Below are 144,179 nucleotides of genomic sequence, written 5' to 3' on the forward strand. Positions count from 1 at the left end.
TATAGGAATTTCTCTTCTGGAATTGTATTCCATTTTCAAGCCATACAGTTGCCTGACAGCATTAAATTATATTGTGAAATACCAGTTTTACTTGATTGGAAGGGGGGTGGAATTCATCATACCCAGATGGCTTCCCAGTGTGGTACCTTGATTCCCTGTAACCCTTTTGAATTTGAATATGATAATCATAGTTGTCCATTATTTGACTATCTCTCTGATTATTTCCTTTTAGAAAATACCAGGACTCAAATAGCAGAAAAGGTTTTTGTTTTTTTTTTTCTTGTTTGTATTTGGGAGCTTCTTACTAAAACCTGCCCGTTTGTCAGGTGTTTGTTGGAAAATGATAATTTTTCCAAACTAGAGACCACCTTTCAGTTTCATGGTCTGCACAAGCAACCGTGATCAGCTCCTTCAGTGCACCCCAGATCTGCAGGGAGCCCAGAGCTGCCTTGTGGAGGATCCCAAACACAGCCACACAAGATTTAACCTCCAGCAGAAAAACCCTGGTAACCATTTTGTCCCCCGAGTCTGTGTCCCCAGACCACTGAGAGGAAGGGTGAGCTCCACAGGGCAAGATTCACTGCTTAAACAGGTTTATGCTTCGGGCAAGGCATCACTCACACAAACAGAACATGTAAGGGAATAAAAATGCAAGTAAAACGCGGCTGTACTGTACAAAGCTCATCTCTGTGCGTAGCATTTGGAGGAAGCAAAGTGTTCAGCCTTGGAAACGGAAGGAGAAAAGCCAGGGTTGCTTTTGTTCTCGCCGAGCGGCAGCCGAAGATCCTTTCCCCTAGAGGGCAGTGCAACTTAAAGAATTGAAATCTCTCCTGGCAGCGCTCAAGTGGAAATCGGCAATGAGATGTGTTTTTATCTCAACAATGTTCACAGAAAAATACTCTACGAGGGTGTATTTTCTGGAATGAATCTGTACACGCAGTACGATTCTACATTTCACTTAATTTATGTCATTTTTAAGGGAAATCTACAAAACTCACCCCTTTTTTCCCCTCTTGATCCTCTAAATGAAAAGTAATATTGAAATAATGTCTGTGACAACAGATTGTAATACCCAGGTTTTGATCTCTATTGTGAGAGAGAAGTGGAACACGAAAGAATAAAATTCTTATTTCTGATAGACTATGCAAGGACTTGTAATAGAGCTATCAGAAAGTTAATGGAATTCAGAGACTATATTATTCAAGGACTGACCTAGATATAAATCTAATAGATTCAAATAGATAGGAGTATAGAATAAATATTCCTCTTATCTCCCTCTTACAACTCTGTGGATTTTGTAATTTTTTTCTTCTAATACCTGTTTATGTAGATCAAAATCAAACAATGCAATGGATTTAAATGGTAAAGCATTATCAGGTATGCTTCTAAAATGATGTTTTATCATCCTGAAAAATACATCACTGAGTAGAAATTGATTAACAACTTTTTTTTTTTTTTTAATATGTATGGATTTAATCCTTCTTTAGAAAAGAGTGGATAATCTGAAATTGTTTTATACAGCTACTGCCATGAAGCAAAGAACAAAATATCATCAGATTGTGCAAATTACTGTCACTCCATTTATAGCAGCAGAAGATTAGATGCAGCTTGGGTCAAGATTGTTATTAACGTTCCTGTTAAGGCCTATCACAATCGTTGCAAGTGAGAGAGGAAAACTAATTTCTACTCTGTTACTGTTATTGTGTGCCTGGAATAAATGCACTCTGAGGGTGAATTAACAAGACAGTCTCACATCACTATATAATGCTACATTCTTAATTGGAAAAGACAGAAATATTTGTAATAAAATCAGCCCCCTTCAATTTGTATAGAATAGTATGGTTCAGTGTTTCTAAATAATTGGCATTTTGGAGACTGCTGCTAGCATTGTAACAGGGTGTGATGGATGCCTTTAAAACCCAATACTGACAACTTTCAGTCTAATTCCACCTTCCCTACTGGTCCAGCCATGAGAAGCTTTGTGTTTGCATTGCTTATCCTGGGCATAAGTCTAAAGAAACAAATTGAATTCATCAAGGAATGATTTATTACCCTTATTTTTCATCAGCCAGCAAGAATTTAGAATCCATCTGTATTCTTCAGAATCACCCTGCCTTGTGCATTGAGAGGTTCATCCCAGAGTACCTGAGGATGCCTGGCTGGCAGGGCATTAGGCAGGTTCCAGTCAGTCTCCAGAGAGAATCCTCGCGTTGGCTGTGCTGCAGGCAGCCTTCAGCACGAGTTTGGAGGGAGGCTGGCCACAAGTGGTGTCCCCCCCAGCTCAGGGCTGGGGCCTGTAAGAAACAACTGCTCACTTTGAAAATTTAAAAAGGCTTATTAAACCTTAACAAAAATACAACAAAGGACTACATAAGGAAAAAGCTACAGCACTGGGATCTGCCCCTTGCACATACCACACAGCCAGTTCATCTTCAAGATGGCTGCTCAGTCTTCTATACCCCTGGGGGTTGTATCATCCAGCCCTGGCCCTTCCCAAGGTCTGTCAGTCAGCTCTTCTTTGCCATTTATCTGTGGAGACTGCTTTCTTGTAACTGTATTGGAGATTAGGTGTTGCCATACCACACCCTCTAAGCAACAAGCTTTTCCATTCCCAAATGCCCCAGGTAAGGGACACATGTGCAGACCTTCTTTTTATGTGACCTAGACAACAATACAGGGAGGGGAGAGGGAACTGTGGGGAGAACAGAGGACATCTAAACTACAATAACATAACTATACATCACTAAAGCTTTTCTTAATATTCACACAATAGTTATCTTTTAATTGTGAGAGCCAATCATCTCATTATCCACCTATAACAGGCCAGTCCTGTTTAGTATCTTCATCAATGATAGGGACGAGGGGATTCATCAACGAGGGGATTCTTCATCAACGAGGGACGAGTAGTCCCTCACTTAGTTTCAGGTGACACAGCTGGGGGGGAATCTTGATCTAGTGGAGGGCAGGATGGCTCTGCAGAGGGATCCGGACAGGCTGGATCGATGGGCCACATCCAATGGGATGAGGTTCAATAAGACAAAGTGTTGGGTTCCACACCTGGGTCACAACCCCACACAGTGCTACAGCCTGGGGGAAGAGTGGCTGGAGAACTGCTTGGTGGAAAAGGACCTGGGGATGCTGGTTGACAGTCAGCTGGGCATGAGCCAGTGTGTTCCCAGGTGGCCAAGATCAGAAGCAAATTGATTACTGAAATAAGTTTCTTTTTTTAATAACCCTTAAAATACATCCATTCGTCCATCCAACCAGCCAGTCATCCAGCAGAACCACTGGGGAACATTTATGTATTTAAAGAGAAGATAATATAATTTTTTAATTTTATACATCTGCAGGGATATTATTTGAGCTACATTGATTCACACTAGCTGTTAGTGATCTGTTTTATCAATGGCCTTCCTTTTATTCTTAAAGGCAGTGAAGACTTATTACACTCAATTATGAGTTTTGGCTAAGAATAAAGTTTGCCAGTCAGGAGCGGCAATACAGAGGTTCTGATCTTCTTAAAAGGTAATCATGAGGAACTAAAGATGTAGGATTTTAGTATTTGCTCCATAAAAGCATTTTGCTGGAACAAGAAAGCAGGAACTTAGGGATCATTCTGCTGTAATCATTCTGATATTTTGGGCATTGTGGCCAATTTTGAAGACATTAATAACACTGGTGGGATCAGATGCAGTTTACCATCTATTCTGAACAAATTAAAATGTGAACATGTTGAACCGCTAGCTGTTATTTAACTGGCTGTTGTCCCAGAAAATGGAGCAACAAATGTAGTGCCACAAAGGCTCTGGAGGCACCTGCACAGCTTACCCCTCTGAGAACACGTGCTGCAGAAACCTAATAGCATTATTTCAAAACGTTAGTGAATGTATGAATAAAGGTGATTTGGCTTCTGCAGTTACCTAGATTTCTAAAAAAGCCTTACACAAGGTCCTCACTAAGGGCTTTCAAAGCAACTAATCAGTCACAAAATGACAAAAGAGGCTCCCTTTTCGATTAATAGCTACTAGCAAAATCCATCAAGGGCTATTAAGCATAATTGTCCAGCTCCAATCTCTATTCAGAAAATCCTTTAAATGGTAATTGCTGGAACTGGAATGGCAAGGCTGTCACCACCTGCTTGTCCTTCAGCTACACTCTTTCCTGAAGCATTTGCTATTGGTCTTGTTCAGGGACATAATGCTGGGCAAGAGGATACTTACCCTGACCTAGTGCTGAAGTCTTAGCTGAGTGTCTTACTGTGCACTGAGTTGTAGCAACTATGTAGGGTTTTTTTTAATGATAAAAGGACTCCTCCTTTTGTAACTTAATACTTTTAGTCAAAAATTGAGCAATAATTTTCACATAGAACCATAGGAAGGTTGGGGTTGGAAGGGACCTTAAAGATCATCTAGTTCCAAGCCCCCTACCATGGGCAGTGACAGTTTCCACTAGACAGATTGCTCAAAGCCCCATTTAACCTGGCCTTGAACACTTCCAGGAAATGGGCATCCACAGCTTCTCTGTGCAGCCTGTTTAGGCTCTTCTGAGTAAAGAATTTCTTCCTAACATCTAACCTAAAACTGCTGCCTTTCCATTTAAAACCATTGACTTTGTCCTGTCACTATCTGCCCATATAAAACGTCCCTCTCCCTTCTTTTTATAAGCTTCCTTTAAGTGAAAGGACCTCATTAGGTCTCCTTGATGCCTTCTCTTCTCTGGGCTGAACAAGCCCAGCTCTCTCAGCCTGTCTTTGTAGGAGAGATGCTCTAGCCCTCTGAGCATATAGGGGTGGAGGGGGTGGGCAGTGCTGAAATCTGTCATTGCTCTTGTTTTTAGAAGATTTTGGAGAAAGGAACGTGGTACGTGCAGTTTGCTAAGTTGTACCAAGATCTCTGCAGAATCCTGAGAGACCAATGAGGGGCACAAGTTGGCCATAATCCTTCAACCAACGAGCTGCACTTGTGTGGGGAAGGCGAAGCTGGAATTTGGACATGTATGGCTCGCACAGTCACAAGCACCGGAGGACTGAATATAAAAAGTTTGGATGACAGCATGAGCTCTGCATCCGTGTAAACTCACTTAAGAGAGCAACACTCTTCAAGTCAACATTTGTAAATCCAAGTGTTCTCCCTCACTGCTTCTTCTCTCCCAGCGCGACCATACATGTGTTGGAGGCAGGTTCAGGTGTAAGAGCAAGCAGTGCTGGCCCTAAAACAAAGCTGTTAGGTGTAAAGATTTATGTCTGTGTACCAAATGGGCAAATTGCTCTCTCAATCTGTTAAGCTGTCGCTATGATCTCTTGGCAAGCAACAACAGTTTGCTGCTATTTTTTGGAGTGGAACAAATTGCCTGTGTGCAAATATAGCCTAATAGTAAAACACACCATGGATATACTGATCAAGGAGCATTCAAGGAAGTAAATCAGAGTTTATTTTCAGAATACTTTGACTTCATATGGAACCAGTTTTTAAACAGGGAGAAGAAGAATCAATGTTTTCAGCAATATAAATTAATATGTTAAAAATTCCTCTGCAGTCCTGTTAACTTCAGCTGAACTGTCTGGTTCTCTGGATCTCCTGCTAGCAGATCACTCTGGCCAATCATGCCTAATTTGGAGTCCTTACTTCAAAGAAAAAAAAAAACAACAATCTTGAGAGAATGTTTAGATCCAAAATTCTCTTTCAACACTTGCTTATTTGTGAAGATGGACAACTTAGTTATTTTGCAGAAACCAAAGTTAAACTGATTTAATACCATGAAAGTAAAAAACCACACACTGGTCAACAAAAACATACTTCTGCCATTTTTCTGCTCTGGCTTGACAGGTTGGTTTCTGGAACAGTTTTTAAATCTGCTAAATCTGAATTTCATAATTCATGGTGTTCTGCACTGGAGTAGTGGTATTGGAGCAGCCACTTAGTAGCAATGATAGAAAAGCTAGAGGAAGCATTCAGAAGCATTGTTATTTCTGAGACTGCTTTGGAATATGCTCAGCACTGATTTCTTCTCTGTGCCTGTGAGATTATACAAGCACAGCAAGGTTTTGTTGCACACATCTTCTTCAGTACACAGCATGTTGAGGTTTGTTATGAGAAACACAGGACTCTCCGTAATTTTCTTTTTTTAATAGACACTTTCTGCCAGCTCATCTTTGCACTCTCATTTGTCTTGCACAAGCAGCCATACTGTTTTCACATCTATCCTGACATGAACCTTCCAAATGCTGAACTAGATTAACTCCTAATTTTGACTCTAGGACTTTAGCCAAGACAGAAACTTCCTATCTCCTTGCAGCAAACCTATTTCAGGTGGGCATGCAAGGTCTAGTAAAAAAGGCAGTGAGATTTTCTGCCAGCTCTGAGCAGTGAACCAGAGCTTGAGGATAAAAATGTTCTTGCCTACTCACTTGAAATTGAGGTTAGAAGAGCCAGCTCCAAGCTACCCAACAACAGAGGCAGACTTAAATTTCAGTGCTCCAAGAAAAGGAATAAAATAGAATTTGTCTTCTTTCTGAAGTGGTAAAATCTGTGACAGCATTGTGTCAAGTGAGGCAGATGATATAACAGGCCTGAAGGAGGTCAGGTACAGTTTTAGGACAGTGAGGATGGTGAAAGAGAAAGGCCCAAGTGTAGTGGTCAAGATGGTGCTGGATTAAAGGTCACTATCCAGTGTTCATCATCTGGGGTAAATTACAGGCCCAGGGATGCCCTCATCTATCTCTTGCAATATACCAAATAGAAGGCAACTCTAAAGCTTTCCCAATGCTTTCTTAAATGATGTGCCTGAGATAAACATCTGGTTCCCCAAGCTCCTCGACCCTACGTGGTGGGTAACCCACCAGTGTTTTTCTTTTTGATTTAAAGATGGAGACTTGGGGCAGAGGGCTTTGGGCTATTGGTGATGGGACCCCAAGTTTCAGGACTGGAGACATGTTTCAGGAGGCAGACAATCTCTTTCCTGCCTGTATATCCTAACATAGATGGTAGAGAATGAAAGTGAAGAGCGCCTACAAGGGCACGATCAGTGAATTGGAGTGAATCATGGAACACTTTGAGCTGGAAGAGACCGTAAATATCCTCTAGCCCCGACCTCCCTGCCATGGACAGGGATACCTTTCAGTAGACCAGATTGCTCAGAGCTCCATCTAGCCTAGCTTTGAACACTTCCAGGGATGGGGATGGGATGAATCTGGATTTGCACATCTGAGCAGGCACAGCCTGGTGTCCAAATGTGTGTGATGTAATTTGGGCCTATAAATATGCAGCATATATCTCTGCATATAAAACACAGACATTAGTGCAAAAAGAATGCATTAAACCTATAATGACTATTTTCCATTATACCATGCTTATAAACTGAATTTACAGTGTTATGTTTTTATCCTTGTCAGCTTTGCTAGTGACAGATGCTGTCCTGATCCCCAGGTAACATTCCTAGCATTCCATGTAGTAGCAGGTATTTTCATATGCAATAGTATAAATGCTGGAACTCATGTTTATACAAGTCTTTATGCACATTTCCTAAAGCAAACACAACAGATAGAAAGTGCAGAAGAGCTGGGAAGGCTGGCACCATTTTGTGGATCACTCTGTCATTCTCATGTCAAGACTAGATGTGCCATTAGTAGAAAAAGTGGAGCTCTTAAAGATGACTGCAGGAAAGGGAAAAGACCAATCCCAGAAAGTTTCATGCTCCAGGGGTGAAAAAAAGGGAGCAAACTATAGATCCATTGTACTCCTACGCTGGCACATCTGTGACCATCTCATGGGGATTTTGTGGAAGGGAGTCTTAAAGCAGCAACGCCTCCTCAATTTGCCCTGTGTGATCTAGGGGAGAAAGAAAACCTAGATGAAGTAAGAATAGAATGAATTTGAAGGAGAACTGTCTACAACAAAAATGTGCATTGGAACAATCAAGTCTATGGTAGTTTCACCTTCAAACTGTTTATGTTTGGTAACTTACATTTTAGTTTTCGCTCCTGATATCTGTCATATAACCTGGTTATCCAGATAATGCTTAAGAGCAAAATAATTAAGAGGTTCATGTGCATTTAAGCATCCTTAGAAAATCCTTAAAATGGAGAAAACCCCTATGGAAGTTATATCTTGCCATTTAGATTTTTCAGAATAAGATGTCATACTTTGTTTTGGATGTGGAGCTGTACTTAATTAGGTGTTAATTAAAACTCAAGTTTGGAAATTTTTTTTTAAACTGCATTTCAGTGTTTCAATGAAAAGCATTTTTTCCTTTTGTTATTTTCACATTCCAATTCCAGGCATTATTCTCTCATGATCAAGTTGTATTGTTCTAAATTAACTAAACTAAAAAAAAAAACCCAAAACACCCCACACACACACAAACTGAAAAGAAAATGTCAGTTTTTCTGGTTGGGAAATATCTTTTTGCTGCATATTTCACATCTATAGTGTAGCAGAGGAAATTCTTGGTTCTCTTGCGTGAAACCAAACCAGAAAAAATATATAAGTCTATATTTAGCACTTCCCATGTAGCAAGAACCACATTGTCTGTCCTCTATGTGAAGACTTAATTATAGTAGCAGCTCTATTAAATTTAAAATCACATTCAAGTGAGTAAACATTGCATAAACTCTAGACAATATAGCAAATGAACTTTTCAGTGCCAGCCCCTCAAATAATATGGTTACTTAATGTAGAAGACCAGCCATCTCTGCACATTGTAAACTGTCCCATGGTATGTCTACAAATCTGAAAAGGAAATAATATTTTCTAGTGGACAATTAGAGGAAACGTGTCTTTCAGGGATTATGAAAGTGGAAAAAACCCTCAGGCTGTGTGTCCCCTGCATAGTGATGATTTGAAAATTTAGCATTCTACAGTCACCAAGCCCTTTACAGTTGCTAAATTATTGTGGTAGGAAGGAACTTCATTGTAAGTGTGAGTTACGGAAAGACTGCACGCACGATTTCTGTAGTCATCAAACTTTTGTGTGAATCACTGCAGCTGTTCTCACCATCCTGGAGAGCCTGCGAATGGAGGTGCTGCTCTGGCAGCCCAATAATGTATGAATAAATTGGAGATAGGCCTGTTCAGTGGCTCTGCATAAGGACAATGAATATGATTTCTTCTTGCAACTGTTTGGTAGTTTTGGTTGGAAAGGTTCCCATTTTAATTGCCAGCAAGGGAGACATATCTCTGTTCTGCTTTCTAAAACTTCTTATCTCTCCCCAACCCTTTACTGGTGGTTTTTCTGTTGGATAGATTCTAGCTCAAACTAGAACTACCTCAAACTGCCTACCTCAGAACTGATCAAATCTCAGGTATTTTCATCCTTAATCTCTTTCCCTACAGTCTCATTACCTGGTATGATATTTTGGACCTCCAAATCCATCATTCTCTTAAAGATCTTAAATATTTTCTGATTTATTAATACTCCCATCTTACCAGAGCCTGGATAATCTTATACAAGGTTATTTAAGAGGGTCAGCCTGTATCTTCAAATCCATTGTCTATGCCCTAGACATGTTCACCTCCTGAGACTAATAAACACAAAGTTAAGAACTTTGATCTTCAAGGCTGCTTAAATTTGAGATTAATTTTGTGACTAGGTGATGATTTTTTTTGGGGAAAATGTACTTTTGAAACACAGACCATTTAATGAGGGAGCAAGAATTAGACTACAGGTGATCAGTCACACTGCTTGACAACTGAATTATAAAGATTAATTCTCCAGTAATGTTGGTGAGGCACTTCTGAGAAACTTCCTGAAAGAAATTAGTTCACTGAATCACTGAAGGTTCCTGAATGGTGAATACGTAGAAACAGTCTGTTTTGTAAAGCTAACTTGATGCACTCCAAGGAGCTGATTCATTCTGAGAGGTTCTTTCATGAAACATCTTCTCTTGTCCTTTTTCTTTTTCTTTTTTCTTTTTTTTTTTTTTTTCTAAGACAAAAAGTCCTTTCACCCCTCTTGGCAATTTATTTTTTTGCTTTTCAGTATCTCAGTATCCACGTGTTCTCTCCCTGGAGACTTCTCTCAACCAGCCATGAAATCAGTACCTCCCAGGAAGACAAAAAGCAAGCTTATTACTGCTTACATCATTCTTAACATAATGATCCTTACATCTGAAGTGGAAACTCAGATTCAAGTCCACTCTATTGTCTGATTTATTTTAGTCCAAATTACTTGCATTTAGTGTCTTCTCTAACTGGAACTTTTTAGTCCAGATTACTCAGATACTAAATTTAAATGACAGCTAACGCCAAATTAATAGCTAGTGATGTGCTTAGAAGCCTGTAATATCAGTTCTCCAATCACCTTGTGATGGCATGCACTTAATTCTCCCCAATGCTATTTCTTTTGTCTTTTGTCTGTCTATTGATTCGTGTTTCATTTGTCACTGATGCACCTCGGTGCTTGGTTGCTCTTCCAGCTGTTGCAACCACTGAGAGTCCTGTTCCTGTCCCTTTGAAAGCTCCAGCTCCTTTACACACTGCTCACTACTTAACAGAAGTCTGAGCATCAGCCTGGCTTTGTCCAGACGACCAAGGTAAGCTGAGTACCTTAACACACCACATGTTTAGCTGGGACTGCCATCTGAAAGGAGCAGTTCTCCTAGGTCAATTCCCAGAGCTAAAAGAGAATTTATTATTTGTTTTACTTAAAAAAAATAAATCTGAGACAATAATATTGTAAAACACTTACAGAAGTATCAAGTAATTATAAATAGCATGAGGAGACCTCAGAGATGTCAGTGCAGCGTGTATATCTATGACATAAACAAATGAACAAGAGGAATGCTGTGAACCTTGCAGACTGTGAAAACTGAAAATTATTCTTCATATGCAACTGTTTTTCTTTCTCTTATTTTTTTTCTCAGTTTACTGCCTTTTTAGCACTTTCTCCCAGTAACTACAGTTTATTCTGGGCATTTGACAAAACTGCTCCTGGTAGGAAAATTTCCCAACATTTCTACCTGCAACTGGTTCATATTCCCATCCCATATGATCCTTTTGTCTATCTGCTATGGTGTGCAAATGACAGATAGCTCAGAAAAAGTGAAAAAGTTCAGCCCAGGAATTCATACAGTTTCTGACATTACTGCAGCAGCCAGTGTTAGCAGCTCTGAGAGACTGAACTGACCTTAGTTGTAAAGAAACACCTTCCAGACAGCCACACAAGTAAATGTTCTCTAACCCCAGAGATCAGGCACTGTGTGAATCTTCCAACTGAACTAACTTGCTATGAAATTTCTGTCATCACCAGAAGTTCAGGGGTCACTGAATAGACAAGACAAAATCATGAACACTAGAGATGGTTAAGAAACTATTTCACAAAACAAGAACAATTTTGATTGTTTTCCTCACTGCTATAAAGCCAACAGACAGCAATTTCCTAGTGCCTGCATTGTGCCATTTCTGTGCCTCATGCTGCTAAACTCAGCTATTAGGGCACAGGTAATGGCCTGACAACCTTTCTGCACTGCTTCAGTTGCACTAGGACCTTGGATCTGTGTGACAAAAGGAGTCAGTGTCTTCTCTCTAAATGATGATGCATAAACTGGATGCCACCCCAGCAGAACCATGTCTGAGCACACGCCAGCTGGTGACACACAGCTCTGCCAAGTCAGGCCAGGTCTTGACCCATGCAATTAAGCACATGTTGATGGTTGCAGTGGAGCAGAGCTTAAGTGGAGACCATGCTTTCCTGATAAGCCTCTGGCAATATTCACTAATGCCTGTGGCCCACCCTATGCTCCATTTGCTGCTCCTGGATCCAGCATGAGCCCATGGGAAGTGCTGCACCTTTTCATGGAGCTAAAAGTGACCATCTGTGAAGTAGGCAGAAGAAATCCTTAACTCGGTGTTGTTACCAGCACATTCAGATAATGAAAGCACAGTCTCAGCTGCCTGTCTGTCTGTTGTAACATCGCAATAATATGTGTCAGGCCTGGAGGATGTTTCACAAAGCTCTGGAAAGGCTCATGAACATATCCACTTTGGGTCTTCTGAGCCTCTGTGTGATGCTGCTTCTCTCCAGAAGTCCAGTCACATTTGACACCCTACCTTGCCTTTTTTGTCTTTTGGGAAATGTACTTACAGCTCTGTTGCTTTGGTTCATTACTTCAAACAAAATCTTTGTCTAATTATTGACCTGAAAGGGAAATGTTCCATCCCCAGCTGGGTGAAACAGAAATATAGACTGGGGAATGACTGCAAGCACATTGCATTTCTCCTTCATTTTTTGGATATCATCTATTTTTCCTTATTTCATGCTTTCACCTGAGTTAGCTGACGCTGTGTAAATTAGGCTGTTGATTTCAGAGGCATTCCTTTACTTAGTGTGATGCTTTGTGAAATTGTCAGTTAAGCATTAATCATCATTTAGCCTGTCATTTTGTCTGTGTCTGACATATTTTAAACTGTACCTCAGGATATACACATCTGGCTGTGACAGTCATTTGTTAATTGAATGTGACTTTTAATGAACTTTTCACCCAGCAGGCTATTCCAGGGATTTATGAACAACTGTATTTGTATTTGTTACAAGTGCTTCTGTAATTTTTAGAAGCTAACATTGAACAACAGTGTCGTGACTTCATGGCAGCTGCTGCAGCACACAGAGCTGCATGTCTTGCCCATTAATCCCCACAGGCATCAGGTTCACCAAAGTTATATCTGACTTTGTAAATGCAGATTCCAAATGGCAGGTGTTTTATAGCCCCTCTCAAATGCATCTCCTGAACATGGCCATGCTTCACACCAGCTATCTCAGCGAGGTGCCTGCTCAGTGGCAGTGTCACCAGCCCAGCCAGACTGGGCTTCCTTCTTCTCCATCCTTTGAAGAGCAGAATGCTGTCAATGGCATGGTGCATGTGCTGTTGGGGAGGCTGCCTGTGTGCCTGTGTTCCCCAGGGCAGTGACTTGGCAGCTGCTCCCCTTCCCTTGGAAACCAGAAACAGCCTTCAAAGGGTAGCATAAACTTTTCATACAAAAGAAGTAAGGGTGACCAAAATCGTAGGACTCCAGTCCACTGTGTGTATATCTGGGATGCAAAACACCAACTTTATAGTGGGAAAGATCCTTTCCTTATTCTTTTGGTTCTGTTTATAATAGGGATTTGTTTGTAACAACTAGTTCAAGAGATACTTCTTTATCTCAATTTCTGATTGCCATTGTATATATTTCTTTGGAAGAACTGGAGATCAAACACAGAACAGGATGAGGGAAGCTTTGGAAATTAGCTATGTATACAGAGACTTGGCAAAAACATTAACAGATGCAAAAGAAAACTAAAAAAAAGAAAGAAAATAATCCAAATGAAGGCAACACACAATATGAATATGAAAAGAGAACAGTTTGGAAATGGAAATACACTTGGAATTAATGTAGACTCTTTCTAGGCCTGGCGTGATTCATGCAGCGCCAACAGGCTGTACAATTTGCATCAGTATCTATGTTTCAATGCAATTTTGTAACCAGACTATTTAAATCCTCTAAGGCTTTTATGAATTCATGTGCAAGCCTGGACATGAAGAGGGGCAGGAGGCAGGAACTGGATATCTGCAAAGCACATTGCACATGCAACCTGTCAGGGCCAACTCTGGGCTGAAAAAGCAGCATCTCTGGTCAAACCCTGGCTTTGTCATTCTGATGCAAACACACATTTCAGCAGCAGATCCTCTGGGCAATGTAATCTTCTCCCTTGTCTTCAGAGTGCTTTAACTGGAAGTGCATTTAGAGCTGTCAGTTCTGTTCGAGGTCGCAGCAAGGCATGATGCTTAATGCTGTATCACAGCCGACAGTTTCCATGTATTTGGATGCATGCATGTAATCAATCTCAGAAGCTCGATTTTTGCTTCACAGTTCCTTTCAACTTCTGTGGAGTTCACTCTTGCTTTGTGCTAATTCAGAGGCCAGTTGCTGGAAGCCAGCATGCTGGAGGCCGTGTCCTGCTTTGGATCAATGTGAGGGTATGATGGTAACAAGAACAAGATCTGTCATTTAGAGTAAGTGTGCTGTGCAAATTAGGGAGGGAGCATGCACTGCTCATGCTGCTGGTATTTTAATGGAAATATTAGTAAATAAGTAAATTTTAAAAAGTAGTATTCCTAGTATGCACCTTTCCCAACTAACGTTCTCTCTGAGATTTCTGAATGTCTCCAGAGTCTGAGCTTTCCTCAAGAAAAGACAGGTATTAAAGCTGCAAGGAGCTGAGATACAGATGATGCACTTGCTTTTTTGTTTCTGTAGCCTATTATAAGCCTTGTTGTTTTGGGTCATTTATTAGAGGCCTCTTATATATATAAAGAACTGGGAATCTCAATTTTTGCACCTGATAAATATTTCTTTTAATATTTCCTTTAATTGCACCTGATAAATATTTCTTCCATAATTTGCACTTTTTTAACCATTTATGATTTTTGTTTTCTGATTATGTGGGCAAAGTGTCATTTAAGAATGCGTGGCATAGAACAAGTACTTCTTTTTATTTGTTTCAAACACAATGCCTAAGGATTTCATTCAGTGATTATTTTCTTGTTTTGTGAGACAGAAGTTGAATCTGGATGACTTTCTTTAATATCCTGTGATGGGCCTTTAAGTAGTTATTAATCCTTTTAATCTCAAGTTGAGACTCCTTATAAAGGTCTTCACAGTTCTTTCCTGAAAGACCTAGACAGAACTATTAATGAAATATAAGAGTTTTTATAAATTGGATCATTTAGATACAGAGGAGCTTGATGAAGCCTCCAGGAGACAGGAGGAGGCACAGCTTCCTCATAAGAATTGTACAATAGAATCATACAATAGGATCACAGAATCATTTAGGTTGGAAAACACCTTTGAGATCATCAAGTCAGCCATTAACCCAGCCCTGCCAAGTGCACCACTAAACTATGTCCCTAAGCACCACATCTACACATCTTTTAAACACCTCCAAGGGATGGGGACACAACCACTTCCCTGGGTAGCTTCTTCCAATGCTGAACAACCCTTTTGGTGAAGAAAGTTTTCCTGATGTCTAATCTAAATCTTACTGGTGCAGCTTGAGACCTTTTCCTGTCATCCCACTGCTTGTTACCTGGGAGAACAGATCTAACTCCACCTGGCTACACCCTCCTTTCAGGCAGTTGTAGAGAATGATAAGGTCCCCCTGAGCCTCCTTTCCTCTAGGCTGAATAACTCCAGCTCCTTCAGCTACTCCTCACAGGACTTGTGCTCCAGAATTTTACCAGCTCCATTGCCTTTCTCTGGACACACTCCAGCATCTCAATTCTTGCAGTGAGGGGCCCAGAACTGAACACAGAATTTGAGGTGTGGCCTCACCAGTGCTGAGTACAGGGAGACAATCAATGCCCTAGTGCTGCTGGCCACACTATTGCTGATACAGGCCAGGATGGTATTAGTTCAGAGTCATTCACATGCCAAGTGATACTATTTTTTAGGTTATTTTTAAGTGGATTGTCTCAAATACAAATACCCTCTGGAGCCCTTCTCAAGATTTTGCACCTTTCCATTTGGCTGAGTTCAAAAGGTATTTGAATGGCAAATTTACCTCAAACTTAGTGGGACAGTTGTTCAATACCTGACCTCTCAAGATACTTAGAGGTGAATAGGACTCAGGCAAGCTGATTTTATTATCCATTTTCTTTATATGAGCTTTTTTTTTCCTCCTTAAAGCCATTCAATATGGGAAAACTCTGCAGATCTGATTTTTGTGAAGAAAGTGGATGGATATGAATGTCTCCAAGCTCTTTGGTAGAGAAACTGCAAAGAAAGAGCATTAGCATTAGCATCTCTTTCATGGCCTTTTTTGTGGTTCTCCTACTCCTTGGTAATCCCTCAGCTCTGCAAAACTTCCTAGTTCTTGTCTAAGTTTTTATGAGTAACTTTTATACTTGCCTTTAGCAAGTTGTTCTACAAACTCTTCATTTATATTTTTAAGCCTAATTTGTTTAGGTTTAGGATCTGTGTAAGCTTCCCGGTTTGCATATGACTTCTGCTTCTGGAAAAATGTCTTTTACATTCAGATAAAATCTTCTATTTAAAATCTCTTCTATTTGTCGTCTTTCTAAGAATCTTTCTCCCTTTTTTTTTTTCTTTTTTTTTTTCCCCAAGGATTATTGATTTCTTTTGCACCTCTTAAGTTGATGCTTTTAAGGAGTCCAAAATGTCAGCTTTCTAAAATCAGTTCTCTAGCAGAAGGGAGAGAGTTCAGAAGCCTTTACTATGGCAAGATTCTGTCTCCAGCTTAAAGGGCACCTTCAGCCTCTGATACGTTGCTACATCCAGTACCACAGCTGCTCAGATCCTATGAAAACCCAACTGAGCAAAGCTCTATCCCGGGGAAGGGCCATTGGCAGGAAGTTTTCTGCATGGCCCACCCAGTGAGGTGGCCGACAGAGAAGGATGGTGCCCCTGCAGCTCCCCACTGCTCCCCAGGTGTAATCCCCTTCCCCTCCTTGTGGTACCGCCAGTGCCAGTTTTGCAAAGAGCAAAACAATCATAGAAGTCTGAATTTTGTTTTTGTTTCATTTTTACTTTACTTATGTCCTGTTTATCTTTAAAATCTTAGATGCTAAGTGGAACATGGAACATGGTCACAGGACTAGCAAGGATCTGGGCCATGGACTTCGTTCTCTGTCTCCTTGGCACCACAGTAAACCATAATCTCCTTCATAAATTTCACAACTGGAATTCAGCACAGTCATCTACAACATTTTCCTCATTGGTTTGTTTCCTGTGACAGCAATTGATTTCATTAGAAGTGTCTTTGGGAATCTGAAACTCCCAACAATAAGTACAATATAATATAAAGAAAGATAGATTTGGCATGATTATGATTAAAGTACACTATGATTTTTTCCTAATCCTGCAGATATTTGAAAATACAGAAATTGCACAATATGGGCTACAATATGAAAATATTCTCAGCAAGACTTACAAATACAAAATCTCTTTTTCAAGTGACATTGATTTTGCTACAAGAAAGGAGAAATTAAAATAAAGAAATAGCTGTTTATAATAAAGAAATGAAAGAGATACCCAGTTGTGGCGCTAAGTAGGGAAGCTCCACATTTCTGTCAAGGCATGCCCACAGCAGAAAATAAGTTGATCCCAGCTGCTTCAAAGCAGCTTTCCACTGCTGAACACCACTAAGGTATCTGATTCACTCCTTTGCAGAAAGGATTTTTCTTTCAGTGCCACACTGGGAAGACACACATCCCCGAAGAACTTGTTGTCATGGAATAATCATCTCACTTTTAGGCATCAGTGGCTCCTCCAGGCGCTCATGTTGGATCTGATTCAGGGCAGGTGTCTGCAGGGCTCCACTCCAAACCCCACGCACGGAGTCCCACCTGCACACAGCATCTGCCAGCCGCACCAGGAAAGGTGAGGAGCATCTCCTGCTACCTCCCAACTCCCACCACTGCCTCAGCCTGAAGGAATACACGGCTTGGGTTCTCCCTCAGAAGAGATACAGGTGGGCTAGAAGGATGTCAAGGCCTCCATGTTACCATTCTAAGTGTAGGACAGGACCTTGGCACCAATATCTCTGTATTCTCCTGAGCTCATGTGTTCTCACACAAACAAAGCCCTGAAGGTGACCAGCACACTGGATTTCAGTTTCTGCTGAATGTAAATCTATAGCACAAACACTAACTTTGTGAGAGAATAACTGCAGAATCATTCTTCTGAATAAACCTTCCTTATAACCTGGAAAAGGAAAGACACCTACCAGTTATTTTTGTCATTAAGCTAAAAATAGTAGTCATAAGAGGTTTTTTTGAGAAATCAAGCCATCTGCCCAAATAATGAAATAAATTGCAAAGAAACTAATCATTAAAGGAGATACAGCAAATTATATTCTAAGAAAAATATTTCAGAGGGAGTATTGGCAGGACTCCAAACTACAGCTCTTGTACTTTAAGAGGACATTTGGAAAGATCTGATAAAAATGCAACATAATCAACCAATTCTAAGCCATCACCTGAGTTATTTGGTGCTTAGAGTTCCCATTGTAAATAGGATTACTTTAACAACATGGCTTAAATAATGTTAAAAATAGATCCTAAGTATTCTAGGTCACGCCAGAAATATGTAAGAAATAAAACCAAGGGATTTTAGGTTCATGAAAGCCAACCTCATTTTCAAAATGGAATGAAATTCTAATCCTCTGTTTCTCTTTATTTGTTATCATACATAAATATGATAAAAAGCTTGACATGGTTTGTAGTCTAAACACTGAAAAGCACAGGTAAGATACCCACCTTTGTCTGCATTTGTCCAGTTCTCAGAATATAAATAGAAAGTTTCTGAGTATAAATGAAAAATCTCTGTGCAGATTCTCTTGTCATTTGGCTCTGACTGGATATAGGGAAACAGCTGGATGAAGTCTCATATGTATATTGATAGATGGTAGTGTGATTTTCAAAACTGTTTAAAGTGATTTCAAAATAGATAATCTAGAGTCCTTTTGGTACAATAAAAAAAAAAACAAACCAACAAATCTATGCTATGCTCAAAATCTAGATCTTTTAAAAAGCTTTCAAAGCCACTTTGGTACAATATGGTAGAATATGCCTGAAGATGTTAATTTTGTGTTTCCACTGAACACAATCTTTAAGGCAGAGAACTTGCAGCACTCTTCACAGGGCACCATTTGAAGCGGAAAACGGCAAAGACTGCTGGTTCCAGGCCAAGGCTGGGTTTTTCCAAACTCCTGCATGAAGGCATGTCCCAGAGGCCAGCAGCCTTGACAGAGGCGTGCAGCTGCACCATGGCCTCTCCCTGTGCGACACAACGAGGCTCGGAGCCAAAAAGGGTCACATATGGCTACATCCAGGTGCCAACTTTTTGTCACACGCTCGCTGCTTGCGTCGGGCAGGAGTGGGAGGATGTCCTGTGTCATTTTGCTGGTGCAGTTTGAGGGACTGCAGCCAAAACGAGGAGAAAGAAAAGGGAGTAAAGTCAGCAAAGCTCCAGGTAAGAGCTGTTCTCCCCATTGTTTTCAGGGCACCGGGACCTGCTCTTTCCCCCACGTCAGTTTGCAGCGGGACAGCTCTGAGCGCTGTGAGGGCCGCGGGGGACAGGGACCCTCGGAGGGTGCGTCCCTCCGCGCTGGCTGCCGCGGTGTCCCAGCCCGGTCCCCTCTCCCGGCGGCAGCGGCAGCCCGAGTCAGCCCTGCTCGGTGTTTTGGGCAATGGTGCCCCACGCCGGCCTCCTCCGGGCCCGGCAGCCCCCGGGGCCCGGCCCCCCGCTGCTCCCGCCGGGACGGGCTGCGGGGGGCGGGCACGGCTTCCCGCCGCCTCCCGGCGCGGCGCCCGGCACCACATCCCGCGGCAGCCCGCCGCCCCCGGGCACGGCCGCGGCTCCGGCGCAGCGCCATCCCAGGGCACGGACCCGCGGCGCCGGGTGAGGGCGGCGGCGGCGGCGGCGGCGGCGGGGGAAGCCGGGGCCGGGCGGGGGGCGAGAGGCGCGGGCGGGGTCCCGTGGCCGTGGCTGCCGGGGCCGGGTCGCCGCCCGGGCCGGCTGCAGGACGGGAACATCCCGCAGGAGCGGTGGGGTCGCGGCAGGGGCCGCCCGCAAACCGGAGCGTTCCCGGCGACGCGGAGTGCCCAGGTACCGAGCGCGTCCCTCCCGGCCCTGGGCAGCCCTTGGGGCATCGAAGGGAACGGGGAGAAGTTTGGAGCAGAGGGCGGGCGAGGAGCGGTGAAGCTGCTGGGGAGGGTGGTCCTGGGGACGGGATGTCCCGTGTCCGACCACAGCGTCCCAGGCGTTCTTCGGGACAGGTCACGGGCGATCTGGCCGTGCCTCCCTGCCCGGGATGCTTCCGGACTGACCCGGTTTGATGTTAATAATACCTTAGCGCCAGGTATTATTAACCTTTCGGGGAAGCCGCTAATCGGTGTCACACATGGGCTGCCTCGAATCGGGAAGGAAACTGAAGTGACTTTTTCTCCGGGAGAAAAGCAATCAGAAGTGCGCCAGGTGCGATTTTAAGCACGTCTCTTTCCTCAAATTATGTTTATATGGTCAAATTAATCAGTGGTGACAACACAAAGGCTAGAGAGTATTTTACTGCTTAGATATATTACAACACACATGTGAAATATAACGTTGTGCTTGAAGTCCATAATTTAATCTACACGGACATGATAATGAACAACTGACATGTAGTTTGTGGATGCAAAATATATTCCTGGAAGATCAGTTAAAATACATCACTGACTTTCAGCTTTATGTGTTTGCAAGGAATGTTCTTGTGTTTAGATCACATGCAAGGCAGGATTTTTTTTCTTTCTGATTGCCACAGAATGTTGACCATAAGAGAATTGTTTCTTAATCCAGTTATAAATGATGCTTCTTAGTTGTAGAAGTTATTTTTGGACTCTGCAGAGCAGGCAAGTGTTTTTAGCAAAGAGAGAAATAAAAAAGTATTAAAAATTCCTGAAGCAATGGATAAAATTACCTTTGGGGACATTGTGGTTAGGATTAGTAATGTGGAAATACACAGGGCATATTGTCTTACACAGTATAACTTCATCACCTTCTGTATTTAGGAAAAAAAAAATCTTGATAAAAATTTTATCAAAACAGAGACCTTAAAAACAGCTGAAGGGAAGACAATGACACTTTGTTTATCTTTTCTGGCTGAAGAAGTCATGGGGATGAGAATGGTCTGAGTTACTGAGCTTTTTTTTTTTTTGTTTTAACTTATAATATTCTCTTTTAAGTTTTGAACTTGAATGTGCATGCCAGGATGGTTTTGAAATATAACATTGTGGTTGATACAAATACTTACAAATTTAAGTGAGATAATTTGAAACTTAACTATAAATACTCACATAACTTCCAAAAGCACACACTTTAGAGTGTACTAATAGAGTGAAGGTTTAGTTTTGTACCTTGATTTTGTAATAATCTTGTTGGAACAGAGACCAGTCTCTTTTCTTTTTTTCTTTTTCTTTTCTTTTAAATTAGATGTGTCATGACAGTTACAAATTAAGGCAAAAGAGCATAACACATCACTATGCTGTAAAAATATGCATGAACTTGAAATTCATGACAAATTTAAAAAATATTGATGCAAGTCATGAAATGCAGAGAAACTCAGTCAGGTCGTATTGGTAATCTGTCTGAAAGTGCAAAACTGTTCCCTTATGTCCATTCACTGACTATCCTGCTAACAAATAATATTTTCTGTTAGTATACTGATGAGGGTTTTTAATGGGCCTTTCAGAATGTAACTGTTTCCTTCAGTTTCTAAAACCTGGGGTGGACAATTTGTGAGGAATCATTTGTATAGTTATCTCCACCAGCTCAAGATCATGTGTTCCCTGCACTCCTGTTGGCCTTTCTGCTGCACTTTGTTGATTTCTCCTCCTGGTGAAGATGCCTCAGGACCACACTCATTCTCTGGGCATAGCTTCCTCTTTGGCTTTGGGGGGAAAGTGAGGGAAATTGACGTGTTCTCTTCACTTGATGTCCAGAGAGCCTCTTGCATTGCAGCTTCTCCCTAGGGAGCACCTCGTTCTTCTCACAAATAATTTTGTGAGCAGTGGAGCAGTGCAGGATTTTGGATTGATTTTTTGCACTCTGTGGCATCCAGACTGGCCACTCAGTGGCCCATGAGATCACCCCCACCACTGAAAGGGGAGAATTACAAAAATAAATCCAAGTGATCTTGTCTGGTAGAAGTATTTAGACAGTCAAACATCTGTGTTAGAATGGATTAAGATTCTGGCGTTTGCATTTTTACAAGGGGATCATCCAGATTTTCATTGCAGCCTAAGAGTGTGGCTTAGCAGAAATCCTAGAAAGTCAGAAATGGTGATCTGTTTGTGAAAAGCTCCCAAATCTGGCTTTCCTCACGTGAAATAATGTCTTCTGTACTTGACTTTAAAAAATTCTGGTTTTAGAAGTTTTTCTCATTTTAGATTTATGTTTGTTATTTCTTCCCTTCTGCCCTGACTATATTAATTTCAGCCTGGTTTCCTAAGGAGATGAAGCTGAAACAATAATAATGCTGTCTGACTGATAGCTCCCCTCATTGCCTTCGTGTATTTTGTTTACCCTTGGGGATTAATTTCTGCCAATATGAGCAGAAGAGCAGAGATTTCAAAGTGATGAAATTTTCCAAACCTCAAGGCTTCTGGTGGCCATGGAGATGAGGTTGATGCCCCCATTGAAGGAAGCGCTGTAGAAAGCATTCAGCTTAATAGACATCAGAAAATTTGTGTGGGTCCTTCATAGGATGCTGAGCTTTGTAACTTCTGCTGCTCAAGGCTTGGTGATTATATTTTTCAATTTCTTTGCTTCATGGGAGTGCACAGTTGTGGAAGTTTTGATCAGGCCTTTTTTTCTCAAAATAAGCTCAATAGGTCTGAGATGTTTCTGATAATGAGCTATGAATACAAACACTGTCATTCCTTGACTTCGTAAGCTGATGTTTTGCTTTCCTTGTTCATAATTTAATACTTCTTGATACAGGGTTGATAGCCAGTGGTGCAGTAATTTTCTTTGTTTTCTTGACTCAGTGCAAACACTCGATTACTGTGGTCACAATAAAACCTAGCTTCTTCCACAATCAGTTTCTCTCAATTGCTTACAAGTTTTTGATTAGACTTTAATTTGCTTGCTACTGCCACTGCTGTTTCTTCTGGTTAAGGCTGCATCTGAACGTTCTCTCCTGCTTTTTCTGCACAGCGGGATGCTGTAACACTCTCCCTGTTTCATGAGAAGGATAATGGAGGAGAAATATGAAAAGGTGTTGTGAGTTTATCTAGCAAGACCTTCATGAATACATGTGCTTTTATTGACTTTTAAGTGGTGGTTTTTGTTCTGATTATTTGTTTTGTTACACAACCGAGGAGCTGTGTTTACGGGTAATTGCCCCTTTTCTCCTTTCTTGTCTTGCCAACATTAATAGCATGACAATACTTGTGTATCTTTTCTCTTTCATTATCTCCCTGTAAAATTACTGTGGGTAGGTTTTTTTGAGGTGCTTGGGCTTGGTTGATTTTTTTTTATTTTTTTTTTCTTTAGAAAGATTTAATAGTGTATTAAGTTGATTTGCTAGCTTTTTTCCTATTTTAGAAATTGTATCAACTGGCCTTGCTCTCTGAATGTGCATATATAAGTGAAATTAATTTAATAAAGTGCTCACTGGATAATGTTGATTTCTTTGAAAGTATTTTTCTGTATTGACGTTGCACAAAGCTCTCTATATCTTTTACATTCATTTGTATACATTAAAACCTTCATTCCCCACTAAAGACAGAACACCACCATGTTTGTTTAGCAATTCCATTTGACTTTATTCTCGTTAGATATTAGCAAGAGGAAGGACAAGGTGCACAGTGATGTCTTTTTTTCTGGGAACAAGCACAAACGCTTATGTGGGGTCTTGCCGTGCCTCATCCCCTTGCACTTGGCCAAAGGTCCTTCCCTGCTGCAAGGACCTGACGTGGCAGCCCCACGCAGCTCTCCCTGTGCTCCAGTAGCTGCCACCCCACAGCCTGGGCTGGGTGCCTCCCAGCTGGTGTCAGAGACAACTCCCACAGCAGTTTCTCACCAGTGGTTGCATCGCTCCCAGAAACGTGGGATGTAGCATCGTACGTAGGTGCTACCCAGTCTGCTTCACTTCGAATGCATCCAAGGGATGGATCTGAAAACCCTGCCAGTGGAAGTGTTTAACTTGTGCTGTGGGGAAGGTTTGGGTGGGATGTGCGAACTTGCGCCCTTACCTTGGCAGGGCAGAGAAGGGCAGTGACATCCTGCTCGGAGGGAGTGTGGCCTGTGCCCAGAGACCAGGGGGAGGGCTGGGGTGGGCTGGCAGCAGGAGTCCTTTGCATGGTTTAGCTGTGGCTAAAGCAGCGTGTCTGACTGCAGCCAAAAAAAAAAAACAGTCAAGGAAAAGGCCTGATCAGTCAGCAAAGGGAGGTGATGATTTTACCAGGGTCAGGTTTGCACTGGACATGGGGAGACAGACCTTGAGCAGCCTTGGGATGAGGAGCTCTGGCCAGGTGCAGCCAGGCTGAAGCACTTTGGCAGGAGGATTTCAGCTGGCTTCCCAGAGCACAAAAAGCACTGAATATATCCAGCAGAGGTTTTGCGCATGTCTTTGCTTTGGTATGTGGCACACATCTTTCCATGCTGAAACCAGAGGTAGGGGCACTTTCTATGCTGGTCTGTGCTGGAAGGATGCAGCTCTGAATGAAATATATTCCATTTTCTGTGTCCCTAGGAAGATCCCAGAAGAACAGTTGCAGATCAGGGAGCACTTGCTTTTTTCTTTTTGCTGCTTCTTCTTTTAATCTACAGATTAAGCAATATTTACTACACATATAATAATAGCAAAGCTGTCTCTGTTGTCTTTCCCCATCCTGTCCACATATTCCATCCAACAGAGGAAGGTGAACTGGGTTTACAGTACACAGTGATGTTTATGCTTGCCATTCTGAACACCTGCTGAGGCAGAACAGAGGGAATAATTTATACTGCTTTCCAGCCCCCATGGACAAACGGGTAGCCTTTTATTTTAGCCTTTTTCAATTACCTTTGCAACCAATCCACAACATTCTGTTGGAAATCCAGAAGTTTGTCCATAGGCTCCTGAGCAACCTGGAACTGTGATTAGTAATGCAGTTTTGGAGTTGAAATGCCCTTGGAAGATCTGCAGTGTTCAACACCACACAACTTGGTGTTCTATCTGTATAAAGTACTTCCCTTTGCTCAGGCTCAACATCCCTTTTAAATTTTGTTTTGCCTACTTTGGAATCTTGTGTCATTTGTATCCTTTAGCCGAGCACCTGACCCATCGATATTTTATGTCTTCTTCATTACAAGGTGCCTTGGTCTTGCTCAGACAGATGCAGAAGCATTGGCAGCTCTTAAATATTTCATACTAACTGATGAAAGTGCTCTGTGGTACTTCACTGAGTAATGACAAAGAGATTGTCATTGAGATGATTTTGTACCCTTCCTCTTCCTCATCAAAAATAGCTTTAGTTCCTGGGCAATACATGGTATGCTTTGTTCATAAGCAATTTCTATGTACAGAGGTGGATTTTATAGTCCTTAATTGAGTCCTTAGTTAACACCATTAAATAGTGATGGTAAGATTTGTCCTGGAAGTATACCTTGTTATGTCTCTTCCATCTCTTGTGGATGAAGTTTGGTTGGGTAAGAGGACTAAAGGAAACAGAAGATGGGAAGATGATGCCTAGAAATTCTGTCTCTGAGTGGACAAGCAGTTCTGAAAACAGTGTTTGAACTAGAATTTCCCCATAGTACCAAGTAGAAGGTTTGCTTGAAGTATACATATTTCTCAAGGCTTAGCCAGTTGTGAATAGCATTGTTTGCTTTGGCAGATGACACAAAAAGTGTTAAGCAATCATATGGCGCTTCATCTTGATTTTAGTCCACAGTACAGTGGGAGTGCTGAAGTTTTTCTGCTGTTTGTATGAGCAGAAAGCTTGAGGATTGGCTTTAATACTGCTCTGGAAAAACAAAGGAAAGTCACCCTGGAACTGAGGAGCAGGGCAGAGGTCTGCAATTGTTGCCATTTCTTCCAGAGGGTGGATGGGATGCTGCCACAGAGACAACTTGTGATGGGAAGATCCCGATTTAGCTGCAACCCTGCCTGTAACAGAGCCAGGCTTGGACACAGCATTGTGGTTCCCTGGACACAGGGAGCCAGATGATGTTGTAGAGTGTGTCAGTGTACTTCACCTCTCCTGTTTCCTTGCAAAACTGCAAGGAAATGGAAGGATGCACTCTCCTCCAGGGAAGGAGCCATTTTCTAGAGTATCAAAAGCATGATGGTCATGGCTGGAGCAGCTGCCCCATGAGGAACGGCTGAGGGATGGGCTGGCTCAGTCTGGAAGAAGATGGCTCTGGACGTGCTGACAGCAGCCCCTTGTACCAGGGGGAGGGAGGAGGAAGCCAGAGAGATTCAGATGGTGCACAAGGAAAAGAATCCAAGGAGGCAGAGGTGTGGACTGCCCACAGTGGCTGCTCTGGGGAGTTCCAGCCCCAAGGGAGCACGGTCTCATCTGGACCAGAGACTCCTGAGCCCTGTTCAGAGCTGTCCCGTGACCCTGTCATTCCAAGCTCAAAGCTGAACCTCTGAAAAGTTGCTGCGACCTTTGTTAACCATCTATGCATGAAAAACATAACAGGGAAGAGGAACCTTATTTAACAGACTGAAAGAAGGCTGGTTGACAGTACCTTTAATAAGAAATAACAGATGCTAACAACAGCATAGTGTTTTGCAGTCCCTGCCTTAAAATATCTTGCTAATACAGTCCGCCTTAGATATGGTTAAATTCAGTGTTGTAAAACAATTTCTAAGTGTATGATGTGATCTATTTCAGGCTTCAAGTCTAATTAAGTCTGCTGCAGCCTTTGTTCACTTTAGAAAAGCTTCTCCAAGGCACAATACAGTATAATAAAAATGCAGGGACTTCTGTAAACATGTTTTGCTAAAGCTTTAATGTGATAGTTATGTTCTGTGTTCAGAAATGAAACACTGAGCCAATTGCTTTCTTGGGAGCAGGCATCGTATGCAGTGGTGTGACTTTAAAATAAAGGTCCCTAAGTGGGGATGGGGTCTTGCTTGTTTTCCTTCTTGGAAAGGTCAGGTGTTAGAAATTCTGTTGTTACCAGCCTTCTGATATTTTCTCTAAATTTCTTCCCAGAAGAGCTGGATTGCAGTGAAGCCTCTCGGTAACAAAGGCTCCAGAGAAGACAGCCACAGACTAATCTATTATTAAGACTGTGAGTTGCTTCTGTTTAACAAGAAAATACTAAAGAACCATGCCAAAAAGTAAACTATAAGCAATTGCTTCTACAATAGATGGAGTTTCATTTAAGCAAACATCAAGCAAAAAGCTCCTCTCCATGTTGTCAAAGCCGTTTCATAAGCAGTGATTGAACATGTGTTCCCTGAGTAACATAAAAGAGTTGGCATTAAGAAGCCAGTGGTGCTTTCAACCACTTCCCCTCTTTTCCCCATCATTACTCAGAAACTGTCACTAAAAGTGCTTGCTGTTTACCTCAGAGAGCTAAAAAAAGGTTAAAAAGATGAGTGTGTGAGAGTTGGAGGAATATTTGTTTTCTTTCCCCTTGAAGTTGCATTTGTTTGCTGGAAAAGCTGGAATTGTGGAAGGAATTAAATTGAATAAAAATAATTCTCAGCCAATTTCTAATGGAAACAACCTATCATTGATGTGATTGGAAGGTCTCCACTTGAACATAGAAGGTGTTTATCATAAGGCGTGATGCTTTTAGAAGGCATCACTGAAAAGGCAATGCTGCTTTTTCTGTTCTGAATTGGTAGTTTTATTATTTACAGTTTGAAGAGAGAGAGTACATGCTGTCCATGCAGTTCCTTTTATTAATGAGTAACTCACTTTTATGTGCCTTCTCTCCTTCTGGATTCTCATTAGTTACAGGTAGCTGGAAGTAACACTCCAAAGTAAAACAGAATAAATTGGATGTGTTTCTTGAACAGATTTCCCAATAGACTCAGTGTGTTCTATTCTAGCAAGTTTTTAAGCAAAAAAAAATAAAATTATTATGATACTAATATTGTTATACTGATTCATTTTGCTTTACTGAGTATTAAAATAATTCCAAATGGAGACCTACTTACTGTAATCTCATTTGAGGAGATGCAATTTCTTGGGTTGAGTCAACTATAATAATTCACACATCTTAGCATGGAAATTGAATGTTGTTACAGAAACTTAGTTATCTTGGAGGGATGTAATGAGACATTCAGCTATATAGTCATTGTGTTAAGTGACTGGTTAACAATCTAGCCATTGTAGAGAGGTAAATTTTGTCATATGAAGGGAGAAGGAAGAAAGCTGGAGGCCTCTTTAGTAGCAGTTGGTGGTCTACAGAACATAGAAGAAAGCTGAGCAAATTTATCCAGCTGATCAATTTTGCACATCCACATGAAATGATATCCACCTCATGATTCTGGCAACCAAAAAAGTCAATTAAAACTTCACACCTTAATGATTTTAAAAGTTGCTTGTTCTTTAGATTTTGGTAAAACCTAGAACCTGAAATTCTGTTGCTTAAAATTAAATAAATATTCTGGAAGAACTGAAAGATGAGATTTAGAGATTCACCTTTTTTTTTTTTTTTAATGAAGCTTTTTATGGCTTAATGGCTTGATTATTCCTTACTAGAAATATTAACTATGCATTCTTTTATTTTTTCTATATCTTGGCCTCATTTCTGTACTTTTTCAGAATTTAGGAAAAAGCATGTAAGATTAGAGGTGAATCAAAGCAAATTTAAAAAATCAATTTTGATTTGAATGGCTCACTACCTCCCCACTCTCACCACATGCTCACTCTCACTTCTCCTCCCAATGCTGTTGCATTTGATTAAAGCCATCAAAAAGCTGGGATTTCCAGCCCAGGCCTTTCTGTATGGCTGCCTTTCAGTGTAGGACTGAGTGCATTTGTTACTGCGCTGTTCCTGAGAACTGGAGAGCAGAGATAACAGCTGGCAGTGCTGTCTCTGGGGCAAAGGATTCTCCCGTAATCCCAGTTTCCTTGCTCAGACTTCCCAGTGTCGGTGTTCCATGGGGAGGAGAGGCGAGGCTGAGAAGCAGCCCGAGCTGCCCTCTGACAGGAGTCACATTTGATGTGCGGATGGCAGCAGATCCCTTGGCTGGGGCTGTGGCAGGGGAGGCAGTCCAGCCTTCAGGCTTAGAAAAGCAGGAGCCCCTCAAAAGTGGAACGTAATTACCATCTGAAGTTAAGCTGTTCCCAGAATGGGGATATTTGTTCAGATGCCTTACCAGGAGCTGGCAGGGGGATCTGGCTTCACTCCTCCTGTGCCAGTCTGAGCTGCTCCAGCAAGACAGCAGGTCCAGTCTGTAGCCGTGATATTTTCTGAAAAATCATTTCCTTAGGATTTTTCCTCCTGACAAGCTGAGAGGCCTCAGGAACAAAATGTAAACAGTGATTATCTGCTGCTGTGGAATGCAACAGGTGCATCTGTGATTGGTCTCCTGTGGTTGTTTCTAATTAATGGCCAATCACAGTCAGCTGGCTCGGACTCTCTGTCCGAGACACAAGCTTTTGTTATCATTCTTTCTTTTTCTATTCTTAGCTAGCCTTCTGATGAAATCCTTTCTTCTATTCTTTTAGTATAGTTTCAATATGATATGTATCTAAAATAATAAATCAAGCCTTCTGAAACATGGAGTCAGATCCTCATATTTTCCTTTATACCTGCAAACACCATCACACCAGTCTGTTTATACAACTGAACAAAAAGAGGTGCAGGGTGAGGCCTCCTGCTGGCTTTGGGGCAAAGGCCTCGACAGCAGAACACATAGAGACATGCTCTTTTGTTGGAGCATGTCTTTTTAAGGCTCCATCTCCTAAGAGAGAATGTAGCATTCAGAAGCATGAGGATAGATGGCTCATCACTAAATGGGATGTGATGAGGGGGAAGATGCTCAGCCTCAGGCAGCATGGGAGCTAAAAACAGCTCAGTGGTGTTGCAAGATGTGTTTGCACAGTGCCAGCACAGCCACTGATGAACTTGGGAGAGGCTGGAGATGTTCTGGAAATGTTCAGAGGAGTGAAATAGTTTGAGGGGGTAATAGCCCTCAAACTGAGGAAGAAATATTATGGCTGTTCATGTCTGGTATCAGTACGGGAGTTTCAAAAATTGTTAAGAAAATAAGCGTATGGACTGTATAAAAGGCACATAAGCTTATTTTGGGTGAGGAAAATACACAATGTTGTTCTCCTTTTTACATCTCTTCAGAAAGTATCTTGGCGTGTTTTCTGTAGATCTGTGTCTCTGAATTTAGAGGGGGAGGATGAGGAGGAAGGGAAGCTGAGGTGAGGAGGAAAGAAAGCTGAGAAGAGAGTGCTGCTGGGATATGACAGAGTTTAGCACCAGTTTGTTCGCAAGTGGAAGATGCAGAGGACCTGCAGTGGTGTGTTATATTGTTAATTAAGTTTCAGGGTCGCTCTGGAGTTGTAGATCCTAGGAGAAATGCCACTCTGAACAAATATGACATTGAGAATTTGTTGGTGAACTGTAACATCTGAAATGATACTTCTCTAGAGAAAAATAGAGCTTAACTGTGCTAAACATTCAACAAACACTTATTGCAACTCCAATTGGAATGTTAAAACTGTGAACAAAATGGCAGGAAACACTAACTAATAATTCTGCGGCATCTGCTTTCTGGAGAAAACTGTGCCCTCATTTTCTAAATTAGAGGAACAAAAATAACAGTTAATTATTTTATTTTATTTTATTTTCCTCAGGTCATGCTGTACTTGGTAATAAGTCACTAGTAAACAGCTCCTGAACTGTGTGTGCTTCTTCTCTTGGGTGTTGAGTTTACAGGATGTTTACTTGGAAGCAGCCACCAGTGGGAGAGAGGGGCAGAGCTGAGGTGGCAGAGCAGGGAGAGCTCAGGGAACAAGGTCTGTGGCACGGGCAGGGGCCTTGAGGACCCCTGTCTGTACACTTAGACAGTGGGCATCAATGCTGCTGAGCAGAGGAGTGAGATTAAAGGTCAGGATGATTTTGTTTCTAACCAAAACAGGCAGGATGTCTGTTGAGGAGAATGGTGCCTGACTAAACGAATGTACTTCGGCAACAGCAGCTGCACCCAGGTGTTGTCTCATCTTTTGAGGGCTGTGGCACGGTATTCCAATGCAGGGTACTTTTCTTCTTCAAGCTAGAGGACATTTTGAATGCCATTTTGAATCTTGGGTAACTCCGTCCTCCATTTAAAAATTAATGGATGCTATAAAAGTACCAAGGCTAGAATATTTCCTTTGGTCATTAATTTCCCATAGGAAAGCTGCTCCATATTCAACAATTTAATGCTGGGGTTGGTACTGATGCTTGGTTTTAATAGGGTTTATTAAAGCATCTTCATTATTCTGAAGAATAAAATTGTTTCAGTGATTTTGCATGATTTTGCACTGCATAAACAGCACTGTTGTGGTGTGGTAAAGATTGTCTTATTTTTGTCTCCACAATTCAGGAAGAACTGGGATGTTAAGTGTACTGCTGAAACTTTATACCCAGGAAAGATACTGGTAATCAAACACGAGTATTGTAGGAAAGGTCATCTTAGTTATCAGATGCATATGCCCTTTTCCCATCCACCAGCTTGCTGTTTTAATGGCTCTGGGGTGGCACAGATTTGTGACTAATCCTTGCTTTGAATCAGCAGTGCCTACTGAGATAATGCAGGAATTGTTCAGAGCTTTAGAGGGATGGATGGTTCAAAATTAAAAAAAAAACAACCAAGAAACAAAAAAGCCAAACAGATCAAAAGAGCTTTTCTATTACACTACCAAATTAATTACTTCTAATTCAGAAATTCGTTTAAGCTGTTCTTATTTTTCATAACTTGATCTTGAAGAAGCATTTTTACTATGTAACCCTGATTTTTTTCCGTTTTGGTTTTTTTTCCCCCTGGTACTGAGTGGTGAGGGCAGCTATCCAGTTAATCCAGAATGAGCTTTAACAAAGCCTAGATGTGTGGGCTCACAGTACCTCCAGGCAGCATAGCAAGGGCCACCTTATCCAAGGATATAAACACCGCTGGCTTTGGCCTCACACCTCCACCTCAGCTTGGTGGATTTGTGGCTATCTGTGGCCAGAATTTCTGCTCATCTTCAGCCTTTACTTCAGCCTGATGATGAGCCACATCTTGCTGTCAGAGTTGTTTTGTGCCACAGTCTAGGCTGTGGCACCTGAGAGATCCCCTGCACCATGTGGTTTGGTGACACGGATGGTTGTGGGGCATCCTGCATTGGAAGTGTTCATCTGTGGCTGAAGGCCATCCTTCCTTTGGGGATCTTTGAGGTATGAACAGCTTTTCTTATGAATCTCCAACTTGTCCCTGCTAAAATGGGAAAACATTGCTTTCTAAGTTGTGAGATGAAGCCCTCAAAGCACAGAATAGACAACTGTGTCACCAGGGAGGCTTCTTGAAAGACTGAGCTGTTCGTGTCCTCCAGTGAGGCAGATGAGTGATGTGCCCTGGATTTAGCTGTGCCTACCATGTGATAATAGAAATTCATTGTGAAATGTTTATGGTCCCAGAAACATGTACTGGCATGCTGCACAAAGCAAGGGTTCTGACACTGCACACACTGGGCAATGTTTTTTCACTCAATTTGTTCTTCCCTACAGCCTCTGACTCCAGATCCCTTCAACTATTTTTGGTCGCTTTGTTATCAATCTGCAACCACCTCTACTAAATACAGCTTTCCTGGATATGTAGGTTCAGCACATTTTCTTGTTGCATGAAATCTCAGAAAGGCTATTAGTAAATCCTGACTTTGATTTTTCTTTTTATAGTCGTTTACAATTTCAGATAAAATTGCCACTTGCACTAGTAAAGGACTTAAGTGTGTACCTGCAGCTCGCTCTCTTTTGACTAAGTTATTTTATCTGTGTCAGTTTGTGATATCTGATGCCTGTTTTTCAGCCTTCAGTTCTGTAGCTGAAAGATCAAAATTTCAGGAGAGTAGTTTATTTGTAGAAGTTGCTTCCTTTTTCTTCACGTAGATACAATTTTCCTATAAATATCGAGTATTTTGACAATCAGCTCCCAGGTGTGATCAAAGCACATATCTCTAAAGAGACAAGTATTAGCTCATGAAACTCAGTGACCATGACACTGAGAGGATGCTGTAGGACTGGTTAACTGATAGATCCTAAGAGCCTGTGGTAGGAAGAGGGTTAGGCACAAACCCCTGACTGATGTTAATTGGGGCAGAGTAGTTTTTGTGCTACTAACAGACATGATAGTTCTACTAAATACCTGGTGTCTCCTCTCCTTCTTGCTGCCCTGAGGAGTCTTTGGAGAAGCAAAACATTACTGAGGACAAACAGAAAAAACTCACAGCGCTGTATGATAATTTAACTGTAGAGCCTGGACATCCTTCAGTGGGAATGGACATGCTTGAATTGCTATGCATGAATATTTTTATTATATTGAATAAAACTCTGAAAGGAGCTTGGCTGAATACAGGGAATCTTAAGGCCCTATGCCATGTGTTTCTTCCCTTCTGTGAGATGAATCCTGCCCTATTTCTGTTTCAAGGGGGTTTTATGCATTTGTTTGGAAACAGTGCACCCTTGAAGAGCTGTTTAACAGCTATTGGAAGAACAGTTTCCTGCCTCACAGGGTATTTTTAGCCAGCTTAGACCCACAACTCATCAAGACCTGAGGAATGGACCACTCAGGACTTGAAGGATAGACTTTTGTGTTGGTACCTCTCTACCTTGTGGAAGTTGAAGGTAAATTAGGGTGAATTTGGCTTCCGATATGCATCAGAACATCTGTTACAAATCGTGCTTGGCTACAGTAGCCTCTCAGAGGGATCTCTGCAGCACAGTGGTACACTGGCTCTGCTTTTTTTTAGATGTCCTCCATACCAAGGGCAAATAAAAAAAATCTATAGGTCTGCCTGCTTGTTGCTGTAAAGCTGTGTGGTTAATTGATGTGTGGCCTGACCACGTGCCTATATAGAGCATTGACGTGTGATCTGTGTTCAGAATAAGCATTCATCCTTTTCCTCAGCATAGGTGAAGGGAAGAATTCACTCCTGGAATGAGCAGAGAGAATGTTTTTGCTGTGCATACCTGAAAGAGATGGACTAGGAAAAATACCCAGTGAATTAATATCAGAATTATGTTCACTCACAGGCTGCTAAAAGCCGCACAGGCGGTCTCCCACCATTTCAGTGGTGTACATACGCAGCAGGGAGAAGAGCAACAACACCACCACACTGCCTGGGGTTTGGTGTCACAGCACACTGAGTCTGCAGGTGACCTTCAGTTCTCATCCGTGTGATACCCCACGTGCCAAGGCTTTCTTCCATTGTTTTATTTCAGGTTTGATCTCTGTGACACCAGAAGTGGGGTATCACATGGTCAGTCACAGCCTGTGAGGTCAAAGGAAGCATTAGCAAATGCAGTGACAGGGCCTGGCTGATGGGTACCCTTGTGCTGATAGACAGTATTCATGTGCAGGACACTGCCTGAGGGCAAGGCAGGACAGTGTGAGGTGGAATTAGAGAGGGCAGCAGTGTTTGAAGACACTTCTCTTGAGGCTTTTCATCCAGGCTTCAGGCTAATTGTTCTGCTATTAATACCAGTTATCTGATATCAGCATCTTACTGTTGTTATTTGCTACATGCAGCTATAAATACCATGTTTTCATGACATGTAAAATTGCATTCCCCTACAGATAGCAGCAAGGAATCTTGCAGGGAGGATTGCAAAGCACTTGTAAAAATCCTGTTTATTGAATGAAGCCATAATTGCATATGCAGAGGTTAGGGCTGGGGTTTAATGATTCCTTTTCTTCTTTGCTTTTCTTCTCTGCTCTTTGCAGAGATGCTGTTGTTCCAGGGAGTGCTAGAGAACCCCATAGGCTGCAGCTGTGTCTGGCCTGCACAAAGCAAGAATAAAGACTGAAGAAACCACTTTTGCACTTCTGCTGTCCCTCTGCATCTCTTTAGGTATCAGATATGATTCATTGTTTTCCCTGGGACTGCCTTCCCCTCACCTCCAAATGCCATTCAGCCCAAGAGAACCCCCATGTGAGAGCAGATTGCTTTAGTTAAACATTGGCAAGTAACCACATCCTGCAGCGGGGGTCTCTCTGGGCTTCTGACCTCTTTTCCTTTTTGTCATAGGTTTTAAAGAGGGATTTAGTTTTGGAACTGCTGACTTCAGCTCTCACATCTATGCTGATGGCTTTATTAATGGTAGAGGCATCACATAAATTGTCATTGTCTCCTGCTCTTGACTGCCCAATGTCAGAGATGTTACCGGAGATGTCTCTGTAGACAGGAAAGCAGGTGCTCATTCTTTGGGACATTTGACTTTTAAATTTCCTCATCATCACCTTGCTTTTAAGGGCACTGCTAAAGGGTTTGGTTGCTTGTGTTGGTGCCCTTTCAGAAGGGCAGCACTGCAGGGCTGCCTCTGCAGCCACCAGCCCAGTGTTGCTGGGTTTATGGAATTATCAGTATAGAAAAAACGATGTATTCTTCATGTCTTTGTTCACTGTGAAACTTTCCATTTTACCATTCAAGCAGAGTTTAGCCCAAGTGAAGGGGTAACACAATTTCAATAGGAAGATAAAACTGATAATCTTAGATTCTTTTCTGATTGAGCTCTTTCAGTCTTTAGAGTGCTTTTTCATTGTCTAATGCTTCTTTGAAGTTAATAAGATCCTTTCCCATTTTCATCAGAAAGCTGATGGCTTATTAGCACAAAATACCCTTGTAATTTTCCACTTTCAGATTTTGCTTTCTACCTCTTGAAAATCAGCAGACACAGTAGACTTCTTGACATAGGAGAGGATAGTCCTTCCTCTCTGCCAGAGATTGTTGTGGGGCTAGTTGGAGATTATCTTAGCAGTTCTGGAGGTTGAAATCAAAACTAAAAATTTTTTTGTAGTCGTCTTTTTGTTAGAAACATGATGTTCTGCCTTTTCACAGAAAGGAATACATTTTCTTAAACCAATTTTGAGTAAATGACTTGGACTTTTTTTTGGTATGGAAAGGAAGTTTTGCTAAGATCTGACATAATGGGGATTTCTTTTGGGAAGTTTTTGTTTCTATACTTCTGTCCAGAGCAGCTGGGAACAGTTGAGCTGGTTCCTACAAAATGGGTATTTAGTGTGAGTGTCTTGTTGCTGGGAGGTCAAAAATAAGGGAAAACACAATGAACACATGAAGTTGCTTTCTGCTGTATTGTCTCTGTGCTCAGCAGCACATGGGTTATTTGAGTAAGACATAATATTTTTCTGTTTAATAGCTTTTGATAGATTTTTCTTCCTTGAGGTTTTTTATTACCTCCTCAACATTATCGATTACCTCCTGAGCCTCCCACTCAGCTCTTTCAGATTGAACGCAGTTTCAAATTCAGGTTAGGTTTGCTACAGATATCCAGAAACTGCTCCCTGAAACCACCTTCCTGACATCAAGCAGGTTCTGCCTTGCAAACAATTGATATTTGTTGCCTCTTAATTCTGTGAATATTTGAAATACTAAGATGATGTGTAATGGAAAGCAAACCATAAATCTGTGGAGGTGTGTGAATTTGCAGCATATTGGTTTCTGACAGACATCTGGCCAAGTGACAGGACATCTGGAATGATAGCACAGTCTTCCCAAAGCCAAGCCTTGTTGCTGCCATATTTCACTTCTCTTTTGCATGGTACTGTGGTCTCATCATGACCCTCTGCAAGCTGGTGGGATTCTCTCATTGTCCCTGCCACAGCTGTTGCCATTGTTTTCTTGCCTACTTCAGGTATGTAGAGATGCTGCCAGTGCATTGCAGACTGAGCAGCTTTGATGACAAAAGCATTGCTCTTGTGCCTCTCAGCACACATAAATCGTGTGAGGTGAGAAGTGGTGTATGTGCAGAGAGCACCCCTCAGATGACCAATCTATTGATTATGCCAATGGTTTAGGTTGAGATGTGTCACAATAAAAGAATGAAACAGGAACTATTTACAACTCTTGGAGAAACAGGAACTCTGCTCTGTTGAGGAGAACAGTTACTCGGTGTATTTGAAGATCTGAAGAAAATGTATGTTAACAAAACATCTGAACTTGTGTAATTAATACTTAAAGCCTAATTACAGCAGATTCTTTTTACACTCTATCATTTAACTTAAACTCTTAGAGATTCCACATAAGAAGTGCAGACACTCAGCAGTTCTGCAAATAAGTAATTTAGTATGTGCTTACAGCCAGGACTGTTAAGGAAATGTTACTTAATTAAGCCTCATTAATACAGACAGTTCTGTTAAAAAAAATAATTCCTGCTGCTCAAAACAATCTTTATTTATTGCTCATTCCTAAATGTTTAGAACAGATTTAGAGTTTTAAATGCTTATCAATAAATATTAATAACACTGTGTATGGAAAGTTTGGGGTTTTTTTCTCTGCATCTGTGAAATTTCTTTTGAAAGTAGGAGGATGTCCTTATGCAAGTTGCTGGTAGAGGAAAGAACTGCAACTGTAAGCAAATTTGGCTTAAGCATAAGATAACCTACCAAGGAGCTATAGATTTGTTTTTAACATTGATAAAAGAACTCATGAAATGTCATTTTTTTACGTATTTCACTGCAGATGATGCTTATGGCATAAGTTGTTTAGCTTAATAGTTACAACCATGGGCTTGGAAATTGAATTGACCTCTAGTATCTGTTCGGATGTAGAGCCCACCCCTCTCTGTGTATGGGAATGGCAAAAATGTGCAAATTGATAAGTTCCATCAATTTTTGGAAGATAAGCTCCTCAAATATGGCTCTACAACGTGGAAATCTTGCCTGCCAATATCCTTCATGTTCAGCAGAGGCTGTGTGAGGAGGATTAAGTCATTGTGCATCCTCTCAGGTTGCAAAGATGCTTCACAGAAGGCAGAATTACTTGCTGCTAGTCCAAACCTGTACAAAATCCCCCTCTTTGACCCCTGTTCTGCATTTGAGATCCTGGAAATGTTCCCACTGACATAAGTGTGAGTTGGATAAATTATTAAATCCACCTTAACATCACATCTTTATTTCTTTAACGTAGGCACCTTTTTTTTACTTCAAAGCCTTTAGAGACCGGGCACCACGCTGAAGTGGGGAAACAGTGGTCCAGATCAATACAATTAAACAGTACACAATCTAAATTGGTACCATATTTGTGTATTGCAGAAGAAAGAGCAAGTTTGCCTCTTACAGCCTATAAGATGTTGTAATTGCAGGAGGAAGGATGGAAGGAGGAACCATGAAGGAGAAGAGTTTGTGTGTAGGCTGAAGTTTGGTCCCTCCCCTGCAGTGGAGCTGAGTTCAGCCAGCAATCTTCTGCCTCTCAACAAGTGGTATAAAATGCCTCTTAACAGAGGTTAGCACTTAGGAGGCTGCTCCTAACACAGATGGAAACTCAACTGAAGGCTGAATGAGGCAACAGTTAGCATGAATTGTCTCTTAGGAGGCTGTCACAGATGAGTGGTTTAGGTCACTTAAGGAATCACTGCCAAAGGTAATAGCAGCATCTGGTTTAATCTGAATTTGAGAAGGTGCATCTTGACAAAATTCAGTGGCAAGGTTCATTCTATGAGTGGCTGTACAGACAAAGCATACAGAGCAAACTTGGATTAGAACCAAATTTTAGAAGATTTATGTTGAGAGCAAGGATGAAAAGTGATCAAGATCTAAAAGGTAAGGCAGATGATCCCGATGAGTCATGGGTTGCTAAGAGGACCCCTTTGATTTCTAAAATCCTACTGGAGTGTTGGTGCAGCTGAATCCAGTCTTAGTCCCTGGCTTGGTCAATGGTTTATGTCTAAAGGACTTCATAGGGAAATACAAGGAGTAGTGCAGACCGTCTGTCTCCAGATGTTTTTGAGCCTTTTTAAGCAATTTAAGGCCATGCTGCCAGCAGCAAAGAGGTGAATTTGTGCCTTTCTTCCACACTGCTTCAGAGGATGTTGGTTTTTGATGTTTTCGAGTGAAAATTCAATAAAGCACATTAACCTCATTAATCACAGTGTGAAGAAAAACCCTGTCAGAGAATCCAGGCTTTATCTTTGCCTTTTGCTTTTTGAGACACTGAAAGGAGGAGAAAAAAAGACATCAGATGTGTCTGAGTGATAGTACTGAGACTCAGAAATTGTAACTGGACTGGGGAAAAAAACCTTTTACCATAGGTGCCAGGAATGGAAGTCTGAATCTGACAGGGAAACTTGAAAGGCAGACTGTGTGACTTGTTTTGCTGGAAAGGTCTGCTGTTCTTTTCCTGTTTTCTCTTTATGGGCCAAATTTTTATGAAATTATTTTTTCACTGCTTTCTTGCACAAGTGCAAAAGGAAAATATATAATTAAATCTAGTGGGTTTGTGTTTGTACTTGTATAAATAACTCTTTATTTATTGTTACTGCACAGCATCAAGGGGATAAAAAAGACTCCCAGTGTAGATGTGCCTACACAAATATTGTATTCGTAAGGGAGCTCTAAAAATGAGCCCCAGCCTAAAAGGCAGATGCCATGTCCACTATCTGGAATCTGGTATTTGAAGTTCATACACATAAGCATAGTAGCAGCCTTATCAGAAAGCATCAGTTTAGCATATATTTCAAAACTTCCAGTACTGACAGCTCCTACAGCACTGATGAGTTGGCTGCATAGAGGTGAAAGATTTCTGATCTTCCTGTCAGCAAAAGCATATGTAGACCTGATAGAGAAGGTAATGAAAATATTCATGGCAGTTTTGACCCTCACTGCTATTTTTTTGTGCTGACCCTTCATTTATAAATGGATATGGGAAACAAATGAATCATCATTTTGTGGCAAGTATAAGGTTCAGTTTCCAGGCAGAAGTGGGTAGTTAATTAGTTATTGACGACAGTGCTCTTCCAGAGCGAGGGTAGACTGCATTTGTGTGTGCATTTGTTTCACTGTGTGGATTGTGTTGTTATCTTTAAAACATGGATTTGGGAAGGGCAGGTTTTGAGTGCTGTTTCACAGGCTGATAAAGCACAGGAAGTCATAAGAGCTTTCTCAACAGCTCTCTTGCAGTTGCCTGATATTCCCTTGCCACTTACCTTTGCAAAAGATACTGGGCATAATTGAAGTATGGTGTCTGATCCCAGCCAAAACCAGTGGAATCAATGGGTCTCTTCTGTCATTGATTATGCGCAGGTTGAAAATCATAATTGGGCCCTGCCACAGATTAAAACCCAGTGCACTGTTAAGGACATCTTCATTTTGGTTTTGGAGCTTTGTATTTCTACTGCTGGAATCTGTTGCCCTGTTGAGCAGAAATGCCATTTACTGTGAGACAAACGTCAGAACCACAGTGAATAAATGCAACTTCCACACTATCAAAGCAGATTTAGAGCTGGACTTCCTCATATATAACAAGACTGTATGGCAGCTAGTGCTGACTCGTAGAACATCACAGACAGTATAAATACCTGGTACAGCTGCTGGGAATTATTTGCATAACATATTGAGGGCTGAGAACAACTGCCACAAATTTTACATATCATCAATTCCCTTTATTTTTCTCGCATCAAAGCAACATGCCTTGCTTTTCTCCTGAAACACACCTGTAGGTAGAGGCCATTATTATACTAAAATGGGAGACAATTGGATTTTTTTATACCTACCTGAGCTAAACAAGTACAATTTGATCTTTCAGTTGGATACATGCAAAGTGACATATATATATATCATACCCACCCAGTTACTACACTTTCTTTCTCAGAAAAATCCTGATAGCAGTCTCCTTGAACAGCAATAGTCACATTTTTTTTCTAAGTGGCCATCTGATGAGTTAAGCAGAAGTCTGGAAATAAGTTTTGGAAGCATTTTCCTAATCAGCTTTTGTGTGCAGTGTAGACATGAGCTCAAGCCCCCTGTGGCAGCAGTTCCTGTGCACAAAATCTGCTGTGGTTGCTCAGCAGTGAGGAGGGCATGGCAGAGGGGGCTCTGTTCTAGTGACTTCAGTGGGCCTATGAAAGCATGTCTTGTTACCTCCTTGGACTCATGTGGTTTTTCCACGCATCTCCAGGATGCTCAGAGAGTTCCTGTGCATATTTGTTATCAGTTCTACAGCAGTTGGATATCCAGCTTTTGTCAGTCAATGGTATTTGCAGATTCAGTGCCTCTCCTGTTCTGAAATCTTACTCAGTCACAGAGAGGCACTGTCAGAATGGATTATTACAGCTCAGAATTACTTGAAAAAGTGAATGTAGAGGAAATGGAAGATGACAAAGATGGAAACCATCTGAAAAAGAAAGTCTTTTTCATAGGAAAATTAAGAAGCAGAGTTTCAAATAATGAAAGTAGCAATAACTTGAGATATAATTAAACAAGACTATGTTGTAAATACTGCTGAGGCTGTTGAACTTTGTGCATGAGCTATTTTCTGTGATTATTTGTCCTTACTGGGGTAAGAGGAGGTGTCAGAGAGTTGAAAGAGGTAGAAGAGCAGTCACAGCACAGAGAGCCCAAAGGCTGTTGGGCTGGAACTGAGCTGAATAAAAAAAACAACCTGCCAAAAAAACCCACAAAGACTTTAGCAACTATATCTGCTCTTTGGCTGCTGGATGTGCCTGGAGGGCAGAATGTGCTTCAGAAACCCACAGTACCAAACTGAGTGCAAACATCACTTCCTTAAACATATTGTTCTTCTTTTACCCCCACAAAGGAATACAACTCTAATCAATGAAATTGAATTGCGGATTTAGAAAGCAAAAGGGGAGAAAGAAACTGATGGCATTTCTGGGGGTTTTAAACATTTGAGGGAAATCTGTAGTCCTGGGAAGGTGGGGGGGCACTACAGTAGGCATATTTCTATTTTGTTTTAGCAACCAGAGCATGGCTGTATTCTCAGAAACCACAATTCAGGCTCTAGGGGAAAAATGCAAAGTATCATTTACATGTCAGCTGTACTTCAGTGTTTGTTACTCTTCTCAACACAGCACCATTGCCTTTTTTATTTTTTATCACTTTCATAAACTTATACAGGATAGGATTGTACGGAAGGAGAGTCAGATGAAAAGATGGTAAGGTAAAACTTCAATTTTTGTTATAAGAGAGCATCTTCATAGTTTCAGAAAGAAATCTCCATCTGCAGTTTTCCAGGAGGCTGTTTCTTTAAAAAGATGTTTTCAAGATTGATTGGTATCAGGTGTTCACTGCCATGTGCTGCAGGTGTTACCATGGTGACCACTCCACTCCTTTAGGCAGGCTGTCAGAGGCTATAATTGTGCTTTAAAAATCCTGTGTGCACTGTGATAACCTGCACGGAAATAAGCTGTAGCCTTGCTCAGACACTGCCTCTGAATTTGCTGATTTGTGACTGCAAGCCACAGAAGATTGTATACTGATGTTTGGGGGAGATTTCTTTCCTCTCTCCCTTTTACATGAGACCAACAAGTACAATAGGCCCTACAAGATAGTGGGAAAGATTAAATTATTTTCACCACACTTCCTCCCCAGCCCCATTTGAGTCTGTGGCTCTTTCTGGTCTCAGGCCAGGAGATAAAGCTGGTTGGAGCTCTGCTGTGTCTATGTGGCTCTGCTTGTGTCTGCCTTCTGCTAGGGCACGTGAAGAACAGGTGTTTTACTGACACACTGGCGTCTGTGTGGCTGTACTCCAGACAGTGGCAAGCCTGAAGCGCCTTCTCTGCCTGTGGCAAATCTCTGACCAGGGATTAAAATTGAATTACCCTTCAAAATGCTGCTTGCTTACCCTTGTATTGCATGGGTCCTTATGCTGCAAACACTCATTTGCCTTTTTACCAGTGCAGCTGGCAGCACTGCTTCATTTCTTCCTTAGGTTCTGCAGGATTAGGGACAGAGGTGCTCCTCTTTCCATACACTGCTTATGTCTGTGCAAAGGTAGTTTCCATTTTGCCTGCCACAATCTGCATTTCTGCTTCAAGCCAAGTAAGTTGTAGTTGACACAAAAAAGTAGTAAGATTGCAATGCTTATTTATTATCTTGAATTCTGCATCAGTAAGATGGAAGGTAAAGAGAAAAGTTGGTAAAGAGTGAGGAAATTATTAGGATGGGTTGAAGGTCAAGAGGCAAAGGCCAAAAGTGCAGTAGAGTTAGAGGCTATTGTGCATCATGCCCCAATTTCTCTGTATCCCAGCTACTGCTTCTCAGCAGCAGCCAAAAGTCCCGGGGTCATATTCCTATGGATGCCCTTAGGCAGGATGGTATCCTGGGAACCATGTTTTTTATAACTGGCTGTATCTTTGCTCTGTTGGTCTCAGAGGGCCTGGGTTCAAGACCACAGCAGCAAAAGAGCCCTGCAAGAATGACTGAGTCTGTTGCATGAGATCAGATGGCAGGAAAAACTCTTACTGTTAGAAAAAAAAATTTCCCCAATTAAATAAACCTTTCTGATTAATTCTTTCACATTTCTTTAATTTAATAGGGCTCGATCCTTTAAGTTGCTAAACAGCTTTTACCTCTCCCCAGCAGAGGCAGAGAATTGTAGACATCAGCAGAACTCAGTACTCTGCAGAGTTAAGAACAGAAATTGACCATTTGGACCTTCTGTGGCCTGGTAGTCTCTCTTAAGCCTCCAACTGCTATTTTGGAAGACAAAATTAGAAAATAAGATGAAATAAGTATTTATGGCCCCAGTTGTACAGAGTGCTAAAGAAATTGTTTTAAGGATGCAGCTATGAAAACTGGACATGCAATCAAGTGCTCATGTGTACCGGAGCTGTGCGCTACAATGGTGTGTTGTGCTGCAACTTGGATTTCAAATGGCATTTGATTGTATAGTATGCTTCAGTTTATTGATTTTACATTATCCTCTCTTGTATTTGAGATGTCTTTTGCTAGGTATTAAGTGGGCTTTAATACCACACATAAATGGAGCACGTACACAGAGTTGAAGGTGAGTGTAATTAGCAGTCCTCTAGGTCAACTTTGTCATGTCCCCACTGTATTAAGTATGTGCCCTGCAGCTGTGCTGGGCATCTTTTAGAAGCCACAGCTTCTCCAATGTTCAAATTCTTAAACTGAAATTTCCCATTGGCTTTTAATTAGATTAATAAATGAATGTGCAATCAGTGAGCTGTAAGAAAAGTTTCCAAATATAGAAACAACTAAACCAGACCCTAATGCAGTCATCGAGCAGTTTGAATAATTAAATATCAAAAGCAGATAAAGAACAAAAGAAGTCAGACTTTGCATAAGGTAGAGCATGATATGAAGACTGACTGATATCTGAGGGGATGGTAAACAAGAGCATCTGTCCTTTCAAACACTACATTTATTAATAAATAACAAGCATTATAATGGGTTGCTTTGCATCTAACTGTGTAAATAAGACTGGAAAATGCCAGCCAAAGCTACAACAGACAGCACAATCAAACACTGAATTGTTTGGCATAAAAGTGAGAGCTTCCATGGCTGGTTCCTTAGTGGAGAAAAGTGACACGGAAGGTGATGTAACTTACTAATTATTGACTCATTCTTCATGTTTTTACTTCTGTTTCTCTGATTCCTTCTTTCTTTGTGGGGAAGCGCTTCCCCTTCTGCTTTTGCTGTGTTCCTCTAAGCAACAGAAACATGCAACAAGAAAAACGTCTGGAAACCGGACTCAGTGCCAGCCCTATTGAGAATAAAAAAAGCTGATTTTTGTTGCCTGATTTGGAGTACCACATGCTCTGTTCTGTATGTCTCACAGCCAAACTGGAAATCTGTCACCGTGCCCAGTTTCCAAAACATGGAGACTCTTAGAATACAGATTCCTGCTGTATCAGTGGATAGTTCCCCATCTTTTTCACACCTGTTGGGTTGAGCAGCTCAACCTGAAAACTCTTTATAACTGTAACCATCTTACCTTGCTCTGTGCGTTGCCCACAGTAAACTAAACTTTACTCACCAAGGAAAGCATAACAATATCCTGGGCAGCACTCATTAGACCACGTATGGAATACTGTCCAGTTTTGCTCCTGCCTTACCAAAAGGATGTTGATAAACTGGAGGAGTTGGTCAGGGAGGAGCACTTGAGGAGATGATGAGGAAGAGGGGCTTGTTCTCTCATGTTGCTGAGAAAGTGGAGCCCGGCTCTTCACAGAGTTGCACAGCAACAGAGCAAGGGACTATGGTTATGAGAGACTATGCTTATGAACTAGAAGAGGACAGATTCAGACCTGAGGTAAGAAGGAGCCTTTTCTTCATGATGACAGTGAAACCCTGGCACAAGAGGTTGTGGAGTTTCTATCCTTGAAAGTACCCAATAGCTGAAAGGACAAATCCCTGATAAATGTGATCTGAATTAGTTATTGACTCTGCTTTGAGTAGGAGGTGGGAGTAGATGACCTCCTGAGGTCTTTCCCAACCTGAATTATTCTGTGATTTTATAACAGTGAGTTTCCAGCCTTGATACATCCTCTGCTTCTGGCTCTTTCGCAGTCACCTCCTCCTGTCCTGCTCTCAGAGACCTACACGCAATGCAGAGTAACACTGCTGTTCTTCACAAGAGAACCTTGGTGAAATGATGAAAAGTGTGTTGGTTTTGAGATGTGGACAAAACCCTGCCTTGTCTTCATAAGAGAGTTGCTTAGCCAGGACTTTTAGGCAGCTGTCTCAGCAAGAAAATGTTTGCTTTCCTTTCATGCTGCCATATATTTTATTTAGAATGATTCTTTGTTGTCTTTCACATTGCTGTTCATCTGGAAGCTGGTACTTGACTTTTCAAAATGGTGGCTGGCAAGAAGCCATAGCAGTAATTAGCAGGAAGGCAGAACAGAATTCCAACCAACACTTAGTTGAGGTATTTTAGTATCTCAAAAATGAAGGGGTTTTTCTGCTTCAGCAAATGAACAAATAATACTGTCTAGAGTTCCAGCCTCAAGCAAGTTCAAATAACTTGTATTCAGGGTCCAAAATAAAGTGGAGGAATTTCTGGGAGCAGGAGCAGGAAATGAGCCAAAGACAGTGGATACATGTTCATTTAGGCAAAAAGACAGATGGGAAAAAAAAATTAAACCACATACATCAAAACCAGGTGTCATTGGCAAGAGACTGAATGACTTCTTGCATGAGAAAAGTGTAAAACATGTTTCACACCCAGTCAACACCTTTACTGATTCTGTACCAGGGTTCAAACCTATGCCAGCCTGTCCCTGTGGCCTTGTAAATGTGCTTGGAGAAGAAGATGGTTATGACCAATGCTGAAGTTTAAGCTACTGTTTCTACCTGACTGCCTCATCCATTTACTCCCATCTGAACAGAAGAACTCTGTTTTGTTAACTTGTTTTCACCATGAAAGAGTTGATTGTTCTTTTCTGTTTTTTCAGGATGCAGACATTTTAGTGTATTCCTACATTTATGGGTGTTGAAATTCTGAAGCAAGCATCAGTGGATTGTAGCCTCTGAGAAGCCACCAGAGTCTGCTTCCTCCCAGACCTTTCTTCATGTCTCATGCACCCCATCTGTTCAGAAAGTCTTCAGCAAAGTCAAGCAGGATTCCTTGCTTTGATTTAAATAGGTTTTTTTTAGTTGTCCCAGAAGCAGTGACCCTAATTCATTTTTATATGCAGAGCTCTTTTTCAGAAGACTAAACAGAATAAAGTTGAACTACTTTGTACTTTTCCTAATTATATTACTTGTTCCCTTCTCCTCCTCAGCTGACTTTGAGAAGAGCTCAGCAAGCTCATGCTTTTCTTCAGCAGCAGAGTCAGAATTCATATAGAATGGTCAGATACAAAGACATCATCCAAAGTGTGCCTATGAGTAGTTTGAAATAATGACTTAATAATAAATCTGAAATAATGTTAGGAAAATTCCAGAATTTATTTTCTTTCCTAAAATTGAAGAGACTGCAAGATCAAATTTCTTATGTGGATTAATGAGTGTAGAGTTTCTAAAATTGTGTTGAAGTATATTACAAGAACACTTTTTTGCCACTGTTGGGTGCTTGGTATTGCATTTTTCTCTAAAAATGTTACTTTGAAGAGGAAAATTGCAAGATTGGCTTACAATAAGGAGAACAAAGAGTCTCTCCCAGAAAACACAGGGCCTTGGGTTGACAGAGAGGTGGAATGATAAGTTTGCCTGTCAAAAGTCACTTCATTTCTTCCAGTTATGCCACGTTTAAAATTGGTCCTCATTGTTTTCCTTAGCAATTGCAGAATTCATTAACTTCAAATTCAGTTATTAACTTGAGATGTGTCTGAAAACTTCTCTCCAAAAAAGCCATGTAAGCAAGGCTTTTCAGAACTTGGGCAAATCAGCTTTCTATTTGGTGAGGGGAGCAAAAGAAAGGGCATTTTGTGACGTGTGATGAAAGATGTGTTGTCATCAGTTCAGGCCTCACTGTGTGATGGTCCAGCTCTTGAACTTGGTGCAGCTTGTCATTGTTTGGCAATTGGGGTGACTGTAGGAGTCACATAACAAACACAAAAATTGATGCCCAGAGGGTCTAAAATAATGGCATAAATAACTTCTGCTTATTTTGGACGTGTTTGTGGTTTCTTTATCTCTTGAACTGTGTGTGTCTAAGAGCTTACACTGACCTCCTTTAGTATTTTCAGAATTCTAACTCCAGTGTTCCTCAGAAACTAGAGTTAGAAACTAATGTATGCCATGCACTTAAACTTTACCAAAGGCTGGCAAGAGGCATAGGGTTTTTTTCCTGAGTATACTTGTTTTAAAACTGTCAAATAACTCTCTCTCCAGTGTGAATAATCACTGTTTGAGTTTGGTACATGCACATAATATAAAGAATTGGCAACTGACTCTTCAACTTTCTTTTAATGCAGTTACTTTCTTTATAGATGTGGTCACTCCTCATTGGCAGGGACAAATTCTAACAACCTTTCCCCCAGGGAGATTAGAAAAACAAACTATTAGGTGTGGTGAGTCAATATAGCATGCAAAGAGAGGCAATTACAACTGTCCTGTCATCAGATCAGTAGGTCTGTGTTGTGATTAATCTCATTTACTTCCAGTTGCAAGAAGCATGTAAATGTCATAAGATGCTTTGTCACTCTTGTCCCCAAGAGAACAGTGTCTTGTTGAGGTCCTTTTTAGTCCTTTGTCAGTATTTTGGTAATGTAATGTTGGCAATACAAGAAAAATATTCCTTCGGAGAAACATTCAGCAGTTCCTTGCTGCATAGCCAATGTTATTAGTGTCAAGTCTTACTTAAATAAATATACAGTGTTTTGGTTTGATTTTGTTTTGGTTTTGCTCATGTTTGGTTTAACCCTTTCTAAAAGCTCTGTGCTTTAGACAGTTTTTAGCTTCCAGTTTTTAGCTAGGAGCTAATTGAACAAAAGGACAGGTAAGAATTCATGGCTTGTGGGCAGAAAACAAGCACAGTTACTACAGTACTCAGCTGGAAAAGTGGCAGTTATGAATGTTTGGTTCCAAGGACTCTTCTTGTATAAGAAATAGTCACTGCATAAATTACAGAAGCAGGTTTCTTTAGGTTACAAGAATAATATTTTTCCTTTGTATTTCAAGCGGTGGCCTGACAAATGCCAGTCCTGACCCGCAAATTTTGTGACATGGGGTTTTTTTTCACTCAATAAAAGCATTGCTTTAGTGGTTGAAGTGTGAAGACTAGAGCAAAACTGGAGTTGACATCCAAAAAATATAATTTCAGTTACAATACTTCTGCACAGTGGAAAGTGCTGTTGCTCAACTTAATGTCTTCCCTGGGGATCAAAGCTTTCGCCTGGGAGACAAAAGCTCTAGGCAGTTTTTCTTCAAATCCCAAGGTATTCCTCTGTGCATGTTTTCAAAAGGAAGAATGAACCATGCCTGGTGCTTTGAAGGAGTCATTGCAGAGGTGATGATTTCTTTATCAGCTGAAGCGAGCAGTGAGTAGATGCAGGTGCTGCCTGGCAACCAGAGCAAGGCAAGTCTGTGATGAGTGGGATCCCTAGGTGGGCCCTTCTCCTAGGTGTTACCTGATGGTTAGTTCCAGGTGGCTCTCCCTTCATATATGAAATTTGTAGACTGAAGTACTTTTCTGAAGCATCCAGCTTGGGAGAAAAAACGCTGTCATCCAGTTCTGCAGTTTGGCTTCTCTGTACTTAGCAGATCTGCTACCTCAAGCAAAGGTGACACAGCACCTCTCATACATAGACATGTTCTTGGCTGAAGAATGTAGAAAATCCACCCCCAGATGCTGTGAAGAATTGTGGTGTGTGAAATGAGAAAAAAAGGCACTATCAGTTACAGGGACAGTAGTGGGCCTTCATCACAGCAGTCCACAAAAGGTTTCACTTTGCAAATGACTACTTGCACTGGGCTTAGCTGCTCCTTTATTCACTTTAGACAAAGGTCTGGGTTTATTAGTTTTAGGATAACCCTAAACAATTTCATATCCAATGAAATTCAGAGAACTTCTTTTCATCCCTAGTTATCTCACCTTAATGGCTATGGCAAGAGTATTCAGAAATAAACAAAATTGGATGATGTATCTCCTCAGACATCAGTGTAGGAATGTCCACATCTAATAATACAAAATAAATGCATTTTACAAATAAGCTGAAATGCCTTTATATGTGTCTCATAAACCTAAGAACATTCATCAATCCATTAATGTTTCATGGTCTAATTTTGATTTTGTCAAAAATTTAAAAAATTTGGCCTTTAAAAAGACTTAACTGAGCTTCTCAAATGCACTAAATTCAAGTTCAGAATACTTTGTCCATATGTTAACAAATTAATAAATAGAACTTCTTATTGTAGAAAAAGTCAGCAAGTAAGAGTCTCAGAAGTAATACCTGAAAAATAAATTTCTTGAAATGCAAAAGCGATTTCATAAATGATGACGTGTCAGAGTGGACTTTACACAACCCAAGTATGTTGTTTGGGAGTCTCTGAATGTACTCAATGCTGCAAGACCAACAAAGTTCATCTGGGTTTACAGCAAATAACCTGTCCTTGCATATGTAATGGGCAAACTTTCATTAAAGTGTTCTGCTGCATATTAGGAAGCTCTTAGATCATTATTTTATCTGGCACCAAACCACTTCCTAAACTTCAAAGTGTGAAAGTTTGGTTTCTAAGTCACAGTTTTGGAAGCTGCAGTAACTGTTCAGAAAAATCTATCCTTTAGCTGGTAGAATCCCTAAAGAGCTGCAAAGATGTGTAATATATGTGCTTTTGTTCTTCAAAGTAGAATAGAGAGAACCTATCAGCAGACCTTTTGTATGTGCATGGTGTTTTCTGCCTCTCCTCAGCACTTAGGTACCTATAAAGCAGCCAAAATCAATACACAAAATGTCAGGTTTGAAAGGGCATGTGTGCAAAGAGAGCATTTTGGGCTAAGCCTGTGGTTCAAAGCACTGACTGTACTAACAATTTGTCCAGTAATGTAGTAAAAGCAAGGGGTTTGGTCTTCAGGTGAGCAACAGATTTGGAACAAGGCAGCATTTTAGCTTGAGATAACATTCACAATTTGATGTTTCCCTGCTTATAGCAGGCATGAATTACTGAAGGGAGGGGAATGGAAGGATGACAACAGCTTGGGAAAAGGGCTAATGGTGCTGTTGCCATTGCATTACCCCAGCTGGGCTGTGTGTGAGCATCACATTATCCATTATGAGAGGATGGAGAATTCCTGTAATGGCACTGTTGTTAAGGATTTACTCTTGTACCAGAAGTGCCCTGAATGAAAAGGCTGAAGTCCAGAAGTCTACCTGTATGGCATGCTCTCTGTATGGGAATTTGTCATCTGTTCGTTTATTTCAAATGTATGCAAGTTTATCTTCCTTCTTGGCAACAGTTCAGCTTTCCCTTGGTGTTTTGCTGTAGTCAGCTGAGAAGACAGACATTGAGATCACTTTCCAGTTGTTTCTGGGTGTTTCTGGTATTCATCAGCCTCCTCTTTTTGCTGTCCTGTAAGTAGCTTTTTTCTTATGCTCTCATTTGCTGTATTGTATTCTGTATCTTTTTGAGCTGTTTTTAAAACATTTTGACAGGGTTTCATTAGCATCTGCCTTTCCTAAAGAACTTTAGTTAATGAGCTGTGTTTGTTTCTTTACTGCCTTGAACAGACTAAGCAAACAGAGAAGTTCCCCTTTATTTAAATGTTCGTAGCTTTGCCAGTGTTCTCCTTCTGCTGGGTTTTGCACACTGTGGGTGTCATATTTGTCTTTTTTAGGCTCCCCTTTGAAATGCTAGAGCTAGCTTGTTGTTTGGTATAATAAATGTGTTAGATTAAAAGCCAAAAAACATCCATATTATATGTTAAAATTATTTTCTTTGGCTGTGACTACCAGTGCTTTAGGGAGTTCCCTGCTGAGAAGTACAGAAATGAGTTCAGTTTCTCTGTGGGTGCATCTTTTCCTCCTTCAGAGGGGAACAGGGATTCATTGGGTGAAACCATTTATTTGGCCCTAAAATGCAGACTGTCAGGTCAGCCCTGCAGAGACATCTGTATCAGAGCCAGGTTTCTGGAGCTCTGTGACCATGCGGAATCTGAGATGGAGTATTGGACACAAACAGCCCTGAACTGAGCAAGAATAGCTGGTTTTGCTTGTCCTTGGCCTTCACGCAGTCATCACAAATGTGAGGGACTGCAGTTGAGGGAGAAGTGCTGAAACTTCTCAGGCAGGAACAAATCTTGCTCTTACTTTTTCCCCTCTGTCAGCATACATGAGCAGGAATTTTGTGGAGGGGGTATCCGCAGGGATTTATTTTCTGACAGTGCTCTCCTAAACCTCCATTTCATTGAACAAAGCTGAAGTGGTTTGGTTGATGTTGTAAGGAACAGAATGTGATCCATGGTTTTAAAAAGAGACTAGCATACAGGGGCTTTTCAGTGAAAGGTTGTGCCTGTTCATCTGCAGTCAAGACAATGCAGAACTATTTCTGCATTTTTTAAAAGAAAAACACAAGTTAGAAATAAACCTTTCAGCTGCTCATTTTAAAGTGATACATAACGATGCAGCAGAGAAGAGCAGAGAAAAATGTTACCATGCCTGTAATCTTTGCTAGCTCTTCAAGAACAAGAGGTCATCTGCAAAAAGAGTCCCTTGAAATCTCCCTATCTGCAGTTTTCCATCCCGGTTCATGCAAGGCTCTAGAGAGGAGATGTAGGCTCTACTCATCTCCAATGCTGAGTGAAGATTAGAAGAAGAGAATCCACCACCTCTAAGGGTATGCAGTCAATGGGAGACCATGACAAGCATCTTCATATTTTTGACCTTTTTAATATATAGGTCTTAATACAGTAATAAATCCCTGTGGTGGTGTTCACAGGGCTCCTAGGATGAGGGAAGAGACGAGAATCTTGGCTCCATGTTTCAGAAGGCTGATTTATTACTTTATGATATATATATTATATTAAAACTATACTAAAAGAACAGAAGAAAGGATTTCATCAGAAGGCTTGAAAGGAAAGGAATGGAATGATAATAAAATATTATAACTGACCAGACAGTCTGAGACAGCTGGACTGTGATTGGCCATTAATTAGAAACAATCACATGAGACCAATCAAAGATGCACCTGTTGCATTCCACAGCAGCAAATTATTGTTTTTCTTTTCCTCTGAGGCTTCTCAGGAGAAAAATCATGGCAAAGGATTTTTCATAAAATTATCATGGCTACAAATCCCAGTATATGAACCAAGGGGTAAATATTTTGGGTACTACAACATCAGCATAATCCCTCAATGATCTACACTTGTCAGTATCACTTCCAGGTTTTCTTTTTAAATGTTCAACCCATACTTCCACAAAAAAAAAACCCCAAGAAACCCTCCTATGGAATTTCCATTAAGGAATGCACTTAGGTCTGTGTGTTTCTGGGAAAGACACATGTTTGCAGAGAATGTCCTCTAAAATGGTCTTGGTGTTGGTTTCAATCTATCTAGAAACAGATGTATCAGCTTGCAGAAAGATTCGCTCAGAGATAATGTCTGTTTTTTGCCTTTTTTCTCTTTCTGTGCTTAATAAGATAAAATAGAAAAAAAAAGACTTCTGAGGAATCTGCATGGAAAATAAAAAAATCAAAGAAGACATTAATTTACACTGTCGAGTGTCAGACTGTAATATGATTATGCTGAAAAAACTAGAAAAGGAAATGTTCAGAGCTCATAGGCGTTTTAGGAGAGGTCATTAGCTTAGCAGATGGGGAAAAATTGTTTCTAAGCATTCTGCAGTTCCTGAATTCACACATTACACAGGTAGATACATGCTCTGACCAAATGTTGTGGAGGCTGCAAAACCTTAGGAGTTTGCCAGGGGGTTGTTATTTCCAGTTAAACATAAAATCTAAAGGCTACAGGATGTCAGTGCTGAGCAGTAATCTTTATACAAGGGGAAATGGGTCCTTTTGTGTTCCTCATCCCCCTGCAGCAGAGTGTCTTCAACAAGGGATTGAAATGGCGGGTGTGAGTAACTCCAAATGGCACGTGTGACTCCCCCTCTGCAGGTTGTGTTGCTCATTCTTGTGTCTTTCTGTGGGGAGATTCACCTCTGGTGCTGCCTGGGGAAGAGCCTTTGCAGGGATGGTGGAGAATTTTGCTGTGGTCCTTCTGTGGGGCAGGGTGGGAGAGGCTGGGTGAGTGGGGGACACTGGCACTTCCTTGCCATGCATGGAGAGAGCATGTCTGTGAGCATGTGGGTTTGCTGCTGGAGCACAGAGAAAGAGGAGAGAAGGCATTTGCTGCCATGGCAGGGTAGCAAGATGGGAGGCAGGGCTGATGCTGTCTCTTTCAGGGTAAGAGGAGGAGTTGAGGTGAAGGATGTCCCATTGCCTGCATGACCTCTGTGGCTGTCAGGGTTTGACTGGTCTTGTCTCAGTGCTGGATGAGAGCACAAAGGAACAAACCTCCTCTGATAAAGCCAAGGTCTGGAATTTCCTTGCCTTCTAACCTTCTAGGAAATGTGCTGTATTACTGAGGCTGTGTATGGGCTCTTTCCAGACCAAGTTATGTTTGTGGGCTTACAGGGATGAAACCACAAAGTGAAAATTTTCAGAAGGGTCAAAGAACCTGGTGATTTAAGTAGTGGCCATATCCATAGCAACTCAAGCTCACTGTCCTCCCACCCTGTGCCAGTCCCTGAATACTGGCAAGTAACTCTTCAGGAGCAGTCAGAGATCTGTGTCTTTCCTAGACCTGGTGAAAAAGTTTTATTAAAATTGATTCAGGAATTACATGGTACCATCCCTACAGAGTGGAAATGCAGATTAACCTTTTCCTCTGAGCTTTCCAGATGAAAATCCTATCCAATTCTGCTCCAAAGGGAAGCAATGTTTGCTTAGACAGACCTTGCTTGTTACTTCTGCTTCTCTTGTGAAAGAATGGCATTGCTCTAACATGTCAAAATCACCCACCTCTCACTCAGAATATAGCAGGCTGAATGTTAAATTAAAACTAAAAAGATGAGGAGAAAGCAAGCTGATTGTTAAACTTTTAAATCCAAAGGATTCAGTATGTGGAACTTCCACTCAATGTTGTTTGTATGACAAACAGGAACAAGACTTGATTGCTTGTTTATATTTTGGGTTTCATTCCTTCACTTTCCTTAAGCCCATGAGAGCCCATGGGTCAATGGCCCATGCAGATTAAGAAAGTTTAAAAAATGTTCTGTGGATCATGGTATCCAAGCTAAAATAGCTTAAGGGTCCAGCCGTACTTAGAATCATTCACATAGAATGGTTTGGGTTGGGAGGGATCTTCAGGGGTCATTTAGTCCAACCCCCCTGCCGATGGTAGGGACACCAGCAACAGGATCAGGTTATTCAGAGTCCCATCCAACCTGACATTGAAAGTTTTGAGTGATGGGGCATCCACCATCTCTCTGGGAAACCTGTGCCAGTGTTTTACCACCTCCTGTAAAAAAAAACATTCTTATGTCTAATCTAAATCAATTTCCTTCAGTTTAAAACCATTATCTCTTGTCCTGTTACAATAGGCCCTGCTCGAAGTTTTTATACTAGATCCTCTTTCAGTATTGAAAGTCTGAGTATTTCATTCAAATAATTTATAAAAAGCACACTTTAACCTTCTACTGTCATCTTTTAAATCATCCTATATGTACTGGTGATTTTCATAGCCTCCTTATCAATTGAGATATAAATACACCTTTTTTTGGTCCCTATTTAAAGCACTTAATCCAGGTGTTTCAATAGCTGGGCATGTTTATTGAAGGATCATTTATCAAAATGGAAAGGGTTCTTTGAAAGCCATCTGCCTTAATTAGAGATATTTTTAATTGAATTAATTTAAAATACATTAATTCAGCTGTGTGGAAATGACCTGCCTGCCACTCTCATACATGCCCTGGAAAGGTCTGTTTTGTGGTTCTTGTTCTTGAAAAACAGATAGGCTATAATAATTGGAGGTAGGGATTTGCTTTTATGGCTTAGATTTTTTGAGAGACAATAATTTTTCTCAATTGCCAAGTAAGCTTGCTGAGTCCATAAAATAATTTCCTTAGCATTTTAGTAGAATTTTGATTGAAATATGTCTTCTTTTTATGAAAAAGGGTCTATAACTGTGAAGGCCTAAGATAGGAAGGCTGGTTTAGTGTCCCAGGCTAAGATCATTAGAGTGTAATAGAGATGATTCATATGTTCATAAAATAGAAGTATATTGAAAGGCTAAAGAAATTAAACCAAATTAATCCCATGTGTATTTTACTGACTTGTTTAGGCTTGTAGCTACTATGAATTTTACCTATTAGACGTATTCTCCTAAGAAAAAGGGACACTCTGAAACAGCATGAAAGTCAGGGAGGTTTATAAATTGCTGTGATCGATGATATCCTTTCAGCAGAGGAAACAGAATCATCTAAAAGTAGGAAGGGGGAAGCAAGTATAGCACTGCAGATGAACCCTTCACCTGAAGCATAAAATTAATCCAAAATAAGTTTTAAGGGGAAAATTCTTAATGTGCTTTATGGATAATCATATAGCCTATTTCTTTCCTTCATTACTCCTCAAGAGATTGTGGAATTGTGGACTTTTGATTTATTTAATTTCTTTCATTGGTGATACTCAGTGGATCAGTACTTAGCTGGCTTGTTTCCAGAAAATTTAAGATGCTCTCAAATACTTATGCCCCTATATTCCTTATTCTGTGGAAAAAGCTTTTCCCTCAGTCTGAATCTTCTGGAAGAGGATTTAATCTGAGGGTTTTGTTATTCTGATCCTTTGAGCCTGTGGGTGTAAATACCCTGTGGTCTCTGCCCATGGTGCAGTCACAGATTTTTCTGGTGCACAGGTAACCAGAGACGGCATCATCAGGTGTCCTTTCCCCTGGAGATAACTCTAATCACCAAATCTCACTGGGACAAATCTGACTCAGTGATCCGCTCTTGAATGTCAAAGCGCTTGTTCCTAGTACTGTGTCCTGGCTGTATTATCAAATTTCAGTGGAAGCAACACAAGCCTTGCAATTAGGTGAAATATGTGGGGAACTGCAGGGTCAAATTGTAAACCTGTGCTATCAGGATATGTCTCAGTGAATTGTAATTGATTGAATTTATTTTTTAACTTGCAATTTAAAGTCTATTGTAAATATAATTGAGAAAGTCTTGTGAATCAAGGTCATTATCTAACTTAAATTATAAGCCTAAAAGAAGACGGATTTCTTAAATCTCAGTCTATTTTCTTGGTGAGTCACCATGAGAGGGGGCAAATTTTCCTAGCTGTAATTTCATCAAAATCAGTAAATAGGACCACTGCGAAGATTGAACAGGTAAACTGTGACCTCAGTGAAATTGTATTAGAGCAAGCATGATGTATGCTAGAGAATGAAATTAAAATGAAGGATTATTCATTGAATATTGAAGAAATACTTTTGCTGAAGCAAAAAAAAAAAAATATGGTAAAGTATAATATAGTATAAATGGAACATACCGAGCAAGGAACTGAGGGTCCTCATTTAAAATGCAATTGTTGAAGACAGTGCAGCAAAGTCATATAACTTCTCAAAATGTATCCATATGTCCTATTGATTTTTCATCTTTGTGAGTGTTAAAGCCACTGACATGTCAAGGAGAGCAGTAGGAAACTTAAGTAATTCATTAAAGGTTGTTTCAGGGCACCAGGTTGACTTGCAGTTGGAGGTTAGCTCCATTTTCCTTGTATTAGACTTCACTTGCCAAATGGCTGTTTCCTGCCTGGGCTCACTTTAACAGTCACCAGATTAAATCTGAAAAACACAGTGTTCTCTTCTCTGTTGGTTCATCTTCCCCTGAGGACAAATTGAACCAGAATGATTTTGCAGAATTTTGCAGCACCTGTGGTGGTCTAAGAAAAAATTCTTAGGGAAAGAAATTATCTTTTATTAGTTAGAAAAATGTAATTGGAAAAACCTTTGGGTAGACCAGTAGAGATAGCTTTATAGAATTATCCTGCAATAGTTCACTTATATAAGCAAAATCAAAGACCTTTTACTGTCCTTGAACTGAGTTAATAAAATAATATTTTATTAACTATTTAAACATTTACTGAATTGAGCAAATAGTATTTTCTTTCCACCATCCTATTCAGTGAAGAATGCCAAATGAGGTTTTTTAGATTGGATTTCCAGGAGCATTCTTGGATGAGCCGGTAAATTAGTTCAGGAAGCTCAGATCATTTGAGGAGTATGAGACACAATTGAAGTAAGAAATAGATTAATAATTTGGGGGGAAATAGTTATGCAGAGCTTCATGGCAAAAGCAAAGAGCACTGAGACTCCAAGAACCGTGTTTGAGAGAAATGTTGGGGTGATGTTTGCAAGATACTCGAGTGGCTCTCAGACTGATACTTGCTGAAAAGGGTGGTAGAGATGTTCCCATCAACAATAAGCACTACTGAAATAGCTGAAGTTATCAACTGCTTTGCCTGTCAGGCAGAATAATAAAAAACTTGGAGTATTAGATTTACAGACTTGTTTATGACAAAGACAAGCAGGCTTTCTTGCAGCTTTCCATGGTAAAGAAAATGAAATTAGCCTTTATTAGTATGTTAGTACTTTTACTACTCAATAAATAATAGATTTAAGCTTACATTGTTTTAAATGCTGTTTCCAGTCCTCTATGAGTAAGTAGCAATTTAATACTAAATTTCACTTCATTTTTGTTGGGTTTGGTTTGTGTTGGGATTTTTGCCGTGTTTGGTGTTTTTTTGTTTGGTTGGGGTTTTTTGTGGGTTTTTTTTTGTTTGTTTGTTTGTTTGGGGTTTTTTTGTTTTGTTTTGGTTTTTTTTTTTTTTTTTTTTTTTTATTAGAACAGACAGCTATGAGTAATTCTTGTTCTGGAAATTGTGACTCCTCCTTGTGTGTGCTTGCACTATGAAACCAGAATGCAGAAATTAAAAACTTAAATAGGAAGGTTTATGGTGTATGAATTTTGTTGGGCTTTAGCTTTTCCAAAGTGTTCATCAGACATAAACTGTAAGGCAAAGAGTATCCTCTCCTGTGCTCAGGTGAAGAAATGCTGGGGGGAGTGACTGCAAAACTGGCTAAACCCAAGTATTTCCACATCAGTCAAGTGAAACTGAGATAAGCAGGGAAGAAGTCCATGAAGAGGATGGGATGGTCTGGTCTGAGCCAGGCTAAAAAAATACAGCTTCTAGGTGTGAAAAATGAATAATCACACAAATTAAATAAAATTAATCTGACTTTATATATAATTATAGAATGTTACTTGGCTGTGACAAAATAAAATATCAGGTTTTATTTGCATAGCTAAATCAATAAAGTACTTCTAAGAGCTTGTCCTTGCTTTTTAGTGGAAATGGTCTCGGTCCCATGCTTTGAAGGCTTAGGATCTTAGCAAGGTGCCTGCAGCTATTCACACTGCAATTCCTGCTTGCTTCCAGTCTGTTACCACCCAACTGCTGGAAAGTGGAAAGAAGCACAAGCTTCTGTCCCTCACCAATTTCATAATGGAAAGGTAACCCTTTCAACAAACCCACTTCTTCCTCCTAGGGACACTCTGGAGGTCTTAATATGAAATAACAGGAACTTTTCTCCTAGGAATGGTGCTGCCTGCAGGGCAAAGAGAATGCACATCTGCACAGAAGCTCTTATTGGAGCTGCTTATTCTTTTGAGGGCTCCAAACATTATCAGTCTGTAAAGGTTGTCACAAGTACTACATATTTGGTGGCCAAGGTGTTGTAGCATATGTCAAATTAACACAATAATTTATCCCCCTCAAAAAAACCCTGAGAAGAAAGATCCTTGGTGTAGTAAACATTTTTAAGTTAAAAATCCAAACAAACCTGTTATACTTTTACCTAGCCTGTTTGCTGCTAAGTGTAGGGTCTCCATTGCGCCCATATCTCTGCTCATCCTGCACCAGAGCTAGTCTCCTGCATTGTTCCTTAGAACTGAACAAGCCTCTTCCTCCCATCTTGCTTGCCTTCCAAAGAAACTCCTCACTACTAATTTCGTTCCTCTTCCTCAGTAAAGTTCCAGAGCCCTCCTTTCTTTCCATGTCCCTTTAGCTTCCTGTGTAATTTCTTTGTCTCACACAGACCCTCAGGTGATCTCTCTTCTCTACACAGAAGCACAGTTAAAGCTCCCTGTGGTTTTTACTTCTCTGTCAGTCTTGTGCTCCCAGCTTTCAACCCTTTGTGCCCTCATGTTGCTACCAGGAAATTCTTCTTGCTCCACAACTCCTCTTCTGTAAGCACTTCCACAAGAACTTCCCTTCCTGGGAACATGCTGTACGTACTGGTACACTTGGATTCACTCTGAGCCAGATGGAAACATCCCTCATTTATGTCAGTAAGATCTCAAGGAGACTTGGGCCTTCCCCAGTGAGAGACTTTGGGTACACAGCCATGTTGGTTTCGTGCATGGAATTGTTACATTCCCATATATTTGCTAAATTCTAAATTCATCTTCTCACAAAAACATTTTACATGTCACTGGGCTGATTCCTTTACTGGAGTGCATTGTGTAAGTGTACTCCAGTATGCCTCAAGCTCTTTGCTTGCCTCAGTTTTCCCAGTGGTTTTGTCAGAATAGTTTTCTTCCACAGAGCTGGCAAGTAAAGAACCAAATCCCTCGCTGCTTCTAACGAAGAATACAGATTGACATACATATGCTGGTTTATGTAGAAGACTTGTCTGTGTTACAGAAGTGTTTGTGGGATGCGGGGGCAGCAGATATCAAAGCAGAGGGAAAAACTTATTTGATGCTTCCCTAAGGAATTCCCAGTCAAATGGCTGAGGAGAAAGGAGATTGGAGAGGTTGGGGTATACTCATTTCCTTGTGTGCCTTTGAAAGTACAAAAGATTATAAATAAAATTGAACTGCAATGTTGTAGTTGCAGGGACTCTGCATGGCAAGATTAGCTGTAAAAATTATTTCTAATTCTGAAATTAATCCTCATATATATTCCTGAAAGTGGGCAAAATTTTCTTAATTTCAGGCCTGATGCAAATTCTAAGAAAGGATTTATAGCAGGTTGGAATTGTGTGGCTGAACTCAGAAACTGGTGTGTGCATTTGCAACAGGAAATGAAAACTCTGTGGGCATGAATGGACGAAATATAAGAGGAAGAATTAGGTTGGTCAGTTGATTTGTTACCACTGAGCTTCATTTCTCATTCCATAGTAGGGGATGCGTTTGATTTCTTTCCAGCATGGCCGATGAGCTAGGATTGAACTGTGTTTCCCATGAAGTTGACTAACGTTTATGTCTGTCATTGCTCTTGGTCACTCACAGGCATTTGGAGAGTGACATGCTTGGTTCCCTGGTATCGACTGCCTTCAGCTAATGTCACTTCATTTATTACTCACTGCAGATAACTTCTGATTCAGTTGTCAGTATCATGACCCCTTCTCCTCTCTCCCTTATTTCTTTCACAATGAGAAAATTGTGCCATTATTTAGAAGTGCTATTAGTTCTGTAGTGTGTTCTCCTGTGCATCAGAGCACTTTGCATACTCAGTGGTCAAATGCAGCTCACAGTCAAGCTTTCTCCTCTGCACATGTTTGTAGAGGGTGAACTGCACCATTGGTATCTGCACATTCTCCAGAAGCTTAAAAGCAGCAGGATCAATCTTATGTTGCCTTTTTTCCCTACTTGTTTTTTCCATGAGTGTAATATTGGCTTTATGGAAGTGATCAGAAAATTCAACTGAAAGTTTCAAAGTTCCATTCTGAGGAAAAAAGAGTCCTACAGCTTTGGCTAAGTTTTTCAGATTCTGTGCCCTAAAATTATGGACTTCTGAACAAAAGGATCAAGATCTTGGGTATTCATTTGGTACTTCTGAGAGCAGGAAATGGAGGAATGGTGCCATCATGATATCCCAGTCTGACCATCTTGGTATTAAGAAGATCATGTATGGAAGATGTTTTTGCACACTATTGATAAGGATGTTGCTTCTGGTGCAAGAGTGTAGAGCAGGTCATGTACCCAGAGCAGAAGTAAATCATAAGACCTTTGTGTAAAATGTCTATACAGCCATGTACACTGCAAAGAACCAAGAGGGAAAACCTGTTATACAATGTACCAAACTTTGAAATATCATCCCAAAAATACCACGTCCTATATGGGCCGTAACAGAAAGACTGAAACATATGTAGAAGGACATGCTTCTTCACTGTAGATTTACTGAGATGGGATATAAGCAGTTTCCCTGCATAGGGACAAAAAAAACAAAAACTAAAACAATTTTCTGAGAACATTTTTCTTAGAAAAGCCAACTCTGTACAGGAAACCCAAACCATCTTTTTACATGAAATAATAAAAATGACTCTTTTTTCTAGTTTAGTGATACATTAAAAAACCTGAAAAGTAACAAAATACCTGTTTTTCCTTAGTGGATCACTTCTAATATTCATATAGTTAGCTATATTGCTTCTGCATACCCAGAAATGTGTGATTTCTTGTCCTGAGCCCTAAATAAAATGGAGACCCCTGTCTTTGGATATATATATGGTAAAGATGCATTGGTAAAGAACACTTGCTTATCTTTCTGTGTGCTTCCCAGCAGTAGGGTTGCCAGTGTGTAACAGATGTTCCTGATGTGAAAAATCACATAAGAGAAATTTTTCTCACAAAATTTATGCGAGTGCCCAGGTTACTTTTAGTCATCATCGTAATCTCTAGACTGTCTTCCTTAAAAGCATGGATGTTCCTAGGTGGTTTTTTTTTTCCTTTTCTGTGGTCCAGAAACGCCTCAGGATAAAGCATAATGATTACGTGAGCATGGATAATGCGAATGTTCCTATTTTGAGACCTTTGGTAAGAGGAGACAAAGACATGAGGATGCAGCTGCAGCAGAAGTGGATGTGAAAATGTGGCAACTGGAAGCAAGAAGTTGTGGTTTCCATCTCAGTTGCACAGTGGGAAGCACTTCATTCAATATGTTTTCTGTTCTCCTTACTTAGAAAGTTTTGAACCTACAGGCTTTTGGGGTAGAGGTACACGGAGAAGACTCATTACAAGTAAATAAAGACAAACTAAACACCACTTGAAGGACTAAAGTTTTTTCTGAATATATTGAGATGCTGAAATGCATCTCACTGTGAGAGACCCACAAGACACAGAAACAGTCACTCTGGTTCTGAAAGTACTACTTGGCTATTGAATTTTTCATCTGTTTTGTGAGAGGATTTCATGCTTTCCAGTTTTTTTCTGCTAAAGGGCATTCACAACAAACATTGTTCAGGAAATGTAGCTTTCTCTGATAGCACAGGCAGAGACTATTCTTAAGTTTTTGACAAAAGTGCCTGAATAGCAAGGAGTAATGTGTTTGGTCTTTCAGGCTCCTGCATGGAGTGGAGTTGCCACAGTGCCAATGCTGGGAACCTTTTGATATTTATTGAGGAATAGTTTGTCCCTCCAAGCAGAACAAATCTGGTGTTTTGTCTGTGTTAGACAGTAGAAAGATCAGAAGCAAAATTAGGTTTCACAAACATTTAAGGTGGTGATTTATCTGTTTTCTAACAGATAAGAGTGAGGAACACTGACATTAAATGTGGACTGTGGCACCTGCTACAACTGAGCACCTTGAAGCATTATTTCCCTTGATTCTCAACACAAACTGGTTCAGGAGAATTATTTGCTCTTTTCCTGTCATTTATTTAAAGAAATTGTCACCAGATTCTGAATCATTTCCCCCCAAAGGGCTGGCTATGCTGTCAGCAAAAGAAGACTCAAAGATTAACAAACTAGCTGTCTTTTAGAGAAAATGCCACTTGTAGTTTACTTGCCATTGTTTTGTCTGGGGACATTTACCTAAATATCTGATACATCATTAATTGAGTTTTGCTTTTGGCTGTAGTGAGTTTTCACAAGCAGAGCATTTCCTTCCCCCACGCACACCTGAGTCATCTGTTGTGCATTCTGGGTGATCCTGCAGGCATTTCAGAGGCACATATGAGAGGATTAATACTCCCAAAACCTCCTTAACACTGTCTTGGCCCAACAATGACCTGCAAAGTTAGTCCTGGTGATGAAGTGCTATCTGGGATGCCAGCATAGCCTTCAGTCTCCACTGGTAGATGAGCCCTTCTGGGACATGCACCTGCCTTCCTGCTATTGACCCTCTGCAGACAGCCTCCATCCCTGCCCAGTTGCCTTATATTTATGGCAAAAAGGGAACCGGGGTAGTGCAGAACTTTGTGATTTGGAAATCTGGCACTGCTCTTTTGGAACTGTGCACCATTAGTCTGGTGAGCAGTCACACGGGAGAAAAATGACAACAGTAATTTGGAAACTCAAAGAAGCAACTGCACACAGGCATTGGCAACATGGCAACATTATCTTTGTCTTGGATAAGGCTGGAGCAAAATGGGTTCAGTGAAGCAGAAGAAGATGTTGGCAGCAGGAGGAGGAGGAGTGGATTTGAGAAAAATAGTTGCTGTGCACACTGTAATTATTGTTTACTCTGTGAAGAGGCATGAATAATACTGTGCTTAACAGATGCACGGAGATGCCAGAAAGGTAGATATTTTCCAATGAATGTGTTAAAAAATGTAAAGGTAGAAACATATGAAAAGCAGAGAAATTCTGTATCCTTATTTGGATGTAGGCCTTAGAAAATACTGATAAAAGAGAGCCTCAGAAATGAAATTGAAGAAATCCCTTAGAACATTAATGAACAAAATGGCATTTCTCTCAAGTATAGCTGCAAACTACTTTGAATAATGTCTGTCATATGTTGGGAGTTGAGCTTAAGTTTTTGGTTATATGGACCTATAAATGGACTTAGATTTTGCAATGTCAGTTCTAAGCCTCTTGGAGTAGTCCCTCATCTTTCAAATATACTTCGAGAACATGCTGTGCTAGTGCAGTGTTGATAGAAAAAAACAAAGGTAAAAACCCTTAATGGTAAATATTATGGTAATAAAGGATATATTTTTAGATAACCAAATTTTAATTATGGCCACCAGATGGATGGATAATGGATAATGATCATTATCAGCTGATTTTCTGTCTGACAGATGTTCTAGATTTGTCTAGATTTGCATACTTTTTTAATCAAGTGCATAAATCAAAATTCACTTATGCGGAGGCACGTCAGACTGTGTCCTTCATCATTTTCCTGGGTTGTCTAGTATTATGTAGTGAAGGGAGATTACATCAGAGGGGAAGGAGATGTGCTGGAGAGGAAAGGGACAGCTTTGAAACAAGTGCAGAAGTGCAAACTGCACTGCAGAAGAGAGTAGCTTCATATGGCATGAGTTGTAGACCAGATTTTCTCCATTTAAAAAGTAATAATTTAGGGGCCAAAACATCCATGCAAGAGTGAAAAGTGGGGAGATGAAAAGTCCCAAAGCAGGCTTGAGAAAGTGTGTTTTGATGTTAATGTCATTCTGTAGATCTTACTGAACAACAGCCTACTCACAACAGTACTTTTGGCTCCACCATATTAATGAAATGAAATTCATTATGAAATGAAATGGGCAGGAAATGCAAGCATGCTGGTATTTTGGCATTGAGAGTAATTTTGACAATTTTGCTAAACAAAAGGAGACCCCAAACATTTTCTGTGTAATTTACAGTCTCTTTACTTTCTGTGGTGAGCGTATGAGGAAAAGGATTTAGGACACCTAGAGTTTAATAAATATGAACACCCCCAAAAGCCATGAGGCTGTGTATATAATAATGGATTCGTACTCCTTCTTTTCATATTTTGTGGCCAGTGCTGATCTCACACTCTGATAGTATAATGCTAAATCTAACTGAGAATGTCAAGGCACGTTTGACCATTGCACTGGATCATCTTAAAGCTCTCTTCCAACCTTGATGCCTCCATGATTTTCACTTGTTTTCTGAAAAATGTCATTCTTGATGCCCATGTATAGTTTCTACATTTTACCACTGATGGAAAAGTTTCATTTGGATTTGACCTGTTTTCCTGCAGAGCAGGAACCTTCTGCTAAATTTCTAGGTGAGACCTTTCCCTTACTGCCCTTGGTTAAGCAGTTTATTTGCATGTTCAGGTCACCTCTCAACCTTAGTGGTCCTACTTGTGCCTTTGTTTCTTGTCAAGAAGGATTCATTTCTTCTATTACAAGGTACTTAGAGATACAAAGAAAATTAAGAACATTTCTTCTTGATTTTGGATTGATGAAAGACACTTTTATGGAGAAAAGAAAATATTTGTGGTAGAAATGGCAGGTCAGTATCAGTAATCTAAGTTCTGCCTTTCCTTCCTGCACATCAGAGCAAGTAATGTTTGATATCTATTTGTATAATTTTTTTCTATCCATGAAAGGAAAGCAATAATATTTTCCAAGCATGGCAGAATTTTAAAAGGGGACTGTGATGCTCTGCATCTTATATGATCAACACTAACATGATTGATGCTTTCCATATCCAGTTCTTAGTCTAAATACAGCCAGTTGTCAACCAAAAGCTGACAGCCTTCAGTCAGATTGGTCTCCAGTACCATCTGTATCCCTTCCCACACAAAATGTTGACCATATTTATACAGAGACAACATTCCTGCTCCCACATGGCAAACAAAACTCCATTCATATGGAGCAAGTAACTATTGTTTTGAATTGAGTAATGGATACCTAATTATTATAAGTTGGTCTGTTAATTATCACATTATTGTGTAAATTGATTGTTTTATAGCCTTTTGGGACTGCTAAGGGCAGTTTTCATACTCTATGTGCCACTTGCAGCCAAGTATCCTTCTGGTCTAGGTGTTCACACTTCATCTGTTGATAGTGACCATGCAAACATCTCTGAGCCTGATTGTAGCCCATTGTAGTCCTCAGTTTTCCCATTCTGCTCAATGGGCTTTGAGACAGGGATCGCAGGAGCTGAATACAGTTGGTTTCCAGTATTCAGTTATTTATTAGATAGAAGTCACATGCTCAAGTGAAGGTTAAACCAGGCTAACAAGCCTGGTTAAACCAGGCTAACAAGCAGAGGAAAACAAGTGGTTTGATCTGTGAAGGATAAAGAAATTCTACAAAGAGTTTCATTTTGTGCTTTGAGAGGTCATTTTATGTAGTTTGCTTCTTTGTGAAATAAGTTTGTTCTAACAAGATTCTAAATAAGAATCTGAACAAGATTCATAATAAGGAAAACATGCTTTACTTCACACAGACTGTACGACAACAGAGTTTTAGTTTCTTCCAAGTGGTTGTATGGCAAAACGCTTTAAAAAAAGGGAATAGGTCGTTGTAAAAGGACATAGAGATGGCTGGCAGAAAGGGCTGTTGCTGACCCTATTCACTGGTTTCTTGTCATGCAGAGTTGTTCATTGTGCTAGTCTGATATGCCAATGGCACGGGTAAGGACATGCACAGACATTCTTCCAGCCTCTTCAGGGGAAGAAATTAAGCTTAAACACTCAGTATTGAAATGTATCATTTTTAATAACAAAAATTGGGCAAAGCCTCTGGCTATTGGACCATTGAGCAGTTGCTTAGCATCTATCAGGCTACAGCTGTTTTCTTCTTCTGTTTGTTCTGTATGCAGATGTTGCTATGAGGAAAGGAGTCAGCAATGACTGATGTAGAGCCTGTGGTCACAGATTTTGCCTCATCAGGACGGTCAGGCCGCCGAAACGCCTTACCAGATATCCTGGGCTCTCCTGCTGGTGCTGGGACTTCAGACCTGCCACACAAACTGGCTGAGCTCTCTGTTTCAGAAGGTAATGGCTGGGCATTCAGAAAAGGACATTTATATGAAGTCGTCCTTCTTTTTTTTTTTTTTAAAGACTTCCACCACCGTGCAGTTTTGAAACCAATATTACTATTCCTTTCATCATTTAGAATTAAATTCAACCTTCCAAAGCAGTTATCACTTGTGCCTCCAAATGAGATGAGTTAATATTAACCCATATCCACCCACAGATCCAGTGTTAGCAGCTTAGGGAAACAGCTCAATGCTGGGAACTGAATTCCAGTTCCCTTAAGGGTGAGAAAACACAGTTGTGTGTCCGGGCAACTTGGAAAACACATCAGCTATAAGTTCCAGTGTCCTACTGCACTGAGATAACTTTGCATAAGACAGCAGAGCTGTGCTGTTGGTACAAGGACAGCTCTCAGAATATACAGGCATATACATTAAGAGCAGTGTTTATAGTATTTTACTCCTGCTTAGTAGTCTTTCAACTTTGCTATCTGAGACCAGTGCCCTGTTTTGCCATGTCCTCTAATTTGATAAGGTGCTCTGATGATATAGCACAGGTGTAATCAACACCAGCTTTGTGAGTTCTTTTCACTTTCAGAGTTACTTCAGATGAATTTTCAGAAAAAATCTGATTTCTAATACCTAAGAAACAAAAAATATGAACTGGGCCTGAGCATGGTCTGTCCCTACTTTTTTTAATCTGAATCAGATTTTTTTTCAGAAAAACTTTTCTTCTCATGCCCTTCATGGTTGCTGTTGTGGTGTCACCACAACAGGTGGTCCCACATCCAGGAGCAGTGATGGTGTGAGTGCAGCAAAAGAGAAAGCAAACCTGTGCTAAGGTGTGAACAGTTCATGAATCTCAGAACTGAAGTAGATGATTAAAGGGATTCCTGGTCTCCAGGGTTGTATATCCTCCTTTTACACTGCCCAGAGAAATCACAGGATGCTAGGTGAACAGCCTCCTAAAGCACAGTAAAGGCCAGGGAGAAGGATTTATTTGATCTCAAATTGTTATTTTGGTGATTTAATTTATAGTCATGTGTTTGGGGTTCTGTAATCTAAACCCCACATGGGCCTATCTACTGAGCATGGAGAAAGAACGTTTCTTGGTGGAGTGAGAAGGGTGGAATGACCACATCCTGACTTGAACCCGAAGAAGTGAGGAAAATAAGAATCTAAATTCTGGAAGAAGGTACTATTTTGTATTGAAGAGACATTTTTTCCTATGAACATGAAAATCATGTCCCTACAAAACAAACACAAGGAAGGAGTGCAAGTCTTTCAATAAGAAAACTTATTGCATGGCATAAGATAAGTGTCTAGCCCTCCAGATGACACAATAGTCCTCCTCTCCTGGTCTCCATCATTAAGAAGAAGAAATGAAACGTAGCTATGTTAGTTTTAGCAAAATGTACTGATGCTTTCTTAGAAATACAGGACCAGCACTGCCAGGATTTGAAGAACAATTAAGAACCTGGAATTGTCCTTGGCTTTTGTCATTGATGTATAGCTGTGCCAGAGAACGTTGGAATGCAGCACATTCTGTTATCAGCAGTTTACAGTAGTGATAATAAGTGAGTACAAAATGCAGTTAGGTCCACTCTGACAGCTTGGGTGCTTTCTGGGGATGGGAAATCCACAAGTATTAGATGGGAATTTCAGCTTCATTGTGTTGTAAGTTAAAGTTTTGATCAGGCAGCAAGCAAAGGAGAATTCATCAAAATGGAGAAACAGTTTTGAAGTTCAAATGTGGTGGCAGGGAAACAGTTTGTGAAACATTTGGGACTCTAACAGGCATTTCTTTTGCCTATTTCTGATTAACAATAAGTAGTTTAAAAAGGAAAGTCATTTGTAGCTCCGAACAAAGATTTCAGATAAATGAGAGAAGTGGAGAAGATGGGACATGTGGCTATATAAAGTATGCCCTATTTTGTTGCTACTCTCAAATTCAGATTCAGTGAAGATTACGGGAAATGGTGAGGAGGACTCTCTCCATCTTGTTTCAAATTTAGCTACTGTTCATTGGATCATACATTTCCTCTTTCTAAAACACTGTCAGCTACTATGAAAAGTCAGGAACAGGATGTGCTAATACTTGCTGGTTTAGAAGAGAAAAGAGACTTTGCTCTATTTTTTTTTGAATACACAAGGACCATACCTGTATGATGTAAATATCCATGTGCTCTGTAAGCCACACAGAGTTGATGTTCTTGTGAGATGAACAGAAGATATCCTGGCACCAGCTATTTATATTGGAGCCTAACTCTGAAATGCAGACCATCTGTATCATATCTGATCCTCCTCTGGTGGTGTGTAAGTTTTGGAGTGCTGAGACTTTCCACAGGTGGTCTGGAACCTCGTTGAATAGTTGATAGGTGTCACTGGTGATCCAAAGGCTGCAAGAAGTTTGAGAGCAAGAAGCTATACTGGTCTCCCACATTTGGTAACCTGTGTTAGGGCACCATTCTGCCAATAACACTCAGCAGCTTAACTAGCACCTATTGTACTCCTAAGTGCCACTAAGTATGAGATTAGATTTCCTCTAACAAACTGTTTTCCTCTGCCCTGTCTGAAAGGCTCCACTGATATTCGATGTCCAGCCTGCACAGAAAAAGCCAATAGAGGATATTGCTCTGTCTCCCTTTCCACAACAGTGATGTGCTACATAAGACTGGAGGGTGTCAAGTAACTCGGTTCTTTATTACTATAGAACTCCAAAGCCTCTGAATCTCTGAGCAGACTTAAAACATCAAGTAGTTTCTGCCAAGGGCTTTAGCTGATTAATTGTGTACAGCATTATGTATTTGCTGTGATATGTAGAGACCAAGATATATAACTTTTTTGGGTGTTTTTGATATTGTATAGCAAGTGCGAAAATGTACCCCTTAGATTCTGACTGTGGAGGAGATGGAGGAGTATAAAGTGGAGGACTGTACAGCCAGATGTGCTGAGCAGGCCTCTCCTTGTCCCCAAAAGCTATGGACTGCCATAGGTTTGGGTATGCTATTGCCACTGGTGCTACCATGTGGGGCTTGAAGGTAATGTGAAAATTATTATTATGGTTTGCAAGGAAACCTAGGCAAGAGGAGTTTCTGCTTCTCAGTGAGTAAACTTGATCAAAAGAAACAGCATGGAACAGTACATATAATGACCAGAAACACTGGGAAGCTTTTATTTATAGCAGTCATGTGAGCATTCTACTCTAATCTGTGGAAAAGTGAACTTCCAACTCAGAGTAACAAAAAATCTTGTGAAGACAGGGTAAATTCACATGGGTATTTCTTGTCAAAGAAGGTCAGACAGAACACTGGCATGTCCATAAACTGAAATGTTATCTACCTGAGACCACACAGTGCTCAAAGGAATGTGACATTTTAATTTGATTTTGGAAATTACCCAAAAAAAAAACAACCAATAATACAAAGTCATTTCCAATCTATTTTTTACAGACAAATGCAGATTGATCAGCCTGTACAAGAAGTGGGAAAATCAACATCAACAGATGCCTCTCAATCTCTTGAGTTAGTCTCTCTTTCTAAAGCACCCATGACCCATGACTGGTAGTAAAGAGTCAGTCCAAACAGAGATGATCAGTGAATCCAAATAAAACCACATTAAAAAAGCTGTGAGAATGTGTGTGGTGTAAATGTTTAACTCTGTCTCTGTTTAGATGCAGGAGCAGAGGGTGGAGAAGAGTCATCATCCAAAGCCTTGCTGGAAAGTCAAGAGGCGGAAGGAAAACGCAATGATTCCTAACACCTAAGGACTCCTGGGTTAATGAATCCCATCAACAGACTTCCCAGTTTCCCTGTGTCACCCCTTCTGAAGTGTGGTAGCAACTTTAGCAGCACAGACATGACTTGGCAACACACTTGTACCTAGATGATTATGTGGATGACATACAGTTCTTTCCACTGTCATCCTTCTAAAGCAATGTTCTACATATCCAAATAGGAAGACAATTAAAGAATGTATCTCTTGTTTTCAGTTTTCTCTCTAGTTTTGGTTATAGTATTCATCCTAACTAATCTTCCTTGACAGTTCCAAATAATATACCTACCAGGAACTAATCATTGTTTCAAAATAAAAATTCTGTTTCTTAATTTCCCAAACCAGCTTCTTTCTCTCTGGCACAGAGATGTGTTCACTTCCCACAAAGTGATATTAAGTATATATTAGATTACAGACATTATCTGTAATTTATCTCCTGAGATTTTTGTTCTCATGAGACATACGTAGATGGGCGTGAGAAAAAAAATTAATTACATAAAATAAAATTTTCTCCTACTCCTGTCGCCAGAAGGCTTTATAAACTACATAAACATCAGTGTTTGTTTTCAGACTCTCCTTACCTCTGTTTGATTATGGCAGATCATCTCAGTTCTCCCACTCTTAGCAGTCTCGCCACTTCGGCCATTTGTTTTCATGCTGAATATTGTAGCTTTCATGTGTACCTAAAGTAAAGTAGGTATGTTTGTATATGATGAAAATTGTTTAATCTCACTGTGGAAATTAAATACCTATAATCTTTTCTGTCTTCAGTTGATTTCTTAATGTTTGTCCTGTAGGACAATATTTAAAACCCAATAATGCATATTTCTTTTATTTCATCTGTGTTTTGCTTTCTTGTCTGCTGACAGTGAAAAATGTTTCAATCATTGTGACTTTTACAAAAATTTTAGGCAAAGTTTTTTCTCTACTGAAAGGACTTGTTTTGTTTTGGCAGTCATGCTCTTGAAAATACTTGGCATTCATTCCTTTGTTGTAGAAGACTTAAGATTCAGGTACAAACATGAACCTCCACGATTCCTTGAGCAGCAGCCACTTATGTACAGCGTGAAAATGGCAGAAGCATCTCTGATGGGTACATCCCACATGTGATTGGAATTCCATCTATGAAACATTTGTGTAATCTAAACCTGGCAGAGAGCTTGTAAGGCACAACTTTCATTCCTACTGTGCATTTACTCATACCCTGGGCTTTTGGGGACCAAAGGATGCAGTTTAATTCAACTGAACTGACAATTAGTTCCCTCCTCTTAAACCTGTTTTCATTTAACAAGTGCAACATCCCAGATTTTTTTTTCCAATTTTGAAAGGTAAAATAATCTATTCCACTGGATCAAAGCAGGTGGCTTAAGAAAGTCTGAGAGAGTGAACTAGCTGACACTAGAGGACCAGAGCTGAAAACCACAGTGGAGAGGGACTAGGAGGTACCTGTATTTGTGGTACACACTCTTCTTCTGGGTTGTAGTCCCATTCTCCTGTACCAGCCTCCTTTACAGCATCACAGTACATAAAAATGGTAAATTAGAGGAAGGTATGATGATCCCATCAAAATCAAGATTATGAATATTACTGAAACATAAGTCCTTACATACTTTGCTCTTTGGGTCATGGCCTGTATCAAATTCTGCAGTTCTTTCACACTTGCAGCACTGGATATATTTATTTTCTTCTCTGATACAATACAGACATTGAAATTTGGGTTACAGGAATAGATACTTTAGGTACTTTGTTAATCTAAGCTAGTTTGAAATTTTTTGCTATAAAAATACCAATTATGAACCAGCTGAATTTAGCAAATTTTTCATGTGCTAAATTCTATGTAAAAAATCCCCAATCTATAACTACATACATAAAAGGCATTAACTGCTCACAAATGTATATTGTCATCTTTTTGCAGGGGTTCCATCATGTTGTCTCCTTATCACAAAAGTTTCATATCTTCTTGGTATTTCTCATGGGCAACTCCTCAGAGCACTGACTCTTTCTTCTTCACCAACCCACTCTTTTATAGCACTCTTCTTCTCATTGGTTACAGCTGTGGCCTGTTAAAGTCAGGCCTGTTCCTAATCTTTGATAATTGGCCCAGCTGCAACTCCTTAGGGGTAAGATTACTTTCTACACTATCTTTATTTTCTTATATTCTATCCCCCTACAGATGTATAATTTATAACTTGTCCAAAATGCTCGAGACCCTGGGGAATTTATTGTAAGCACTCAGGTGTTTACTTTGTACTTGAGCTAAATGAACCTGCCTTTGAAAATATGTTGCATATAAAAAAGAATTTTAACAGCAAATTTGAAAAAAATGCAGTAGTAAAAATTAAAATTTAAAATGGAATTTAATTAAAAGCAGGATGAACATTTTTAAAAGATCTGTAATATGTTATATGTGTATTATCTAACTGCAAATTAACCAAGTTACAAATACAGAAATGCTTCTTTGCCATGTGCATGTACGGTTTGTGTCTAAACAAGTATTAATCTAGACTGCATGAGAGATCTCTTTTCGAGTTAGTTGTTGCAATAAGAATATTAAGTAATGCCTGAATTTTACCAAATTTCTCTATTTACGAGCCAAGTGCATATTTCTGACCAGTATAAACTGCCTCACAAACTGACTGATGGGGGAGATATTGTACTGTATGAGCTTTGGTCTTTGGAGCAGAGTTTATTAGTTGTGCATGATTCTTGCCTCAGGCAGAAGGGAGCTCACCCCTTTAGGGTGCCTGAGGGGCTTTGTGCCATGCTGTCCCGTACTCTGGGGCTTGGGCAGAGTTCCTGTCTAAAGCAAAGCTGAAGTTGGGGGAAGCTTTGGTTCATTTTCTTGTTAGTGTGCTGAAGGCAGATAATAGTCCTACTAAACTTTGGCTGAGTCTGTAAAGAGCAAATGAAGTGCTTCTGAATATGTTTGTCACTGAGCCAGTTTATCCAGTTTCAACCATTATGCTGGCCGTACCAACCTCCCTTAGTTCAAATAATGGGTAATTGAGAACACTGCATTCTCTTGGTTCACATGGCCACAGTGTTATAGCCCTGAATCAACTTGAGTATTTTAAAACATGCTTAACTTTAAATGCAGACAGGTCTCACAGCAGTCAATAGAACTACTTAGGTGCCTAAAATTAGGTACATACTTAATTACCTTGATAAATGGCAGCAGCAAACTTCTATTAAGGCTAATCTGGTATTATAATGCATTAATCCCAATTTGCATTCCAGCAAGTTTGGTACAGGTAATAGCATCTTTTTCATTATCTTACAGCGCTATCCTGGGCTTTCACAAAGCAAAGAATTTCATTTTAGTACCAAGCAATAAGGTAACTTTGTTGTGTCCATATTTTAGAACATAATTGAGCAATTATCCATTCTTATCCACTTAGCATGCTAAAAAAAAAAAGGCAGGAAGTACCCTTGTAATTTTATTGTGCATATATAAAACAATTTAGGTATTTTGAATATATAGAAAAATTGCCTTGATGTTTTCCAGATATCATTAAGAAAATATAACTGCACTTGGTTACTTAAAAATTACAAGAGAGCAGTGGCTATAAGAGGCTTAAACTATCCTTTACCACTACTATCATTTTACCTGCCACCATTAGTAGGATAAATAGCCTTTATGTATCATGCACATAAAGATGAATACTTCAAGATTTAGCAAATTAATATTAGTTCATACTCCTCTCTTCTGTCTGCTAGTGCTCTGTGTGTGCTAAAGTCCATGGAACAGAATTGAACAAAGACTTGTCCATGGATTTCTCCATGTGTGTTCAGTGAGCATAAGCCCCAGAGAGTGGCGAGTGTGGGTTTCCCCTGGTCCAGACAGCACAGACCAGTAGGGCTGAGCCCACCGGGACCCCAGGGCACTTGCTCTGAAGCAGAAATAGCAAAGGCTTAAACTGTCCTGCCATCTAGTGGGATCCCGTGCCTGCCGGTAGGCTGTGCAAGGCAGTGAGAGGAGACACGTTTGAGAGACCTCAAACCCAGCTGCCAGCTGGGCTGGTGAGAGGCAGAATGTCTCTAGCATGTCCAACATGTTCTTTTCAGGAGTTTTGCTGTGGGCCCAGAACCTTGGTGCCTCTGTATACAGAAATCCATGTGATTGCAATCAGGAGGCATCTTGTGTTTCAACCCATAAACTCATACTGTAAAACAGGTGTCTGAGTCTGGCTTGCAGCCTACCTTGCTTTACGTGCCCTCTCTGCAATTTGGGCTTAGGTGCAAATCCCACCACAGATGACTGTTTTCACCATTTTTAGGGGTAATTCTGTTTCATCTTCTCAACCTGCAGCTTTTTTACTTTCGCTAGTAAGTAGCAATGATTGCTGAGAGCTCTTCTTTTACTGTCTTGGTTTATTTCCCTCTTCAGCCCACTGGGACCATCCCAATGGATGTAAGCAACAGGAAGGCCACCACTTCACCTTGGCATGTGCCACATCCTGATGCCAGATCTCTGGATTTTAGTGCAAGACTTACATTTGATAAATAGTGTTGTGGGGTTTCATGTTTGTTGTTTGTATGGTTTCTGTGGTTTGTGTGTGTGTGTGTTTATTTCTTTTTGTTTGTTTGTTAGAGGGGCAGGGGTGGTTACCTGTGTGCTGTGGGCTTTTCTGTATTAAATATATTTATAATAATTGCTTGCAATGTAAATGCCCTGATGTGAGGATTTAGACAATCTCTACCAGTGCTTTATTCCTGGGGCTCTGCTGTGCAAGGGTTGATGCTGTAAATCCAGAGTTTATCACACAATATATGGGAAAGGTAATCTGCCAAAGACTGACTTGACCCTAATGTGTAGGGCTTTCTGTGCTTTTATTTCCAGACTCCTCGGGCATGTTTATCAATGATATATCAGCAGTGCAAACCTAAAAAGAAGGAGCATGTGAGCTGGTGCTAATGCCCAGCAGTATTCCAAAAGCAGGTTCCCAGTAACGCACCCAGTTTCCTAAGGGCGCAGCAGCATTCCCGAGGGATGGGCTCCGCAGCCGACAGGCGGCACCACAAGATGGCGTCCGAGCCCGCGCCAGCCACACAGCCGGGCCCTCGCCTTCCTCACAGCCTCTGTCCGTCCCCCGGCTCCCGGACCCCGGGCACGGCGGACTTCGGGTCTCCGTCCGGACCTGGTTCTCCGCATCGTTGCCCCGAAGAAGAGCGGGGGCAGTGGCAGCGCCGCGGGACCGAGGACGGGATTCCCCCGGGCGCTGGCGGCAGAGGGCGCCCTTGCCCTGGCGCGGCCTTCGCTCCAGCGGCTGCTCGTCCCCACACGGGCACCGGGTGCCGCAATTCCCGCGCCTTCCCAAGCAAGGGGAAGGGGACTCAATAATCCAATCCTATCCCGTTCCTTCCTTCCCTCTTGATTTGTCCTCTTACTCCGTTCAAAGCTTATACACCTGCTCCTTTCCTGTCTTCAGTGCTCAGCCCTTTCTTCACACACTCACACCTCCAGCCCAACATCAAGCGTTAGTGCTTTCAACACTCCATACAAGAAACTAATCTCTTTCATTACCTCCGTATTCACTAAAATAAGATGGTAGAAAAACATTTCTGTTCCTCTCACAAAGTACTGGGTAAATTTTACTTTATCAGACAGATTCATGAGACACCCTTGAGCCAGGCCCAGAATGGCCCTTGTCTCTTAACAGAGGCAGGGAAAGCTTCTGTGGAAAACAAATAACATGAATAACATGTCATTATGCAAGTAGAGGTGCTGTTGCAATCTAAAAATGTGCTGAAATAAGTTTCTTCCGGGCATCTTCTTTCAGACAGCCTTTGAACTTTGCATCCTTTTTTTTTTTTTTTTTTTTTTTTTTTTTTATCATTGACTATTGTGACTCGAAATTTCTAGGTAGATTTACAAAGGATGAAATGAAATGCTGGAATGTAAGAAGGAGTATATTTAAGGGAGGGAAGACAAAGGGCAATGAGGTGGAGTTTAAGGCATGACAGTTGCACCACGTTTCTGCTCCATAGCCCTTCTTTTATCGGCATCTGAGCCAGTCATGGGGCTAGGAAGTCAGCCTGGTCCTGCACCCTCCACTGGCTCTGGACTCTGGATGTTTTGAGCTCTGGGTGCATGGCTGATCAGTCACTCAAGAAAGTTTCAAAGGTCTGGAGGAAGATGCTATTAGAAGCATCGTTTAAATATTACAAGATTAGTTAATGATTTTGACCACAGAGGGTCTGGTTTATGTTTACTGTTGCCACACTGAGGGGGAAACCTTTCATAACATGTACACATGAATGTAGGGAATTAGTGGCATAACATGTACACATGAATGTAGGGAATTAAAGGAACAGTGGCAGTATCTATAACTCCCTACTGGCACCTAGTGCAGTACAGTCCACAAAGTGAGTCCCATGATTATCCAGGCAGGGACTACATGCCTGCTTTCCTTTCTGTGTATATCTGTACTTTTTCCCATAACAGACTGGATTTGGCAAACTACGAACCTACACTTAGCAAGTAGGATGTGTTTTTAAGTTTCCTGGTATAGACTTGTCTATTGTGACCAACTCATGTGATTTTTTGCATAATCCAGGATATAGAACTTCTCTGAATTACTTCCTGCATCATGTCCAATAGATGTGGTTGTTAGCATAGTTTACAATTTACAGGGTTGAAAAGTCTTGTAAGGCAGTTTGAAAGCTTGCCAAAGGCTTAAGTCTCCCCACAGCTAATATGCACTTCATTTTCAATATAAATTTCTGTAGGTCTAACTTTCCTACAGTGACTGGAGTTTTGTGTACCAGACTGAAGAGACCACCATTTCTCTGGGATTGTCTCCAAACATCCAGTATGACCAAAATTTTCCCCAAACTTGTCTTGGTTGTAGTCCTTATTTAAAGCTAGTTATGAGCTATAGTAAGCCTGCAATGCTCAAGTTGCTCTAAAATTTTGTGTTTCAGGAAATTTATGTATTTAGACTCATGAAAACTCAGCAATGAGTCAGGGCTTGGTCACAAACCAATATGTAAAGCAGGGATATGGTTGCACTCTTGAATGAATCAAGTTAGGTATGTAATTCCAGCTAGGTCACCCAGCATGAGGTTTCATTTCAAATGCCTGATCTGTATCAGGCATTTATTCATCCGTGACAGGCCCATAAATTGATAACCTAATTAAATTATTTATCAAGACTGGAATTCATATATTTCTCCAGATGCACTACCAGTGCTCTTTAAAACTTCTGAGGAAACAGTTTGCTCTGAGTGAGAGATTCCAATTTAGAGGACACAAACCCAGAGGAGTGTGGCTCCAGCTGCATCTGGGAGATCATATCTGGCTCCAAAAGACTGTGACTGTGTCCTGTCAGTCCCTAGCTCAGTGGAAGAGAGGAAGACCTTAGTAATATCCAAATGCAGGTAATTAATGAGCTGAGTTGTAACTTTGCAACTGTTTTACAAATACAGTAGTTGTTCTCTTAAATTCTTGAATTCTTGAAACTCAGTGAAATAAACCTGAGTTTACTTCTTGCCTAAATCTCAGCTGGCACTGAGAGTGATTTCAGTATATTGTAGAAAATCGAGTGCTTCAGATGGACAAACCAAATGAAGGTACATTAAGCCATTCCAAAAATTTCTTAAATTCAGCCCTGCAAATTGCACAGTTGTTTCTTGTTTTGCTGAAAGGATTTACCTTGGGATTGATTAGCTTGAGATTCATTATACTGAACTCCAAATACTCGTGTTTAGTTACATATTTGACACCCTCCATAGCGTATTCTAGGGCTACAGAAAGAGAACATGATATTTGTGATGTATGACAACTTAAACTTGTACCTTTAACACTGTAAAATTTATATTGATGTAATGGAATATGAATCACGACAAAAATCATTCCCTCCTTTGCTATAATACAGAGTCCTTGAACCTTAATACAGAGGGTCTTTCTGCTCTATTAATATTCTCACTACTCTGCCCTGAACACCAAATCTACATGTCTCTCAGAATCAGCTGCAACAGGTCAAATGCAAGTTACCTAATCTCTTTAAACCTATGTGCTATTTTTCCATTCCTTCTAATAAGAATTATTTCAATTTAGTATGTTCATAGTATTCACATGCCTTCTAAATTTCTCTGAGTTATTATTACCCCCTGAAATAGTCAGGTTGCTTATTTATGCAAATTTCTTTCTTGCTTCCTTACATATACCCGTGCTGAAATTTTAAGTCTGGAAAGCTTATTTCTTGTATTGATTTTTTACAGTACCTAGAGAGCTATTGTAAGTGACACACAGTATCAGACATTTCTGTTACACTTCAAAGGCTTTTAAATAGTTTTTCTATTCTTAAATGTAAAAGAAAGAAAAGACAAATATTAAAATAACAAAGGCCTAATAGCACAAAATTAAAGGAACTTCATCTTCAATAAATTGAACTGGGAACCAGGAGAGTGGCTGGCTTTAATGCAGGCTAAATCTTTGAGGAAATTGTCTGACTTGAGTAATCTAAATGTAAGTTACACAGTAATATTAAAAAAGAGCTAACAACCTCTCAAGTGCCTTTCAGAAGCAGAGAACACCCTGGAGATATTTCATAGCATTTGTTTACTTTAAATTATTGTCAACCAGCTGTCCTCCCAGCTTAAACAAATCCAAATATATGTCTAATAGTTCATAATGAGGTATTAGTGGGTGTTTACTTTCCAGGACTCTCCTAAACTCATGTCACACCAATTTGTAACAGAAGAGAGAGTCTACAAGAATGAAATGCATGATCACAGTCCATTTAGTTTTCACCAATTAGCAACCAACACCAGAATTAGACCTTAACATGACTTGTGTCTAACGCTAGCCTGTCCTGGCATTATTTTGCTTGAGCTTTACAGTGGCAGGAAACCTGCTGAACATGTTCCTAAGTTTTGCCCAAGATATGTCATGCTCTTAGAAAGGATATTGTGGTAACATGTCTTTCCTGCTCCTGCCTACACCTTGCCTTACCTTGCACCTCACCTATCATCTGGTCCAAAGCTCCAGCAAAACCCTTCCCATGGCATTTACACAGCTCAAAACTGGATTCATACAGATGCTTTGTACCTGGGGCCATTCTGTGACCGCTTCCTTGTGCAGCTGCATATGTGGATGTCTTCTCCATGAGGCATTTATCTCTTTTTGAACCTGGGATTTCTAATTAGCTGTCCATTGATGGAGTAAATAAACCTAGGTATTTTCTGTGACTCACCAACAGCACTGAGATGGTTTCTTTTTATTAGGGAGATCAGCAAATCTCTTAGACAGCTAAGAGACATACACAATAATTTTACTTAAGAACATTCTACTGCCCTGTTTGACATTATGTTTTTCTGCAGCTCCAAAAACAAAATCACACTCAGCCCTGAAGAATCACACTCATCCTGTCTGACACAATAGCCACTAAACTCTGTTCATTTCTTTATTACACTAAGATCAAAGCTGCACAAAGATTTACAGCAGGACTTCAAACAAGCTTAAAATTTGCTGAGAATACCCTAGCATGCTGTCCATAAATAGAGGAAACTTCTTTCAGCTGCACATTATTTTCAGTTTCTTTAATTCAAAAGTAGCTCCCTATACGTTTCATAATACAAAGAGTTAAAAGAAATGCCTAAGTGAGTTAGGACCGTGAATCCTGTTGGCTTTCAATGGAATTCAATTCCTAAAAGGCTTCTGAGTACCTACATCTGCTTTTGTACCAGGGGAATTAGGCCCTGGTGTCACTGCTGCCCTTTGTTGCACATATGGGTACAAGATGTTCTGCAGTTCCTGGACCTTCATTGCCAGAAATGTTTGAATAATGCAATCATCACTGCGTTATCTGAAGGTCTTATAACATAGTATCCCCTTAGCATAGTATTCCTGACTATTGTACTACAAAGATGGTGAAAAGACAGAGATTAACTGAATTGGTGTAGCAGGAGAGCCCTGCTTCATTATATGCAGAGAGGGACAGAGAAGAAGTTTTACTTTTCTACAGTTAGACACTAAGCCTATAGTGACTGGCTGATGTGGTTAGATGCTCTGTAGTTCCTGACACAGATTATGAGGAATCCACATATGACAGAACCTCATGGTCACACTTTTCTACTTCAGCACCTGGTGACCATCTTGTGGTGCTCCCTTCCTCCCCATACCCCTCACACTTTTTTTTTCCTGAAGAAGTAATGTTTTTTTTCTTTTGAGTACAGAATGAAGGCTGAATGAGGCTGACAGCCTCATTCTCTGAATGTGTGAGAGCATATGAAGCAGGGATATAACAGGGGGAAAAGTAGCCAAAATCAGGTCGTCTGTCCTATATTTGAAGGTTGAAGGTTAGAGCAGTCTCACTAGATGGCCTTTGGAAGCAAGGATTACTCATTACACAGGGATATCTTGCTGCAGAATTTTCATCTTTTAAGAAGACCTTGTACAGGGACTGCAAATGTGCCTACTTACACTGCTTGGGTGGTGTAAAGGGTTTAGTGTAAAGGAGAATGAATCCCTGGCTGTTCAGAATCTCCAGAGATACTGTTTGTCACAGGAGTACTCAGTCTGTCAAAACCATCCAAGTGCTGACAGCACAAAAGAAACCCCAAGCTGGTATCCTGTGCAGGATCCCGAAATGCACACCAGGTCCGTGTATTTCACACCAAGATCTCTGTTTCAGCCATAGCAAAGCATTGATGTCAATCAAGATGACTTGTTCTAGTTTTTGACATTGGCATAACTCTTGCATAAGGCTCCACAACCAAACACAGGGCATAAGATGCTATGGAAAACATTTTGAACTGTGGCTTGTCACCCCACAAAGGAGTCAGTAATGTAACATTTCCTACTGTTGATTTACCCTGGTCCCAAATCATCACTTATGCAGACAAGTGGTATCTCACCATCATAAAACATGATGTGAGGACTCTGGCAACCTATCCACTTAAGAGGGAATGTGAACATTTTGACAGACCCTGTTTTATGTTTGAAGCATGGTGCAAAGTGTTAAAGAACGTATTTTTCTTAAGAAATTCTTATGTGCTTCCTTCCCCTTAAGGGCAGGTCATCCCACTAAGTACTTGTCTTATTTAAATACATTGAGAAATCATAGCAGAACAGAGCTGTCCCATCAGTATAGGTATGACTGCTTAAATTATGAAGGATCCTGAAGAGGCTGCCTCCCAAAGGCCTGGCTGCAGCACTGTCTGGAAGAAGGTGCAAGGCAGAAGTGTCCTTGAGGAGTCCAGCTACCAGGGGTGGCACTGAATAATTTTCAGGAGTTTTATATCACAAAGTCCATGAGGCTGGTTGTATGCAAGCCCCAGCGAGCAAGACAGCACGAGCTCTCCCACGCTCTGTGCACACATCTGCACCAGAATAATAAACAAGGGCTCCAGGGCTACTGCAAACAAAATCTGTATGAGCAGATAACTTTTCCTGTCAATACTGGGTGAGGAGACATTTAATGAGAATATTGCTAAAGTAATTTAGAATTTAATATCACAGAGTCATAGAATGATTTGGGTTGGAAGGGATCATCCAGTTCCAAGCCCCCTGCCATGGTCAGGGACCATTCCACTAGTCCAGGCTCCTCAATGCCCCATCCAATGCCTCTGACATGCTTAAATCAAAATCCCACCAGAAATATAATTTGCCCTACATCCAAAGAATATGCCATACTACAAGAGCCTGAAAGAAATGCAAATGATGGTCAAAAACTAGTTTTAAAATATTAGGAAAGTATTCCTAATTGTTTCTATTTTGTATGGCTGAACTAGATGGAAAATTGTTGAGGTTTTGTTCCTAAATCACGTAAATTCTCTTTCACTCAGTCCCTGAGTTTTGTTGCAAGAGCTGAAGTGCTGTATTCACTATTCTGGAATCCATCCAAGCCAAAGGTCAGGAAAAGCTGGCACCATGGGATGTCCCACAGAGACAGGCTGCTTTCTGAAAAGCACTCAAGATGAGACAAGATGACCACCTAATGCCTTCAACAAATTTCGAGGAACAACTAGAAGGAAGATGGGAAAATAAAAAAGAAAAAAAGAAAAGAGAAAATGAAAAATAAAAGGTTTTAAGCTCTTTTTCTTCATTCTTAACCTCCAAATGATGACACTTGTGGAGCCAAGATGCCCTTAAGAGCCAGGAACAGCAAATACCAAGTTCAGGCAGCATCCATACAGATGCCATTGTGGGTAAAGGGATCTGTACTTGGCGAGCACCAAAATGGCCTTGAAAATCTTCATGGGAAAACTTTTAGAGCTGGCGTTCTGCAGTAGCTTTACGATCCTGTGTTTTCACTCAGTAGCCTTTCACGCTGGGTGCCCGCTTCTCGTTCAGCCCGCGCGTTCCCGTGACAGCGGGCGGGCGGGGGCGTCCCCGGGGCGGCTCAGGCCATGAGTGGCGCGGCGGGCGGAGGCAGCCCCTCTCCCTGCCCCCTCCGCGTCCCGCCGAGCGCCCGGCCGGCCACCCCGCGCCCCCTCCCCGGCGGCGGGAGCGCCCTCCCCCAGCGCTGCGGGCGTCGGGGGCGGACCGCGGCCGCTCCCCGCCTCCGGCTCCCCGCCGGGCGCCGGCTTTAAATACGGGGCGGCGCGGCGGCATCGGCGCTCCTGCTATCCCCGGCACCGCGCTTGGAACTCGTAGCCGGCCGCCATGGTCGAGGCTTTCTGCGCCACCTGGAAGTTGGTAGACAGCCACAACTTCGATGAGTATATGAAGGCACTGGGTAGGTACGGCCGGGCGGCGGCACTTTGGGATACCCTGGAATTTTTCACCATCTGGAAAAAAAATTTTAAAAGGTTCCCCGCTATTGCAAGAGACGTAGATGAGATATTGGCAGCAGCGGTGGTGATGGAGGGGGTGATTTTGGCGGCTGTGCTTCCATCCATAGAGCTAATTCGATGCGAGTCACTCACCTGGGGGTGCGGGTGTGTTTGTGTGGGAGAGGCTCCGGGAAATGCCCCCGGGCTAAGGGAAGCGTGTGAAGGACGAGCACGTGCTGCGTGCGGATAACTTTGAAACAACCAAGCAGAAAAGCAATCATTATGCTGGAGTGATAAGGAATTGGAGCTCTGAGCGGCGGAAGCGATCGCGGCCGTGCGTGGGGCCGCCGACGGAGCGCGGAGCTGCCGTGCTCGGCGGCGAGGGAGGGCGCGGAGCTACAGCGGGGCGGGCAGTAGCGGCGGAGAGTCTCGGTACCGGGGCACGAGAAAAGCAGAAAGCAGCGTTTCACAGGGACAGCTTGCAGCTGGAGAGCGGGGTGAAAGATCTCTGTACTTCGATATGTGGGGGGAAAAAAAAGTAAAAATTCCGAAGTTTGATGTTTCTCTTTTCCCTTGAATGGTCTAGGAGTGGGGTTTGCAACACGGCAGGTGGGGAATGTGACTAAACCCACTGTGATTATCAGCACCGAGGGGGACAAAGTAGTGATCAGAACTCAAAGCACTTTCAAAAACACAGAAATCAGCTTTAAACTCGGAGAGGAATTTGATGAAACTACCCCCGATGACAGAAACTGCAAAGTAAGTGAACTCGGGCTGCAGCCGCCTCTCTTTTTCTTGCTTCCCCTGCCTCCCAGGCTCTGCCATTGGTAGGGTCAAAAGAAAACGATGTAATTTCTGCTGCTACTTGTTACAGCGCAGCAAAGGGCTGGGAAAAAAGGCAAGACTGAGTCTTGCTTGCCCTGCCTGCTTAAGCACCCCATGCCTTTTCTGAGTTTATCGCGTTGCCGGCTCCCTGTCTGTCTTCCAGTGTCAATTGTGTTAGTTGCCTGCTTTTCTCACAAGCTAAACATCATTTGGCATAATCCTTCCCAGTCAAAATAGTCAGATGCCGTTTTCCCTGCACTTTTGGGGGCTTAACATCAGATATTATTCTAAGGCACATCTGAAGCAAGTTCTTGTGAGATTAGAACTCAGAGAAAACAATTTTTTCATCCTTCAACACAAGCAAGAGTTAGTTGTGTGGATTTCATGATTAAAACGAGGATGATTCATAGCCTTGGCTTTAAAATGGCCGTGACTCTTTATCATTCTCGATCCACATCCATCTATTGAAGAGACTTCAATAGAAGAGTGCATGCTGAATGTGTGAGCAGAATCCCAAGTACCTTAAATAAAGGCATGTCTTTGTGTTTCTGGGTATCTCACAGTCAGTTGTGACCCTGGATGGAGAGAAGCTAGTGCACGTACAGAAATGGGACGGCAAAGAGACAAACTTTGTGAGAGAAATAAAGGATGGCAAAATGGTAATGGTAAGTATGGAGTACACTGAGCATTCACGTGCACCACAAACACTCCCAACTTACCCTTACCTCAAACTTTGTGAACCCTGTAACTTAGGCAAATTCTTAAACTGGTTGGCGAGGAAAGCTAGCAGGGATTTTTAAAATATTTATTTTGGTTTGGTCTGTATCTTGTTTTACTAACAATTAAAAATTGCTAGTGGCTTTAGGCAGGCCAGCCTGTGGATTTCCAGAGTATATATGTTCTTTCTAGACTTTTTACAAAAACCAAAGAAAAAAGTCCTGGTGAGTTGTAATGATACAAAGTTCTTGATTAGATAGGAAGTTATCTGTTGCCAGTGGCAATTTGGACTTCTCTGAAAACTTGCTTTATGTATACACCCATAAATAGTATTTACTTACACAGAACAAGTAGTTTTCTGTGAAAATAAAATTTCAATATTGCAGGACCTAACAGCATTTCATTTTTAAAAATAAAGGATTTAGTCATCCTAGCGTGTTTAAAAACTAGGATAAACAGCAATAATGTGGAGAAAAGTCTGAGTTTAAATTTATCTGCATTTCCAGACTTCTTAGAAACAAGACTATAGGGTGCATAAATGTTGCAAGTTACTATAACTAATGTCCAGGATAGCACTTTTCATGGCACAGAGCTGTAGCTTTCAAAAAAAAACAAAACAGTTTTCAGCTATACTAATTTATCAGACTTGGTTCTTGGAGAAGACCTCTTATTTTGTTTCCTAATTACTTCAGAGTATCTGTGTGGATGAAGACTTGCAAATAATACAAACTTTAAATCATACTGATACACAATGTGCAAGTGTTTCAAGGGAAAACCTATACTTTTGTTTTTGAAGCACTATGCACAAATCACACATATACAGAAAATGTTGTCCTTTGGAATTTGAATACAATGCGGTGCCCTGATTTACTTCAGGAAATCCCTCCAGAACACAACTGCAGTGACTTAGAGTATTTGGTAGTTCCAGCTACAGGGTACAGAATGCATTCTTTTAAGACATGTTCTCCTAGCGTTTGTATTTATGCATAGTAGTATAGAGGCCTTGGAGTTTTAGATTGCTCATCTTAGTGGGATATGCTTTGGGAAAATTAGTATTAAATCTGTATTAAAACAACCCTATATTTAAAAAAATAAACAGTAAGTTACATTTTTAGCAGCTGCCTTGTAAATGTGCATTAGGCATTTCTTGGGTGATAAAGCAGCAAGGAGAAAGTATAATTTCTTGTGGGAACCTTAGCTAAGGTTTGGCTTCTTGTTCATTTAAAATGTCAATCTAATTTATTTGTTTTTCTATAAATTACATAATGTAAACCAACCTTGATCTAGCGTGGATTTCATAATGTGTTAAACCATTGTGGAAAATGGTCCTGCCTCTAACATGTTTGTCTTTCCCTTGGACTTGCAGACTCTTACCTTTGGTGATGTGGTTGCTGTTCGCCACTATGAGAAAGCATAGAGCATACCTGCCTTCCATCCAGATGTTATTTCAGCTGGATGGATTCGTGTCCTGTCCATGATTTATCTTAGCTAAAATGCACATTTCTGGCATGAAAGGTTAATAAAGTGATTTTTGGGTTTTTTTTTGGGGGGGGGGATGTTTTTTATAAAAAAAATAGTCATGCCATCTAATTGGCATGCTTGTGTTGTATAGTGAAACAGGGTAAACTTGGCATTAAATTTCTGAAACACTTGCCTCTCTTTTTTTTTTTTTTTTTTTAACAGTAAATATTTGAATTGTTTTGGAATGCAGATAAAACAAATTAAAAAATTAAAAGGTTTTTTGAACCTGTGCTTCTTTTGTATTTAATCAGCTAATATTCCAGTGTCCTGGAGGGAGGTGTTCAAAGTTTCTTTTTCTGAGCTAAAGGCCAGAAAAGTATGTGGCACACAGTGATGCAGCAGCCTTTCTATGCAGTGTAGAGTATTTGGGGAAATGAAAAACTTACTTTGGCTTTTTGCTGGAAAATCTAAACTTAACTGTATTTATGTAGACAGAGAAGTGAGATGTTCACATAAGTTTCAGCTCTTGTCTTCACTGGGTATTTGTTACTAAGTGCGGGTTAAGATCAGTAGTTTGACAGACAGTGTTCCAGAGTTTGTAGTGTTTTGGTTTTAATAGTTAAAGGATTTTTAATTTGCTTTGATAGGTTTGGGTTTTTGGGATTTTTTTTTGTTGTTGGTTTTTTTTTTCTTTTGCTAATATGAAAATACTGAAGTCTTTCACATGGTGGGATGAAAGGATCAACAAGGTAACTCCCTTACATCAGTCTCCACAGCAATGGGAGGAAAACAGTACAACATGAACCTACTGCACTTCCCTCTCAAAACTGTTGTTTCATAGCTAATAGGCACAAGAGATAACAATTTGCACTGTGAGCAATTTAAAATAAAGTGCTTTTAAAATGAGAAATTAAAACCTTATGCCTGAACAATGTATCCCTAAAAGGCCAGTGTGAGAAAAACTGCCTAACTCTTAGGAAAATTGAAACAGATTTTTGGCACCAGGGAGGAGATAGACTCTCCAAACAATCTTTTCTACACACTGACTCTGAGAACCACATAGAGGTGAGCTACACACAGCCTTGTAAACAAAGGCAAAGCTGAGCTGTGGATTTAGCTGGTCATTGCTCTGTGAGTGCTTGTGTGGCTGCAGCCAGAGGTGCAGGAGGGGCATCTTGCCCAACTTCCCAGGCCTCATCCTTCAGATCTGCCACGTGATATGGGAAGAGGCTTCTTGCTTCCCTGGATAGATAGGATAACATGGGTAACTCATCCGATGAAAGTTCACACATAACTGGCATCTATCCCATACAAATCTAAAATCCGGTGTTGTTAGCTTTAATTTTTTTTCACAAAAACTAGTTTGAAATTATTATTCAAGTCTGTGTTCTCTTGTGGGGAAGACAGAGACCTTCATTATAAACCTTAATAAATATATTTATTTTGGTGAACATTCTTAGTTTTTAAAATCTAAGAGCTATCTTTTCTTAATCAGAGAAATGAAAAGTAGACTGTGATCCAGTGGTAGGGGGAGCTCCACTCTCTATGCTTTGGGCTGTTTCACTGGTAATAGCAAGTTATTTTTAAGCAGCATCTTTTGCCATTTGGTTTTTTCAATCTATTTAATCCTCAGCTTCAGTACCTAATACTGCCTCCCCTCTGCTGCTGCCTGCTTGCCTGTGGGTGCATGTGCCACATGACTGTCCTTACCAGCCACCTTTTCTCAGAAAGCTGGGAGCAGCTGCTTTTCCCTCATTGGAGTAAACAGACTTGCTTTCCCAATACTGCCCTTTATCTGCACAACAAATGATTTGTGGGGTCATGAATTAAAAACCCAGGTTTTTTTCTTAAATACTAGGAAAGGAATGTAGAGGCAAATTTTTAAGACTTGGTTTACAAACAAATCTTGAATGGTAAATATTTTGCATTACAGTCACTTTTAAACAAAGAAGAAAAGTAGTCCCGTAAACAAAAGTTACTTTTCCCTATTCTAAATATAAACAATATTAGTGTCAAATACGGGAAAGAAAAGTGGAGAAGTGGTGCCTGTGAAGTCACTGACATTGCTTAGAGCAGATGAGAGAAATATACTGACAAATGGGACTTCCAGCTGCTGCTGACACAGCTTTGCAGAGCCCTGACAGGAACAGCACAGTGAGCAATGGGACATTTCAGGGTAGCCACAGGATCCACGACATTGTTACTGTGATCTGCTCCTAAAACTGACACAAAGTACTCTTCCTCTATACGGAACTACTCTGACTTCAATAAACAGCAGTTCTGAAAACCTTGGCAGTGGAGACTTGTATTTACAATATACCTCATCAGTTCCCTTCAGCTGTATTAAAGGCGTACTCCATAGTATTTTTCATCAAGTTGGGTGGTTTTGGGTTTTTGCTTTGTTTTGTTTTTTAAAGCCTTTTAAGTAATCAGGATCCATTTTTACATGTATGCTATGAGAAACCTTCCTTCCTTCCAAGAGATGCTTGAGACCGGTGTGGGGTGTCGGGCACAGCCTTCCTTCAGGCCGCCTCGCACCAGCCGGTGACCCGACTGCAGCGCTGCCCGCGGCCAGGCTTGGCTCCTGCGAGCTCCCTGGCGCTGACCCGGGGGTGGCACCTCCTGAAGGTCACCCCGGGCACGGCCGGCTCAAGGCGACGGCCCGAGCCGCCGTCGACAGCGGGGTGGCGGCCTGGGGCGGCTTCTGGCCCCGAGAGGTGCGGGCGGGGCGCGGTGGTTTCCGGCGGCCCCGCGGAGCGCCGGGGCTTGCACAAGCCGGCCGGGGCTCGCCTCTTTCCCGGCCGCTGGAGCCGTCGGCGGGCCGGGCGCTCCCGCACGGCCGACATGGAGCTGCGGCTGGCGCTCGGGCTGGCGCTGCTCTGCTCCGCGCTGCAGGCGGCGCCGGCCGGCCCGCAGCGGCCCCGCTCCGCCGTGGGTGAGTCGGCCGCGGGTCAGCGGCTGAAGGGGCCGGCCGGCGCCCACCGTGCAGGGCGGGGGAGGCGGGTGAGGGGCGGCCCTGGGAGGGAGGCCCGGCCGGGGGCCGCTGCCAGCCCGGCGGCGGGGAGGGGGGTGGGCTGCGCGGTCCCTGCTTACGGCTCCTTTTCCTCCCCCTGGCACTGCTCCCCGCACAGAACCTGCTGCCGTAGCATTCCCTGTCCCAACTCACTTCGGCCACACGTGACTGCTAAATCAGTCAACAGGGCACTTTTGAGGTACGGGGGGTTACACGGGGTTTATATTTAGTTGCCCGGGCAGGCCGGCGGGTGAAGTGAGGTGAGCCCTGCCCTGCCTCTGGCTCGGTGTCCCGAGGCACGCACTGCAAACACCGCGTTTGGGGGCCGTGCTGGGCCATGCTGGGCTGGCAGCAAACACACACGCTCTTTTGGGCCTGATCCCTGCTCAGGGCGTGCGTGCAGGTGAGTGCTCCGAAATGGTTTCCCACAGAACTCTCATTCCGTGTTACACGCGCTTGCCTTGGAACAAGCACGCAGCAGCGTCCCGGCGTTTGTTTTGTCTCCTGTTGGTAGGCGTCACAATTGTAAAGATTTTGAAGATCACCTCTGGTCTTTGATTCCTGAAATAAAACTCCATAGAGTTAGTGTGTGACCTTGGGAAAAATCAATTTAAATCTGTTCCTATTTCACAACCACTGCCCCAGATACCTGTGTGCCTTTACTAAGTGCTTTGAAACTGACAGAAAGAAATTAATCTTATTTTACATGTAACTTGATGGTTGATAGTCTTAACATAGATTTTGTTCATCTTATTCAGCATATTCCTATACTTCTCAGCTCCTTTATCCATATAGTCATGTGTCACAGTGGCTGAAAGCATGTCAGCCTGGAAAGTAGTGAGTAGGTAAAGGCTGACGCGCTGCTGCTCTATGGTGAGAAGCCTAGTCTCTGCGTACATGCTGTTTCTTGCCTTTCTTTTGAGACATCTTTCTTGTCATCTTTTACAGTAGCTTCCAGCCAGGGAAGGTCTGGAAAAATAATTTAAAAGCAGCTCCCTTTCTTTTCAAATGGAGTAGAGAAGTCCTTATATTGCCCCCTCTACTATCCAGTTTCCAGATTGCTATTAATGAAAAGGAGCTGATTTTTCAGTTCCTTCCAATCTCCATTTCACTTTTGGTGAATAGCATAAAGCCATGCCCCTGCTTCTGTTTTCAGTTTTTCTAAGCGGTTTACGGGAAGGACTCCTCAGGAAGAACTTGCCCACACTTATCAAGCAGGCTAATCAACAATTTGTTAACTTTGAATAGGAGTCACAGTAGATAAACTGGAGTAAACTTGGCATTACCCCGTATATCCAGTTCAAATGCAAATAATGCATTTCCTGTAATCTTTGTTTTCTGAAAACAGGGCAATTCTGGCATGTATCTGACCTGCATTTAGATCCGACTTACCACATTACCCCTGATTGCACCAAAGTTTGTTCTTCTTCCAAAGGAGTCAATGCCTCCAACCCAGGCCCTTTTGGAGACTTTTTGTGTGATTCTCCTTATCAACTTATTTTGTCAGCATTTGCATTCATGAACGATTCAAAAGAGCAGGTTTCATTCATGATTTGGACAGGGTAAGTGTTCAAGTCACTCTGCAGTTAAAGCTGGATAGCCAGATAGTGTGGCACCTCACAAGTTTGTATTTGCACCAACAGATTTGAGTTCAGTATCTCACTAACGCTAGTCGTCCCTTTAGTTGTCCAAATGGCTACTAAGTGCAAGCCTGAGTGAGAACATAAGGCCTCAGGAACAGACTTTGATCTCTGTGGTAACTGCTGGACTGTTCACTGTGATATTTAGCATATGGCTATATTAGTGTGAGTTAACAGAAATGGTGCAAGGAGGGTGGGAAGTAGAAAAAGCAAAAGGAAAGGTCATGGCAGTAACTGACTCACTGCAGGCCTCTGTTGAGTAAGAACATTTACCTTCCCTCTTCCAGTCGTCAGTATTACAAAGTGGGCTTAATTGTACTGCCTCACAGAGGTGTTACCTGTGAGGCTTTGTGTGCCACAGCAGTGGGACCAGACAAAGAAGTGTGAAAAGGAGTAGCTTCATACTACTATGCTATCAAGGCATAGTACTGTGTGTTGTTACTTTCTAGGTATTCATAAAAGATAGAATTGATTTACCCTTGTGCCATAGCAGAACTCTCAGTTCTGCCATCACACAATTTCTTAAGGCATATATCAATGAATAATTTATCTGAGAGATTAGTATTTTTGAGTGTGAGAACTAGTTTGTTTGTTAGATCACTTACTTTTGATGGGAAAGTGTTAAGAAATATATGAAGGCAAGTGATTAATCTATTTCACTTACCTTCTTGTACTTAATTTTCAACAGGATATTGTTAAAAGGGAAAAAAGGAACTAGCAATGAAGTGCAGGTGATGAAAGATATATAAGGCAAACTTCACAGTAGCTCAAAATTATGACTTTAATGTCTAAGAAATCTTCATTATGATAAATATGAATCATAAGATACGCATTGTCTGAACAAGTCTACTTGTTCGTGGTTTTTTAAACAATAGCCTTTGCAGAGAGCTTTTGATTCTGTGATTTTAATTAAGGTGTATAGTAATGTTAGATGCTAGAATGTAGATCTGCTTGCAGACTTTTTTGCCTTCCTTGTGTTGTTAACAACCTTTATTGATCAAGCCTTTTCCTTTTTCAGAGATAGCCCTCCTCATGTTCCCATAAATGAGCTCTCCACGAAGCTGGTCATTAGCATCATTGGTAATCTGAGTTCTACAATTCGTAATTTCTTTCCAGATCTTCAGGTTTTCCCAGCCTTAGGCAATCATGACTACTGGCCACAGGTAAAACAAGTTAGAAATTTGTTCATCATATTGAGTGTGTTCCTAACTCCTGGGAAAGCACATCTGAAAAATAAGAGTTAATTATGTGTAACTGTTATTCTGGAAACAAAATTCTACACCTCTTCAGTTAGCATTTAATATTATAAATAGTTCCACTCTTGAACAGAAGCTACATCACTCTGTGCTCTTACCTAAGGAAATGTTGATGCCAGGTAGAATCTGTACATGGCCTGGGATCACACAAATTTATCACTAATCATTCCTCATGGCTTAGAACCACCACGTGTCAACATAGTTAATACACACATACTTTTCCTTACTGTGTATGTCATGCATGTGTATACAGTAACTTACATCTATCAGAAGTGACATCATTAATGGAACTGTGAGCCTGTGGTAAGTCTAAAAACTACTCAAAGGCCTACTGGAAACCTGTCAGCTGGCATCACTAGATTTTTTTTGTTGTGTTTTAGCTAAAGTAATGGCAGAATTTTTGTAAAGTTCCCATAGTTTTGCCATTGATATTAAAAATATGTCTACTTTTCTTTCCTCATTGGACATTCAGATATAATTACATTGATGATTCACTAGTTATGTTCAGCTGAGGATGGTGCTTTTTCACTTTGACTGTGCTGAATTTTGTTCTTGGCATACTCCAAAGTAAACAGTTGCTTCATTTGTCCTTTAAAGTGTGTTGTGGGTCGATCTGGCAGCATGCTGGATCAGAAGCAAATGCTGTCATTGGATGTGAGGGGATCAGAAGGCATGTGAAGCGAGTCAGCTGAAGTATTTTGTTTGAAATTCTTCAGGGGAATTTAGTAACACCCCTTCACACCCTCAAGGCTTGTCTTCCAGCTTTCTGTGGTATTTATTAGGCCTGTCAGGGTGTAGGTTGGTGCAGCAGGTGATTGTGTGACAGCCTGTGTCATTGCTGGAGTTGGTGATTTCCAAATAGGGGTGCTGAGAGACAGGGCAAAGGAAACATGAGAGACAAAGTAACCACTAGATGTATATCAGAAGTGTGAGTGCACAAACCAAACTGTGACTTCAGTCCTTGGTGCTCTTACTGTGGTGGTAAAGCTTTGGCTTTTCATATGCATGTACATGGGGACAGGTTGATTCACTAGAAATGACTAGGAAAGTATTTCAATAAGTAACACCTGAACTGAAGTGTCACAAAGTGTTTCATGTTCACTTTGTTTCAGTTTTAAAAATGTCTTAGCAGAGAATTGTTGTTATTCAGCATCTCCTTTGGTAGAGGAAAAAAACCCTACAAAAGCCTTGTAAGCAAAGAATGTAGGGACTTTTTCAACAAGTATGAATTTTGTTTGTGAAATTAAAGCTAAAGACAGGAAGAAAAGATGCTCAGGAGGGGCAGATGGGCAGCAAATAGAAAATTGACACAAGCTGGTGATTGGAATAACTGGTGATTGTTGTTCATTCTCCCTGCACAAAGCCACTCAGGAGCGTTTCTGTGATACTTCAAAATGGCATGCTTCACTAATATGCAGAGCTGGCATGCTTTTCAGTTATTCTTTGAAAAAGGCATGGGATCAGACAATCCCCACTATGGGGTCGTTTCAGATTGTTCAGTTTTTTAATGTTTGTTTTTTTCTCTTTATGACATTTCTTTTCTTCATGTGGATATGGTTGGCAGCTGTCCTGTAGACTGGGAGTGATATAGAGCAAGCCACACACTGTATGTAGGCTGTTCCAAAGCAAGTGTAAAATCTGTGCACTTACCATGAACCAAAGAGTTTAATTGCTCTCTTGTGTTCTGAGCTTAACAACTAAACAGTCCTGAGTGATTTTTCTTGCAGAACATGTTAAAATACTACTCAAGTTGATCAAGCATTGGGATACCTTTCAGATCATATATTGTGACCTCGGCCTTACTTATTTCACACTCTTGCTCCTGCTTAAGACAAATCCTGAGACTGCTTCTAGCAGTTCAGAGAGCACTGACTTCCTGGGCCAAAGCACCTTCAGTCCATTACATGGCCTCTTATCTGGAATCAGGTTTTTGTCTGTTAGTGACTGTTAGCTCTGGCTCGAAGGTGTGTCCTAACAACTCATGTCTGGGCACTGCAATCAACAAATGTCTCAACAGACATCGTCTGATTGCTCTGCTCCTAGACAGAGACTTACTTCCTAAACCTCTAATAACATAGGTTTAGTTTTAAAGATATTGGAAAGGTCAAATTTTATGTTTAAGAAAACATGCACTGCAATTTTTTCAACCCCTGTGTTTTTCCTTCTAGCACCAAGACTCCAGATATTTTAAGAAAGGCAAGGACAGGCTGGTATCTTCCTGTCAGGGTTAGATCAGAGCATGGGTGCCATCAGCCTGTGGCTCAGACTGAAGAGTGCTACAGTCCTAATGTACTGTTTCACACCAGAATGTTTCTGAGGGCAGAAGTGGCATTTTGGGGAGCTGCTATGAAACCCAAGTTATTGAAAAAGAAACCTATATTAATCCAAATGACTTTGTTTTTACACTTGATATGTTTATTAATTTTGCAGAATGTATGGTTTTCCATTCTACTGTATTCTTAAGGCTTGACACATTTCTGGCATTAGTTTAATAATGCATTTACAATGCCATGCAGTCAGTTCTAAGTTTAGGCATTTGTTCCTGATCAGCAATACTAGACATTCAGAAATTGTTTTTTTTTCTTTCTTGAATTCCTCCTGGTGATGACTGGATACACTAACATGTTATGTTACAGGTCAGGCAGGATTATTTAGTGGGTTGTTTGTCTGTGTGTCTGAATACTAAGACTTAGGCAGGTTCTCCTCTCTCACAGGACCAGCTTCCTGTAACTACCAGTGAAGTTTACAATGCTGTAGCAGATTTCTGGAAACCTTGGCTAAGTGATGAAGCAATCAGTACCTTCAGAAAAGGTAAAGTATGGCAGTAATACATTGTGAAGCTAGGGCTTCGAGAACTAATGTTTCTGTGGATTTGTGCTGTTTGTTTAGCTAAGTCTCATAGGTTGAGTCAGAACAATGGATTATCTCTAATGCTTCTCCTGGAAGAAGTTACTGATCTTTTTGAATGGCAATGCCTATATTCAGAATACATTTATTACTTTCTGCTGCAATATTTATCACTTCTTGTAACATGTTTAGTGTTATTGACTTTGTACCAATGCATGTGAAATATCTCTGCTTTCAAGACCTCATAACACTTTTTAGATGAGGACATACGATGCACACAAAAACTTTACTTTGATGGGAAAAAACTGTTAAAATGTTGTTTCTGTTTTAATGGTATATGTATTTCAGAGCATACTGAATAGGTGCATTTTTATTCAGGGTATGATAACATGTAGCTGTGCTGATTAATGTTTGTATGCAACTTACTAAACTGGCAGAATAATTATATCCTAATTAGAATTTTTCCTTTTTGCAAAGGACTGAAAGGTTCAATGCAATTTCCAATCCACTCAAACATTAGGGATTTGGAAGTTTCATTTTTGCTTTTGTGTCCTGAATGAGAGCAAACTCTGGATAAGAGTGAAAGTAGAAACTTGGATAAGGATAATAAAACTCAAAGAGGCAGTTAAATTATATTGCTATGCTTCTGTTGCCATGGCTCTATTGAAGTCCATGAACAATGAAGTTATACCTATTGAAAAAGCTCAGCATGCCATGGAGAATTTTGGGAGCAAGGATTGAAAAAAGGATCCTTACTTTTCATCATATCATCAGTCTGAAGTTAAATGACTTCCAAAATGCAAAGCTACTAAATTTAAACAGTTCCTCCTGAAGGAGCCTGTATGTTTGCTGTATTTCATGAAGTATGGACCTTTAACAGCTACTGTATCTGTCAAAGTGGAAGAAATATTACAGGGCGCTTTTTCCATGTCAGTTGAATAATTGTATCTAAATACTGTCAAATAAACACAAAGATAATACAGGCAATAATTCATAAATAATTCAGTGTCAACTTTTAGTAAAATGTGGCTGAAAATATCGTTAACATGTTCTAGTGGGATAAGGTGACTGTGGCTTGAATAAGCATGATATTCTGTTAGAAAGAGGAAGGTTGGGTATTTTGTCAGTGGTGTGCTTTGATTGTAAAGTTGTGCTTTGAGGCCTTTAATTTGTCATATGATGTTGGTCTTATTTTCACAGGCGGCTTTTACACGCAGCTGTTTGAATCCAGTAACAGCCATCAACCACTCAGGATAATCAGTCTGAACACAAATTTATATTACAGCCCTAACAAGGTAACTGTGAATATCACTGACCCAGCCAACCAGTTTGCCTGGCTGGAGGACATACTTGAAACCTCTTCACAAAAGGAGGAAAAGGTAGGGATCAGGATCAGAAGCTATCATTATTTGTTTCAATTTTGAAAAAAAAAAAGAAGGAAGAAGTAGAGATAATGAGTAAACATGCTTCTAGATAATGTGTAAACATGCTTCTAGAAGACTAAAAATGCTGCCAAAGATACTACAAAGTCAGAATTTCAAAATTTTATTTTTTAATCATTCCTCTTTTAATATGCCCATTTTACTGCAACAATTAATAAGCTGGTTGAATGAAGTTTCTCAAATTATGCAGTAAAATACCTTTTCTCTCCTACCATGTAAAATACTGCAGAAGTCAGTATCTGACCTTTTTTACACATAGCCTTTTATTTTAAAACATGCTCTTGACCTAAGACAAAAGCTAGCATATTTTATTGTAATGTAATTTAAGGCATCAAAAATAGAAATTAGAAAAGAGTTTGTCAGAACAAAACTTAGTCAAGCTGCAGTAATTGCTATGATTTGAGTGTTATAATAACTTGTCCTTTAATACACAGGTTTTGAAGTGAAGGTTTAAATTGTTGGCTCCTGATGCATTGATTGATTGATTGATTGATTGGTGTGGAGATTGGATCATCATCTGAGCAACTCTGTTTAATTTGAAACATGGTTACATTTTTCTACAGTGTTGCAATTATAGAATATTATGTTACAATCAGGAGAAAGGAGAGACTTCCTTTCCTCGGGAAACCCTGCAGCATGGTGTGTGCAGTTGGCGCTAAGTCTCTAACTCAGACAGAGGGGTTTAACCAGTTATCCATGTTTCTGGTGACTCTCTGACTCCCTGCTGCAGACTCTGTAATGCTCAAACATAATTTGTTTCTTGTGTCCCCTTGAGATGCCAAATTATAAGCCTTGCCCTAGTAACTTTTTTTTTTCATGTGAGGTAATTGATAACATTTTCCTTAGGCCTAAAACCATGCATAGATTTTTTTCTCCCCAGCAAGATACTAAATTTGATAGTATCTTGATATTATGAACTTAAGCAATTTTCCTGTTGGGATTTTATATTAAAAAAACCTGTCATGATTTACAGCTTTTAGAATGCCATTTTTAAAGGCAGCATTATTATGAAACTGGTAACCACTTCTAGGATACAGCTACGATTATAAGTTTCAAATGAAGGTGCTAATTGTGCTTTCTGTATTTAATCCCTTAGGTGTATATAATAGGTCATGTCCCAGTAGGATACTTGCCATATGCAAGGAATACTACAGCTATCAGGGAGTATTACAATGAGAGACTGGTAAAGATTTTTCGCAAATACAGTAGTGTTATTGCGGGCCAGTTTTTTGGACATACCCATAGAGATAGTATCATGGTCCTCCTGGATGAAGAAGGTAATGATGCTTGTTGACTTTTGAACTTTTCCTTCCTGATTAAAAGCAAATCAATACTTTCTTGCATGCTCTTTGTAGTCAGCCTGTCTTATAAATAATTGAAAAAAGTAAACTGGGAAATACTGTTACTTATCTGCAGGAGTTCAAGTCTCACAAACTCCGATTTCCAGAGAGAACCTTGAAAGGGTGACTGTCTTTTTCTGTTGGTGTCAGCAGAGACTCCCCAAGCTTCCTAATTTTTTTTTAATGAATCCTTATGCCTAGACAAGAATTTCTAGTCTTTCCTCTCTGCTCTCACAGTGACATGGGCAAATTATACCAGCCAGTTGCTATTGTGTAATGTGTCAAAGGGAATGTTCTCAGGCCAGCTAGACATGCTCTATGTTCTTGTATTTCCTGCATCATTACTGTGCCTCTCTGCTGAGTTCCCCGCTGCTTCAAAGTTAATTAAGATAAGGGTAAGCAGGAGGTAGGGGAAAGAAAGTCTCTGCCTGTTGCATCTCTTAGATCAGCTAATTTCCCTTCAAGAAAATCACCCACGTTGAAATTTCTGTTTATTGCCTTGAAATCCCTTAGTTCTAAGCATGGGCATGGCCATATGGAGCACTCAGCATCTCTAAAGAAGAAGTTTTTTCTTCCCAATAGAACAGTAAGAGGTTCATTGCTTTGATTTATGTAAAATACCCAATTGTTAAGTGGCTCTTCATCCATGATTTGTGTGAACTCATATGAGCAATGTCCAAAATGCTGACTAAGTAATACTATTCCAAATTTTTACCTTTTTACATGGTGTTAATCTCTAGTAAAAAAGAATCCAGCCCAGTGAAAGAACTGCCTTCATTATTTTTTTCTTTCAAATGATGCTCCATGCAGTCTTATACCTGTATTTTTTTACACTGTCCCATTTGTTCATGAAATCATCATCTCTACTGCAAATTTCACTGGGAACAGACTGATCATAGTATTTGACATTAAAGTTTGCATGTGCAAGTAACCACTTCCCAATTATTTTAGTAATTTTGCATCTTTTGACAAAATTTAAATAGCAATCAAATACACATTGTGTTTGTCTGTACAGTTTTAGACTATCTTCTATTCAGGACATTTTTCTCTTGACAAAATTCTAGAGAATTCAAGATAAATGCAATATTGCAGCCAACACCAGTGTACTGACATAGAACTCATCTGTATTTTCTCCAGAAGAATCTACTGATTTCCAAACTTTCAAAACTTCTGCCTATATGTGGAGGCTGACCTTGTGATTTCACTACTGTGATGCTGTCAGAGATGGGAATAGTTAGGGCTTCCTTTTTGTTCCACAGAGAACGTCCCAGTGTACTCACCTGCACATTCTGTCCCAATAAAACTCACATCCTCATGTTTCAGTTGCTGTAAAGGTTGGTGTTCACACAATAGGTGCTGGGCTCCTAAGGGTCAGGTGATGAAACAGACCCTGGTGTTTCTGATAACATCCTAAATACATAAAGCAACATGTAAAATACTGTATAGAAACAGCAACTAAAGTTTTCAAATATTTCTTTAGTAGAAATATACAAAATACAGGGACTTCACATATAGGCAAGACCATTTTGCAAATTTGCACAGACATTTGAATTGTCTGGGAAGCCTCTAGTGTAAACAGTGGTACACACTGGAGTGGGTACCATGATATTCCACACAAGGTTTAGTCTATCCATTGGAAGTATGGCAGTTCGCAGTGATGCAGATAAATTCTAATGTCTTTAAGCCTGTCAGTCTTGTTTTTGCTGTGTTGGTACTCTACAAAAACATTTCTTTGAAAAAGAAAAGTTTGAAAGGAAACTATCTCCTCAATTTCCCTTTTTCTGCAGAAAAGCCAGTCAATTCCTTGTTTGTGGCACCTGCTGTAACACCCGTGAAGAGTGTACTGCAAACAGAGTCCAATAACCCTGGTGTCAGATTGTATCAGTATGATCTTTTTGACTATAGCTTGCTGGTAAGTAAAGATTTTAAAGCATTGTTAAAGACATTATAGTGTCAGTAAAAATTACAGCAAGATGTCAGCCTTTGTAGTATTATGGCGGCTGGTGATGGGATTTTGGTGCCTACTCTTAGTTTTTCTTCCTGGGCAAAGGAAAGGAAACCTGAAAGATAACTTGGTTGGTCTTTCTGTGCCTGCAGAACTACCCAGTACTCTCTGGTCTGTATCAAATAGTCTTATGATGTAGGATCAAAGACATAATTTTTCTGGCCAAAATCCTAAAACTATTTGCAGGGAGCTCTGCAAGAGTGAAAGAGATTCACCTAAATCCTGGGCATGCTTACATACTAATGTTGTTTGCTGGTGATAGCCTGAGTTTTGGGATGCAGCCCATGAAATGTTTCTAAAGGGTGTAAAAGAACTGATGAAGAAAGCACTTTTAACCATATGATGTCTTTTGCAATCACAAAACTTCCTATAAAGAGTTTTTACAGGAAATGTTAGATATATTTAGAAGGAAAATAAAAAGTAGAAGACTTCTACTTTGTAGTTTCATGTGATTTTTGGAGATAAAGTGAATCCTGTGTAATTATCTTGGCTGTGAATGGTTTAGACTTTCTGTAATTCAGGATAAAGTCTTGACCCTGCCGAGTTCAGTGACAATGCACCCTGCAGTTTGATTGGGACTGGGGTTTCTCTCTGGAGACCCATGCTAATTCAGGCTGCTCCTTTGTTGTGCAGATTTCACTCCTGCATCGGCATCCCTCCTTTTCCTTAACTTCTCTCTGGGCCGTTCTTTTTCTGTCCATTCTGCCCCTCAAGTAGTGCCCACAGAAAAGCAACTTCTGGCTCTCACCCTTTTGCTTCACTCCTAAGGCAGACACGAATGTTGTGGAGTTTGGACAGGAAAGACCTCTAACACTGCCACTGCTGCCTTTGTGGCTCCTTTTTCTTCTCCTCCCCATCCCCCCGCCATTACCGCTCTGCGAGTACCAGCTTTGGGTGAAAGCCCAGCTCTTGGGGTGGGACGTGACCTTCTATTCACATGTGAATAATGAGGAGTGACAGCTTCCTAATCAATATATCACTCCAGAGACTTAATGAAGCAGGGAAGAAAGCAATACAGCAGTGCCTATGTTTTCTTTCATTCTTTTTTCTTTTTTTTTTTTTAACTGTAGGATCTTTGGCAGTTTTACTTGGACCTCAGAGACGCCAACAAGAAAAATGAATCAAACTGGAAATTAGAATACATCCTGACTAAAACTTATGGCATCAAAGACTTGAAGCCAGAAAGCCTATATGAAATGGCCAAGCAGTTGTCTATGCCACACAGCACACTGTTTGAGCAGTATTACAGTAACTATATTGTGAGTTATGACAGAACTATTCTCTGCGAAGAGGGGTGCAAGACCTGCCAAATATGTGCAATCCAGTATTTAGATTCCTCCTCATACACAGACTGCATCAATCGGGAGGCAATGTGGAGATGAAATCTCTGTGCAGTTAATGCAGATAGTGGCTTTAGCCTGTGATTTAAAGAACCTGCTTGTTCTTTCGCTCAAGCACTGACATGCTGACAGGGAGCCTGTGGGACTTCTCTACATTTCAGGGGTGCAGTAAAACTCTCTAGATCTTTCTTCTGGCAAATATGTTTTCCTTTAAAATCTAAATAAAAGTTTATTTGCTTTGTAATAGTGGCCAGATACTTTGCTGTTGTCTCAAGTGTCCTGTACTGTACCTTCTCTAACAGGCATCCCAGTGTGTGGGAATAGAAGTTCCTCACTCAAGCCTTTGTAAATCCAAGTCTTATTTCTCAGGGTGTGTAAACATAGGCAATGCCATTCCAGGCATGGGATTTTTATGGGGGCAGGTTTCAACCATTGGCTCTCAAAATTTGCAAACTGAAGTCGGCAAAACCTGCATTTGCTGAGACTTGAGTGCAGTTATGTTGATGATTCAAAGCCAGTATTATAAATCTCTCTGTGCCAAGTTTTCCTTGTTAATCCCTCAAACCCACTTCTTAGGGGCATTTTCTAATGATGGCATAAAAGTGACTTAATGGAACGTAAACCTCAATCCTGTAAATGCTTAATCTAATTTTTCAGAATATATTTGCCCAGCACAGAGGGCTTTTTTCTTACTATTGACTATGTACATACCATTGTGTCTCATACCAAAAAGTGTCCTGGTATGAGATTTTGCAGCAGACTGTATATCAGGTTTAAATTGATCAACATCAGTAATTGGACTCAGCATATACATTCTCTGTGTGGCACGGGTAAACATTTACTTTTGCTGTTTCTTAGGTTTCTTTTTTTTCAAAGAGAATCTTTAATCTTTCACTTAATGTGAAGATTATCACATGTTCAAATTTACAATTGCAGAGATTGCTTCTTCCTCTTCTTATGGCTAAATATGTGCACAAGATGATGCTATTAGGATGGCCCTTTATTTGGTGTGTGTATAACCAAGAAGGATTTTTACCCATTTTTCTGCCACATGAAGAGCTATACTTTTGGAAACTTTGGTCAATAAAATACAATACAGAACCTGCTCTATATTATCCCTGAGTAAGGGGAGCTGTAGAAGTGGCTACAAAACAAATCCAATTGATGGGCTTACTGCAGCTGTTGAGGAACTTCCTGGGTTTGTTTCTACTCAAGCTTAAAATATGCAGCAGAAAATTTTCAGATAGTTTTGCAGTCTGTAGCATGCACAACTGTAGACCCGGATACCTCAGGTTTCTCATGCATCAATCATCCACAGAGGAGATGATTGGTTTGTTAAATTTGCATTCAGAAACAAATCCTCCAGTGCACTGCAGGCGGTCCTGTATTTTAAATTCAGTGCTTGGATAAGATATGGTGAATATAACTCTTTAGAGCTATCAACTCTGCCTGGCCTCAAATGGATATGTAAATAATCTAAATTAACGTAGGCACTGTACGGACTGTGAGTGTACAGACTGTGAGGAAGTGCCATAAAGTTTCTGTTCTGAAAGCTCATGATTCCCTGTGTGTTGTATGTGTCCCTTGGTTGTGATTCTCATGGGTGTGTTTATTTAAAAAATGCCTGTTACCAGTACCCATTTTCCAAGGGAAGCAAGCAGAGTTGTGGGTGGATAGCATAAGGCAATTGGAACTGGTAGGACAGCTGAGCTTCTTCCAATTTGCCAGATGGGTTTTGTTCAGTTCAGTCTTGAGCTTGAAACCATGCTGGTTTGTTTCTGTGAGTTCTGTAGCTTCTATTTAAGCTTAATACCTACAAGACATCCTGGAAACACTGTAAAAAATCTTCCATTACAGGCTTCTTTATTGCTAAACTTTAGGGAGAGCTGGACCATGTGGTGATTTAGCTGCTACAGAATTCTAGGAAGAGGGGTATTCTGCTCATGGGATCATACTGCATAGATTAGTTGGGATTTTTGGTGTTTTTTTGTGGCTTTTGTTTTGTTTGTGTGTCAGTAGATGTTGTTCAATGAGCATGAAAAAAACATGAATGCCTCCAATGTCTAAATAGCGAGCTATGGTCCAGGCATACCTTTTTTTTTTTTTTTTTTAATGTGGACTCCAATTGAAGCCAAGATTTGAATGGCACCAGCCAAGGTCTTTTTTTGTTTCAGACAGAGGGTTATAGCTACCAGGGTTACATTTAGCCAGGCTATATCCCCTAAGATACATCCTGTTATGCAGGCTGGCATTCTCTGCTTTTTCTGTATGTAACTATAGCCATGGGAGTGCAAGCATAAATGGACGAGAAAGATGCAGCTATATGTTTGACTGCATCATCTTGTAACTGGGAGGTAAGTCAAAGAGAGAGCTTCCAGAGATGTTGCAGTTGAAAATACATGACATAAATCACAGGAATAGCTTAGATACCTAGGCAACATGCCCGGGTGTAAGGGGAAATAGAGGGAGACGTTCTTACTTTATTCCTTCATGGATCTAGGAATGTTCTGCAAGAAAGTTATCCTATGCTGACAGAGGCTTTTCTAAGGAATCATGGAAAATGTCAAAGAAGCATGACCTGATGAAGTAGCTGACTCTTGTAGACCAGATTCCTACTTCACTTTTCAGGTGATATTTTTATGGCCTCATCTTGAAATGAAGAATTAGGGTGAATATTTGTAAGGTTGCATTTGACAGAAAGACAAATTACACCACCTAGTGGAGTAAAAAGGTTTTAATTTATCTGCAGTTGAGCTAGAGGCATATGAACAAGGATTTCTCAAATATTCGAGGATTTAAATTCTAGCTTTTGAAGGTAACTAGTTTTCAAAGGAAGTACGGCTGCTTCTTTATAGCAGTACTTCCATGTTGCACTTCTGGGTATTAAATGTTGCTGGCTTCTAAGAGACCATGTCACTTGATGGATCCTGAACCCTGTGGTAGGTACAGGTCTCAGCCCCCATCCAGGGAAGAACTGAGTGAAATTCCACAGGGAATCCTGTGGAAGCTTATGTTCACATTAATAGGAACTGCAGCCTAGTAGGAGTGCCCTCTTTAACACGCGAGTTGGTGCTGAGGAGCTGGTCTGACTGCTGCACATTTCAGTAGCAGCTGAAGGATGGTAGTTGTACCCTTGAAATGCAGCTGCCAGATGCAGTTACATCTGAAAGAACACTCTCCAAGAGCTCTGGGCAACATGAGTGAAGGCACAGTAAGTGAGGATGATCAGTAAACTGTGTTCAAAGCTGCGTTTCTGATCCAAACCGAAGTGAAGGTGCATCCAGACGGATATGTTAATTGCTTTAGATTGCACTCATTAGTGTCTGGATGTGATCTCATCAATTCTATTGTTTTCACTTGTCAGTTTGAAGAAATGAAATGACTGAAGGAGATGGGACTGGAGAATATGTGAGTGATGTATTGTTAGTAAAATTTATGAGCATAAAACCAGAAGCAGAAACTTTGTATTCTTCTGTGGTGAAATGGACAAATGATGAGCACACAGCATTTCCAAGGAAAAAGTATCTAGTTTAATTCTGTATCTAATTTCACTTCATGGAAAAGCAATCTCAAGAAGGTGAGTTGTTACATTGGTCTGAGAATAAAATAAAACTCGTGGGAGTCCCTCTCATTCCCAGTCAAAATGAACTATGCCAATGTCAATGAAGAAAGAAACTTTCAAGATTGCTTTTCTTCCTTATTTTCCAAAAGCTGGAGACTAGGTTCTATATGCTTACCATTAGAGCTTTCAACAAGAAAATACTGCTTTAGATAATTAATTTGTCATCTACCAGGCCTAGGTTTCTTATTCTGCTGGAGGAACATCCTACCTATGAATTCCACCAGTTTAGTTATTTCCGGATCTGCAAAGAACTCTAGTGTAAGGTGAATGTTGTTTTCATACTGTGTGTGGAATATCACAACTGTAGGAACTCAAAAAAAAACTCAAAAAAAAAAACCCCTAAAAATTTAAAGTACCCTATGTATGCTTAAATAGTTTCTGGTGGTTGTGGGAATAGTGAAGCCATTGTACGAAACACTGCTATTGTCCTACTGATCACCATATATGAATTCCTGCCAAAGTAGGTATCAGAAGGGTAGCCACATGTAGGATGGAACATTGGTTGATGACTGAAAATACAACCAAGTGATCAACTGAAAAAATGCTGAAAGGAAAACTACTGGAAATGTGGCAACCTCAGCCTCAAAGACTTAGTGAAGCAGTGGGAAGAGCACAAGATGTGCTTACAGATGTGGTCAAATTGCAGCTGTTCAAATTCAACTTATGTTGCCTTCAGTGATAGAGCTGTATTTATAGAACATTTAGAAAATTGCTTCTATTATCTGCATTTGTATCAAGTCTAATCTGGATCTACCTGTCAAATATATTACATCTAATTGCTGAAATATTCCCCCATCGTGCCTTCTAACTTGCACTGGATGAGAAAATTGGACACCGTTCTCATACCCTATAAACTCTTTGGTGGATTTGAAAGCAACCACTTAGACATCAGGAAAAACTGAGCTGGAGAAGTTGCAAAAAAAGTTGGGCAGAAAAAGTTTCTCCCATCCTGAAAAGCATCCTGATATTTCAGTATTCCCCACTGGAATGAAATCAAGGCTGTCAAGGTTTTAGGCACAGAAGTGCAAAGTGGGGATTTGCACCTGAGCCTGTCACCTTCCCCTCAAGCATTTGCTAAGCATTATCATGGTGTTGACTATGCTTTCTCCTTCTGCCCTGGAACTGAACTACTTTCTAAATTAAAATTTTAATTGGGACTGTTATGTTTATATATAAAATTCTGATAGTGATGCAGCATTTTCCACTGAAACTGTAAAGCAATCCTCAAAACTTCTCCCACATGCTAGAACTGACACCTTGTCTGTCCAACAGAGTACATGCCAATGGATGCCAATAAAGCCGCAGCAGCTTTAGTAGTCCTGAATAGTCTAAGATGTTTGATATTTTGTGCAGATCAGATGATCAGCTGGTAAATACTGACTTAAGAGCACTGAAATTAGTAAAGTGATGAATTAATAAAAAAATGAATAATTCTACTTGAGATTAAGGAATGGCTTTTCAAACATACCTAAAAAAGTATTTCTGTGTGACATGATACAGTCCTTCCTGGAACTGAATAAACAGACCCAGGTAGCAGTAGCAGAGTATCTGTATCAGTATACTGCTTTTCCTGGAATAATTCCCCTTGTAGCCCAGAGTGACCTGATAACACAGCTATCCTGCTTCCTTTCCAAGTTCCCCTGGATGTTTGCCTGTATAACGTTGATTTATGACATGCAGGTACATACCAATAGACTTAAGTGTACAAACCCAAATGAATTGTGCTCCCAGATGTTCTGGTTTGATGTTTGTTGACTATAGATGGAACACCCTAATACAGTGTTTCTAAGGAGTTAGAACACTCTGCATCTTGTGGATTGGAGTTTACAAGATAATTCAGGCATGCCTAAGGCTGCTAAAGAATAGCAGTTTTTCTATGATCTTATATAAGCTTTGAAACCCAAATCTCCAGTATTCAGTCTAGCAGGATTTTCCTGCAAGTGGGGGTGATGATACAAGCCTGTCATTGTGTCACTCAAAATATATGCAGAAAAACTCCTCTTCCAGATGGGTAGAGTGCTTTAAAACTCTTGCATGCTGCTCTGGCCTTTTTATGCTGTATAAAATGGGAAGCATCCATTTTTAAGCACATTCAAAAACATTCCTTGGCCAACTTCTCATTTCTATTTTGTTGGATGTTTTAGGCAGAACTTGTCTGATATATTAGAACATTTTACATCTATGAAAGCTGCCATCTGCCACAGAGCCAGCTGAAATTTAAGACCTTGGTAAAATATCATGCTAAAAGATTCTGAGGTTGTTGGAGCTGATTGCAATGAAGTGTGCATTCTTATCTATCTTTGACTGAATTACTGCAAAGAACATTTAACTTAGTCTCTCACAGGATATTTGATGTTGTTTTTACATCAACCTAGCTGAAACCTTCCAGCATTTCTAATGACTTTGTTGATAGCTAACAAGACATGTTTCAAGCTGTTTGTTCTTAACAGTCTCCCCTTTTGTTGTTTCTGGTTTTGTTTTTTTTTTTAATCTAATTGAAAGTATTTATACAGAGCTTGAAATTCTAGACAGGCACAGGATTTGCTCAGAATAATTGCCAGTATACAATGGAGGGATTTTCTATAGTATTTTTTTATATTTCCCCTCCTCCAATCCCATGGCCAAAGTAAATTTCTGCTAAGCAATGTCAAAAAACCATAGCAACTATCTTGTGACAGAGCTGAGGAGGTTTTGTTCTGCAGAGGACCCATTAATCACTACACTGCCCCAAGCCCACAGTCTCATCCCATGTAATGCTGGGAATTTTCTGCTGAAGACACTTGCTAAATATTTGTATACGTGGTGAAGAGCTCCCCACAAAGTGCCCCACAGTAGGAAGTGGAGTGTGTTACTTGTAGTGTGTGAGACTCTAAGGATGGACAGAAGGGATTCTATCAGCAGGAAACGGGGGTTTTCCCTTTAGTCTGGTCAGGGGAAGGAGGATTAGGAGCAGGGAGTTTGCCAGGGGAGTGGGTCAGAGGCAGGCTGGTGGGGCAGCAGGGCAGAGCAGAACATTCTCACTGGGCTCATCAGGGCAATTGTTCAGCGGTTCTCCATCCCTGCAGGTGCTGGGGCTGGAGTGCTGCTCAGCAGGTGCCACACTGCTCATGGCAGTACACAGGAGCTCCCCGCCCTCAGCAGCTCCCTGCCCTCATCACTCCCTGGGCAACCTCCACCCCTGTCCTAAGCCCATCCCTCTGCCATCCAGATTTTTCCCTGTCATAGAATCATGGAATAGTTTAGCTGGAAGCTTAAAAATCATCTAGTTCCAAACACCCTGCCGTGGTCAAGGACACCTTCTACTAGACCAGGTGGCTCAAAACCCCATCCAACCTGGGCTTGAACACTTCCAGGGCTGGGGTATCCACAGCTTCTCTCAGCAACCTTCTTTGTCACCCAGTCGTATTTCCTCTTTTATTTAATTGCTAAATGCCATCTATTACTTGTTGGGTTTTTTTATGTAGTATCACTTCAAGTTTTCAGGCAAGTCCATCATTCAGAATATGCCTACAATTAAAGTTTGATCCATTGAAACAGTTAAAAAATTAACACTCACTCACCGCATTTACTTACTTATTTAGTCCATAAGACCTTTCAGCTGCAGCAGAAATCCATCCCACTGGAATTTGCATTAAATATATTAGCTGCACTGAACAAACAGTGTCATAGTGCCTTGAATGACTTTGGAAACTTAGAACCCAGAAAATCAGCAATTGGAAAATCTGAATGTGGCTTTTCCTGTATCCCAATTATCAGTATTTACCACACATGCACAAACAATAAACTCCTTGCAATCCTTATAATTTTTGCTGCTTTCATATAGTTATGCAGAAAAGCAATTGCTGTGTGAGCAGCTGGGTAGAGGCAAGAGTGGTTGTTTGGGCATGGAAGAGGGGTGGCCCTCAGCTTCTGGAGTGCTTTTTGGATGGAAAATAGGATCCTGTCTTGCCTAATGATTTATGTGAAAACACATCAGTGCTTCTCAATGCCTCCAAGGGGATGTTTTCCCACAGAAATTTGCATATCTGCCCCAGTGCTGTCTTCACGTCTTTTCACCAGGCTGTGTTTTGCCACCACTTCTCTTCTCAGGACAAAGATAGCATTAACAGCCAGGGCCTCATGGTGTGCCATTTCCTTGCACATACATTGAGTCCCTCTTTGAGGCCCCCAGCTGCATTCAGGGTCTCTTTGCTTTGCTTTCCCTCCCGAAGGAGAGCTAAGGCCATTTGAGAGAGACCTGCCCCTTCTCCTCGAAGCCAGGGTAAGTCATATGATGACCAGGGGAGGTGAAAATCCCTTCCTTCAGCTGCAGTTGCACAACTGTTGTCATACTGCTGCTAAATAAAACCTCACAATAGGTTTGGGGTTTTTGGGGCTCTGTCTCTGATACCCCTTTTCTTAGATTTCTTCTCAGGTGATAATTTTTTCTTAACACTTTGTTTGTAGGTGTGGTGACAGACCAGTGCCCTCTGCTTAAATTGCAAAAGGGTAGCTCTATGTAGAGTATTGCATGTTCAGCTTGAAGAATAATCACACACTTTCTTTGTTTAGGTATAAGGCCCACCTCTCAGTTTACGCCAGCTTAAGGAGTGTTTAGCCTCCTTTTAGAAATCCAGATTTGGGAATTTTTGTTCATTCACATTTATGAGCAATGACAGTGTATTCCTGAAGACACAGTTTGACAAAGTAAGGAGTGGTGAAAAATGTGAATTAACCAGTGCTAATTGGTTAGGCTAACACCTAGGTTGGCATGTTTAGACTCTGGTGCAACTCCAGTGAGGTCAGGATGAAGTCTGCATATACATCATCTACATAATTTAACTCAGGATATGAGAAAGCAAATAATATGTAGACTGAAAACTATGTTTTTGAATAATTTTCCAGGAGAAAAAAAGTCTTCAACATACATGCCAAATATAGAACTAGAAATAGCAATTATATTTTAAACTTTCTTACTGTGTAACTAGACAGGGTCCTACACTTTTAAAATTCGTTGCTTCATTCAATGCTTTCAATTGTGGTTTTTAGTGTCTGGCCAACTTTTATTTCAAGGATATCCTTTTATTTTGGCCTTTCTGAACTTAGACATTTTCACCTATTGATATGCAAAATGATAAACCATTGAATTTAGTGGTTTGGGAATAGATTCTGAACTTTATATATAATATATGCAATGCATATAAAAGAATGAAAAATTCCATCTCTTTTCCAGTGCAGGTCTTAAGGTGCTCAGAATCAGTTATGGTCTTGGTTTCCTTGTTAAAAATTACCAGATCTCACTATTTTACTCTCACAACTCTCTATTCTGCCCTCATCTCTCTCCCAGATATGAATTACTAGCATTATGGGGGAGGCACACTTTTCGTTTTGTTGAATGTTGTAAAATATTCACTAGAATCATACAAGAATTTGTTCTGCTGCTGGCAGAAAGCAGCTCTATAAACAATGTGCTCCTTTGTCTGCCTGAAGCATAGTAACAAATGGATTATGTGTAACAACCATCTATAGGGCTTTTATTTCATCTCCATTCAGGCTCGGCGTGTTTTGCACTGCTTTTAATGAGGCTGCCTGAACTATGGTAACCCCGTGGTACATTTGTAAGCAAGAGATATTGGATGAATCAGCCCCTTCCAGGACTGCATTATGAGGTGATCTGCTTTCATTACAGGATTTATTTTATAGGTGGTAGACCTCAGTGAGAGGATACTGCAGGCACAAGCAGCACTTATCCGCTCTGCAAGGCCAAGTTCAGGGTCTGCATGAATGTGAATCTGCTTTCCCACAGTCAAATCTTTCATTGCATGGCTTGAAACACAACCATTTTTGTGCATGACCTCTCCTTTGCTTCCCCTCTGCTTCAGACTCATACTGGAATGATTGATAGTCCTTTATAAAATACTCCATAAAGAACTATTTTACTTCCCCATGAACATGAAAGCTTGGGTCCCCTTACACATAACAAGTACAAAACCCAGCATCTCACAGCAGAATGAAAAGCCTCTACTGCTTTCTGCCTTTCTAAGTGTGAAGGTTTCCCCTCTGGAACTGGAAATGTTTATTCCCTACAATGGAGCTCACTGTTGTCAAAACTAACCAAACACATATTTATATAAGTACAGATAGATGGCTTCTTTTTTTTTTTCCTCTGGAGGTCTATGTATGCTTTACTGATCTTTTATATATTTTTTTTAATATAATTTATAAATTTTACCAAAGCAATCCATTCTTTGGTATTCTCAAGTAGCATAGTGCCCTAGTTATCTTTTGTGATTTGTTTGAATATTTTCACTACCTTCTGTTTGTTCTGCTGCTTTTCAGTCCCTATCAGCATCAACACGAGGTAGTTTTTGCCTAGGAAAACCTGTTGCAGTACAATTGTAAGCATGATAACAAAGATAAAACCAAAGCAATGTGCTTTGTTCACAGGCCTCACCTTCCTCTTTCTAGACACACTTTCTGTATGTCACTTGAAACGTTTAGAGGCTAAAAATTACAGCTCAAGCAATTCTTGACTTTGCTTAGAGGACCCAGTGAAAAACAGGAAGTGGTTGGAGAAATACAAGAGGTCATAGAATCACTGAATGGTTTGTCTTGGAAGAAACCTTGAAGATCATTAGTTCCACCCCTCTACTGTGGGCAGGGATATCTTCCACTAGACCAGGTTGCTCAAAGCCCCATCCACCCTGGCCCTGAACACTGCCAGGGATGGGGCACCCACATCCAGAAGCCATTGCTTTGGGTAACATCCAGAACAGGACTAACCTTTGAGAAATCACTGTTAGTTTTTTTCAGATTTCATGTTTGAAAGGTGGCTTTGGGAAGGAATTACAAGCAGTGAGTTAAAATCAGGTTGAACAGTGAATTGCCAAGTCATAATGAGAATCCTAACAGCACAGGATTGCAACACCTTGTGCAAATTGTAGTTTTTGCTGCAGAGCAGAGCACTGAGATGAAAAGTACCATGAAGAAAAAGGGTGAGGTCATACAACATAGCTCGTTTTTATAGGAAAAGAAAAAAGTCTAATGATTAGGACAACTTAATTAGCAAAGAAAACTGCTTGGGGGAAGACTGAAATTTTCTCAGTTGTGACTTGCTTAGTTTTCTTTTTCTTCCAATAACAGTCAACCCCAAACACTCCTCTCCCCAGCTCTGTTTTCCATAAGAACATACAGTGGCAGGCTCAGGGAATTCACCAGCTCTTGTTAATTTTACTTTTTAATACAGAAATCCTTTCCAATTTCCAAGCACTTCTAATTTCTGATTTTACTAGTGCAATTGTAGCCCCTCTACTGCTCTCATTTCCTGCTGTCATAAACATCTCTGTGTGTGCATGTATGAGATGTAGCAAGGTAAAGAGAAGAGACCCTGAATGTCCTGGTGGGTGCATGGCTTTGCTGTCATTGTGTGTCAATGTCCAAATGCCAATGAGAGACTGAACTACCCACAAGACAACTTCTGATCTCCCAAGTGAAAACGTTCATTAGACTTTTTGTGCATGCACTGTATGTCATTGAGCTGCAGAAACAGGCAGCACCTGCATACTCTTGAGAAATGGATGTAGCAGATAGAAAATTGCTGATGTATTGTGAAACACTTAAAAAGTCTGATTGACTGATGACAAACTTGAGGGGAGGCTTTTTTGATGAATATTTTTGTTGTTGGGTGATAATCAGGGCTTTACTGTTTATTTTTTCTATGTGTTCTAATGAGTATAAAGGCATGCAGGTCAGCTACCTGGGCAATTTTCATTATAATTAACAATTAATTATTTTACCACCTATAATTTGGCTGAATTAAAATATAGCACGTTTCAAACTCAAAGCTCTGGAAGGCATGTAAATCATGCATGCTGTCTAACACCCCTTATGCAAGTTTAAATGATACCACAATGTCTTGGGAAGCTGCAGCTGAACAGTACTTTCACTGATACTTTGGAAGTTGGTCCAATTTTAAGGTGAGAGATGTTTCAGATAACATGAAATGCTTCATTCCTCCCACTAGTCCTCCTCTTCTTTCACTTAGGTCTAATATTTTCTCAGAAAAACTTGGCTATGTGCTTTCAGTGTCTTGCCCCTCTGAAAACAAGCTGCAAACTTCCATTGCTTTGCATTCCCCATGGGTCTGTCAAGAGGCTGTAAGCACTGTGAGACACAAAGTGTTTGAATGTGTCACCCCAGGAGTCAGTCTTTAGGAGGCAGAGTGAAGGCAGAAAGAAGACTGAAAAACTAGACCTAGTTAACAAGTTTGCTAGCAAAGATAAATCCTGTATTTACTACATTCTACTGTGAATAAACCTCAAATATTGGGGAATTGCATTCTGTGCTGGGTGTCCGGAGAGATCGCACAACAAGCCTGAGAATTATTCACTGTCTTTTTGCGGCCACCTATCTCTAGTTGTAATAATGTAACTCATTTTCAAAATTAAAATGGGAAAGCAATCACCAAAGGACTGCCTAAGGATTTTCTTTTCCCATTGAGAATAATAAATATTTTTTTTGGCAAAATGAAATTTCAAAAATGACAAAAGACAAGAAAAGACAAAAAAAGAAAAAAAAAAGAAAAAAAAAGAAAAAAAAAGAAAAAAAAGAAAAAAAGAAAAAAAAAAAAAAAAGAAAAAAAAAAGAAAAAAAAAAGCGGACTGGTTTTAAACTTACTGCTTTAATGTTTTTGTTTAAATGTGCGCTAGTAGACATCTAGCTTACTAATTGCCCGACAAGGAACTGTGCAACAGTTGCAGAGATAAACCGCCTTCGGTTATCTGACATGTCTGACATCACGGACCCGCTTTTGAGCTGATCTCTATGCGAATCTATCTACCGCTGGTGGCAATGAGGCTCTGCTGATTTACATCGCCTGAGATCTGCGAAACCAAAACAGATTTGGTTCTCTTCCTTCTGCGCTTACTCCCCCAGCCAGTCCCAATTTCACAAAATCCCGTTCCACCAGCTAATAACGATCGCCACCATCATCACCATCACCATGACCATGACCATGACCATCACCATCACCATCACCATCACCATCACCTTCACCATCACCATCACCATCACCATCACCATATCGGCAGCCCAGGCGAGCTCCCCAGCGTGAGCCGGGCATAGTGCGGGCTCCGGGCGGGAGCTGGGAGCTGGGAGCCGTCCCTGTGCGAGGGCACATCCCTGTGTGAGGGCACATCCCTCGCCCTTCATGCCCGGCTGGCGGGGCCGAGGCGTGAGGCGGCGGCTGCCGCGCCGTGCCTGGACAGAGCATGACCAGTCCGGCCGCAGCCACTCGGCGCCCGCCCTCCCCTTGCATCACCATCAGCCCATGGCTTGGCGAGACGCAGCCTAACAGGCTCCTCGTTGTTTCTCCTCTTTTCATGGGCGAGAAGAAAGCCTGGGAAAAGAGCAGGGATCCCAGGCCTTCCTTGAGAACAGCCGAATATTGTCTGCATGGTAATGAAGGGAACAAAACGGCGAAGGCGCGGAGTTCTCTCCCCGGCGAGCGGGGCGGCACAAAGCGGGGTGTGTAATCGGAAGGACGGGGCGCAGGCAGCGCAGTGTGCCGAGGAAATAACCTCCAGTAACCCCGGCGGCTCCTGGGAAAACCGAGCACTTCCCTCGCTCCTGTTTTTCATGGCAGTGTCCTTACAACTGATTTGGAGAGTCTGTGTCAGTATGGTAGCACAGGAGCCAGATCTGTTTCAAAAAAAAATATTGTAACACATGGTGTGCATTTATGATTCCTGTTTTCTATTACACCCACAAAGTCAGGATGGTTACATTTGCACAGCTCGTCCTTGTTTTTGCAAGCTCCTGGTATTTTCTTAAGATAAAGTGATTCCTTCTTTGCTTTGTTTTGAAATTCAAAAGAAGCTTAATTTTTCTGTTTGCAATGTGGTTTTCATTGTTGCTTCTTTCAAAGGTGGAAAAATGGGTTCACATTATATATACTTTGGACACCATAAGCAGCTGAACCATTTCTATCTGTTGGGGACAGGTCCGGCTTCTGTGAAAATTCTGTTTCTCACAAAAGTCCATCTCTTGGCAGCCAGGCATAGTGTCCCTATGGAGAAAAACACGGTTGTCATGGGAGACTGTGATCATGGAGAGAAAAACAAGTCCTTTGAGCCATCAGGGGACTTGTCTCCCTGTACCATGAGGCATCAAGCTTGTGCTTCTCTGGAAACCAGAGCAGAGCTTGGCCTTGGGGTGGTGAGCTCTTGGAGGACTTGTGCTGTTGGACTCTCACCACACCTCTGCATGTGCTGTTGTCTAGGATTCTCCAGGCAGGCATTCTCCTCCACGCCTCTTTGTTCCCTAGTTCTGTTTCTGGTGCATGTGATACTCCTTCTAAAACATCAATAAGGAGGATGTAATCCAGATGGCTAGAGGAACCCTTTTACCCCAGAGCATCTGTTGGAGTTGCTAAATGAAAAGTGTGATGCGGAGTTGGATGTATTTCAAAATCAAGCCCTAGGATGTGTTACATATGTGTTCATTGCATACAGGATATCCATCAACTCAAAAGCTTCAGGGCTGCTTAACAGCCTTCCTCTGATATCTCTGCTCCATTTTTAAAATTTTATATTTTTGATCAGGCTTGACCAAAACAGTGGGCCAGAACTGTGTCAGTGACCTGTGAAGTGGCATTCATGCCTCTCCATCTCTGTTAGCATCTCTTTTCCTCATGTGCAGTGCACAACTTTGCCTCATAACTCTCTGTTGACTGACCAACACACCAAGGTTTACTCCTCCTTTATTACATGTTGCATAGTATGAAAAACAGAAAAAAAGGTCTGTAGAAAAATATAGAATTTGTACTTTTTTGAACTATTGAATGCTGTTCATAAAGCCTTCCTGATCTCTGCAGTGATAAACTCATCCAGCAGTGCATGAGATCTGATTATAGCCTTGCACCATGACAAATGTTACCACTGGTTACAGAATTATCCACTAATTAAAAAGAAGTTGCTATAATTAAAAGAGTCTTCATTCAGATGTGCTTGTACAAAGAACGACCTCAGTTCATGTTCTGAGCTGTGATGGAAGCTGTCAGTGGACTCTGACAGGCAGAAAATGGGAAGAATTGTCTCAGCTTCATACGCTACTCGGAGCTTGATGGTAATTAATTATGTAAATAGTTGTGTGTTGTTCATTTCTGTCCACAAAACACACATGCACATGAAGATGAATCATTGCTTCCCATAAGGAGCTAACAAGTGCAGTAAGTTTGCAAATAGTCTTGCAGGACATTTCTTGTCAGTGCAGTAATGGTTGCAGTCAATTGTCCAAACTGACACTATCCAAGAACTGTCTCCATTCTGTAGTGGTATTAGCCCAGGTACAACAAGGATGTTATAACTGATTGTTTTAATCCAAAACCTTAATTTGATTGACTAGAAACAAATAAAACTAATGCCTAAACACACTAATCTTGTTCAAACCACATCTACTTCTCTCAGAGTCCCACACATTCTTAGAAAACTATTGACAGGGATGTATTTTTCCTTACTTGGCTGAGAGATTAGATAAAGTACAAAAGCAAAGTTCGGCTTCAGCAGCTTTTCCCAACGATTAAGGAAAGCCTTTAAGCGACTAAAATAGTCTGTAACAAAGCTTTTTTTTTTTTTTTTTTTTTTCATTCAAGAAGTGTACATGCTGATCCTGGAATCATTGTCGAGCCAATTTATGTGTTGAACAAAGCATTGCTTCAGCTTTCAGATCTATGTACAACTCTTTAGTGCCCTCCCCTGTCCCAGTGTGGAAATGCCTATGTTTGGTAAAGAAACTGTTTAAATATAGTTAAGAAAATAATTTTGTGACTTTATTACTAAATTGAAATGTTACTGTTGTCTGTTTTATCTCTCAAATCAATCTATTGGTCTTAAAATGGGGAAGGGAACAGGAAATCAAAACCAGCAAAGGACTCTGTGTGTGCCATGTTTTTGTTTTACATATACTTTTCCAGGGGCCATAATGATATTGACTTCTCAGTGAGGTATGTCAGAGAGCCAAGTGGAAAAAATAAGTTAACAGTAAAACTTACCACTCTCTAGGTCAGTCAGATATTCTTCCATGTGGGTCATTTAGCATTGAACATTGTGTGCATTTCTCCTGGATGAAAGGGAGGACAGGTGTGCTATCTAAATCAACACATTGCTCAAAGAAAGAATGAATGTAAAGGTGGTGGAGCCAGTGTACAGGAGAATGAAGTCAAATATCTACTGTGTGTGCAGATGCAGGAGACTCACCTCATGCATCGTTTTAGATGGCTTAATTGGCCCTGTGGAGAGCCAGGGCAGCATCTCCACAGCCTCTGTGCCCTGGGACCACATCCCTGCAGCCTCACTGTGTGCTACTCTATGCCAGTCCCATGGAAGGGCAAGAAGGCTTGATGCACTGTCAAGAGACTCAGATTTCCTTGGATTTTTGGGAGGTGTTACCTGAAACAGCTGTGGTCCCTGCTTGGAAAAGGATTGTTGCTTCACACCCTTGGACCAGTGCTTCTATTGTATTTCCTTACATAATATATATCTCATTTCCTTCCTGGTAAAGAGCAATTTCCCCTATTTTTCTCTCTCATCTGCCTGTCACATCCTCCATGCAGGAATGGGAATTCACTGATAAATTAAGCTGCCACATTCCTGTCTGTCCTTTCTCCTTGATAATATGTAGCTTTTGTAGCTTTCATGAGCATGTAACCAACACTGATATGAGAAGTATCAATACAAGCAGCATGAAGGTGGGTTTGTGGATTTTGGGGGGGGGGATTGTTTGTTTGGTGGGTGTTTTGTATTTGGTGGTTTTTGTTTGTATTGTTTTATCTTATTATAATTTTCTGGGTTAATTCTGTGATTGTACTTTTCTCAGACAGAGAGAAATTCAAGTTCTGCTTTCCACCGGTTTCCTTCTGCCTTGCAATATGTGCTAAAATAAGAGTCTGTCCATCTGTTTTCCTGTGTTACACAGGTACTTTTTGCATGGCTAAAATTGGATCTAATGTCCCACAAGACACTTATATGGGTTAGCTTGTCTTAATATGCTTTAAAACCAAGGAAATGGGAGAAAGAGACAGTAACTAGAATATATAGGTCAAAGATTTCTTCATCCTTCAGATAATCCAGTTATTTTAAAGAGTAGCAGGAAGTAATCCTAAAAGCTGAGCTTATCCAAATCAATTATAAACATTGCTTTGAAATCCCTCATGGGTTTTATTTAAATTTCAAAATAGTTTTGTAAATATTTTTTGTAAATATTGTGTGTCCCAGTTGAAATCCAACACAAAGCTTGTTTGTTTGCTGTATAGAGTTCACTTTAGGATTAAGGCTTCAAGACCTTCACATGCACTGCAGGCACACTCACAGACATCCAGATAGATGTCTGCCCATAATTGCTCAAAACTAAAAGGAAGAGTGGATTCTCTTCTCAGATATGGCTAATTAGGAAAAGGAGGGGAGGGGGTTATTACAAAACAATGACAGTATTCCAGAAATGCAGCATGAAAGACAAGTAAGATCATGTTTCAAGGTCTTGCTAAGCATGAATCCATACTATTGTTTGATGTTGTGTATTTCACAGCATTCACCCACTGGCAGGATTTCCAAAGGCAGCACTACTGTGGTCTCTTCCTCCCCCTGCACCCAGCTTATCCTGTTGTGCTGTGTGTCCACAGTGACTCCTGAGTCAATTCCTTTTCTGTCACCTTTGAAGCTGAAGCACTGACACTTATGAGAACTATTATGCTGCTGTTTCCTTATGTCCAAACACCAGGGTAATTTATCTTTGTCTGCCTTTTTACTGAAATAGATGTTGGGGCACAGGGCTGGATACGGCTGCTGTTCGCAGCAATGCGAAATCTTGTAGCTGTTGCTAAGTGTTCAAAACCAGGATGTTGTCATAGGTGGCTAGATGTCATTAAATGCTTAGAGGCTTAACAAAAGGTTTTTGTGAGGGATAAAGGTAAGAAAAGATTGTGCTTCTGTAGGTATTCAGAAAACTGTAATGAAAATAGTTTGTGTTGAAAAAAGTCGCAGCACAAATGGGTTTTGTAATATGATGATGTTCAAATCTGTGGGATGCAGAATTACAGAAATAACCAGGAGAAAAGTCTACAAAAGACAGTTATAAAGAGACATGGGAGAAAACAGAGAGAGAATTCTAAGTGTTGTTCAAAAAGAGACAACCTTTACCTGTTTTCTGAGAAACCTGCTCTTGTTGTTTATTTTCTCTTGCACTGAGGAAAGGTTACTTTGAACATTTTTTGTAACAAGATAATTTATATCCAAGATATGCTGGCCTCTGGGAGTTTCTTCTGCATTTGAAATAACTCACAAGACTCCAGACTCCTGGGTCTCTGCTCAGGCCAGAAAGAGGTAACATCATGTTTTCTTTGAAAGAGAAACTGGTTACAGTTCTATATTTATCCAGAAATAATAAGAATTGTGTAGTATTAGAGGTCCTTACTGGGCTGGAGCAAGTTTCTGTACTGCTGGATAAGTGCATGGCAAGCAGCAAACCAGTCCATTGCCTGTGCCTCACCAGAATCTACAGAAATCAGAATCACAGCCATTACACTTTCCAAGTCCATCTGAAAAGCAGGAAAGTTTAACTGGAATCTCTCAGTAGATGACTATGATGGAAGGCAGTGTAAAAAAATGTTGTAGATTTCAAAGTATGCAAATATCTTGCTGGTATGATTTACAAATTAGAATCCTCAATTCTACTGGGAACATGTGTATTTCCAACTGTAGGGTTCTTAGACAGGCTATCCTGCTTCTACAGTCTCTTTGAATGTTCAGCAGGAAAAAGTCTTCAAATTGTAATGATTTATATTGGCAAAATGCAGCTTTACTTTCTTTTCTGTCAAAAAGTGCTTTTGACTTGTTGGGCTGCAGCCTGAAGCTAGGAAATTTCACGCAGGCGCTTGAACAAAACTAATATTCTGATGTTCAGCAGTGGTTGTGAAAGGGTTAGGCTCTCCCAGCTGCTAGACTTTCCTGCTTTGCTCAGAATTTTGCTCCTCTAGAAGAGAGACATTATTTTTGAGCCCCATGCTTGGGAAAACCCAAACTTAGTTTCTCAAGGCAGAAGCTCCTAAATGTCTTTGCTAACATCCAGACCAAGGCTTGCTCTCAAATGCAGTCTATTTCCCACTCATCATTCACCAATTGTGTAGTTGCCACCAGCTGGAACTACCAGCTCTTGGAATGCTCTGCTGCTCTTCCTCACAAAGGTGTAGAGCCTAATGCCATGAACTTTGTTTCAGCCTTCATTTTCTGGGAAAGAAAGCTGTTCACTTTTTCAGGTGACACTGTTCCTTGTCCACGTATTGACTAATGGTATATTCAACAACAGAAATGCAAACTAGCTAGTTACATGTTCGATTAAATATAACTATGTTCTTGTTTTAGTTTGTCCTAAAATAAACTCTTCTAGTTCTGAACTCTGAAAAATTTATGTATTTTATCATGCATTCCAGAGCCAAAAACACCTGCACAACAGATACAAGCAATTCTTCCTTCTCAAAGCTGCAAAGTTAATGAAGGACAAACATATTTTGTGAAGAGATCTTTATTTTTTACCTGCACAAATCAGGTTATCTAGTAAAATTTATTTAAATATATTTGAAATTTATATTATGTAGGTATATTTACCATGTGTTTCAAGTGTTGTGCCACCAAAGGACATCAGAGCAGCAGGGAGGTAGGCCAGGCTGCCAGGAGAGATGGTGGTTGGCATATTCCTTGGATGCAGCAAGGTTAAAATGAAACCATTTTAGTTCAACACAGTCCAGAGTTGTTGACAAAACTTGAAAAGAATAAATTGCAAGCTATCTTTTGGACTAATCATTGAAAGATTAGCTGTAATCTTTAAGTTTAAAGATTATCTGCACTATAACAAGCATTTGAAGACATCTAGTTGTTTGTTGAAATAATAACTTCTCTGATCTCTTATTCTGATTTTTTCTTCTGTTTCCTGTTGATGACATTTTTCACCACCAAGCTTTGTCTTTGAGAGCAGTGGTTTCTTTCCTCCAAACAATTTCCTTGATGTATTTTACTTTCTGTTGGGTATTTTTGGCCAAAATTTCTGGGACTTGCTGAATTTTCCTCTCAGCTATATTTAGCAGCACATTTATGTCTTCTCATCCTCATTCTCTTTTACTCTAAATTTGGCTACAGAATTTCATTCTTCTTCCTTTAAATGTTTTTCATTTTGATTCCCTAATCCATTCCTCCATCAGCTGGTCCAGGATTTCTTGAGATCTTTGAAGCTTTTGTTCTGTAGCAAATCTTTTGCTGAAGCTCATCGTCTTTGACCTGGTGATTAACTCACTTCTGGTGCCGGTGTCTTGTCCCTTTGTGCTGGATCAGCTCCTGCCTCTTCTTCTTTTCAGTTCCTTTCAAAGATCTTTTCTCAAAAGCCCATGAAGCCTTGCATCTGAGCAGATTATGGTTAAGGTCTGAAGTATCCTTCTCCATGATCTGCTTCTTTCTCAGATGTTTTTCATGGAAACATTTCCTATACTCATCTTAGAGCTTTGATCTTTTAAGCTTTGCCTTGTGCTTTGTTTTTTTTTTTTTTTTTTTTCTTTCTCCTGTGCCAGTCTTTGTCATCTTATCTCTCCTAAGGCCAGTGCTTTCAGCCTGACCTCCAGAAAGTCACTCCCTGTTCAGACCATTGCCACTCGCCTGGGTTTTGCCCAGCAGCTGCCATTCCTTCCTTCCTTCCTTCCTTCCTTCCTTCCTTCCTTCCTTCCTTCCTTCCTTCCTTCCTTCCTTCCTTCCTTCCTTCCTTCCTTCCTTCCTTCCTTCCTTCCTTCCTTCCTTCCTTCCTTCCTTCCTTCCTTCCTTCCTTCCTTCCTTCCTTCCTTCCTTCCTTCCTTCCTTCCTTCCTTCCTTCCTTCCTTCCTTCCTTCCTTCCTTCCTTCCTTCCTTCCTTCCTTCCTTCCTTCCTTCCTTCCTTCCTTCCTTCCTTCCTTCCTTCCTTCCCTCCCTCCCTCCCTCCCTCCCATCCTCCCATCCTCCCTCCCTCCCTTCCCTCCATCCCATCCATCCATCCATCCATCCATCCATCCATCCATCCATCCATCCATCCATCCATCCATCCATCCATCCATCCATCCATCCATCCATCCATCCATCCATCCATCCATCCATCATCTGTGGGGCTTTTTGGGCTCAGACCTAGTGTTAGCCACAGCTGTGACTGCTGCTGCAACTTAATTCCAACAACTTAAGCACCTGAGGAGGAATTTTCAGCCTTAAATTCCTTTGTGAGTATAGCCTCCAATTATGGTTAACATCTCTTCCAAGAAGGAGCTCTTGGACCATCAGCTGAGAAAGCTCACCCTGGAGCTCAGCACTGTGCCACAGAAGGCTGATTGGCTTCTTTGCTTTGTGCTAGGGAGCAAAGTGCTGGGGGATCATGTTCTTCAAGGCTGCCATCACAAGAGATTGCTGGGATTTACACCAGCAGAAGCACTTTTAATCTCAGCATGTGCATTAAGCAGTATGATGAGGAGTATTGATCCACCCTGGAAGTTATGGAGATGTAGGTTGCTGTGACTGTCTTTAATCAAAGATCAAGAGCCACAGTCTTCTCAGAGACGGTTTTCTCTTAAACCTCCACTGAAAAAAGCTGTGTTTTTGTTAGTCCTATATAGACTTATAGCTGATTTTAACAAGAAACATTTTATTTTAAATATTATTGTAATATAGCCAGTTCTTAATCTCTGAAAATCAAAGTATTGTATAAATTTTCTTAAAGTTTTAAACTTTATTTCCTTGCTTTTTCAATGTAAGTTCTGTTTTGTGGCTGAGGAGTCTCCATTGGACATGTTCTTAAACTTGTCTTCAACATTAAATAAATTCTGCATACTCTCTTGGATGCTTTGGTGTGAGTTTTCTTAGGAAATACTCCATTGTTTAAAATTCAACTCAGAAATCTTGACTATTTCAGTACTCTGGTACAATTTCTTTTCACATGCATATTTTTTTAAATATGAAAAAACCTTCCTAAAACTGTGAGTGAACAATAATGGTGGCTCATCATTCCATTTGATGTATATTTTCCTCTGTCCTGCAACAGATAGAATGTTTCATAATGAGAAGAAATCTTGTCCTCACGAGTAACAGAGATAATTCAGTCTTGGGACTGTGCATTAGGCAGCTGCTAAACTTAACCTCAGATCAGAGAGCACACGGAGAATGATGCAAATGAAAGCAGACTGCCTTCTCAAGCTATTTATCTCTGAATTCATACAGTTCTGTGTGGAAATGCTATGTATGGAGATGAATTACAGAGGGACCAGTTGTGTCTTATGTAAAAATCATGTTGATGGAAACAAGGGGAAGAAAATGCAGTGTTACTAATCCAAATGCTGTCAGTGTGTTGAAAATTCAAGCATCTTTATCCTGAAACAGCAACATTCCTTGTGGAAAAACAATTTCAATGAAAAGAAGATATTTATACCAATGCTATTCATATTGTTCCTAAGGTCCTCTTATATCTCCCTAATGTGTAAAAAAATGCATTCATCTCAGTTTTAGAGATGAGGAACAGAAGAGGATGAATGAACCCAGCAAACCTCTGCTGAGCAAAGAGAGATCCTGTGTTTTCTGACAGGTTAGCACTGATGTGCTCTTCCTCTCTGATGTGCTATCTGAACATGTGTATTTGTAACATAGCTTTGACACGTATAACAACATAACTGCACCCTGAGTTACTTGCCATACAAATGTTTACATCATCAGTGATGGCACTTATTCTGAGCTGAATTAGTCTCCTTTCTTCATGTTGTGACAGGTGGTGGAGAAATTTGGCTTCAGGTTGACCTAAGATATACATATTTCCTCTGCACAATATTTTTGTCTGAAGTGTTGAAGGATCAGCGTTTTGCTGAAGATACACCTTTGAGAAAAAAGGTGTGAACATGAGTTCCTTGGTCCCTCACATCATTTAGAGGAGACAGCTTCAGAAGGGATGCTGGACTCACACACAGTGACTTGGCCATTTGTGAGAGAGCACAAAAGATCCCCTGCATCTCTTTCTTTAGCCGTGGTGTATACTTCACTGATGTCGATATTTTGGCCAGAGTTTGTGTGCCCTATTCTTTCAGTAAACTACAACAGTACATTAAATAGGCAAGAACATGTTATTTGAAGGTGATATTAATGGTTGGAATAATATAATTTACATAATAGTAGCATTTATTAAGGCATGCAAAAGTGCCACTGTGCTGCCTATTTAGTCTCTTAGACTATAAAAGGGAAATGGTCCTATGCTGATGCTCAAAATGCACTCCTAAAAGTTCATCAAATCACTGCTTTTTTACTCTTCTTTTCTGTGGGCATGGCACTGTATTATTGAGATGCAGAATAATTTGTGTAGTCAATCATACAACAATGTCTATAGGTATTTGAATATCAAAATATCTGTACAGATAAAGTACCAGCCTAAGTAAGAGGCAAAAAAGACAAACATTTTGTGATATTTCATTGCTTGTACCCAGGGTGGCTACATAAGTAGGGAGGTCAGGCTTCCTCCTCACCTGTTTGTGAGTTGCAGCCATTCAAACACATTAATCTCTGAACAGCATTAGTAATGTATAGCTATGAGAGCTAAAGGAGAAGTGGTTTATTGTTTCCTGCTGTCACTGTTTGCTACTCCTGCAGTTTGGCTACAACCTTTGGCTGCTGATGTTCTGTGTTTGTTTTACAGGATCTGAAATAGAGGCGTGGGGTTCATACTTTGGGTTAAAAATAGCTGGCCATAAAACTTCACTGTGAAACCAGGCCACAGTTAGAATGCACCTTTCATGATGCAGTCAGATATAGTCAGTGGGGCTGAAGGAGATAAGAGAATTAAAGACACTGATATACTTTTTTTTTTTTATATCTTTTCCTGAGGAAATAAATTAAGTATATGAAACAATGGTTATCTGTTATGAGAAATGCTGGAGGTGAAGGATTTCCCACATTCAGACCCAGGCAGCAGTTCAGGGTGGATTGCTTGTGTGACATGTAGTAAACAGCAGATGGCTGCAAGCATAAGGGAAAAGAACATGTATTTGACAACCTTATATTAAAACTAAATAAGCCAGTTCTTCAGCTGGTATAGAAAGGTGTCTGTCTATTGATTCTGACAGAGATTTACTGGTGTACATGTGGCTTGCCCTGAGAAAATGTTTATCTGAATATCAATGGGGGGTATGAGATTTTACACACAGAGAGAGAGCTGATCAATACAATAAATATTTAACCTTCAACAGAATATTTGCAGCCTAGATGTTGGTTCAACTGAGGCCAGAGAAGAAGCTAATTTTGACATTCAGATCCCAGTGTCTGAGGGGTTTGAATCTGCTGTTATAAAGGCAGTCATTTGAAAGCTGTCCTATGTTAGTCCATCTTCTGAGATAAAAGACACCAACCAGAGCAAAATGAAAATTTTGCCCCTTGATGGTACACAGGTATGAACTGTGAAAGCAAACGCTTTCATTGCTGATGCTTACATTTGTTTTGACTGTCGCAAAGTTCCAAAAAAAATCAAAGTTTTGGAAGACAAGGCTAAAGGGTTCATGGAGCAGGAATTCCTGTTTCCTAGTCCAAGCAGCTCAGCCCATGTGGGCTTTGCTACCATACCCACCTTTTTCCCTGAAAGCTGCTTGTGGAAGCAGGAGGCATTCTGGACGGACTCCAGTAGGGAGCACTAGGAGGCTATTGCACATGCAGCTGCTGGGGAATTGCACTGGGATCAAACAGCTTAAGGATTAATTTGTTTCTGCTGTTTTTTCTTTTAAAGGTGACTGTATTAATCTAGAAAACAACAGTACCTTTTATGAGTGATCAAAGCTGTCATGTAAGAAATTGCAGGGAATTTAACATATTCCAGTTATCACCATGCTGGGTCACACTGCTTTCCTGAGAGAAGCACTTTAAATACAATTTCAGTTTGAGAGCACCCTATGATTGCAGCAGGATCGTTCCTAACGTGATTGGAGTCAGAGATTTTATCTCAAAGTACGTCCCAGCAGTGACTGGGTTTCGTGTGTTATTGCTTGTGAGGAAGACTCTAATTGCGTTTCTGTGCTGTGTGGGGACTGCTTAACACAAAGAAAGCTCGTCTCCTTTTGTGCTGTGCTCAGCCCAGCAGTTACTTTTGTTCTAAATTGGGTCTGGCAGCCTCTAGGGTGGATGATTGACATGTCAATGTGCTAACAGAAGCCAGAACCAATTCTCTTGTCTGACACCTCCTTTCCTCCTCCGAATATTAATGATGAGTGACCCAGCTGAATGAATGAAAAGTGCACACATCCCTTGTGGCTCCATGCAGATGCTCAGAGATGACAGCAGGATTTGCCCAGGAGAGGACACAAGCCCATAAAGCCATCTGGTATTATGTAGTGAGCTTAATGTGTTCATTGACTTGGCCAAATGTTTGGTAAATCAAAAGTTGACAGGGAAGAATTAATAATATTTATGCTTAAAATGCAGTCAAAACATCACAGAGCAAAATAGGAGTCCTAGATGAATTCCTAGAAAAACAGAAAGAAGTGCAGCTCAGATTTTGAGCTGGAAAGATGGGCAAGGAAAATATAAAAATATTTTAGTTAAATATGAGTCAGAAAGCAGTGATTTGCTCTAAAAGTGCCTTCAGTTACCCTGTGATTGATTTCAGATAACATGGGTTATTGATGATCACCACAGATTTTATAGCACAATTTCTCAAAATGTCCAAATGAGTCAGCCTTGGAAGCCATTTTGCAGTCACTTGCTATTTATCAGTTCATTATTCTGATTTGGTTGAATCATATCTGCTCTTTCTTTGTCTGGATTATGTAATATTTATTGTTATATTACAGACTGACTCTATTAAATGTACAGTCAGACTGTTAAGACTAGGTGGTATAATGCAATGCCAAGGAACAGATTTCTTTATTTAATCATGTAAATTTTATTTATTTTTTTCAATGAAATAGATTCCCTTTTGTAGTCTATGATTGAAGATTTTCCATGTAAAAGTTTCTTTTATCTCTAGTATCTCAGCCAGCAATTCTGCCCCAATAGGTGACCAGAAAAAATCCCTATTAACATGCAATATACATTTTCCTCTTTGTGAGGTTTAGATCTGGTTCAAAGACAAAAAAATCTTTCCTCACTCAATATGGCATATCATATTTTTTATCTCCACTGCAGTAAAAGTGCAAACCATTTTCACCTTCAGCGTCTTCCTCATCTTTTGAAGACACTGCAGTTGAATACCCTTTGTATTTTCACAATATCCCAAAGATTGGCAATTCTTTTGCATCCATACAGGAGACTCTTGTATCCATGCATTGAGCAGAGCAACTTTTGCAGCTATTATTGCAAACCTTTTCCCTAATCACTTTCTCTATTTTCTTTTATACTGGATGACAGCCCAGTCAGATTCACCTGGTTGCTGTGAAACCATTTTGTCTTGCTCTTCAAATCCTTTTGTGTGACCCCACTTGATTACCTAATTATGTTATTTCCCATCTTCCACATTTTTCCTATTACCCCAAAGGCCCCTCGCAGTTTCCTTTTATTTCTCAGCTGCTGATGTTTCTCCCATTTTTACTTTGCAAGCCATATATCTCACCTCACTTTGCTGTCAAAAATCTATATATCTAATTTAAACTGTGTCTTTCAGTTCCCCTATAGTTAATGGAGAGAAAGGATACCTTCAGAGCACATTTATTTTGTCTCAGTCTAAGATAAACTCCTAAGTAGATTGTGATGAATTGCCCTCTGGGTATTCTTTCCATACACAGGAAATCTAGACAACCAGTCTGGTTAGTACCTTAGGAAGTAGGGAAAATGAATCCCTGTTTTAATCTGTTTGCCCAGAGTTTTCTCAAGTGCCTTATTCCCTTCTGCCTCTGTACCTTAACCCCCTCCCTGGAATACATTTGATACCATTTTCTAAAAGTGTGCTATTGAAATTTAAGCCTTCAAGGAAATATGAAAACTGTTATTGTAAACATCCCCTTAGGAAAATTTAAAAAGTGTAATTTCAAAATAACTTTTTGTTGACTTCACAATGCTTCATACTGAAATTTTGTTTGTGAGGCATTGGGGCATTGCCATGTTTCTGTGAGAGGGTGCCTTTCTGCTCTTGTTGTACAAAGGCTTTATTGGCAGAAGGGTGCTCAAGCTTACAAATTAAACAAGTAATTTGCAACAGGAGCCTGAGTAACAGCTGTTACAACAGTCCCCCAGAGATGGGGTACACTGATGGCCAGCACTGTCACATGCAGACTGATGATTCTGGCCTGAGTTATTTAAATACAGCATGGGAAATATTTCTTTTTGTGTAAGTATCTGTTTAAACAGAACTCTTTCACTACATTACAGTGGTAAAATCAATAACTTTAAAAAATTGCCTGTTACGTTTGGCTTAATATTATTTTAGAAGAAAAACCTGACAAAATATTTTAAGTTAAAAAAATTCTTTACTCTTACATCTTAAAAAAGCCAAGTAGTTAATTTCTAAACAATTGCAAAGAGAATCGCTCTGGGATTAGACCTTTGAATGACAAAATTCAGCTGCAAGGGGGTTTATTAATTTTTTCCTTTTTTCTATGTAAATTAATAACTAAATAATTGTGCCACAGAAACAGTATCTCCAAGGTTCATGAAGAAAGTAGAGCTGCACTTCACAGATTTATGACAACTCAATGATCAGTGTCACTGAAAAGCAAGGATGAACTTTTCATCTGTTGTTTGCAGTTATATGGGTTTTGCCCTCCAATCTGAAGCAAGACAAGATGATATCTTTAAATGACAAAATAATACAGAAATTCTTCTGTTAATATAGCTTCTTCTACTAGAATTAAAATACATATAATAATTACCTTATTCCAAAGGGCAGTAGCTTCTTTCAGTAGAAATTTTTAGTCTCTCTCGTGCATACCAGTTTCAGCTTTGAAACTCATAGAAAGGGCTTAATTCCATAGAATCACAGAATGGTTTGGCTTGGAATGGATGCTGGAGATCATCTGGTTCTAACCTCCACTGCCATGGGCAGGGACATCTACCAGACCAGACTGTTCAGAACCCTGTCCAACCTGACTCTAAACACTCCCAGAGATGGGGCATCCACATCTTCTCTGGGCAACCTGTTCCAGTGCTTCACCACCCTCACTGCAAAGAACTTCTTTCTAGTGCCTAATCTAAATCTAATCTTTCTCAGTCTGAGGCCATTCCCCCTTGTCCCATTACTGCATGTCCTTGGGAAAAGTCGCTCTCCACCTCTCCTGCAGACCCCTTAGGTATTGGCAGGCTGCTCTAAGGGCTCCCTGGACAGTGAGCAAGTTCTCTGTAGGCTCTGCCTCCACAATGTTCAGCCAAAGTAGTTCTGGCGCTGGAAACTGAATAGAGATTGCTGGGTTTTCTCACACTCGTGGACAAATTCTGACTGTGAAAGAGCGAATGGGTGTGTGTACACATCAATTCTTCTGGGTAAGCCACTCTCAAAAATGAAATACAAACAAAAAAATCTGGCAGGAGAACAAAGTTCAGTCTGGGAAAGTTTTTGTCACAACAGAAAGTCCAGACCCCTCCAACAAAGAGAGTTAGTATGAGATTAGTGCCAAATTATTGAAGACTCAGCTGCATTGTTCCCCTATTGAATACTGAGAGAATTTGTCCTATAGGGTTAGATTCAGGGAGTGGTGGGAGTGGGGGCAGGCTGTTTCCAGCTGCCATGGCCCAAGCAGAGAACCTGTGCAGGTGGGGGAAGGTCTCAGCTGGATGGCAGCATGCTTGCTGATTGCTGATGCATTTACACTGTGGGAGGCACCCCTGCATCTCTGGGGTGTTTAGACTGTGATATTAGGTGTTTTACTGTCCACTGCCGGGGGAGACAAAGAATACCTGTTGTAGCAGAGAGAGAGGGATGGCCCCCAGAATGGAATTAAGAAAGTTTCAAATGGTCTGAACCACCAGAGAAGGGGTTCCTCTTCTATAAAATGAGGTCCTAATTTTAAACTACTTTTTGTCTGCTAAGTTTCCCCCTCAAACATATGACTGTGAGAGCAGGAGGAGCAGTGCAGGAATACAGCTTGGGGGCAGACAGGAATGTAGCTGTGGCCATGGCTCCGCATGTCTGCTCACAACGAACTTGGAGACTTGTGGGAAGCCTTCCCATGCCACTAGGATGCTCACTGCTCCCAGGAGAATGCCTTTCACAGGCTGCTGGGGGGAACAGGAGTCTGTATGTGCCATGCCTAAAGCCAAGGGAGTTTGAACAAATCCATTCAGATATGGGTAAAGGACACAAATCCAGGAAAGAAAAATGAGTATGTATTACACAGGCTAGAGAGAACTGCTTCTTCCATACAATTTTCTTCTGCTCAGTAAATGTTAATTAGGGTTTGATGTGGGGCCCTTTCAGGATATGAATGAGTATATTAGCCATTGACAGCTATGAACAGACTATTTGGAGTTATAAATGGAAATAATTTATTTACTGGCATGATGAAACCTGGAAACCTTTGGTGAAAGGAAGCAATTAAGGGACACAGCAATAAAGCTGGCAGAGGGAAGGAAAGAAGGAATATTACTTGAAAAAGGGCTTTTTATTCTACATTTCAAAAGGAGTAAACATGAATGATAAAGCATGCAGCATGGATTGAAGGGAGATAAGGAGCTTAAGCCTGCTGCATCAGCACCAACCTGTGCTGCACATATGCTCCTGTGGCATCTGATGGGGCTGAGTTTGTGTGACTGCAGAGCAGACCCAGGCACCAGGCAGGGCAAGGAGAGCAATCCCTTCATCAGCTGGGCACACCACAAACTCTGGCGTTCTAGTTTCTCCTGCAGGTTAAGTAAGAGTAATGAGAGCTTATCAGTGCCTCGATTAGACACAAGGCCAAGCAGGATCCTCTCCCTGGCACAATTAACCTTTCTGGTGAAGAAGAAATTCTGCCTTAGCTTACCTTAGTGGCTTGCTTTTATTTACAGCTAAAGTCAATACAAGAACCACTGTGAACATTTTTACTCAGGTGGAAAGCAGATTATTTCAAACATTTAATTTATGTTTATTTCTAAGTAGAAGAAATCCTACTTTAACCAAAAAAACTCTTAACTCCTCCATAAGCAATGAAAAAAAATGCTTAAAAAAGCTTGTTTTTCTTTTTTTTTTTTTTGTTAAACTGCTGTAATTTTGGGAACAGAGAGGGTCTCATTCAAGGGAGCAATGTTTCAATTTCGTGAGTGCCCTCATGCTAGCAAAATTCTTAACAATAAATTACTCAGAATATAAGTTCTGCTTGACTAATGTTTATAGAAGAAGGCTCTGGGTTTCTCTGCTGACTGTGCTAACAAGAGTGTCAGCTGTGATTTTGCTTCTTGTGATATGGATTAGATCCAAGCTGAATCTGACTTTTTTCCAAGTCAATTATGAATTATCTGAGAACCAAAGCAGCCAAATGAAATTGCCCTGAACTTGAAAAAGAAATTAAATTTCTTGTACGCTCCAGAAAAAAGAGAATCTTGCTATTTTTAAGAGGTAGGAAACAAATTTATTTTGTGGCTAAGACTGTTCATAAGAAGATGCTCAGACATTCTGTTGAAGAAGAGTCAGTTGAATAAAGAGAATAGAAGCAGAGAGGAAGAAAATGTGCAACCAAAAAATTTCATAGGCCAATTATTGTGTAGCATTTCAGGCCATGCACTACAAGCATGTTTCCTTTAGCAAATAAAAAGCCAAGCAACAAATCAGCAGTGCCCAGAGAATGGTGTCTTGGGGCCTGGCTGTATGAAACAGCTGTGAAGCTTGGGTTTACCATAGATGAGGAAACCAACTTCTGATTCCTTCCCAGCTCTAGTTTGCTCTGTGTCACACCACTTTCCTACCTCAGGTTTTAAAATAAAGTGTAAAGCTTCATGTTAATACATTTGAAGAACATGCATCTCTGACTAAAATAATTTTAATCTAACCTAGCTACATGGGCAGAATGACATGAAACAACAACAGATGTCTTCATCCCACCCACAGTGCCATTTTCTTTGTCTGCTGCTCTGCCACTGCAAAGCAAGTGAAGCATTCTACAGTACTTTCTATTCTGAACATGGCTAAATGGCTGGAAACTTGTTCAGAGATCTGCTAGTGAATTGTATTGCATCAACAATTTTTTTACGTCCACAAAGATAAAGATCCAGTTGTAGCAAGAGCTGAGAATAATGATAGTCCATCCCAGCTGAAGGCAGTGATAAAATGCCCTTGGACTTTACTGGGTGAAATTTTTATTTTAAAATGTTTTTAATTAATTCGGTTTTGGTTTTGTTCTTTCAGTGGAATAAAAACTCAAGAGAAATAAAAAAAAATATTCCTCCTGCAGTTTAATTTATGAATCCATCAAATCTGGTTACCTTCATTGTATTTCTTTCATATGATACTTATAAGGAGAGTTTTATTGATCATCTTTTTACCATCTTCTCTGTATTTTCCTGGGAATAGATCTGCTTCTAAATCAGGCAGATATTGCAACTGTCATCAAATACTTAATGATTTTTCTTATCCTTGTGTCTTAAAATAATTCTGAAAAAATATTTATGGGTCCATTAATATATTACTATTTGTTCAATGGCAAATGAAAGTTCAAATAATGCAAGTGAGGCAGAATATTGAGAAATTTTAAAAGCTGTAACTTTTCACAGGTTGAATTACTAAACTGCTATTTTATAAATCCGTATTTATTCAAATTCCCCCTCTCCTTGCGTGGTGGGCTATGATACCCATTTTTCTCCTCCTCTGTTATGCACAAAATGTCATCAAAGTTTATTATGATTTAAATTTTGGTTTTGAAGAAATTACTGTTTTATTTCCCTTTTGGTCTTCATATAATCTTTTCTTCTTATTGGACTTACAATTATTAATGGAAAAACTTCCTAATATTGGAATAAATGAAATAATGGATCTATTGAGCAGTTTATGTCACATGAAATGTGTCAGAAAATACAGTTCAGGAAGGCTGCATTAAGCTAAATTACCTCTGTCCACTGATGTTTCCTAGTAATAGATATTAATTTCCAAATTCATTCTGTGCATTAAAAAAGAACTAATTATGCCATTAATATCCAGGTAAAATTGCCAAGATTATGGCAGTGATCCTATTATAAGAGAGGGAGGCAATACAGACCAGCAGCAGTAGCAGCATTGATTTATGTGCAGATACCAACTTTCTTTTCAGCATAGTATATTGTGAAGTAAAGCCAGTTTTCACATTCCCAAACTCAGCCAATTCTATCATTGAAATGGATTTTATGTCTTGGTCATTCAAGACAGCCTTTTGATTTTCTGGGAGAGTGAGAAGTATAAGAATAAAAGATTCTTTCACTTCAGAATACCAGAACTTTTGCCTGTTCCAAAAGGATGAGACACCTGTGTGAGGTGGGATCAAATCCTTATTTTTATTCTGAGTGAAAGAGGCGATAAATAAGGATGGATTCCTCTTGGGCTAAACTTCTTTTATTTATTATAGATATAGATCTAGATATCTAGATATCTATCTTTAATGTCATCAGTTTCTGAGTGAGGGAGTCTGCGAGACAGAAAAACACAGCATGGAGTCTCCTACATTCCTGTTCCATTTGGGGGTAATGAACATGGCATGACACCTTGTAGGTTTTCCTGTAGAGTCTCTCAGTCCCAGTAATGTGATGATCAATTTATAGAAGCAGAGAAGACCACCTGCATGGGCTTGTGCTGTTTAGTCCTCATTCTGCTGAGATGTTTGTGTAATGATTTTTGGCTGAACTTGTTCAGTGAACAAATTTTACACACAGGCTCGCATTGCTTGTGCTCTCTCCTTCCAAACCAAAAGGCAGATGGTAACCAAAAAGATACCCAGAAGAAGCAGCCAAAGGCAGAGCCTGGCAACCTTGTCCAAGACTTATGGAGGATGTAGATAGTGATGCTATGAGATGAATGACTCCACAGCAGTAATTGTTTGCCTCCTAAAGGGAGCCTTAAAGGTGTGGACAAACCCCACCCTGTCATTGCTCTTCAAGAGGAAGGCAAAGAACAGAGTGAGGACCCACAGTAGCTGTTCTTCCTTTCCCCCTGGGCTGCACACAAGAAATCCTGAACATACACCTTCCTCTGGACACATTCCTATTGATTCTTGTGGGTGTTTCAGCTTGAGAAGATGAGCAAGTGCCACCTATGACAGATGTCACTTCTCCTCCATAAGGTCTCGCCCTGAGTCTTGTTACATTAGCTGTTGAGACAACCATGAGCATAACCTAGACAAACAGTCCATGGCAAGGCAAACATGAGGAGGTCTTGCTCCAAACACAACAAATTGCTTTAGAGCAGTTTTGTGCTATTTCTTTAACTCATTTTGGAACTGAACAGGGTGAAGTTTTTACTTGTGTGTTTCAAAAGCAGTCCTCAACAGAGAACTGCTGAGAATGTGAATGTGGAAAAGTAATGCTTGGGAAAGTCAAGAAGACACTGTAGCAGCTACTGAGCTTCATTAATGCTTCAAAAATGGCTGCTCCCATTACTGGGCAGTGACAGATACTTTTGAGTTCATTTGCATGTCTTTGTCTTTCAGCTTGATTCCAAAATTTTCCTGAAAGCTGCTGCTCTTGGTTTTTGGCAGCACAGTGCTAAACAAGATAACCCTTATAACTGATTAGAGTGTACATGGTCACTGAATGAACACTAATTGAATATTACAACCATACTTTTGGTTAGGTCAAAGTCAAAATTAAAGTTAGTCACAGGATGTTAGGAGCAAGGATGGATGGAGAGATGGATAGAGGGATGGACGGATGGATGGATGCTTTTTCATAATACAGCAGGAAAGAGTAAAGCACATCATAATCCTGTCTTTTGCTATTAGACTTTTCTGTGCTTTTTCCTTTCCAGTGCCCAATTTTTTTTCCAAACATGTTCAATCCTTTTTGCTTCATTGTTTTCCCCTGTAAGTATTCAAGTTTATGCATACAAAGGTAGTACAAGGGACCTAGAGAATTTCTGCATCTCTTGATTCAGGAGTTGCTGTCTGAAGCCCTATTTCTAAATCCAAGATTTACTTTCATTCTCTGCCAGACAGTGTTAATAACCAAGTTAGAGAAATTGATTCACGAGGAAAGGTTAAGGAGCTAAATACAAATAGCTTGGCTGCACGATGACTAAGACAGATGGGAACATCATAACAGGCTGCAGAGTACGATTGCACTGAGAAGGAAGGGCCTCTGGGGGAAGGCATAAAACATAATCTGGCTCATTTTGAGTCTTCCAATTGTCACCAGAACCATTATTGTGAAAAGGGAAGCAGGTGGCTACTTTACATACTGTTTTGAATTTAAACAAGTCTCAGCAGAAGCACTTAGTTAGTTATGGGTTATCACAAGAGTGTAATATTTACCCTGCTCCTTTAGATCAAAGCTCTGTCCAGCTTCAAATCCTGACTCCTTCAATAACAGGAATCTGATGCTCTGGAGCTGAGCAAATGTAAAGGGCTTCCCCTCTTGTTCTTCTCCCAGTTTTCAGCCTCTTGTGGCAGGTTTTTTTTTTTTTTCTTGAGGTTTTATTAAGAACATTACATTTAACAACTACAAATTAACCCAGCCCTCCATTATTCCTCTACTTTCAAGCCCATTATTATTTTTGACACTGAAAGTGATTTCCCTAGTTTAGTTATGCATGGAATGCAGCTGTTGTCTGATTAGTAGATTGTGCATTCTTGGCTGTTATGTTGAAATATTCAATGGTTGTTTTTTTCAGACTTAGAGGAAAAAAAAAGCTTTATTTCACTTGCCTTTTTTCTAGACTGTGTGGTCATGGTCTTGTTTGTTTGTGGTTTGCTGCCTTTTATTGTCTCCTTTTAAAAATCAACTATGCATTTTATTATATTATATATCTGGGGGGTGTACCCAGTGTTCAAGATGTGAGGCTGTCATAAACTGTGGTCCCCTTATTTGGGGATTTTTTGACTGCTGCTGAGCATGGATGACATTCACAGTCCTATACTGTGACACAGCATCTCTTTCCTACATAGTGGTAATAAATCATATTGTGTTTGTGTCAGTGTGGTTGTTTTGTCCCAGGTGTTTTACCTTGAAGCACTGAATATTGAAAATGGGTTATTTTCTCTCCCAGGCTAATATTTGGAGATGTGCAGCAGAGGGAGATAATTCTTTCACTTCTCTGTCACCAAGTATAAGAAAAAATAATTTTCTTTCCTTGTCCAAAGTTAAGCTTTCATGGAGATGGTGGATTTTAAAAGGGTAATTCTTGCCTTGGTCCAAGAGCCAGAGCCATGTCATTATTGGACAGGCAAGAATTCTTATTTTCAATGTTCTTTGTGTGCAACAGCTTGCTGCATTCAGGAACAGTTCTAATGTGAGAAAAACGAAGACTGGAGGATTTGTATAGGAGGAAAAGAGGGAGAGAAGGAACAGAGGGGAAGACAACAACAAAGAAAAGGCAAGTTCACTGCAGCCATGCTTTTGGTCAAATATCTACAGGTTATTTTTGACCATGTGGGATGCACAGAGCATTGATAGGGTCAGAAGCTATTCAGCACAGATATAAAAGCAAAGTTCAATTAAACCCATGTACAAGTTGCCAAAGTTTGCAAGGATCTTTGTCAATCAGTGCGCAAACCTTTATTTTGTAATGAATGTAACTTTAATCTACAGAGTAGCATACATGGCTTCTAAAATCTCTCTGATAAAACCTCTTTGAAACTGAAAGGACTCCAAGTGGCATTTACATCAATACCTTCCTAAACAAGCAGGACCTGTAGAAGAACATGTTCTTGCTAAAAATAAACAGTTTCTGTTCAAAGATATTCACAAAATTGGAAGAATACAAGAATCCGAGAAAAAGTGCATTAGTATACATATGTAGTTTGTGCTATTCAGTAGCTGTCATATTATATGTAAAAAGTGATGTTCAAGCAATTAACATATTAATGCTACGATCTCAAACTATAATTTAACTGAAGCTCTATGGCTGAGACACAATAAAGATAAGAAATTGTCAGGCACTTACTGTTCTTTATGAAATGTAAAAAAGAGAACATAACTTGAATATGTCATGATACTCATTTCACTTTATAATCTTCAGAGGCTTTCCAGAAAAAAAAAACCCAAATATCTGTATTTTGATCCTTACATATGTATAAGAATATCTCCTATTGTTATTATTGTGAGCTGGAAAGCTGTAGCTGGATGAAAAAGATTTCCCTAAGTAAAAACAAAACACTGCCCAGTGTACTACGATGTGAGATTGTTCATGAAAAGCACTTTTCATATGAAATCCTAAATAAAAATTATGATTTTCAACAAAATCATGACATGAATTTAAACACACAGTCAAAATAATGCAGTTTGAAAATATTACACACAATGTCCACTATGGTGGACATAGTGTGTAATATTTTCAAAACCACTGACAAGCAACACTCAGTGATTTAGTAAAAACTAATAGAATTGCACCTTTATATGCATGAAATATATTAAAAATATGGATTTTATCCAAGCACTTTGACATCCATTTTTAATGAACTCCCTCCCCCCCCCCCAAAGAAAAATCAACCTACCAAGCATTGAGTTGCAGGGTATCAACTGCCACTTATGACAAACTGCTTTCTCTACATCTCTGTTTTCCTGTAATCAAATTACCAATGGAGCTCATGATTTTTTTCATAATATGCCATTGTAATTTGATATGCTCTAAATTTCTGTGCTTTTTTATCTAGCCTAGTGAGGAAAAAGACAAATGTTACATCATTTCCATTTTTTTTCTTTATTTTAGAAGGAAATTTATCTCTACAGACCAGGATGTCTTTAACATTATGATTTTGATTTGGAATGGTGAATTAAGACACTGATGAATATGAACCCTTTTTTACATGAAGGAAAAGATGCATGAGTTTTTTTTCTGGTTTGCTCTATGGGAACAATTCCAAGCTCTCCTGGTTCATATACAGCACTGTGAAATAAGGCAGTTTGAATTCTGAAGGCAATTGCTTTCCTTTTGCAGTATTTTTTTTGAGGTATTCCTCATTGTCAGGATTCATGGACTACATGATAAAGAAAAAAGAAAAGCTAAATATTACTTTGTAACTTCCATTTTAAAACCACTTGTCCTTTTATACAATGCTTCAGAAGGAAGATTAATGGAGCTGCCTTCTAACTAATGTCTGTCATGTTCCTGGAACTACAAGAAATGCTGAAAGACGTGATATTGGGATACATTTCCGTATGCCACATGCATGACTGGCTTAACTGTTTAACTTATGATTTTTTTAATGTCCTTGCAAATTCTTTTTTGTTTGACAGAATATCAGCCAATAAATGAGGTCAAAGAAATCAATTATCAACTGTACCACCACAGTACTTTGCGCATTAAATTTTTGCTCCAAAGTCATGTGCTGTTTTAATTCTTTTCTTGTGCATCAGGCTTACATTACCCATTCTTGCAACCAGTCCCCTAAAAGTGTAGCCTGTTTGTCATCTCTCATTTGCACTGACAATGTCAACAACTGCTTTTGCTGAACCCACAGTCACAGCCTCCATTAACCTGTAATTTAAATTTACTGACAAGTATCTTGTGCCGCCCTCCTTCTTGGAATAATACAATTTTTAGATTACCTCTGGATTTTTAAAGATTATTTTTTCCAGATCTGTGTGCAAAGCATTTTTATTGCTCTTTTTCAGTCTTGCTTTTGCACCTGGTGGCTACCAAAGCCTACAAGAATATATAAGGCACTTCCAGCTTTTTCCATTGACCTTTGCTTTGAAATATTGAACGTCTTTGCAAGGCTCAAAACATCAGCCTGACTGACAATTGCAAACAAAAACCAGAGTCAGAGCAAAGTGACTTTCTTCATGAACAAAACACAAAATTGCAGTAAGAGCAAGTGCTGGTGAATGTATTGGATAAGACTGACAGAGCCAGGGGGAAGTACCTTGGAGCATTGCTTTTAAAGCCAAGTTGTTGGTTAAGTTTTGAGTGAAATCTGGGGAATTCAAAGGAGAGTATGCTGCTGGCATATTGACCTGTGGGCTGGCCCAGCCAAACCTCCCTCGAGCTCTCAGGAACTCGTTTAATAACTGACAGGACAAAAAGCACGAGCTGGGACAAAAAAGCACGTGTCTCTAAGTAAAGATGTTTGCTTGTAAGAAAAGATGTTTGCTTGTTCTTCCCAGGACGTTCTCACGCTTAAAAGACAAGCACTTAAAGGCTGAGCACTGTTTTCAGCGTCCAGCTTTACCGCAAGCAAGGCCAGACAGATCCACTTTGGCTCAGGGAACAGTAATTACTTTTTCTACCATAAAAGCAGCTCATTCAGCTCCCTTTTACTGAGATACAGAGAAGCAGTTTTTCTCAAGTAAAGGGAACTTACTTGTCTGTATGTAAATGCACCGTATTTTTCCCTGAAGCTTCTTTTCAAAGCAGCACTTGCTACAAACAAAAATCATTAGTGTTCACAATATCTAAAAGGATCATTAAGGATTTGGATTTTGAATATATTTTTCTGGCTGCTATTGAAGCTGCATGCAATGTTCATAACCTGAAGTAAAAGATCCTGACAGCTATTTTGGTAGTCATGCAAGACCCAAGGAAAAGAAGTGAGCCAGTATGGATGCACAATGGGAAAATTCAGAACCTGAGGCTGCTGCTCTTAAGGGAGCTGAGTAATGAATAGAGCTACAGTGAGCATGCTTTCAGAGTCAGTGGCCTCTTTTCCAATGGTTTTGAATAAAATCCCACTCAACCTCTGAGAGGAATCCCACGTAAGAAGTTGTTAGCATTTGGCCTTCCTATTGTACTTACATACACAATGACTGTCACATGAACAACATGAAAACCCTGGGAAAGATGCAACTTTATTTAGAGGGGGCTTAATTTCACCTAATTGTATTCTAAAAAGTCAATATCTACCCAAGCTCATTGTCTGGTCTCCTTCTAATCAGCAGGAAAAGCATCAAGATAGAACCTTCTCCAAAAGCTGACCCATCCTACATACCTTTGACATCCATCTCAGGACAGAGGGGGTGAATTGCCTGGAGGTGCCTCTTTTTCCCCCGGTGATTAGGCTGCTATTCCAGGCATGATTTACATTTCTGATTGGCTAAAGTGGATTGAATCCCAGGGATATCTGTCTAAACAGCAGAACACATTTTGCTCTGTTTCCTACCATAACAACTCTTTGCACCATGCATTTGTACCATTCACTCTTCTACAACTCCCTGAAAGGGGGATGTACCAGGGTGGGGGTTGGCCTCTTCTTCCCAGTAACAAAGGATGGGATGACTGCAAATAGCTTCAAATTGTGCTTGGGAAGGTTTAGGTTGGGTATTAGGAAAAATTTCTTTACATGAAGGGTTCTCAAGCATTGGGACAGGCTGCTAAGGATAGTTGTTGAGCCACCAGCCCTAGGGGTATTTAAAAGTTGCGTGGATTTGATGTTTAGGGACATGGTGTATTGGTGGCCTTGGCAGGACTGGGTTAATGGTTGGACTTGAGGATCTTAGAGGTCTTTTCTGATCTAAATGATTCTATGATTTTGGTCATATTATTGCTTATACAACATTTAAAAACTATTCTTGCACTTAGTCTATTTTAAAAAATTAAATTATAGGGAATAAAATATTGATTCTTAACTTTATTTAGCTTCTTAGATGGATTATGTAGTGTGTTTTAATGCAGACAAAGGCTTAACAGGAAGCAAAAATTGTTGTGATGTGTGGAACCAGGCAAATTATGCTTGCAGGTGTCAAAAATACAGAAGATTTATTTATAAAAGTAAAGAAAACATTCCTCTTTCTGAGCAACACATAAATATATCCTGTTGTCTACTCTAATAATTGCAAGATCTCTGGAAGCCTGGAGGCATTTTACAATAAATACAAAAGATACAAAGCATTACAGGAGCAGTATTCCCTTTTATTTCCCTAAAAAAATGTTTATCCGTTTCATTTTTAAATAGGCGTGATCATCTCTTAGGCCGACTGTGGTGGATTTTGCCATTCACTATGATAGGACAGAATGCCAGATAATCAGTCTCTTGTTTCAGGCAGTCCAATGTGGTAAGCAACCTTGGGAAACTGAATTTGCTTTCCATCATCATGTGCCAGCAGATAGAACCTGGTAAAGGGGCAAGTGATGGGATCATGGTTGGGAAGGATCACCAGCAACTGGTAAGGCAAAGGAGCAAAGAAAAAATAAAAACTAAAGACCAGGAGAGACTGCGCAAGGGCTGATTAAACTTTTGTGGGTTTTATGCCTTCTAAAGGGTAAAGGTGCAAGCAGACAGTCTCCTGTGGAACATATATTTGGGGAGTGAACAAGCAGCAACTGGACTCCAACAAGCTACTGGCATTTTGGCTGGGGTTTTCCAGCTCTCAGAGGCCACAGGGGTAGGGTCTGTCCTGAGAAGCCACAGCCAGGTGCTCTGGCTGGTCCATGAAGTAGTGGTGTCCTGGGCCACCTGCCTGTGTATTTGGATCTCTTGGCAGCAGTGTTGTAAAGGACCTAGAGCTGATCCCAGCCACCACCTTACACCATACAACTGATGAAATATTTTATAGGTCAACCCCTCAATCCATGGCTTGATACTTCAAGGGGCATCTCTGATGACTTCAGTAGTACCATAGTCATGCTACAGGTTTGAAAAGGCAAATGATATAGTGTTGTCATTTTATTGCAAAGGTTCCATATTGCTAGAGTTGCATACCTCATTGATGTTTCTCATGGGCAGCTCCTCTAGGCACTGATTCACCCTCACAGCAACCAACCACTCCAACTCCCTACAACCAACCAACCAACCAACCCACCCTTTTATAGCACTCTTCTTCTTATTGGCCTGCTCCTAATCTTTAATAATTAACCCAGATGCAACTCTTTAGGGGGGTAATATTACTTTCTATACTACATTTATTTACTTATATTCTGTTCCCCCTTATAGTATGGAAGCTACATCTGAACTGGGAGCATCAATGCTCCATAGAAAACTGTGTATTGCTAGACTTCACAGCTTCCAGTTTGAGGGCCATGGTCACTACACACTTTTATCTCCAGTTCTCTCAGATGTAACTTTTTATAAGGATCCAACTTACTCAAGAATCCATATTCCACTCACTTTGAAGTGCCTGGAGTACCTGCCTGTGTCATTTCCTTGACAGCAGGAAGAACGGGGAGAGAAGGGGCAGCAGTAACTGTGACTCTCAGAGGGGGATTGTTATTACATTCTTTGAATGTTTAAGTAATGAAATAACCATTGCGATCAGTTTAAAAATGTATAAAAACCCTCTTGCCTCCAGGAAAGTAATGTTCAGCTTTTATTTCCTCCAGAGACAAATATCAATTCAGGGGAGCAGAAGATAGAAAGGAATGAACCAGGTTATTGTAAGGCTGTGGGGCTTTCACCACGTAATTCTAGATATTGTTGCAAAAGCTGGAATATTAAATATCACTGGGTGTAGAGATGGATGCAGTCCAAGGGCAACCTAGAGGGAAATAAGACTGAGCTAATGAAAGTCTGCTCTCTCAATAGTATGCAAAGAATGTCTCCAATATTGTGCTCACTAAAATAGTGTCTCTGGTCAATGTGAGAATAATCATAGGTAGAAATTACACTTCCTTCCAAAAAATCACATGAAGAAGAATGAAAATCATGTCTGAGAAAATGTGATCTGTAGAATTCAGCAAGCTGTCTCACTCTTAATGACATTTGAGTATCTTCTGAGATTTCCTGACATAATGAGATTTTAGACTGGGTTAGAGGATGTCTTTATTTCCTTGAATTCTGTGGAACTACTGATTACCATCTGTTTTTCTTCCCTGTTCATATTTGGTTTTGTGGAGGTTCTTTATTGAAGTTGTTAAAAGAATATATTTGACTACATCTCTTTTGACAGAGCTATGAAATATACTTTCTTTGAAAAATTTAACTGAAGTTTACTCAGGTGAAATAACTCCTGAGGATTATCCATTCAATTTTCAAGATAAGACTAGAACAGTAAAATTTATGATTCTCCTTAGGAAGTAGGACTTGTGGGAATTAATATCATCCTAAAGCAAAGATCACAGAATAACTGAGATTGGAAGGGACCTCTGGATGTCATCTTCCCCAGCCCCTCGGCTCAGAACAGGACTGGACAGACCACAAAGCTCAGGACCCCTTTATAAATACCTGCTGACTATGCCCAATCACCTTCAAATATATTTGGAAATGATTTCAGGATTAGTTGCTCCAGCACCTTCCCTGGGTGAGAGGTGATGCTAAAAAACCTTTAGTTCTCATAATCCTCCTTCTTGCTCCACTTGAAGACAGAAGTGACATTTTCTTTCTCCCACTTCTCGGGGAGCCTCTCCCAATTGATATGGCTTTCATAGTGGCTTCTTGATGTCATCTGCCACCTCCCTCAGTGTTCATGGGAGAATGGACTTGTGCATGTTCAGCATCGTCCAAATGTTCCCTATGCTGGTCCTCACACACCAAGAGCAGTCCTGCCTTTTTTTTTACCTCAGGAACAAGATAACTTTGATTCTGGCACCGTTCAGCTGTGTATGAACAGTGATACAGAGATATGTTTTTTTTGCATCTTAATAACTCCTATTGCAGTAGTGTGCACATTTAGCCCATTCTGACACAGGTTTTCAGCCTGTAGGCTGGCATGGCTTACAGATAACATCTATCTTCATATTCACATGTAGACTAGACTGATAAAAAGAAAGGAAGAAAAATACTGAAAACAGGAAAAATACAAGTTTTAGAAGTGAGTTAATAAGAGACTAGTTAGCATCTTTACAATTTTGATAAAGGAAATGGCCAAAAATGCTGTATCAAACTGGCGTAGTTTGAGAAAAATAATTCAGGGTCTTGGTCTCAGCTAGAGGCAAATACTTATATGACAGGATCATGAGGCATCTAATTTCTTGGACATCTGAGCAGAACTAATAAGCTTAAATTAATTGTTCAATGTCATTTGGTGATTTCCTGGACCAATCTATAAAAATTTCTTGATTATTTGCCACTAGTCATATAAGTGTGTTTACTTATCTTACTGAAAATATCTGGTGAATTATACTTTGCCTTGAGTGCCACTGCTCACTACACCACTGTACTATGCTGTTGACTAAAAAAGAAACCTCAACCCCTCTTGAAAAAACTTTTAGCATTGTCTTTCTCATATCTGTTTTATACACTTACCCATGCCACCTTATCCTTCCTCACTATATTACTGTTTATTTCCATAATGTATAGGTGAAATATACTGCTCCATTTATTTTTAGAGATCATAAGGCACCTTGGTAGCAACCTTCTTATGTCTGCTAGAGCCCTGTTTTGGCCAGCAAAACTCTCACAAATGGGAGTTCCTTCCTAGAAATGACAAGTGTTTTAACATTAATTGCTTGCTGTGTAATACAATGAAATCTTTCCTTCCCTTTCCAAAGGAAGAGGCCACTAATGGCCTTTGTGCACCTCTCTTCCCAACATTTACAGGCATTCAAAATGGGACTGTAGACAGAAACACTGTTTAGTGGTTCATTTCCACTAGGCACAATTTAAATTTAGCTCCTCCTCCTTGTCCTGCAGTGGTATTTCGGATATGTCGTTATCCTGATGT

The 144,179-nt window shown here is 40.4% G+C and overlaps 3 protein-coding genes across 6 annotated transcripts; all 3 read left to right on the plus strand.

Annotated features, from left to right (window-relative positions):
• The first annotated feature begins 18,835 nt into the window (after window positions 1–18,835).
• Window positions 18,836–71,105, plus strand: PKIB (cAMP-dependent protein kinase inhibitor beta). 4 transcript variants are annotated; one of them, XM_063151094.1, is made up of 3 exons: window positions 18,836–18,965; window positions 66,417–66,591; window positions 70,246–71,105. In XM_063151094.1, exons 2-3 carry the CDS (start codon window positions 66,444–66,446, stop codon window positions 70,329–70,331), a joined length of 234 nt encoding a protein of 77 aa, XP_063007164.1. In that variant the 5' UTR covers window positions 18,836–18,965; window positions 66,417–66,443; the 3' UTR covers window positions 70,332–71,105. The 4 variants fall into 4 exon arrangements, with proteins under 4 accessions (XP_063007164.1, XP_063007166.1, XP_063007165.1 ...); XM_063151096.1 differs by lacking the exon at window positions 18,836–18,965 and adding an exon at window positions 19,310–19,394; XM_063151095.1 differs by lacking the exon at window positions 18,836–18,965 and adding an exon at window positions 19,499–19,601.
• An 11,765-nt stretch (window positions 71,106–82,870) lies between these two features.
• Window positions 82,871–86,354, plus strand: FABP7 (fatty acid binding protein 7). Its single transcript, XM_063151098.1, has 4 exons — window positions 82,871–83,029; window positions 83,653–83,825; window positions 84,455–84,556; window positions 85,975–86,354. The coding sequence occupies exons 1-4, from the start codon at window positions 82,957–82,959 to the stop codon at window positions 86,023–86,025; spliced, it is 399 nt and encodes a 132-aa protein (XP_063007168.1). The 5' UTR covers window positions 82,871–82,956; the 3' UTR covers window positions 86,026–86,354.
• Window positions 86,355–88,913: 2,559 nt separating this feature from the next.
• On the plus strand, window positions 88,914–101,196 carry SMPDL3A (sphingomyelin phosphodiesterase acid like 3A). Its single transcript, XM_063151099.1, has 8 exons — window positions 88,914–89,004; window positions 90,431–90,644; window positions 91,741–91,885; window positions 94,693–94,789; window positions 96,026–96,204; window positions 97,364–97,544; window positions 99,395–99,519; window positions 100,683–101,196. The coding sequence occupies exons 1-8, from the start codon at window positions 88,914–88,916 to the stop codon at window positions 100,992–100,994; spliced, it is 1,344 nt and encodes a 447-aa protein (XP_063007169.1). The 3' UTR covers window positions 100,995–101,196.
• The last annotated feature ends 42,983 nt before the right edge of the window (window positions 101,197–144,179 follow it).

This window comes from Melospiza melodia, chromosome 3 (assembly GCF_035770615.1).
Source record: "Melospiza melodia melodia isolate bMelMel2 chromosome 3, bMelMel2.pri, whole genome shotgun sequence".
NCBI classification, from domain to species: Eukaryota; Metazoa; Chordata; class Aves; order Passeriformes; family Passerellidae; genus Melospiza; species Melospiza melodia.

Bases quoted from the DNA above. Each gene is read 5' to 3' on its own strand.
- PKIB (XM_063151094.1), top strand. From the start codon at position 66,444: ATGACTGATGTAGAGCCTGTGGTCACAGATTTTGCCTCATCAGGACGG. The intron at 66,592-70,245 runs GTAATGGCTGGG...GTCTCTGTTTAG, and splicing joins TGAGCTCTCTGTTTCAGAAG to ATGCAGGAGCAGAGGGTGGA.
- SMPDL3A (XM_063151099.1), top strand. From the start codon at position 88,914: ATGGAGCTGCGGCTGGCGCTCGGGCTGGCGCTGCTCTGCTCCGCGCTG. The intron at 91,886-94,692 runs GTAAAACAAGTT...CCTCTCTCACAG, and splicing joins ATCATGACTACTGGCCACAG to GACCAGCTTCCTGTAACTAC. The intron at 97,545-99,394 runs GTAATGATGCTT...CTTTTTCTGCAG, and splicing joins GGTCCTCCTGGATGAAGAAG to AAAAGCCAGTCAATTCCTTG.
- FABP7 (XM_063151098.1), top strand. From the start codon at position 82,957: ATGGTCGAGGCTTTCTGCGCCACCTGGAAGTTGGTAGACAGCCACAAC. The intron at 83,030-83,652 runs GTAGGTACGGCC...TGAATGGTCTAG, and splicing joins TGAGTATATGAAGGCACTGG to GAGTGGGGTTTGCAACACGG. The intron at 84,557-85,974 runs GTAAGTATGGAG...TTGGACTTGCAG, and splicing joins AGGATGGCAAAATGGTAATG to ACTCTTACCTTTGGTGATGT.